General features: G+C 39.8%; 1 protein-coding gene and 1 long non-coding RNA gene across 2 annotated transcripts; both read left to right on the top strand.

Annotated features, from left to right (window-relative positions):
- The first annotated feature begins 54,901 nt into the window (after positions 1–54,901).
- LOC143381810 (uncharacterized) lies at positions 54,902–124,622 on the top strand. The gene is made up of 3 exons (XR_013088897.1): positions 54,902–54,987; positions 91,723–91,816; positions 124,561–124,622. It is a non-coding gene; the product is annotated as an uncharacterized LOC143381810 (long non-coding RNA).
- A 35-nt stretch (positions 124,623–124,657) lies between these two features.
- On the top strand, positions 124,658–140,529 carry Pag1 (phosphoprotein membrane anchor with glycosphingolipid microdomains 1). Its single transcript, XM_076836120.1, has 6 exons — positions 124,658–124,782; positions 126,740–126,791; positions 130,143–130,239; positions 132,326–132,927; positions 135,580–135,639; positions 139,295–140,529. The coding sequence occupies exons 1-6, from the start codon at positions 124,658–124,660 to the stop codon at positions 139,649–139,651; spliced, it is 1,293 nt and encodes a 430-aa protein (XP_076692235.1). The 3' UTR covers positions 139,652–140,529.
- Positions 140,530–144,179: the final 3,650 nt, after the last annotated feature.

The following is a 144,179-nucleotide window of genomic DNA, read 5'->3' as shown; positions in this document are numbered from 1 at the left end:
CAGGTCTTCCACTCATACAGACTTGGTTATTTATACAGTTGTCTATTATTTAAGATAAAAACTCCATGTGGTTGCCATCATGGTTTCTATTTATTCAATTTTTTTTCTATCCACAGCAAAGAACACATTGCTTGTACTTAACAGGTAGTCAGTAAATGTTTGTTAACTTTAAATAAACAGATGATCTATTGTGAAATTCTAGATGTAGAAGATGCATAAAAAATATTCCAGTTTAAATCTGTCATTTTTGATTTAGGAAATTAAGGCCCAAAGAAGGTCTTCAAGTTTACCTAGCTAGGAGAGTGTCAGAATCCAAATACGAAAAAATACAACTCCACATACGCAGGCTTTCAGATCCTCCTGTACCTTTTCACTTTCATCTTGGGAATTATGCAAGTGGCAGATGACTTGGCATGGATCACAGTGGCTCAGCAATGGGAAGAGTCAGCTGCGGCTTCCCCTGGGGCCTAAGACCTCAGGGAGCATGGGTCATTTCTGTATCACAGGGTTGGAAAGCCTCACAGGAAAGAAAACAATAAATAAAGTATCCCTTTTCAAAGAGACAAGGCAGCAGAAAATAGTGGCACAGTGCATAGACTCCAGAACCACATGGTCTGGGTTGAAATGCATAGAGGTAATTTGCTGTCCCCAGCTGAATGGTCTCATCTGTGCCTCAGTTTCCTCATCTGTAAAATGGGAATGTGGTATATGTCTTACGATTCATCATGAAAATTAAATGAGTTACATATATAAAATGCACAGAGAGCACCTGGCATAGAGAAAGCACTATATGGCAGTGGTGATTTGAGTACTTCTGTGTTCCAGAGACTGCACCATTAGCATACATGCTTGGCATATCATTAAATATATTTTACAGACAAGAAACTTTGAGACATGGAGAGCATAGCAATTTGGCTAAGATTTCAGTACCTGTCAGAGGAGGCATATGAACCAGGCTACCTTTCCCCAGATCCCACACGATTAACCACTGTGCTAGGGGCTGAAACTCACCATTGGCTGGTTCTCCTTATGAAAAAAGAAAAACTACTTTGGGATTCCTTCTGCAGCAGGTTCAGAACTCTGTAACAAGGCTACTTTACCCCCCACCTCCAAAACCTCCTTTAATTCTCTGTGGCCTCTGGAAAGTGGTCCTACAGTGGGCCACATCATCCTTAATCCTGAACAATCCAGATTAGTTAGCATCCTGCTCCAGAATTCAGGAAGTTTGAAATTACTAGGGGGACTCAAAAAGATAATGGAGCCTATGATACCAACAGCTCAGGAAGTTGAGGCAGGAGGATCACAAGTTCAAAGCCAGCCTCAGCAACCTAGTGAGGGCTTAAGCAACTCACTGAGACCCTGTCTCTAAATTAAATATTAAAAGGTGTAAGTTAGGAAATGGAAAATATATTTGAGCCCAAGTCATCCCACTCATACAGACTTAGTTATTTATACAGTCGTCTATTATTTAAGATAATAATTTTAAAAATTCCATGTGGTTGCCATCATGCTTTCCATTTATTATGGCTATTTCTACTTATTATGGCTATTTCTATCATTTTGGCTCAGTGGTTAAGTGCCTCTAGGTTCAATCATCAGTATAAAAGAGAGAGAGAAAATTGATTTGGACTCCTCTAGAATTAAACACTTGAAATAATCAAAGTCAGGCACACCTCTGAGGCCTGCTCGTGAAGAGGCGAGCACCCAGATGTTTCTGAATCAAGAGCTCACACACAAGAGGGGCAGGATGGAGCAAACACACAACAACATCCACCCAGGTGCCTTCTGGGCCTGCAGCCTCATTCAGAGGTGGAACAGAAGGACGGTGAAGCTTTCCCTTACCTGCAAAGTGGCCACTAAAATCACCTGCTTTATCTCAGAAAACGTGTCACACGTAGGTCTGAACCTCAGACTCAGGAAATTGTCACCTCTGTCAGTGTTCACTATGTAGATGAATCTTCTAGACACATACATAGAAGAGCAGTCTACTGACATTTGCTTCTCTTTGAGCCTGTTAGGTACTCAGCGCTGGGTTAAACCAACTTGGAAATTTCTTACCACATTTGTAATGGATATGATTGCATGTTGTCAAATTGAACGGTACCATAATGACCATGCCCTAACTCCAGTGGCTGTCATTTTCAGAGATCCTGTTAGTAATAAAGTATAAGGGTAGTATGTTAGAAAAAGCAAGTAATTACTTCTGAAGAGTAATGTTCAATCAGATAACAGAAAACTGAGATTTTACTGCTTTCTCATATGAAATAAATTGTTGGCCTCAGAGTCATTAAAAATTTCTCCTGCTGCAAATTTACTGTTTCAATTCTGTTTACAGCTTGAAGAAGATGGGGCGGGTGAGTCCAGCTACAACCCAGTAGGGCTAATCATATGCTACCAGCTACAACCCAGTAGGGCTAATCATATGCTACCGTGCTACATAAGGAAGACAGTCATTTTTATACTCTTGAGAACTCTTTTCTTTTTTAAAAATGTTTCTTGTTTCTGTTTTTGTCAGTGCTTGAGTCTCTTTCTCTTCCTTGGCATATCATAGGTTAGATTCCTAAACTTTTCTATCAATATACATGACTCACTGACTTAATTTGGCAAGAAGATGCTGGGTTTAGCTACTGGCATGAACATATGGCCAAATGAACAATTCTAAGATGAATGACAAAATGGTTCCATGTGCACTAGGCATGGTAGAATCTGAACGTGCATAATGATTTCACTATCATCTTTCCCAGAATGGTCAGAACTGGACATGACCAGTAGTTCTTAGTAATGAAAGAAGGTTTGATAAGCTAAGTGATAGACTTGGAAACTCTGGGAAATTGACTTTTAATATCACATCTAGTCCTGACTTGCTCTCAAATTCTAGATAAGGCACTTACCTATGGCTTAGCTTTTCCTATTAGTAAAATAAGGAAAGGAGGAGAAAAAGATTATTAATGCCCAGAGAGACTAGACTATTAAATAAGCATGAAATGCAAGGTATTATAACTAACAAGCAGTTATTACCATATGAACTATAAAGCATTTCAGTAGTATTTAGGATTTTTAAGGCAATTCATTAGGCATCGTTTAAAATACAAATATATGGAATATGTGGACTTGACTCCCCAAAGCTAACCATATAGCTGAAGGGTTGGGTTGTATATATTAAAATTTGTTGATTACTTCACCAACCATCAATCAACACACGCAGATTGACTTATAGACATAATAACCATATAATTACTCTCTCCTTCAGCTTGAGATGGTGATATCATTTAGCTATGTGTTAATCAATACTGAAAATAAACATCACAAAAAACATGGTGTATTTTTAAATGCCAAAGAATGTAATGGTCTGTTCTGGTGGAACTTTTTCACATCAACTGAACATTCCACAATTTATTCTCTCACTAACTATTTGGAATGAGCATCAGATCCCCTAAGTTATAGGGTGAAGGTCCCACTAAGACAACTCTTACTATAGACACCAGCTGTAAGCAGGATCCCCAGGCCACTTGCCCTTGTCTGACTTGGCTGCAAAGTTGGAGGTTCCCACAACCCCTCTTCAGGTTCAATAAATTGCTTGAGGAGAACTCACAAAACTCAAGAAAGCATTATGATTCTGATTACCAAAGGGTATAGATGAAGAGTCAGAGGAAGAGATACATAGAGCAAGGTCTGGAAAGGTGTACAGCACAGGGCTGTCGGGTGGAGTCAGGATACATTGCCTTCCTGGTACATCAACACATTTACCAACCAGGAAGCTCCCCAAGCCTCAGTGTCCCAAGTTTTTTACTGGAGTGTCATCATGCAGGCACAACTACTAAAATCACTGGCCTTGTGAATGAACTTAATCTTCAGGCCCACTTTATTCCCCCAAGGCTGGGGTATGTGATTAGAAGTTCCCGCCTTCTAATCCAGGGCTAGTTCCCCCTCGGACCTCATTAGCATAAACTCAAGCACCCAAAGGGGTTAATTATGAATAACAAAAGACACTCCTATCCCTTGGGAAATTCAAAGGATTTTGAAGATCTGAATGTGGAACCAGAGACAGAGACCAGAGACCGGAAATAGTTTTTATTATATCACAAATGCACATAAATACTGTTTTATGAATGCCTCATAATATTCATAATTTATTTCTAGTCATTCATTTTTATAAACATTCATCAAGCACTATGTTAGATTTTTTTTTTTTTGGCTTACAAGAATCGGAAAATAGAAAGAGAACTTCATTTAAAGATGTGAAGAGTCTGGAAAATCATTGCACTCTTTCTTCTATTGGCTCTCTGTTTCTTGTTTTTCTGTTCCATTTTCCTCTGTAGAATGTCCAATCCACTCCATTTTCTCCCATCTACATTTCAGATAGAGCTAATTCTATTGGTCCAGCTGGCTCCCCCCATCAGCCCTCTGCATCAGCCTACTCTTAGAATCAAGTGACAGTCTGGTCTAGTCAGTGTTCATGTCAGGTCTCAGTGCAGTCTGGGGTCACTTCCCTGAAAAGGGGACCATAAACAGGACAGAGAGATGGCGGCAAGGTGAGGGGCAGACACAAAGACTTGTACCCTTCATGTCCAGCAGCCTCTATGAAGAGCATTGCAGCAACAAGAAAAAATGTTCTTGGTTTTGTTATCCACTGTTTCCATGGATGATCATCTTTCCCCCAGTTATGTATCTAGTCCTCTCCAGGCTGTGTTCAATCTTGTCCATTGCTAGTGGGAGGGAGATACTGAAGTATCTTAGTCCAAAGCTCAATGCTAAGGAAATCTTAGTATTAATCTCATACTGTCTTCTTCCATTTTTGCCATTGAGACCAAGGCTTCATCCTGTAATTCATATGCAACAAGATATGACTAAATAAACCTTCATAATATGTCCAGTTCTGCAGTCCAAGGAGGATCTGATAATGAATCACTCAGCATTCTTTATCTTCCCCGCAAACCCACACTTTGTCTTCCATCAAACATGATCACAATCAACAACATCATAAGGATGAATGTGGGTAGCCGTCTGTCTTGCGATTTGTATAAAATAACTATCAATTTGAGGTGTGGGGAAAGGGAGAGGAAGTATAAACAAGTGTGAACGTGAGGAGCTTTCTGTCTCATGGAGCAGCTGAGATACATACACTGATAGCTATTATGCAGAGTAGTTTAGAAGTGCCCTGTGATGATATAGACTGAAGATGATACAGGACACTCACAGGAGAGGCTCCTCCACTAGGAAGATCAAGGTCAACTTCATGGATGTGCAGGAGTATGAATTAGGCATTAGAGTATGGCTAGTATTTGAAGATCAGAGAGGGGAGAGGAAAGCTTGGATACAAACACCAGTGAAACACAAAGGCAAGAAGGGACAAAGGATAAAGGTAAAATCAGCTTAACCAAAAGAGAAGCTTCAGAATGGGGTGCAGCGGAAGATAAACTAGATTGTTATCACTCCCGTAAATCCCTAAGACTTTTAAATCAAGAAGTCCAATCATGTATTTTCCACATAAAAATTCTAAGTATTAATATGGACAAATCAAAATACCATGAGATTGCCTATAATTGGTTTCAAAATGGAATAGTCCTGAATTTTCTTAAATAAATAAATAAAAGTAAGATTTAGAATGTCATTACATTTGGTGGGATTTGGAATATTCCTTGAATAAGTGATTTGAGCTATGTGTTCAAAGAAAGGGAAAAAATAATTTTAAATTGCTGTTGCTGGCTCTATTATCCAAAATAATGTCTCTTGGACTCAGCTGTCTCCTCGTACATATAAACAAAACAGCCCCTACACTTTGTTTCTTTTCTAGCCAAGAGAAATTAGGCTCCCAGGGCTTCAGACAGCTGTCATGCATTTCCCTGACTGCCGCCACATGCGTGTTGGGCTCTGCAGATTGTTACCAACACCAACATCTGGCTCTGCTTGCTTTCTTTCAAACAGAGCTTAATTTTCCTCTGTTTCCAGAAACAGGAAATACCATGTGCACTTCAGTGGAATTTGGGATTAAATATTTCTAAAAGCAACTGCTGTTTTTACAAGACATCTTGGAGTGATGGTTTATTTTATGGCTTTTGCCTGTGGGAATTCTATCTGAATTGCTGGGAAATTTCCAAGGTCCCTTGCCTTTCTACCAAACTGATCTTGTGCTTTTAGTCAATCTTAGAAAAACATGTTTTGAGAATCCACTGAAGGTCTGACCACCTACCACACATGCAAAATCCCAAGTGCCAATTTTTGTCACCTGTTCCAAATATCAGGTTTGGCCACTGACAAATGTATAAAAACCTTGAGAAATTCTGACCCTCCTGGTCCTCACAGCTATTGACCATCACCTCTTTCTAGAAGATGTTCTCTTGTTTGGGAGAAGAGAATGGACTAAGTGAATGGAGCAGAAATTGACGGAGTAAGGAAGCCATGTAACCAATGCAGATTCTTCCCCATCTATATGGAATCCTGGCTGAAAGAGAAAGCCACCATATGCCCCTTTTTGTTATGACAGGAGATGGCCTGCACTATAGGGAGAGTATAAGGCCAAGAGAAGAAATTTTTATTTTCTAAAGTGCTGAACAGAGGAAGATGTGTAACACAGCAAGAAATAACAGAAATGCAATAGCCACTAAAAATCTTTTCAATGTTTCTGATGCTTAGAGACTGCATGAGTTGCTTCCCTTGGAACTGAAGCTCTCATTAACTTTATAACCTTCCTTTCTCAGTCTTCAAGCTTTGTTTGATGGCTAGTATATGGTTTATGATCACTGAAACATATTTTTCTCTAATACTACTTTAAATATCTTTATAAAAATTGTGCAATATTGAAGTGATGGAGGCGGAAGAAGTAGGATGAACCCCCCCCCCAAAAAAAAAAATCTCCATCAACATTCTAGCATCCACATCAGTTTTTAACCACAAATCTTGAATGCTGATGTGAGGATAGAAATTTAAGGACTGTGTGAGATCAGGAGGCACAGGATGACGGGAATAGCCATTCTTTAATTTGTAACATAAAGACATTTCATTAAGACTCTTTCTGTTTCCACTTCTGTAAGTACTTTCTCTTTCTCCGCCATAATTTCTTTCTCCCAGTAGAAAGATCTGGAATGTCAAGTGCTCAAGTCCAGTGTTTTCCTCTGCAGTACAGTGTGAGGCCACAGAGTTACATTACGTTTTCTTAGGTCACCCCCTGAAAGCCTTTTCTACAAGATTCTCCTGTTCTTACATGAGCTCTAGTCACTGTGGTAAAAACTACAGTCAATCATGGCTTATGTTAAAATGTTAAAATGGACATTAGGAGACCACTAGCTACAGATTTGATTCTTAGAAAGGTTTTACTCATTAACAGCAGCATTTAATAAACACCTACTATGTACTTGAAGTTGTCTTCACTTCATGTTAGATAATCAAAGATGGCGACTGTATGATTACAACTGCCTAAGATGCTGAACATTTGAGCTAGACAAGTCTCTGTGGTTCACACCATGCCCCGTTGCCTCTCTTTCATTGCTCTCTCATTTTATTAGTGGGAAACTTGGCTGAGAGAGAGGGGTAAGTATTTCTTAGAGATTAAAATTATCCATTTCTATGATACTTCTTTATTATGGGTTTTAAGGATTTACAAACTGCTTATTAATCCCTGACTACCCTTTCATATAGATAAGACAAATGTTGAAGCCTTAACACTTTAAGTACAGTAAAGCCCTCAGTTGCCACCATAGAAGATCTTTTTCTTCTTGGTTAAAAGCTATCTCCCAACCTAATCTCAGGAGCTGGTGGTATTTAGTCTTCACCAGCCTCTACTCCTTAGCCACCACCTCCATTCTTCCTCTGCAGTCCCTAAATGCTATCCCCCAATTCTCAATCCCACTTCTACTTTGGACCACAATTCTTACCAAAACTTATTTCCTTTCTGGCTTTGAGTTATACTTACCAGTTGACCAGTCCTTATATATTCATGGGAGGTTAGTTGCCTTCAGTTACACTTATGAAAATCTATAGACACTCAAGTCCCTTATTTTAAATGGCATAGCATTTGCATAAAACCTATGCATATCTTCCTGTGTATTTTAAATTAGCTCTATATTATTTATAATACCTAACAATATAAATACTATGTAAATAGTTGTTGCACTGCACTGCTTACGGAATAATGACAAGGATAAATTTCCGTATGTATTCAGTACAAACACAATCACCCCCAGTCCCTCCAGAGTATTTTTAATTCATAGTAGGTTGAATCCTGTGGATAAGCACAACCAACTCTAATGTTCTTTTTTTTTTTTTTTTTACTTACTTTATTTATTTTTTACATGGTGTTGAGGATGGAACCCAGCACCTCACACGTACTAGGCAAATGCTCTATCACTGAGCCACATCCCCAGCCCCCAACTCTAACATTCTATTAACTTATTTCTGGGTTTAAAAAAGCATTTTAGAGCTAGCCTAGAAATCCAAATTCGGTATTATAGTTTCTGCTCTACATTCTAAATGAACTAATTTAGATGCAACATTTGAGATGCATGTATTTTGTAGGTTTCCTGTTTTAAGGCAAAAATAATTGGGTTTTTCAAGAAGTATCTGAGGAGAAAGAGACAGACTGCTAAACACCCTCCATCCTCACCAGGGATTTAGTTAGGTTTGCAGTGATGCTATTCACTGTTACATATGTTCAAACAATGCAAGTTTTGTAATAAATTGTGTCCAAAAATCAAGTACAACATACATACTGCAGGATTATTTTGTATAAAGTGCCATCTAATTCTTTGCTCCCAACTCTCTCAGCCTCACCAGTCACCTTGAACTCTACAACAGTTCTCTTATCTGTTCTATATCTACAAAGTAAGCAGGGTTGAACGGTTTTCCTGTCAGAGTCCCTTTGAGTGAAATGGATGAAAAAACATAATTAATAAAGGTAGAGAACTTTTAGCTGAACCTTCTCAGCTCAGTGACCCACCTGTGATTCTTGGCAGAGTCTAATAAAAACCTATCCTATGTATAGTTTCTTAAATGAAGGGAGAAGAGGTTCAGAGCAGTTTCTGGTATCTGTATAATTAAGAACCTTACTACCAGCACTTTTAGGGGCATTGCATGAGGAAATTCTCAGCCAAAGAGCAGGCTTTCCTGACCCATAAGGAATACAGACCTCCAAGAGAAAAAAAAAAAAATGTAACTGCTATTCCTGCTAGACAACAATAGCAGCTAATAAGAAACAAATTCTAAAGCCAATACAGTCAATATTTTTAAAAATATATATATTTATTTTTTAGGTGTAGATGGACACAGCACAATATCTTTATTATTTTTTTTTAATGTGGTACTGAGGATCGAACCTGGGTCCTGCCCATGCTAGGCGAGTGCTCTACTGCTGAGCCACAGTCCCAGCCCCAATACAGTCAATATTAAGACAATATTGCATATTTCAAATGTTTAATGACAATAACAGTGACTCAAAATTCAATAATAGTGGGACATATTCATTAACTTTTTATATAATTAAATTCTGGATCTCTTGAAGTCAGTATGCAGATGAATTAAAATACTACTTAAATAAATATTTTTATTTATTTTTAAATTATTTGTTGTTGTTATTGTTGTTCTTTTTAGTTATACACGACAGTAAAATGTTAAATAAATGTTTTGACTGGAGTTTCTAGCACCTAAGAAAACTGAATGACAACCTTGGATCCTTTACCTAAAGATCCTAACATGATTATTCTGCTACCTTCATTTTTAAAAAAAAAATTTAAATATTTTCTTATTAAAAACTAAACTAAGTCATGCAGTCAATGTGAAGCAGCTCCTCATTTACTGAGAATTTTTTTTCTTAGGAATTAATTTACTTTTTATTTCATGATCAGAAGAATAGCTTTAGTGGAATAGTTTTATGAGGAATAAAGATAAAGGTGGGCAGAGGGTATAGTTGGCAACAGCACTTCAAGACAACCTGTTTTTGTTGTTGTTGTTGTTGTTGTTTCTGTTTTTGTTTTGTTGTTGTTGTTGTTTGGGTACTGGAGATTGAACTCTGGGTGCTTAACCACTGAACCACATCCCTAGCCATTTTTATCTTTTATTTTGAGAGTGGGTCTAAATAAGTTACTTAGGACCGCCCTAAATTGCTTGGGTTGGCCTCGAACTTGCAATTCTCCTGCCTCAACTTCCTGAGTTGCTGGGATTACAGATATATACCATCATGCTGGCAAGGGCCAACCTCTGGTTTAGAAGATTGTATATAAATCTCACATGCTTGTCTCTAAAACTTTGACTACACTGGGAGTACAGTTCCTAGTGTTTACTAGTGCAAGAACTGGCTTTGAAATATATTTAGGTTCTAATTTACCAATGGCAAATCTTGGTAAAAACAATTTGGAAATGAAAAATAATACAGGCGAAGAAATAGACAGAGCCTTGAAACTGGCCCCTGTCAGGATTAACGTTTTTGTCTAGATCACTTAGTTTCTGGGCCTGGATAAAATGAGGATGATAATTACACTTGTCACCAGAAAATGCCAGTGTTGTCCTTCGAACTCCTCCACAATGCCTGCACTGTGTAACTGCAGTGTCCTAGAACTACGATGCTCTTAAAACAACATTTTGCAATTCCACTATGTGGAACTACAAAATTGGATGAAGAAAAAAAAAATGTATTTTCTCCTTGTCTAAAAATGAAACTCTAACTCAAAATTTAGGCATATCCTTTAAAAGATATGAATAGTAAGTACAGAATCCATTTTCAAGATTCAAATTGTTTTCCTCAGACTATAAAAAAAAAAAAACCCATCCAACACATATCTGAGCTTCCACTTGAACACACAACTAATGCCCAAAGTATACTTTTTTAATGTGCAAAGTATCTTTTAAAAATCTGCTTTAAGAGATCGCTGTGAGATTCAATAAGGTAACCTGGTGAAATCCACACCTTTTAGCTTTTCAAAATTCCAGTTTCACTCTAACTCAGAAGCAGGAAGCCAAGCCTGGTCCTGGGGTTCTCCTACTCTAAGGTCCCCAAGAGCAGGTTTCTAAGCTCTAGGTTGAGTCCGAAGTTTGTTTCCTCCTGCACACCTCTCTCTGCAACACACTAATATCCCTTGATCCATCACTCTGTTCCTTACTCCCCATCCCTTGGCTTACTGAGCTTTCTCTTCCAGCCAGCTCTGAGCCCCGTCATGATACATGTAACAGAGAGACATTATGTGTATAATGTTTAATGTCATTTGTACCATTTTTTTTTTCCGGCTGAGGAATGCTAAGTAATACTAGCAAAAAATTTGAACTAGTTAAATAAAGCACGGATTCGTTTAGAAGGTACTTTAGTTAAGATTAACTTGGTTCTTTGGTACTACAAAATGCCTATTCCCAACTCCAGGTTGCTGGTGTAATACTCTGAGATTTTTGTCCAAACAAAACTCCTATCAGATTGATCTAAAGTGCTTGTTGTACATGGAATTCCAGAGCCCCATGTTTGCCTAGAGGCTGAACCAGAACCACTGAGGAGAGGGCCTGGGAATTTGCTCTGAGTTTTTAAAAGTCTCTCAGGTGATTGTCCAGCAGACCACTTCAGAAGCTCTGTTCCAGGTTCTAGCAAGGATGTGGTCTGGAGACTCCCCAGTGGCAGTCTCTCACGACTTCTTATAAATGAAGATTCTTCCCCTTATCCTCTGAGACCTACCGAATCTGAATCGGCATCTGCATCTTAACACATTGCCCAGGGGATTCTGTCACACACTAACAAATTCCCTAGGCGATTCTGCGGCACACTAAAGGCTTGAGAAACACGGCTGTACCCTGGTATCTCTGAGGAAGTTTTACAACCTACCTACCGATACCTGGGCCCCACCCAGAGATTCTCCTGTGCTTATTCAGGGGGTGCGGCCCAGGCAACCGGCCGTAACAGAGCTCCTCAAGTTAGGTACAACCAAGGTGAAGGGCCGTTGTCCCCCATATCGCAGCCCTTTATGGTTTAGCAATAATCTGAGTTAAATCGGCTTTTGTGGGCTCAACTGGGACCTCAAAGACTGCTGAAATAAACAGTGCTTTTTAAAGGGACAATAGACTCCAGAGGCAAACAAGTTCCACCACAGGGCTTTAGGTTTACAAAACCCAAAGGCTGGAGACTTCCTACACCTTCCGGCGTGCTAGAAGGGCGCAACCCAGGCGGGGAGTCCCGGGCGCCCCCACCCGGGCCCCGCCCGGCTCGCCCTTCCCCGCCCCTCTTTCCCCGTGACGTGCCGCAGCGGGCTGGGAACATGCGCACTCGCGCCCCGCGCCCCGAGCCGCTGCTCCGCCTCGGCGCCTGTCATTCTCCGCGGCGCGGCGGCTAGTGCGGACTGCGGTCCCCGCCTGCCAATTCGCTCGCCGGCGCGCCCGCGATGTGACTGATCCTCTGGGGGCAGGCTGCCAGCTCTACGGACAGCAGTACCTTGGCTTTTCCTAGTACGGGGTTTCTTGTTGAGCTGTGCTTCCCTCCGAGGTGGAGACACGCACCAGGGGCTCGGAGCGCAGCTTTCCGGGGCCGACGGCAGCTGCAGCGCTAGGGTTCGCCGCGGCCGGGTGCAGTTTTAGTCGTCGCCGCCGCCCGGTGGTGCGCCCTGGCGAGTGCCAAGGCGCCGGGCATCGCTGAGCCGAGGCGGCTGGTGCAGAGCAGCAGCGCTTGGTCCTGCAGCCGCAGCTGCCTCTGGCCACTGCAGGAGCCGAGGGGCTGCGCGCAGCCAGAGTTTGCAGGGTTTGCCTTGAAGCCAGTCCCCAAGAACACTCCTGGACTCTTGCATCCCGGTAAGTTGACTTTTGAGTTTTTGAAGTTGGAGGGAGCCGTGGGAAGGAGAGGTTCGTTTTTATTATCTTCGTGTTGTGAGCAGACAGGAGTGGCTCCTCTTAACAGGATTTCAGTTAGGGGAGGGAGTGCAGGGTGCCAAGAAGGGGATCCGCCGCGGGAAAGGAGCCTGGAGCTCAGGACTAGATGGCTCCAGCCTCTGGTGAAGGTTGCCAGTTGGGAATGTGCTGGGAGAGGACAGGTGCTCCGAGGGCATTTCGCCTGCTGCTAATTGCACATTCGGAACTCCTTGACTTTGTGTCTGTTGTGTATGCGGGGCACGGGCAGGTCTGCAGGGTCTTGTCACCTCTGTTATAAGTCCTCTGGGGAGGACTCTCGTGTGTGACTCCTGGATGGTCAGCACTGTAATGGATCTTTGGGAACCACCGAAGCTGAGCCATTCCTTCTCAGGCCTGCAGCCTTCCCGCGCATCTCTTTTTTCTCCTCCCCTAGGCAGAAGTTGCCAACGTTCCCATAATTGGAGCCTAGTCCTTTAGGGAGAAAAACAACTTATATGTCAACCCAGTGTTTCGTGCTCTAAGGCATATAGCATGAGAAAAAAAAAATGTTCTGTGCGGCATATGATTTCATACACTTTAAGGATGTGGGCAAGTCTCAAAGAAATAGGATTTAGATGATGACACCTGGGTTTCACAGGGATTGTCCAGCACCTCTTATGTAAGCCTCCCAGCTGGATAACTTTACCTCTCTGCAGTGGCTGCAGCTGTGGCTCTCCATTCCATTTGTTTAAGGTCCAGCTCGAACAGTATTTAATGAAAATGCTGACATGATATAGCAGCCTGTAGTCAGAAACAGAGTGCACTCTTCAAATTGGAGTGTCTTCTGGTAATAGGGAGCAGGGGAGGAAGAACCCAGTATATTTTTCAAGGCAGCTCCAGGAATTAGACACATAAATCATGTTTTAAAATAGCATGCATTGTGCAGAGAGCATGTAAAGGACCCTTTTGGAACACATCCCCTTTGTTTTAGAAAAAGTAGAAATTGTTCACACCAGACAATTGTTGAGTCTGAAAGTTAAGTGTACTGATGGGCTTAATTATCTTAATAAACAAAGAGCATGATTTATAGGTAGCTGCAGTATCCTGCTTTGAAGGATAGAAATCTTTAACCTTTATTTCTCAGCTGTCCCCTAGAGATTCCTTTTAAGCAGAGCAATAGATTATCATCATTGATGTTTAATATTTGAGTTGATTAAATTTGTAAAAGGAATACTTTGAAATACCGTATAGCACTGTGGTAAGGCTTATTAGATAGTGATATTCGAAATAAGAGAAATATTTGGAATATTTGTACAAGTCATTAGTTTAACAAAATGTATCACATTAAGACTTCCCTGAAATATATATATGCATATATATATATATAGGCACACACACATATATATGTATATATGTATATGTGGAAAGAGAGAAATATGTGTACATCTATTTGTAAATTTGGACTTGATGTCTTTCTTTAAACCAAAACTTCAGGATATATACTAATGTAAGATTTATTTGGGTAATCTAGAAAGAGAGCAGTTATTTATGATGTTCCAACATACAAAACAAGATGAACTAGTTATAGATACTTTATTTAAAGTGTAGTTTTTATATTAAAAATTCTTAGAAAATATAAAAATATGTTACTTCAAAATTTGAAAAGTTAGTCAATATATTGTAGTTCATGAGAACATCCGAGTGCTTACCTGTAGAAGAGATTTCATCTAAGCATGGAATCTCAGTTTGACCCAGAAAGCACTGTTGTATTATGGTTAGGAGGACAGCATATGAGGTGGGGTTGCCAGCTCTAGTACCATCTGTTTGAATCTGAGAAAGTTACATAATCTCTCAATGGGCCTCAGTGTCTCTAGCTGTAAAATGGGAATGACAGTAGTACTTACCTCCTTGGATTGTGGTGAGGATTAAAGGAGTTTATACATGTAAAGCTATTGAGCCACTGTGTTGCATATTAAGCTTGCCCTGGATAAATTTATCCTTGCATCTTTGGATATTGTAGACATTGAGCGGCTGTTGATGGAGGGCAATAGAAGTTTACAGGTATAACAATATCTTTTATATAATTTTATTTATATCAAGTTATAAATATTTGTTGGGTACCTACTAATCATACCAATGCCAGCTTGTTTGATTTAGTGTCTCCCTCACTCCTTCACTATAGACCTATGAGATAGTTTGCTTGATCTACATGTTAGGGATGAGGAAACTGAAGCTCAGTGAGATCAAATAGCAGAGGTTGGAGCTGATACTTTAACCCATGTCTGTTTGAAACTATGTTCTTTTTGACCCTTCTGCTTCAAGTTGCAAACAAAATAGATGCATTATTATCTTCAATTTACAGATGAGGAGATTTAAGCTTAAAGTATGCAAAATGCTTAACAGCCCTCCCCAACCCCCAGTTTTTCCATGACTGGGAGATATTATTACCATCATAATTATTGTTAAATACCCTGCCCTGGTAGCATACCTCCTTGTGTGCAGGAGAGATGCCAGGTAAGGTGAATTTTCTTCGCCAATTAGAAGTGGATTCTGTTGCTCCGCTGCCCATTCATATAGTCAGAGTCAAAAAAAGAAAAATTGGTCTGATATTGAAGTTCACACTGAAGGTTGTTGCTTTCTGTTTTGTTTCCTGCCCACACACATAGTTGCAGCAATCCACACAGTCAATTAAAACACTGCAAGCAGTAATAATCAATCCACAAATGGCATCATCCCTGAGCATAAATTCAGTCCCTGCTGGAGGACTCCCCTAGAGTAGAGAGAAAGGCCTTGTACTTTGCCTCCTACTATGTGTTCAGATATGGGAATAATTTCTCCTTCACATAAATATGTCTGCTTCCTTTTGGCCTCAGTTCCAGTGACCTTGGAAACATTTTCAGGGATTCTGTGTGAGCAGGATTAAAAGTCTTCATAACCCATTGAACTTCTCTCCCGAGTTCCAGTGATTGAGAGGCTGTGGTATTTTTTGGGCTTTCTTAGGTCGTTACTCAGATATTAGGTAGGGTTCTGGCCTTTGGTAAATCTTTGTTTTCTGGATAGTAAAATCGAATTGTTGTATAAGTACGTAGGTAATAGCCTGCTCACTCATGGATTTAATGTTTAATGAAACCTCTTAGCTAATATATCTACCAATGAAAGGTAGTTTAAGACAGATGTTCAAGGTTAGCTTTCTTTTTTTTTTTTTTAAGATCAGAACTCCCCAGGAGTGAGCTTCCTGTAGGCTGCTTCCCTGTGCCTGGGGACACAAGCAGTTGCATTGTGCCAAAGAGAGCCCTTGCTGCCAACTGAGTCATCTCACATCTCTCTGAAATAGCTTCTACTTCAATTTTAGCCCTCCTTTTCAGAGAATAGATACTCCCCTTGGTTCAGTCAATAGTCATATTTCAAATGTTCCTCTGCTCTGGGTTTTTTCTAGAGTAAAAGTCTCCCTTGAGCACTTACTTCTGTGACTTGAGCTAAGTCCATGATTTACTATTAGTTAACTCTTCAGTATTTGCATGTTGTTTTATTTCCTGTTATTTAGTAGGTTGTCTGTGGCCATATTTAAATCTGCAAATAACTTTTCCTCTGACACTCAGTTTACTTTAGCCTTCATAAGCCACATGTGCAAGAAGTGCAAACTCATTTTAATGTGGATATAAGTGAATAGAGATCATTTACTCTCCCCAATTATGTCTGCTATTTTGAATTTTCATTTTGGATATAAGGAGTAGGGAGCGGATATTTCTAGAGCTCTTACATCATGCACAGTAAGAGATATGTTAGGGGGTCATACAAGTTTCTGGTTGTACAAGCAAGCAGGTGCCACCTGGAAGAGTATGCCTCAGAGCTGGGTGATTGCAGAGTTCTTGGACATGGGGTAGGAATGAGGGGAAGACAGTTCTGAGCATGATTTATCTGATTCTATTCCTAATTCACACTGGTTGGCCCTTCTGAATAAGAATTGGAATGAGTAACTAACAGAGAGCCCTTACTATGTGCTGGCTACCAATGCTGACCACATTTCCTACAGTATTTCTCGTAATCCTCACAGTAACCTTGTGTGGTAGTTAACCTTCGTGTCATCTTTTGCAGAAGAGAAAACTGAGGTCTAAAAAGGTCAGCACATTTGTCCAGGGCCACATGAGTGAGTTTCATAATAAAAAGTGGAACCTAGAGCTTTCTGACAAAATCAGTCCACTAGATACAACATTCTACTACCTCTAGTCTTGAGCCTTCATGATATTGTGTAGGTATGCTCTGTTATTTTCAAAACTTTCTGGCCCATAGCCAACAGCTGGAATTGACTGCTCAGGAAGTATTATCTCCATATCTTTGTACAGGAAGAGCTTAAGCTTAGTTCATGCAAGTGCTCAAAAAAGAAAACCACATGTTCATTTTGTGAAATAGGAAGCACAAACCCTTCAGCTGATGTGAACACAGTGGAACTGCATGTTCACTTTATCTGTTCAGGAGCAGATGCTTGCATTATTCTTATTGAAGAAAAGAAGTAGAGAGGCCTGAGATTTTTCTCCAGGTGGTTTTATAAAAAGTTTATTTAAATTTTAAAAAAAGCATTAATAACTTGTCACTGAAATACTGCATCAGTGTCATCTGTCATTCACAAGGAGCCTAAGGTTTTTAGAGGAAATGCATACATATGGCTGAAAGTAAGTTTCATCTGCGTTGTCTCAGAACAAAAAATTCACATCAGTCTCCTCTGGCTGCATATAGCCTTCCTAACTCCATTCCAAATGGAAAGTAAAAGAGAGAATTCAAAGCCTTGTTGTAACATTTTCAGAATCTGCTTCTGTTTTATCTTGATTTCACACTGAACCCAACATGTGTTCAGGAAGTTCTTCCTGTCCCCTGAGATTTGAATGATGAAGTTAACTACTATCATTATGATATTTTGGCATATCATTGACGTTTCCTCTACTCCTTATTCTGATGTTACAGGATTGTACAATTCTCAAACCAGTAAGTGATTAAAAACTTATTTTAAAATGCAGTTTGCTAAATGTAATCTGTTTATGACAGAGGTCAGGAGAATCTGTGCTGTCCTTACTTAAAATACAGAGCACTTAAAACCTTATAAACTTTATGGCGCCAGCAAGTTAAAAAAAAAAAAAAAGAAAAAAGAAAGAAAGAAAGAAAATTAATCACTGGCAGTTTTGTACCTTCCTCTCCCATTTCATAGGTCTCCAGATGACCCAGTTTCTATATACCATATCCTGTATTCATTTGCAAATAATCAGTTTCACTCAATTTCCTCAAAGCACCAAAAGGTGTGACTAACTCAGCATTGCTGTCATCTGCCATCTTTGGCTGGAGAGTCCCAGGACTGCATATGTAAGCTTTTATGTGAATGTATTCTCTGAGGAATGAAGGGTGATCAAATGACTCCTCAGGCATCTGGTTTCACTGTATCCATTACTGTTAATGTGGCCTCCACCCACTCTGTCCCTGTACCTCTAACCATACTTTCTACTCATTGCTCTGTCACCCCCATTGTGGTTGAACATGCTGAAGCTATTGGGAAACCTTAATGTTGAGGCAGCACTAGTTATGAACCAGAGGCAATAAAACCACAACACAATAATTTTTTTAGGCTAGAGATAGAACCCAAGTAAATTTTTTAATTAAAATTAAAAAGCCAGTGACCAACATAGCTATACATAAGAATACCACACCTCTGCATTCAGCACTTGGGAATTGCAACCAGGATGGCCTTATTATTTTTTTACCTGACACCTCGGGAGAACTGTGAACCTTCTAATTCACACATAATCGCTAGCAGCTTGGCTGTGTGTGAGACAAATTTAGTTGGGTGATATTTATTCATTTATACATTCACCAGATGTATATTGATAGGATACCAGGAACTATGAGAGATGAGAACTTGAGCACAAGCAAATTCCTCTGTGCACCCTCTGGAACCTCCTCCATGTTATGAGTGAAGGAGGCCCTGGGCAGCAGGCTCTGTCAGAGGTACCTGACTTCAAGGACAGGCCTTCACCCAGGAAGCAGGGCTTGGTCTGAATCTGGAAGAGCCGGTAATAGGGTACCACACAGCTGAGGGTGGGAATGGGCTGGGAGAAATCACCCAACACAGAGAAACAGGGAATTCATTCCCATGAAAGCACCAAACAGACCAGTGTGTTTGTAGAAGAGTGGGTGGCTGAGGCCTGTTAATGTGGTAGGTGAGTCTGGAGTTGGAGAATGGAGGCCAGAAGCACTTTTAAAAAGGGTCTTGTCGGCCATGTTTGGTCTTGTAGATGAACTTCAGCTCTTGGGGTGGTTCTTTTAGGATACTCCCCTGGGTGTGTTGTACAGAGTGGATCATGTGGAAAACACAAAAGGGAAGCTGTGGAAAAGTAGCTCTTAAAGCCTACTGCAGATTTAAAGTCAGAATTCAGATGGATAAGGGTAGGGACATTTGGGGGAGACAGAGAAGCAAGGAAGGGATGGTAACTTTAAGAACGACACCCAAGTGTCTGGCTTGGGTAATAAATAGAGGTGCCATTGGTGATGACAGTGAATACAGAGGATGGACCAGTTCAAAGGGGAAGGTGACAAGTTGTGGTATTATACAGTGTGAGGCATCAGGAGGTTCCGATGACGGTTGTACAACCTGTGGTTCTGGGATGCAAGGCAGAGGCTGAGCTGCAAGTCCTCTGTGTATTTGAAATTGTTGTGAGGTTGTGATCTGCGTGGGAGAATGTGTGGAACAATAATAATTAAAAAACATGAGCCGAGGTGGCAGGCAGGAGAAAAGGAGACTGGAGAGTAAGATTAAGTGAGTGGAGTTTTTGACAAGGGCTTGGACACAAAGTGGCAGAAGCCAGCAGCAAAGCGGAATGAGGTGCTTGATTGAATGGGAACCCAGTGACAAAGGAAATGAAATACAAAGAAGAAGCTGAGAGAGCAGAGGTGGGCCTGACTCTTACCTTGCTGGTGTCCTCACAGGTGACGGTTGTCTTTTAGCTTTCAGTTTCTGTCAAATCCTAAGACCTACTATGTGGAAGGTGAGAGGGGATGAGGTTCAGGGAAAGAAATCAAATCATGAATAAAGCATGATCCTGGATGCCAAGGCTTGTCAGTTCTTGTTTTTCTTTTCCATTTTTCTCTTGTTGACAGCAGTACACAGGCATTTGGGAACATGGGAAGATCAGAACAAGTTTCTTGGTGCATAAAGTGCTTGGTTATCCAAAGCAGGCATCTCTTGTACTGCATCCATGAGCACAACTGAAAGGGAAAGTGATAAATGGCACATTATTTGACAGCTTATCCTGGCCCTGGAGTCTTTAGATAATTTGAACCTTTGGACCAATTCTTTTATAGATTATGAGTGTCTTTTGGCCCATTGCATTATTTGAGGTATGTTGAGTACAATATCATATAATTTTAACTTGTCCTATAAAATTGCCTCATTATTTCATAGACAAACTGGAATATTTAGCAACAATGGAAATAATCTTATGTGTTTCAGATGGTATCATGAATTTCAGTTCTTAAATGTTTTATCCTTCCATTTTGATTTAAAGGTAGAATTACTCCCATTATAGAGATGAGGAAACTGAGATTCAGGGTGAAGATGACTGAGTGGCCATAACATGGCTAGTAAGTGACTGAGCTCATAGGACCCAAAATGAGGCATACTGACTTCATATCCTGTGTTCATGTCTTTCTATCACATTGCCTATCTCTTGGTGACTAGCTACTGAAGAAAAAAACTAGGAGATGGTTGTTTAAGCACCAACAGTAGAAACTGTATAGGCTACAATTTCTATATCTGATGGGCCACAGGTTATTTATGCAAATATATGTGATTAAATTAGACTAGGGGAAAATCTGCTGTTTCACAAAATGAACATCTTTTTCTTTCAGTATCTGTTGTTGGTGCTGATTTTAAAAGAGCATCTGAGTATAAAAAATGAGGATTCAGTATTTTAAACTGTCAAATTATTGTAGTTAAACTTGCTGTTTGTGATGCAAAGGAAATTTATTTTTTAGCAGTTGCAATGACTGTTATATGTAAGAAGCCTTCAGTATGTCCATGTATATAAGATGAAAATCAAATTACATTTAACTTATTGTTTTTTCTTTTGTAATATTCTTGAATCCTCCAAACATATTGAACAATGCAACTTGCTTTGTCTCATCAAAGCAGCTATTAATTGGCCCACTTAATGCCAAAGTCTTAAATCAATTGCCTTTTTCATAAGAGATATAAAACGATGCAGAATAAATCTAAAGTTTATTGTAGCTTCATACCTTGTATTTTGGCCTTTGACAGTCTAAAATTTTGATTCCCCTAATTTTGTTAGTAAAGCAGATTTTAATTGTTAATATACAATAATGTTAGAATCATGAAATGCACATGGAATGTTATGGCCATTGGCAAAAGTTTATGATGCTGCCTTTTTTATTTCACACACACACACACAAAAATTTCTAGGAGGCTGCTAAATGGCAATTTCCAGATGAAAGTAATTTCTAGCAAGTAGCAAAGCGCTGGTGCCAATGCTTATCCCTAAATCTCAATTTCAAGCTTCATGGTGCCAATTTTACATTTTAGCTTCAGTGGGAAAAGTTGAATTCAAAAGGGCTTATGCATTTGTGACATTTGGTGATTGGTCTTTTGTTGGTGGGGCTGATTTTTTTAAATAACAATACATTTATAAATTTTTAAAAGTTTTATAAAATGTTAAGCTTAGTTTGGGTAATTATCATTACACATGATGTTGTAGTAGCTTTAGTCCAGCGTAGTTGAGGAATTACAATATAGGTATATGAAAATTTAAATAACAATGTAACATAATATGGTGTTTTATATGTGATTTTATTGTACTTTATATTTATAATAATAGATCAGGAAACGCAAATGAAACAAAATGAAGATTAATTTGCCCATTTCATGCCTCATGTGTTCCAATTTCATCCAAATGCAAATATGATAATCCGGGATGTAGAGTTAGTTGTCTGTTCAGGTGATTTGACACTACTGTATTTAGTACTCACCAAGATGAACAATTAAGCGCATTTCCTACTAATCTTTTCATGATTTTATATTTTAATATCGGGTACTAGGAGTTTTCATTTCCTAAATAAGAAGAGTTAAATCTTCTTGACCTCTTTTTTTCTTAATCCTTTTGAATTTTATTCATTTTTATGTTTGTGTATACTTGATATGATAGGACATGTCTAAATTAGTAAGCTAATTTAAATACTGTAATTATGTGTACAGTTAGAGTTTGATTGAATAGAGTTGTTTCACATACTATGTATTTTTTTTAAAACTGGATTTAGGAATTATATGCTCATTATTTCAGTCCTAAACCTGTTTATGTTTACCTGCAGGAACACAGGTCAAATATAAATATTTTTATGAACAGAATTTGAAAAGATATGCTTCCTATTCAGTATTAGGAATTAATGTAGCTATCAACTATAGCTGTTTTTTTTTTTTTTTATGAGAGAGACTGATAAGAAATATATATGTGGTTGAAAGCCAGAATGGTGTTGCTTGTGTAGTGCCTGCTTTTTTAGCAATGAGGTTAGAAGCCTACTCCTTTATTTTGTTAAATAAAAAATAAAGGTGCTTTGAAGTAAAACTTCATGAATACTCATAAATATTTGTACATACTCGTATAGTGCTAAGAACATTTTTTTCCTTTGTTTTATTATATTGGTCACTTTGCCCAAAATGTACATCTTGAACTTGAACTTTAGTGTAAAATACATAATATTTCCAAAGAAGAATTGAGACAAAAAGTTTGGAAACTTATTGAAAGGATACCATATGGATAACAGCTTTTCGGGCTTTGTGCTGGGATATTTGGAACAAGATTGCTAAACAATGTGGTGTTTGAGAAAAATAAAATAAAACACTGATGTATTAAACTTACACTTAAGTTAATGGTTTCTGCCTCCGCAGTTCTTAACCTCTCCAATTGTCTGAGTTATTGTCTGAGTTAAATAAATATAGCATGTCAAGACCTGAGTTATTAGAGATATTTCCTTTTAATAAATATTCAATAGCATTTTCAAAATTGTTCTCCTAGATACAATTCATAATAAACAGCTCAGTGCTGGCAAGGAGCATGCTTCTTACAAACTGCTTATAGCCACAGGCCATTTGGCATTAGGACCCTTCTCTTATGTGTTTTCACAGCTCCACACATCCTGAAAACTGTCAGCCTTGGGTTAGAATAAGCCTTTTACATCTCCACAGTTACATGGAGAATAAAACAAAATTTTCTCCTTTTTTTCTCCCCATAATATGCCAACACCTGTGGTCAGAGAATCCTTACTTGCTAGTCATGAACTTTTTGCATTCTACTATGTACAAAACAGCCCTCCATGGCAAAGAATTTTCTGGGCCAAATGTCCACAGGGCTGAGGTTGAGAGACTCTGCTCTGAAGATGAGAAAAGTCTGTTTAATTTGTTTTATATTTTTCATGCAAATGGAAATATGAGAAATGGTTCTGGTGAAGAAATCACTGTGTTCAGTATAATATCATAATAAACACCTACTAAGTTCCGAGAATACAATGAAGATGGTGACATAGTTCTTGCCCTCAGGAGGAAGCACTCTCTTTGAAAGAATGACTGGTAATAAAATACTATTATTCACTGTGATGCATGCTGTAATTAGAGGCATGCATGGCATATTGAAATAAAAATAGTTTAGATTTCATTGTCTAATTTTAGGAAATTATCTGGAAGGGATCATGTGCTCTGTCTAGATGGAGTATTAGACCTTCATGTGTGAAATTTCTCATTTTCCCTTGGTAATCAGGAATAGATCCCACTTACGGTTTTCCTCTTCCCATTTCAACTGGTTTTAATTTGAAATGTCAGAAAAGAAGAGGACGTATTGATATAAAAAGTGTTACTTAATAAATTTAAGTTATTGGTTTTTGAACACATAAAGATATTATTAAAGTGTAATTTACGTGTCATAAAATCTCTCTTTTAACTGCAGAACTCATGATGCTTATTCAACTTACAGAACTAGGCAGTTGACGCCACGGTTCAGTTTTAGGACTTTTCCTTTCTCAGAAAGATCCCTCATGCTTGACTGGGGTTGATCCTCACTCCCACTGACAACCACAGGCAGCCACTAACTTTTCCATTTTCTCTGTTCCTTCCTGTCTCTAGACATTGGCCTTTCAGAAAATCTCTGAACATTTCATTTGAATATTAATTTTCACTGGTAGAATGTGTTTTGATATCTCTCCTTCAAGATCAGTGTCATGTTTTTAGTTTTTACACTACCTGTGGCATACACGCCTGGACACCCTGAATTAAACTAAGAAATGCAGCAAGGATATTGATAAGCAGATGTTTAATGTAGTATGTGTCGCATTGAAGAGTGTATGGTGTGCCTTTCTCGGCTTTTCCCTGCCATCAGTGTTGACATCCCTTCTACTCTACTAAAATAATGTTGTAGAAATCATGAAAAGCTGAGGCCAGGTGATACCTGCATGATGTGAGGAAATTACAAAAGAATCAGATCTGGAGAACTTGCCTATCTGGGGGTTGTATACAGTCCCACCATCCTTGGGCCAAATGTCTCAGAATTCAACTTTTAGCAAGATAATACAGTTTGTATGGTGTTGGTCAGTGTCCAGAAAACACATAGTCGTTTTGGTAAGCAAGTTAGTGAATATTTACAGCTAGTAGGGCAAATTTTAAATGACTTTTGTTTTTTCAAGTCAGTTTGGGGAGTAACTTCATTTTGTGGCAATGTAAAAAAATACAGTTTTCAGAAATTTTTGCATTTCAAAATTGTGGATAAAGATTTGTGAGAGAGTCTCAATGCATCTCAAGATACTACATTCCAGGAAATTGTTCATCCTTTTCTGTTCCTCCAAATCCCCTCTGCCATTTACATACTTGATATAATTCAGCCACGATGGACTTGCCTTGCTTTTGTACAATGTCAGCTTCCCATCAGACTTGATAAAATGCCAAGTCAGCTGTTCAGTGGGGTGGATGGAGGCCAGGTGGATGGATGTGTTATAGTCAGCCAGGTTTGTGGTTTGTGGTTTCACCTCCCTGCTATAGGCCTGGACTGTGGCCATTTCATCTACTTCAGGACTAGCAACCTGAAAAAAAGTAAGATCATTTTCTTGGATCAAAAATATATTCATGGAGAAAAATCCAAAGGAAGCAATGCCAGTTGTCATCCTGAATAGCCCTGCACTTGTCCTTGGTCACTCACACACACCCCCCAAAACAGCCACAGGAAAAGATGAAAACCAGGAAGAGAATCACCAGGGTAGATTTTCTTGAGATAAATAAAGATACTTAGAGTCCAAGAAAAATAAGGACACTACAAAAACTATGTAAGGTCCTTTAATGGATGTGCAACTCCCAACTAGGACAGAGGTTCAAAGCAAGATAGTGAAGACATGTTCCAAATTGTTAGGTTTTATATAATCATTTAAAATAATTGGCCTAATGGTACTCAGTAAGTCTCATTAGTCTTTAAACTATAAGTTCCACATCTGTATTAATTTCTAGATACCAGTCGTCATACTCAGGAAACTGTACCTGCTTGGCAGTGGTACAGTTCACTAGTTTTTCCAACCTTGCTATAGACCCATTGTGAATGTGAATAAATATTTTGATCCATGCATAAAATTTGCTTTTGTTATGAGTGAATAAACATGCTTTTATGGCAATGATTCTGTGACAAGACATGTTACAGATTGTGGGTTCTACATATTAATAAGGGGACCTGAATTCTGCAAATTAATGGAAAGATCAGGTGTTGCATCAACATTAGAGACAAATTTTACATATATATGAACATGTTAGAACGTTGCCTTCCAAGAACTGGGATGCATGTCCAGGAAGTAGTAAGCTATCAAAGGGCAGTATGGTGCTAACAGTCAGCCCAGGGAGCGAGCTGGTAATTCTGTATGCTTTTGTAGGCACCTGGGTGTATGCATAAGAGAGATGGGATTGCTACTACTAGTGTTTTGTTTGTTTGTTTCTGGTGCTGGGATTGAACGCAGGAGTTGGCCCATGCTAGGAAATCACTCTTATCACTGAACTACATCCCCAGCCCTTTTTATTTATTTATTTTTGAGAAAGGATCTTGCTAAGTTGCCCAGACTGGTTTGGAACTTGTGATCCTCCTGCCTCTATCTCCCAAGTAACTGGGATTACAGGTGTGCACCACCATGCCTGATAGTATTTTCTTTCTTAAAAAATATTTTTAGTTGTAGATGGACACGGTACCTTTATTTTATTTATTTATTTTATGTGGTGCTAAGGATGGAACTCAGTGCCTCATACATGCTAGGCAAGCACTCTACCACTGAGCCACAACTCCAGCGCCCTTTTTAAAAATTCTTAATTGCTTCAAGTGTGCCATCAAAATATCTGTCTGAAAGTGAACCATCAATATGAAGAGAGGTTGAGCTGTTGCAATTTGGTTGTGGAAATATGAACCTGCCTTCCCTATTCACAGACTTTGCCAAGTTTGTTCTTGGGTGTCTTAGTTCATGGCCACCTCTTAGTACCAGCCAGTGATTTCTGCACAGGTCTTGAAATTCCTCACAAGTATCATTTTCTCTCCTACCTCCCAACTATAAAGAGTTGAACTTGTCCTGCTTTCAGGTTGCACCTGTCCTCTCTTGTCAAAGTGTCTTCCTGAATATTTGCACATATTTCTTCTTGTTACCACATTTCCTGTCGTTAAAAAGTTGGCAACCCACAGGAGCCTCACCTGTGAACACCATGCTATTCCTCATTTGAATACACCCTCCACCACCACGGCCTCTTGTCTGGTGATGCTCTTGAGAGCCACAGTTCTCCATACTGGCTGCACTTGAAGCATCACTGGGGCGATTTAAGATTTACTCATGTCCAGGACCACACCAGGTAATCTGATTAAAGTGCGGGGGGGGGGGGGGGGGGAGGGGAACATTGACCTTGATGGTTTTTGAAAACTCCCTGGAGGATGCAGCCAGTGCTGATAACAACCAGCTTAGAGAGCACAATACTTGTGTGCTGTAGGTAGGAAAGCTATTGTGGAAGGAGTAGCAGGGAATTTGGAAAACAGAAGGGAGGAAACCTAAAACAAAACAAAAATACTCCCTCATTCTTCTGTTTACTTTCAATTTCAGCTCAGGAGAGTGGCATCTGGGAAGTAGCATCTATATCTGCGTGGCTGGTGTGACTTCTCCCCCATGGGCTTATATTCTCAGTAAATCCTCAGCAGGCAAGAAACCATTCTGGGTGAAGCCTGTACTTATCTCTTCATGGTGGCTACCTGGATCCTGATTTTCCTCCTGTACAACCTAGTATTTCCATTTTTTTCCTTTATAGTAAACACTATAAGCCAGAGCCATGTACCCTACCCTGCTCATCTGCTGTTGCTTCACTTGAAACTTGGTAGCTGAAATGATAGAAGCAAGTTCAAGTTCTCAAGTGGAGATTTCTCTCTCTCTCTCTCTCTCTCTCTCTCTCTCACTCTTTTTGGTGGTGGTGCTGGTGATGGAATCCAGGGCCTCACACCTGCAAGGCAGGTGCTCTGCTGGCCACTGATCCACATCCCGAGCCCCTTTCTCTTCATTTTTTTTCTCTTATAGTAAAAATGAAGGCATTCTTTGCTGGGGAATTCATGTATAGAATATAATATATCTGAGTTAGTGGGAGAAGGTAGGCCTTTACCAAAAGTGAACTGTCTTCTATTCATAGTTTTCTTCTGTTCCTGGTACACGGATAGTCTCAAACATCCTTCATTAGCAAGTCTAGGAATTGAGTAGAAATTCATTTGCATGGCCTTCTTTAGGAAGTGTCTCCTCTAGGTTTCTATAGTCAGAAGTCTTTGCTTTTTCCGGAGAGCAGGACACAGTTTCTAAAGGAGCTGCAGATAGTTAGAACACAGGCAGTTTTACAACACTCTCTGGACCCTATTATTCACGAGCCTTTTGTTCCAAGGGTGATAATTTTACATTTAATAATACATTAAGAAACTTTAAGTGAGATGATTTTTATGCTAATGACAAGGAAATCTGATTGGAAAATTCGGTGACAATCCAGTTGTTCAAAAGTATTAAAAAAAATGCTTTACTTTACAAACTGCTTTTCCATAGGAATTTTTTTTTAAATGCCTGCCTTCTTTAATTTCATGGAGTCAGTTTAAAGCAGTTTTATTTATGTGTCAGTTTTCCTGGAGCCCAGATATTGCACAAAGCAGACTGTGGTCTGCAGTTGTCCTGTTGTGTGATAAGAAGTGCAGCTTTTCTACCTGCCAGCCCTCAGGCCTATAGTGAGAATGTTGCCTTGGCTGGCTGGCTGGCTGGCTGGCGGGCGATAGTGCAGACCAATAACTAACACATTCATCCATTCAGCGTGTTCACTGAGTGCCTACCACATTCCAGGCACCATGACAGGTCGTAGGTGTAGGAGCAAACAAGCTATCTACTCTTAATTCCAGTAGGAAGAGATAACCACATAAATAAGGGACTATCATCAGGTTTCAGGTTCTAGAGAATAAAGTATATTTATGTCACCAGGAATGACAGGGCCATTACATCCTGAAGAAAATGACATTTAAGATGAGATGTGGATGCGAAACCAGGGCTGGCTGGAATTGGCATCAGCCTGGACAGAGTTGGCCCAGTCAGCCAGAGGAGGCCAGCGGGGGCAGGGAGTTGATGGTGCCTGAGCCCTGAAGCACGGAACCCATTTCCTGGCCAACTTTGTATTTAATAAGGACCCCTTGGGTAGTTACCCATAAGGTAAATTGGAACCAGAGAAGGATGCTGGGCCTCCGAGCCAGGGTAGAGAAGGCAGCATGTCTACTAGATGCTACTAAAATGTTGATCTTAGGCTCTTTTTTTTGTCCTCTGCCTAAACCCAGATTGGACCTCACAGCTGGTGAGTACATCAGCCTTAATTTACTCATTAAAATTCTTGTTTAAAAGGATGATTTCCTGACCTGGTCTTCATCCAATGACATGGAGTGGGATCCAACACTCCACTAACCCTCCAGGGGAGTCTGATGTAGGAAGTCCATGGACCAATCTTTGAGAAATATTGTAACTAAAGATGGTGCTGTTACTTTAATATCCCATTTAACTTTAACATTCCATTTAAATCTCTCCAGAACCCTGGGAGAGAGGCTTATTTTTCCTAGGTTACAGATTAGGCGGCAGGCTCCGTGTGATTAAGCATCTGGCCCAAGGTCACACAGCTGGTGCATGTCACGGCTGGCAAAACAATTTGCCCCATTTTGTGGATAGTCCTGCTTGTGTGAAAATGGTCAGAACAGCCCTGCAACATTCAGAAAACCTCTGTGGGCTAATGTGTCTTAATGCATGAACATGATCCATCTCTCACATTTGGGACTCAGTGCATCTCCTCTTGGGAGAAAACCAAAAATATTCATTTTTGCTGGCAATTCTTTTTTTCTGAGAAAAAAATTTTAATTTTATTCCTCAAAGCTAGAATTTTAAGTCCTAGGGGTAAATACCTATATGAAAAGAAGATACTTGATCTTTATCAGTCTGAGTCTCCTTTTGCCTTTTTTTTTTTCCCCTAAAAGGAGTTGAGTAGGTCAAGGGGTAGCATACTTTTATCACTCATAGACCTAGAAACCCAACCATTATGTATCACAGAGAATTAGCATGCTTTCCGTTACCATGAATCATTTATTTCTTAAGTGGCTCTTGAACCAAGAGTTGTGGAAATGATGTTGAAGAGGTGGAGAAGGATTGCTGAGTGAAAAGCATACTAATAATTAGAAATCTTGTTTAAAAACCTGGCTTGAAAACACATTTGCTTCAATAAATTACCGGCCTGCCCCCATCTGAACATGTGAAAGAGGTTCCAGCTCAAATTTTCTTCTGTGGATAGAGTGTTGAATGTATTTATCTGGAAGATTTAATTTCATCATAAGTTGTGGGTGGGGGTGTGTGTTTAAGGAAGATGTCCCTCCTAGGGAATAGGTAAGAAGAACACGAATAAAGCAAGAAAGGATTCTCCTGGGGATGTGGCTCAGTGATAGAATATTTACCTAGCAAGTGCAAGGCTCTGGGTTCAGTCACCAGCTGTGCAAAACAAGAAAATAAAAGAAAGAAAGAATCTTCAGTGCATCCATTCCACCCAGCGTCATCCCCACCACATGCTCTGCTTGGTGACCTTCAGGGACCAGGGAAGAGTACAGTGAACTACACCTTAATGTCCTTTAGAACACCAACCACTGCTTCCCTCAGGCTGTGATTTGTCTGTCTATGGCACAAACCCAACTTAAATGAGATTCCCAGAAGTGATGGAGGAGGCTCTTTTTCCCCCTGAAGCCTGGCGGTTATACGTCCTACAGAATTGGCAGGGGAGAGGTGGGCCTCTTTGTCAGCAGGCCTCGCCATGATTGTCGTGGTATAGATTGCTGCTTTGATTGCTACAGAATTTAAGTGAACACACTTTCCTGAGGTGATTCTCATCAGTGGTGATCAAATTCTGTGGCTACTGTGTGGGACTGATTGGTTGTGTTCAGGTTTTTCCCAAGGGGACATCCTGTTGCTCACTGTTGGTGGTCAGCCTTATTGTCATCACTGAGGGTGGACTCAGGGTCACCTCTGGGGGCATAGCATTCAGATCATATCCTGAAAGCAACACGTGCCTCATCTGGGACTGCATTTGTGCCTAAGTGAAAGAGGAACTGTAGTGACAATCTTGCAAAGAAAACTGTAAATGGCTAACTAGTTTTAAGAACAATAGACTTGCACAGGTAAAAGACGGGCTTCATGAATGTAGTGAAAGCTTTTATGTGCCGATGATATCATTTGTCTGCAAAGTCTGGAGACACAGATATGTTCTAGGTTATGTTGTGTATTGTAAAGTAATATCAGTATGCCATTTGTTATGGTATTCACCTATTTCTAGACTTTTTGACCATCCTTAGACATTTTTAAAATGAATTGCTGGGTAGTATTCTCAGGGGCCACCTGCATCTTTGATTCCCAATTCACTCATTGAGGGTGGCTTCTGGGGCAGAGTTGGGTCAGGTATATAGTCAGTTCTGGTTTTATACAGCTGGTTTTAATGATGCCAAAATGACTATCTATGTACCATTTTGTATGCTGTTTTTTCCTGAATGAACATGGTCTCCAGGAAAGAGTTTCAACTCCTTAGCATGGAATACAAAGTCATCAGTGACCAGGTCCCTGATGGTCAATCATCGTAGTTTCTCATAATCTCCTAAATGCTCTGTGTTCCAGTTACAGTGTTCCTCAAATGTGGCCTGAGTCTTTTGCATAAGCCAATCCCCTTGAGTCTCTCAGTTAACTCCTGCTTCACTCAGCAGGTGACCTTTTCTCTAGGGAGTTAATCCTGCCTGACCAACAATCTCAACCCAGTCTGGTTTAGGCATCCCTCATTTGCATTTCCATAATGCTGGCTCCTTTTAGGAGCCTTTCATACTCCATTGTAATTGACTAACTAGTGGTTTCTCTTTCTCCCATTGGGGTTCCTTGAAGATAGACATCATATTTTAGTATTTCTTTCCCTGGTATCTAGCATTGAATCTAGTCTGTAGTAACCAATCAAATATTTGTGATTTTGGTCAAGTTAAATATCCTGTTTCATTGTCTTCATCTAAGTAACAAAATTTGCCTCAAAGGGTCTTTTTGAGAAATAAAGAGCTACTCTGTAGAAAGCATCCATATAATACCTGGCACACAGAATTCCACAGATGTTTTTCTATTTTATAGTCCATCCCATGAAAATGTAGTAAAGTAGCCACTGGATATTTGTAGAATACTATTGATTGATAAACAATGGGGATTTGACAAGTTACTGAGAGTTTAGTTGTGGGATAGATCCTCATTGTTTTCTGTATACCAGGAGAATTAGGTAATTGTTTTAGATTGTAAAAATAACATTTAATTAGCAACAGAAACTAGAATGTGTCCTACCTTTGTGAAGAAAATTATAGAACTATTGAATCACATAAGATAACTAGGTAAATTGAAAGAGGGTACTATTTCATAGATTGAGAGATTCAATATAGGAAGATGCTGTCCCTCCCAAAATTAATAAGTAACTACAATGCAATTTCAATAAAAGACTTCACAGATTTGCTTTTGCTTTAGAATTAGAATATTGGGGGGCCATTCTCCATGTTCTCTTTACATTTCTGCATGTCTTGCAAGCAGAAGCAGTAGTGATCTTTTTGTTCCAAGCTCTCTTTTCAAGGATATTGTCATGTGAACAGCTGTTAGAAGACAGAGATTGTGTTTCCCTCCAAAGCAAAGGATACGTTTATTTACTCCCTAATGCAATAAAGATAATGTCTCCCCGCAGTGCAAGGCTCCATTACAAGCAATCAGCTTTCCTAAACTCAGGGTTCTTTAGGTGTGATGCAAGCACACCACCTGCACAGCATTCCCAGTCTCTCCACAACACAGCAGAAATGACCGAACATAAAACTCACTCTTTGCCATGCCGTAATTACATCCTTTGTCTCAGATCCAGGAATCTTGTGTCTTCTTCCAGCATTCATGAAAATGTGCAGGTCAACTTGTTAGATTACAAATTAGATGAAATCTCAGCTCTTTTACAGTTTTTGATAATATTTGATAAATCTCCACTTATAAAAATTATTTGTCATATAGAAGTACAAGGGTGAACAATAAGACTTTGGTATAATGCTTTCTCAAAAAGCTAAAAACAAATAGGCCAGTTATTTATTGCCAAGAAAGAAATTGTTCTTTGCTCATATAACTTTTTAAGGATGACAAATGAACTTGTTTAATTTGTCTAAAGCCTTTCATTGTGACATTTTCTGTTAACAACTTTCCTTTGCTCTTGTTAGAATTTAGCATTTCTGGGTCTTTCTACTGACATGTTAAGTTAGCTTTTTTTCCTGAATCTGTATGAGTGGTAGAGGTTTAAATGTGTTTGTATTAATGTGGCAAGGCATATTTATTTGGGCTCTTTTTTCTTAGTCTTAGCATTTTCCAGCAACTTTCTTTCTTAGCATTTTCCAACTATTTTTCCAAGAATCTGTTTTCTCTGATTACACCTAAATATATCATAGTCATTTTGCTGTTTGCCCATAACAGGGATAAACACATTATAGGATTAAGTGCTTTTGAGGAAAAATCAGAAGTGAAAAAATTTCATTAATTATGATTATGAAATGCTTATTTTAGTGCCAGGAGTTACTCTTTTGGAGGGTAATGGACTTTGGGGTATTAATAATCATAAAAATTGCACTGATATCCAGTTGTAATTTTAATGACCTACTGTTACAACATTTGTGTCTACTATTTTTTTTTCTTTCTTTTTTTTTTTAAAGAGAGAGAGAGAATTTTTAATATTTATTTTTTAGTTTTTGGCGGACACAACATCTTTGTTTGTATGTGGTGCTGAGGATCGAACCCAGGCCGCACGCATGCCAGGTGAGCGCGCTACCGCTTGAGCCACATCCTCAGCCCTACTATTTTTTTTTCTTAAACTTAAATTACTTATAGGGCTTCAACTCCTAGTAGGAAGGAGTTGGTATATAATACATAATCAAAGAAGCACACCCAGAGGCTTTTGAGATAATGGATTTTGAAGAGTTACTTTTGATCAAACTTGAGGAAATTAGGTAATATAAAAGTATCTTGAAACAGTAAATGTTTTCTTTCAATTTAAATCAGTGTTTTTTAAAATTGATATTTAATATATATCAGGGAGGAGTCCAGTGATACTTAAAATGCCCTCTCTTTCCTGTAACTGTCCAAGTTCCTAAAATTACAACATATAGAATTACCTTTGGTTCTTCAGCACCAGCTCTGGGTGCCTGACCAGCTTTGGGGACTGGTGTGGCTCTCTACCTAAAGGTTCTACTGCCACAAATCCACAGTGCCCAGTGGCGCTGCAAGGCATAACTAGCTTCACTACCCATGCATATATCCCCAAAGCATTAGCTGATCATCTTCAGTAACTTTATGCAAGTGGAATCATGCACCATATATCCTGTGACTCAATTCTTTTATTTAGCTATTTTTGAAGTACAGTATATTGCTATAGCTACAGTTTATTTTCATTGCTAATTATAATTCTGTTGTATAAATATTCAACAATTGATTTATTTAATCTTTTGATGGTTATTTGGGTTTTTTCTTTCTGTTCTATTATGTATATGGTGCTAAGGATAAGCAAAAATAAATAAACAAAAAATAAGGATCAGCCAACTTTTTTTATAAATCACCATGTAGTAAATATTTGGGCTTTTCAGTGAATATATAATTCCTGTTACATATTTCTTCTTCTTTTACTTCTTTTTAAATAACTCTTTAAAAATGTAAAAATCATTTGTTGCTTGTGAACTCTAGTTTGCTGAACCCTGATTTCAGGTATATACTAAAAAGTTGAATCATTTATCATCAGTTTGACAGGCAACAGGAAACTTAACATGATATATTAATTTATTCTCCCACAAATGGTATGTGAGCATTCCCAATGTACCTCATTCACACCATAACTGACATTATTGTATTTTAAATTATTTGTCTAATAGATAGAAATAGTATCTTATTATGGGCCTCATTTTACATTTCCCCAATTACCCATCATGCAGAGCATCTTTTCCTACTGTCACGGGCAATCTGTGATTCCTAGCTCGTGAAATGCTTGTTTGTATATTTTGCTTATTTTTTTGTTTGAGCTTTTTGCATATTTTCTTTTCAATTTCTAGAAATTTTTATATATTCCACCGCTATTATATGTTCCAGATATTTTCTCTTATGGCCTTTTTTGGAGGTTTTTTGTTTTTGTTTTTGTTTTTTAGTACTGGTCGAGTCTTATCTAAAAATGCTTGAGATCAGAAGTGTTTTAGACTTCAGGGTTTTTTTTGATTCTGGAATTTTTGCTAGACTTTACCAATTGTGCATCCCTACTCTGAACTATGTCCTATTGGTGCTCAAAAAGTTTCAGCTGACAGAGCATTTTGGACTTCAGGTTTCTGAATTAGGGTTGCGCAACCTGTAATATCTTAATTAGAAAACAAATCACATAGCATGAAGTTTACTCTTAAAAACGTACAATTCAGAGATTTGTTTACTATGTTCACAAAACCTCTTTAATGTAGCTGAATTTATTAGATTCTGTGCTTGTAGCTAGTATTGTGTCTTAAGATATTGCTCTGACACTGAGCTCATAAGAGACTTCCCATGTTGTTTTCTAAAGGTTTTATAGTTTCACCTTTTACATTTAAGTATTTAATTTACCTGAAATTGATATTTATGCATAGTGTAAGTTGTGACCTAATAAATACATTGCAATAACCAGTTGTTCTATTATTTTTAATATTATTCAGGTATTTTAAGGAAAGATGCTAATGATTTGTTCTCAAATATTATAGACACTTGAAAGTAGGCTTAAGTAAGAACATATGAATTGCAGGTTAAATAGAAATAAAATAAATAAGGATTTGGGTGTATAGCTCAGTGATAGAGTGTTTGCCTAGCATTCACAGGCCTTGAGTTGGATTTCCAGCACTGCAAAAACAAACAAACATATGCATAAAAATAAACATTTAAACACAAGCACATGTATGTTCCTTCATCCCCAAAAGTGAGAGTAAGGACTACTCTTGTTAGGCCTGAACTTCTTTATCGGAGTCCTATCTTAAATAAGAGAATGAACTTGATGACTTCTATAGCACTCCCAGCTCTAAATTCTAAGTTACAGTATAAATTCATTTTTAAATTAGGCAAAATTCTGTTGTTAAATAGCATCTATAAACCAACCAGATATAAAGTGTGATCTGCTTGCTGGAAGAATTAGAATTATAAAAAAAGACCATAAATCAAAAAGACATAATAGACCAAAATGCACACTATAGTGTTAAACATTCAACAACTTCAAATATTGACTGTGTACTAAGATTTACTTGACTGTATTAACAATTCAGTTTTGCATATGAAAGACTTATTCCATCCAAATAAAACTCAAATTTATTCAGCATTATCCTTCCAGATCTCAAGAAGCTAGAGATGGAACTTTTTTTTTTTTTTTTTTTTTGGTGATGCTGGGGATTGAACCCAGGACCTTGTACATGCAAAGCAAGCACTCTACCAACTGAGCTATAACCCCAGCCCTGAGATGGAGCTTTTTGTCAGACTTACTCTGCAAAGATGTTTCATGTATTCATCATATATAAAGGGAAAATAAGTCTTGGAAGAGGCCTAAGTGTTCCTCTCTGGTGGACAACTCCCCTCAATGTGTCTGCACTAGTAATGGACTATTTTCTTCCTAAGCAGATTTCATGGTAGGCTACTGGGCTGTTTTGAGCTTATTTATTGAGTGCAGAATGGACACTTCTTATTTTAGTTATGGGTTGTCTTGACCACCAAACACAGTGCACCGTTTCCTGATTTTAATGTTTCTGTGAGTTAATTCTTTGTGTTACTTGTCACTTCCCTACAAATTTTCATTCTAGGGTACTTTTTGCTGGATTGGCTATGAGTCAAGCTGGTTGATGAAGCTCAATTTTGCTAAATCTCCAGAATGGCTTGTTAATTCTTATTTTATATCTCACTGAGTACTGTACCATGCAGTTTCCTTCTGTTCGCCCCCAAAAAAGAGAAAATGGCTACATTAAGCAATAATGTGATGAATTTAGTGTCTAGCCTGAGGAATCGCCATTTGCTTCTAATTGGCATGTGGAGCATAAAATCAGAGCCCTGATTTCCTCAGAACTATTCTAAGTAAAGGCCTAACAGCCATCTCTGAGTAACTCACAGACATTCTTAGATTCTTTTCAAGTGCCTTATCAACGTGAAAGTTACTCACATTTACACATCTCTTACTGTTTATTGTTAAAGGAAAATAACTGTAATATTATGACCTCGTGTACATTTTATATATACTTGTGTACACTTTAAATTACAGGAAAAAAAAATATGGCCCCAATTCTGTCAGTAAAAGCTGATTTGGAACCCAGACTTCTACTCCTTCAATGCTGAATGGAGGCAACCCACCTTTCCCCACTGTATGGTGACAGATGGCTGAGCTGGGAGCCAAGACTTTCATTTCTGATGAATAGTAACAAAAGCGTCCACTCCCAACCCCATGAAACAAAGACCACAGGAAGAGCATGGATGTCTACCTCCCTCCCAGTTATCAGAAGTAATGAGGTGCCTTTTTCCTCTCCCACTGGAGTGATGTCAGAAGACCATTCATGAGAAGTAGGAAGGTATCAGTGGAGGTCTAATGTGGAGACCCAGACTCCTACCCCTGCCTAGCAGTAAGAAAGAATCTCCCATTCAGACATCAGTGAAGGTGTAGAGGGGAATTGGATTCTGCCCTGAGTTGGCAATGATAACATAGTTCCCCCCTTCCCTTGCTGGAGTTGCTATCAGAGGAAGGCAATTAAAATAGGTTGTTTAAATAAGATCCAGAGTCATACCCTAATAACCCCCAAATTCAGATGTCAATGAAAAAAAAAAATCCTGTTACACCAAGAACCAGGAAGATCTCAAGCTGGATTAAAAAGAAAAAGAAAAGAAAAAGGCAATCGATAGAAGACATGGCAAAATGACAAAGATGTTAGAATTATCTGCTAAAAATTTTAAAGCAGCCATCATAAAAATGCTTCATTGTATAATTACGATCATGCTGCTGAACATAAATGAAAAAATACACACACAAAAAGCCAGCATATAAATAGAAGATATGAAGAACTTGGTAGATAGATATCCTAGAATGAAAAAATACAGTAACCAAAATAAAAATCTCAGTTGGATAGGTTGAATAGCAGAATAGAAAAGACAGAGGAAAGAATCAGTGAATTGCAAAGTAGAACCATAGAAATTACCTGGGGGCTGGGGATATAGCTCAGTTGGTAGTGTGCTTCCCTCTCCTGCACTAGGCCCTGGATTCAATCCTCAGCACCATAAAAACAAACAAACAAACAAACAAATAAATAAATAAATAAGATGAAAGAACGAAAGAAAAGAAGTTATCTGGTTTAGACAACAGAGGGAAAATAGATTAAGGTAGGGGAAAAGGGTCTCAGGGACCTGGGGAACTACACTAAAAATCTAACATTGTGTCACTTGAGTCCTGTAAGAAGCAAAGAAAGACAGAGGGGCTGAAATAATTGAAACTTGACAGATTTGGCAAAAAAATACAAATGTACAAATACAAGAAGTAGAATGTACTAGACTTAATAATGTTACCCCCCAAAGATGTCCACATCCTGATCCCCAGAACCTGTGAATGCATTACCTTACATGATAGGGACTTTCCAAGGTAATTAACTTAAATATTTTGAGATGAAGAGAGTAGGCCCATTGCAATAGCAAGAGTTCTTATGAGGAGAAGACAGGAGGATCAGAGAAGATGTGATAATGGAAGCAGAAGGAGAAAAGGCAGTGTGACCCAAGGTCACAAGCCAAGATCTTCAGGGAGACTCTAGAAAGTGAAAGTCAAGAAAATATATTTGTCCCTAGTGCTTCCAGATGGAATGCGGAAAGTCTTTCCACCTTAAAATCTATAAGATAATCATCTAAGATGTTTTAAGCTAGCAAGTTTGTAGTTATTTGTTATAGTATCAAAAGGAAACTAATCCACTGAGTCAACTTCAGAAAGATGAACCCAAAGAAAGTCACACCAAGTTACTTCTTATTTAAACTTCTGAACACTAAATACAAAAAGTCTTAAAAGAAATGGAAATGCTTTATGAGGTGGGTCAATGGGGAAAACAATTGAATGACAGCAGATTTCCCATCTGAAACTATGGAGATCAAAAGGAATTAGCATATGTCAACCACTATAATCACTGTCTTCTCAGAATCCCATATACAGTGAAAATATTCTTCAGGAATGAAAAGGAAATCAAGACCAGAAGGGGGAAAATCTTTTTTTTTTTTTTTTCTTTTTGCCACCAGTAGATCTTCCTAAAGAAATGGCTAAAGGAAGTGCTCTAAAGAGAGAGAGAAAAGATCTGGAAGGAAGAGGGAACAGAGTGGCTAAGACAATAAACTTCCCTTCTTCTTGAGTTTTTAAAATTGTAGTTGAAGGTTGATACAAAAAATTTACAACTGAAGTGGTTCTAAACATATGCAGAAATGGTTAAGATAAATATAGAGAGAGGGGATAAAGGGACATAAAGAAAGGTTAAGATTTCTATACTTCACTCCAAGTTATAGTGTTGACAGCAGGAGACAGTGATAAATTTTGTATCTATATGTAGTACCTAGAACAACCACTACAAAAGCTACACTCCTATGCTGAGGAGATGCACTTAAAATGATTAAAGATAAATCAAAATGGAATTCTAAACAATACTTAAGTTACCCACTGGAAGGCATAAGAAAACAGAGAAGTAAAAAACAGAGCCAGTAAAAAATAAAACTTGATAAAGAGCATTTGGAAAAAAAACTTATAGCTACTTAGTGGTGAAAGATAGAATGCTTTCCTCCTCAGACTGGGAACAAGGGTATAGCACTAGAAGTTCTATCCAGTGCAATAAGGCAAGAAAAAGAAATAAAAATTACAGAGAATGTGGGTGGGGGGAATGGTTCCTATTTACAGAAAACATGATTGTCTCAGTAGAAAATCCAAGTGAATCTACAAAATAACTCTTTAGAACTAACATGTGAGTTCAGGAACCCTGGTAAACCAGCAGCATTCTTACACACTAGCAATGAGTACATAAACAACAAATTAAGAATACAATACCAATTCCAGGAACAAACTGTAGTAACGACAACTTTGGGCAATGATTATGTGTCAGTGGAGGTTTATCAGTTGTAACAAATGTATCAATCAGATGTAGGAGTTTGATGGTAGAGGAGGGCAGTATATGAGGGGAGGCCAAGGAGTATTTGGGAGCTCTACTTTCTGCTCAATTTTGCCGTGAACCTAAAACTGCTTAAAATTAAGTCTATTTAGCTGGGTGTAGTTGCACATGCCTATAATCCCAGTGATGCTGGTTGATGAGGCAGAACAATCATAAATTTCAGACCATCCTCAGCAATTTAGCAAAACCCTGCCTCCAATTAAAAAGTAAAAAGGACTAGGGATGTAGCTTAGTGGTAAAGAGCTCTCTCTGGGTTTGATCCCCAGTGCTGCAGAAAAGGGGAGAGGGTTGGGCAGAGAGAAGATAAAAAAGAAAAATATTTAAAGGGGGAAAATTTTTAAAATACAGTACCAGTTATAGTAACTGCAAAAATAAAAGAAATTCATAAATATAAATCTTACAAAATGGGATATGTGTATTGAAAGCTATAAAACACTGATACATACTGTTTTCATGGATGAGAAGGCTCAACATAGTAAAGATGCTAATTCTTCCCAACTTAACATACTGGTTTAACAAATTTCAAAATCTCAGCAAGATTTTTTTTATAGGCACACACAAAATTATTCTAAAAGTTATATAGAACTAAGATAGCTTAAACAATTTTGGAAAAGAAGAATAAGTGGGAGGAATCAGTCTGCTCAATTATAGGACTCATTATACAATTACAGTAATCAACACTGTGTGGTATTGACAGAGGTGCAGAAATAGATTCACACAAGGATACCCAACTGTTCTTTTTTGGACAAAGATACACAAAGTACTTCTTTGGGTTTTTTTTTTTTTTTTTTTTTTTCCGTGTGTGTGTGTGTGTGTGTGTGTGTGCTGAAAATTGAACTCAAGGCCTTGTGCATGCTAGGCAAGTGCTTTCCCATTGAACTACATCTCCATTCCCTTTTATTTTATTCTGAGACAGTTGTACAAGTTGTCCTCACTGACCTTCAACTTGAATCTCCCGAGTAGCTGATGTTACAGATGTGTGCCACCCCACCCAGCAAAACACTTCCTTTTATTTCTACTTAAAAATATTGATAAATAGGATGTCATGAAAATTTTGGCCTCTTTTGGCCTTGCAAGAGACTCTGTTATGTGCATGAAGAGGCAGGTTACACAGTGGGAGAAAATATCTGCAAATCCTGTGACCAGCAAGGAACGAGAAACCATTTTCTTAAATGGTGCAATTAGAAAATGGGCAAATAGAATAGATATTTTATTGCAGGGAGTACACAGACCCTCAAGCATATTTTGTGGGCCTACTTAATGCTGGTAGTAGGGCATTATTTTAAAATTTACATTAATGGCATGATTTAAACATTGTAAGATAATCCTAAAAATCCAGTTTTCTGGCTTCTCTTAGGACAAAATTAGAAAAATCTGCCAACACTGGGTGCACATTCCCAAATTCCCCACCAAGAGTTTGATACAGATACTGAGGAGCTGCTCTTAGATGAGGCTGGATTGCTGCAGTCCTGAGCTTTCCTGTCTTCCAAATTCTGCAGTCAATCATGAGCAGCTTTTCATTATCTCTTGACACCATTGTTAAAGTAGGAGAGAAGGAAATGTTTGTACCTATCTTACCATCAAATCACAGACCTTCTGAGATGACACTGAGCTCCCCTGGCCAACTTCATTCCTACAGGGTACAGCCCGAGCCTCTTAGCATTTGACTTTGACACTGAGAAAGCTGTTATCCCTACTGGGATCATGTTCTTCTTCCCTTCCTGCCTGCCCAATAGGCTTCCTTTAAGGCTTTTGCCTCTTTTATGATCTCTTTAGTAAAAATTGGAAGCTTTAATTTTTGTTTTAACATATGAGCCATATTTCTTTCTGATAGCTTTTAGATTCCACTTTTCCTCTTAGCAATTTGAATGGTTGTATTCTTGCTAGTTATAAATGGCTTAAAGCTATTTTGTTGGAAAACCTCCATTATTAGTGAACTTGCGGTTGTTGAACTTAAGCCCCCCATAGATTTGGAGGGGCTGAAATTACAATCCACTGAAGCTGTTCACTAAGATAAAATAGGTATACACAAAATAGATGTCTCCTTCAACATTTCTTATGTTACTTTCTTCATTGTTATAATTACTTTAACTTTCCTTGCTAAAGACTTCCTCGTAGCTTATCTAGACTTTCAGTGGGGTGCTTATAAATTGATTTTGCTTCATAACATGTAATATGCATAGTAAGTGGAAATATTTCTTTCACATCTGGTTTTCTAATGAAGTCTTTTCAATTTGGGTTGCTTTTTGCAGTACAGGGTATTAAACCCAGGAATGTTTTACCACCGAGCCTCATTTCCAGCCCATTTATTTATTTACTCACTTAAATACTTATTTTAATGTTTTACTTGGAGACAGAGTCTCTCTTGGTTGCTGAGGCTGGCCTCAAATTTTTGATCTTCCTACCTCAGCCTCCCAAATCACTGAAATTACAGCTGTAACTACACTGGGTCCAGCTACCTTTTCTATTTTATGACTCAAAGCCTGCCATTCCTCCCTTACATTGGTCTCTCTCTATGGAGCCCAAATCTGAGAGTCTTTCCTGAATTTCATGTACTCAATCTGAAATAGTTAGCCAAATATGAAATGGAAGTAAAGAATTTCACAGACGGGTTTTAAGAGTTTTACCATGAGCGGAAAAATCAATGAATTATGCACACTTTGTAGTACTTTGTAGCACTTTGATATACTTTGTAGTACTCAGCTCATTTTTGTTACAGAGTAGACATTCAGAAGTGAACCCATTAAGCTGGATCCTGAACTCCCAAATGATTCAATGTTGTCTGAGAACAATAATGATATTACAGGGTATTGAATTCCAGTTAAGAGTGGCTTTTGTCTGATCAAGATCCAGATGACAGTAAGCTGTCAGGAGAAAGTCCTGACATAGAATTGAAAGATTCCATGAATATGGTAGCCTTCCAGGGTGAGCGTGTGATTAGTGTAGAAGTGCTAATTGTTTGACTTCCATATTTGGTTTCCATGTTCCATTTGTCTTTCATGTTAGCATTTGATCTGATCAGAAATGAGTGGGAAAATCAAGAATGGGAAGGCTGCACAGTCCTTCTGTCATATTTGTAATGGCCAATCTGAAATCTCATTGAAAGGGGCAGGCTGAGAAGTCTGGCTTAGACTTCCCTTAGACTAGCAGGTGGGTGACTTCTTAGCTTCTGTGCCACTATAAGCACTTGCAAGTGAGAAAGAAGATAAGGAAATCCGTGAATGGGTGCAAAATAACTGTAAAAGCTGAGAGGGTTGGAATTTATACTCTGGAGCCAGACTATTTATATTCTGTTTTCCATCCTATTTTCTTTATCCCTATTAGCTTTGTGACCTGAGCAAATAACTAATTTCTCAAGGTTTCAGATTCCTCATTACAAAATGGGAACTGGAATGGTATTTGCTCCATTGGATTCTTATCTTACAAAAAGTGCATACAGTCGGGCCTGGTGTGCTGTCAGCCTTTGGTGTTTGCTATTGTAGGAGGGAAGGCTCCCAGGGCAAGGATAGAAGAGGCTTGTACTCAACAATCAGTAAGAAGCAACCTCTTTCCTAAGTGGCAACAGCTCTGCTTCCTACAATTATTTTTCTTCTTTGTCAATTGCTCTTTCTATTCTGAAATACAATTATTCTTTTTATTCTGAAACACAATGTATCTTAGTGTAAGGAGTCAGTAGCCAGAGAGGAAACCAAGATAAAATAAAGAAGAATAAAGATTGACAGTCAGGGATTTTGCATTTGGGATCATTGCCAATGTAATGCATGTTTCCAGATGTATCTTTGGAGAACCTATTTTTAACCTTCCATACTTTTCCAGACTCAGTCTGTCCACCAAATCCAAATACCTGCTCACTTCCAAAATACTTATGATATTCATGACTTAAAAACATGTTAGGAAGGACCTTGGCCCTGGTGGAGGCCTTAGTTCTTATCCCTACTTTCCTAAGAGCCAGAGAAGAAAAACCTTCCAAGTACAGTGAAATTGATTGACCTCAGTTCTCTTTAGATATTTTAAAGTATCATTAGTACTAAATTTTAATGTTTCTTCAGTTGATGTTATTAAACATATTCAAAGTTTAATAATACCAGGCATGGTGGCACACAAGTAGAATTCCAATGGCTCAAGAGGCTGAGGCAGAAGGATCACAAGTTCAAGTTAGCCTCATCAACTTAGCAAGGCCCTAAGCAACTCAGCAAGACCCTGTCTCTAAATGAAAACTAAAACCTGGGGATGCGTGTCAGTGGTGGTTAAGTACCCCCTGGGTTCAATCCACAGTACCCACCCATCCCCCAAAAAAGTTTTAAAGACATCTTTTTAATAAGCAGGTACATGAGAAATAATATGTGAGTAATTTGAACCCAGAAACCTGAAGGAAATAAACTATCAGAAACCTTCTTTGTTTTTCTTAATAATGCATGTCAAGTGGTTTGCTGGGCATTTTTATAGCAATGACCCTTCCTGTAAGAAAAAAAATATTTTTGATTCCAGGGTTTGTATTAGTCCAATTTCATTCATGTAGGCTTGATTGCCACAGGCCAGGGAACAGCAGGCACAGTAATACCCAAATGCAACAAGATGGGGATCCTGACCCCCAAGAGCTTGCAGCTCCCTGCCAGTGCTCTCTTGAATCAACTTCAGGATGTGGTAGGAGGAGAGTGAATGATGGGAAGAATGATTCATGTAGCTCAGGGGAAGCAAGGGACTGAGAGGACATGGGGGTAAAGGAGGCTTGAAGCCTTGAGCAGTCACAGGGAGGAGTGAGGACATTCACCTGCATTCGCTTTCTCCAACATCTTTGCTTTCTGGCTCTTCCAACAGCTACTGACTTCATCTGCCCCAGGGGTTAGGAGGTCCTGAGCCGCAAAGGTGAGGCTATTTCATTCTCCTCATCTTGCTGCAGCCCCCTTCTTTGATCCCACTCTGTCACCTCCACCAACTTCTTCATGGGCTATAGAATGACAGCTGAGGAGGAGAGCTTCCGAAGTATCAGAAGAAAGTTGTTGTGGTTTAAATATGAGGTGCCCCTTAAAGCTCATGTGTCAGACAGCACAAGAATTTTCAGAGGTTCAATCATTGGTTTTATGAGAACCGTAACCTAACCAATGGATTAGGTGGATTAACCTTGGTGGTAAATGTAGACAAATGGGGAGTGGCTGGAAGAGGTTTATATTTTCTCCCTGGTGATAGAGCTCTTTCTCCCTCTCTCCCCACTTCCTGGTGGTCATGTCCTGAACAGCTGTCCTCCTCCACACTCTTCTGCCATGATGGTCTGCCTCTTCTCAGGCCCAGAACTGTGGAGTCAGCTGTCTATGGACTGAGACCTCTGAAACTGTGAGCACCAAATAAACTTTTCCTCCTCTAAAATTGTTCTTGTAGTGAAAAAGCTGACCAAAGCAAAAGTGAAACACCTTTTCTGGACTTCTCTTACTACTGAACTCCATATCTTTATTAGGTCCTGTGGGGATGGGAAAGCAACATGAGAAAGGCAAAGCCCCCACCCTACCTCCCACCTCTAGTTCCATCCATGTTCCTGTATCTTGTCCCCCTTCTTCTCCATCTTCCTCTCCAGCAGACTCCCTCCCCAGGGTAGGGGGCAGTGGTAATTTGGGCTGGAATTCAGTACTGGAAGGCTTAAAACTGTGAGGAGGAAGATCAGCAGATTCTACCACCGGTCTAAAATGATCTGAGGTGCAGAAAATAGTTTTAAATTTTATATGCATAATAATAAAGCAATAGTTTCTGAACAAAGGGCTCAGAAAGCCTACATAAGCCTTAAAGAATGACCTTACATTGGGCAGGTAGGAAAGGGGAAGAGGTCATGGTTCCAGTGGATGTAACAGGTTGATAGTATCCAGGGCAAGAGTCGCAACTCATATATGAGTGAATTGAGCCAGGAGATCTCAAAGCACCCTCACAGAAGGGGAGGTAAAACTATATCCTTTTCCTTTAGCTCTAAGGAAAACAGCAGTGCTCAGCAATGATAAAAGGCATCTGGCAGTTGGCTGTAATGTCTGAGAGACAGTATGGAGTGGTGAGGACTGAGGCAAACAGCACATGCCTCATCTCCAGGGACAGCAGGTAGAGAGTCTTGTTCAGTTGTTGCTTTGGGGAAATTTGGGGACTTGAGCCTAGTACTGTTAGATTTTACATTCCACATATCATATTTGGGGTCCTATTCTGAGTGCTTAATATACTGACATAACACTAAAAATGAAGAAGTTTTCCTAAAACCTGATACTTGAGCCAATTCATGACAGGTTCCATGGGACATGCAGTTCAGCTGCCTGTACTCTTTGTACTTTGCCCCAAATGAAGGGATGATGTTCTTCTGTGAGGCTATTTCCTGGAGGCCAAGGAGAGAGCTTTTAAGTAAACCTGTCCCCTTTCTCTCTTCCATATGGTGGTCTCTCTCAGAGTTTATTTAGGAAATGACATAGGTCAGTCTTTCCTGTGTCTGACAAAGTTTCAACATCCTTTCCAAATCCTCCCTTCAAATCTTTATGATTGATTCGCTTACTCTCTTGTGTCTTTTTCTTCTTTTCCACATTTTTTATTGATGCTTTATGGGTGTACATATTGATGGGATTTGTTGTTACATATTCACACATGCACACAATATAACAATATAAATTGACCAATGTCACTCCCCAGCACGCCCCCACCCCACCTCCCACCTCTTGGTTCCTTTCCTCTACTAATCTCCCTTTGATTTTTAGCAGATCCACCCCCACCTTTGTGTTCCTTTACTCTCTACCTTCCGCGTGTGAGAGAAAACATACATCCCTTAATCTTCAGAGTGTGACTTATTTCGCTTAATATGATGGTCTCTAGTTCCATCCATTTTCCTGCAAATGCTATAATTTCATTTTTCTTTATGGCTGAATAAAATTCCATTGTGTATACATACCACATTTTCTTTATCCATTCATTCATTGATGGATACCTAGGCAGGTCTTATAGTTTGGCTATTTTGAATTGTGCCACTATAAACATGGGTATGCATTTATCACTCTAATAGGATCTCTTTAATTCTTTAGGGTAAATACCAAGAAGTCATATAGCTGGGTAATATAGTAGTTCTATGCCTAGTCTTTTGAGAAACATCCATATTGGTTTCCCTAGTGGTTGTACTAATTTATAGTCCCACCAACAGTGTAAAAGTACTCTTTTGTGTTTTTAAGCCATACCTTCTTTAGTGCAGTGCGTTTCTTATATTTCTAAAAAGATTCTCTCTGACTTCTAAATATGAAGGAAAAAAACCAAACATTAGTTCTGGACAAAAGTATAGCCAATCTTTTCACACCTGAAGAAATGAATATTTTTTTTCCCCAGAAAAGCCACCATATGTTTGGGGGGTGCCAGTTGGTCTGCAAATGGGAGTGAAAACAGATGTCTACCACACAGAATGATGAAAGTGCATGTGGGTCCCTTTCAGCCTTGGAAAACATTACAGTGATGGAATTTGAATGTTACTGAACAGACTTTACTAACTACTCTTTATGGATGAAGTGTATGGAGAAATACCCACAATAATATTCTCCCAGTTAGATATTAGGTGGCTCCAAATCTGTTATACAGAAAGTAAGTAATGGCCAGACTTGGCAAGGTGTGGCAGAAACTGGTTTGAAAGATGCATTGAAACCCAGCCTATCAGTGACAACCCTAAGAAGTTTTAAACAGTTTTTAAGTGGTTCTTTTTTTTTTTTCTGGGACCATATACTCTTGAATGTTTGAATCATATTCATTTGTCTGGGCTCTAAAACTCCAAGACAGAGCCATGGGTAAGCCAGGACTTAGGAGCATCTAATGAAATAAGAAACTGGAGATCAGAGAAGAACAGCAGCTTTGGCTGGCATCGGTGGACCTGGCACCTGCAAAAATGTGAAGATCCACAGCTCAACTAGTCCCACATGCCATCAGTGCAGTCGCTCTCTCTGGCAGCATGTGGTGAGCAAGCCTACTTCTATAAAATAGGTATCTAGATTGCTATTTTCAGCATCTTGTAAATGTATTCAGAACATTGAAAGAAAAAGTATCTTTGTAGATCACTCAGTATGGTGGTATTCCCTGCAGGGTGATGACTGTTACTTATTTGCAGTTTAGCTCCTAGAGCCCCACAGAGAGTAATGTAAGGAGGATTTTCCTGAAATGGTAAGGGCTGTAGAAGGTTGGATTCCAGATGTACAAGTCACAGGTCAGGTTGTGTGACCCTTCGCAAGTCACTCAGCCTGCCTGGGTCTGATACTTCCTCAGCTGTAAAATGAAGCCTTTGGGTTCCATGATGCTGTAGTCACTGCTTCTTATACTCTACTGTGCATAGAAATTACCTGGGAGTCTTGTAAAATTACAGCTTCTGACATGGTAAGCCCAGAGTGGGGCCTGGAGTCTGCCTTTCTAAAGACCTCTTGGTGCTACTGCAACTGCTGCTGGTCCTTGGACCATATTTTGCTTGGCAAATTCCACAACATCGCCAGACTCAAGCTTCCATTAACTCTACAGTTCTATGACAGTGTGATCATCTGACATTTCAGAAAAGACAGGAGGGTTTCACACAACATGCCTGCCACCATGTTAACTGTTCTCATTCTTCACAACCACCTTTGTCAAAAACCCCTTAAGTGCCTAATTATGCATAACAGTTTTACATGCTTTACAAAAAAGAACTAAATACATTTGGTCCCTGCCTTATCAGACTTGACAATCTAAGAAATATGTAGACAAAGTAATAAATATTGAGGCAATAATAGATACTGAGTGGTAAATGTTCATCCACATATAAATACATTAAAATATTCAATACCAGGGGCCTTTAGGATACTTATTTTTGTACAACTTTTGTTCCTTTTCAAATCTGGGAAACTAAAGAGACAACCTATAATTTTTACATAAAAACAAGAGGTTTCTTTTTCTGTTATAGACAGAGATTAGGAGTGGTAAGGTCAGTTTTGAGGCTGCTTTTTGTTGTTGTTTGATTGAATTTGAGTTCATTAACTTCAAAAAAAATTTTATCAGTCCTACATGCCTAACCCTATCCATGTGCAGGTGTCTTGGCCTGACTTTGTGTTGGGCAGCACAAAGGGTCACTAAATTAATGGCAACATTTCCTACCTGAGGATCTAGGGTCATCAGTCACCCTCATTCTACCCTTGGAAGCAAAGGAGGGAGGGCTGGATGTGGTTATCTCATTCCTAGACTGTTTGATGATGCAGAAGGGGCAATTGGTGTGTCCAAACCTTCATGGTAATTAACTCACACACGAAGATTAGAATTCAATTCTCTTTCATTAGTATGTGCTTTCATTGACTTAACTGATCCAAGGACTTGGCTACTTTGGACAAGGACAGAGTATAGTGGTCATTTCCAGCATGTTCTCCTGCAAGCAGAACAAATTCTGTTCCTGAAGGCCAGGCCACTCACCTGCCAGGCCTGACTATATTCAGGTATTTGTGGATGATAAGCCAGTTTGTTATAACCTTAACTCTGGTTAGCAGAGTGATGCTAGGATGGTTCACTTATTTATTTGTTCTAACTCAGTAAGAGCTAAAAGAATTATCACAGTTCTAGCAAGTGTTCATATTTAGTCAGGAGTTTCTGAATCAAATATTTGCTAATAATGAGACTAGAGACCCATGGTTTAAACCTTTTTGATTCAGGTAGGCACATATAGTATTTAGTAGTGACCATGTGTGTGCTCAGGGATACAAAGATATAGAGGAAACGCTGCTCTTAGGCTATAGCTCTGATTTGTGTTAGGAACCACTGTGGAATCAGATACGTCTGGGTGCAAAACTTGTCTCCACCACTCATTGACTGTGCTAATTCAACTTTTCTGAGCCTCTGATTCTCTAACTATGGAACAAGCATGACAATTGTGTGGATCCCATGGAAGTCTTATAAGCTTTAGAAGAGATGAGAAGGTATAGAATGTGTAGCACAGTGTCTGCAAATAGTTTTATCAGTAATCATAATAAAACTGGTATATATGACAGCATCAGGATCATCTGTCATGGAAAAACAGAGCTAGCAATTCTAAATTTAGTATTTTTATGTTACTTCATATTCATGTCTTTGTACAGGAGGTTGTCTCTGGGTTAATGAAATGTCACACTCTGTTTATTAGGAATAAAGCTGCTATGGAGACAAAGCCTTCGTTAATTAGGCTCCATTTCATCTTTCATTCTGTAATGTAGCATACAGATGTTGTTTTCCTTTTTTTTAAATAAAATTAACTATAAAGCACGAAGACAGTCTACTCATAGTAAAGAAGATGCAAAACTGTGATTTCTTTTCTTGAGGTGCTTGAGTGTGAATAATTAAAACAGGAAGCTAAGCTTTTAAAAAGCCACAAATGGCAATACTATGTATTTTGCAGTAGCGTCTCATAATAGATCTATGGACATATGGGATTGTGCAGGCCAGATTGAGGACCCTGAGTATCTGGTTGCCCCCTCACATGCAAATGAGAATAGAGGGGGGTTATTTGGAACTTGGTCTCAGGAAGTAAGAACAGGGAGAGAAGCCACAGGGCAGCATTTCTTGGTAAATGAAATCTGAAGCCTGTCAGCTATATTTTAAGGATACAAGACCGGCAGAACAAGGGTGTGAGGACAGCTGGATAGAAACTCAAGAATCCAAAGTAAGCTGCTTCAAGTGGAGCCTACCATTTGGGAAACAGCCCCTAGGAAAGGCCCTAACCTCAAAAACCTGTCCACCAGCACCTTTGACAAGGCATCTATGGCTTCTATGTGAGTGGAGACAAAGCTTGGCTCAGTTTCAACAGTGGCTTATGCCAGTTCTTCCCCCATGTTATTGTGCATGTTCATTCCCACATTTATTGTGCAATCACCTGGGGATCTTGTTCAAAAGAAGATTCTGATTCCATAGGTCCGAGATGTGGTCAAAGATGCAAAATAAGAAATCACAGTTTTGCATTTCTAATAAGACCCAATATTGCAGAATCTACTAGTCCAGGAACCATACTTGGAGTAGCAAGTATCTAACCTACTCTCTCCCCAAGCATCCCTTTCTCTGTTCAACACCTGCTGTCTTTCTGTCCCCTGTACCTTAACTCCACCAGCACTCACAATCCATTGATCCTTCTCACTCTTAGTGACAACACTCCCTGTAGCTCTTTCCTACTTACCCAGCTTAGATTACACCATCTCCTCATAATCACTCCTTTGTAACAACCCTTAAATTCTTTGCTTCTTTCTCTTACTCATTGTACTCACCTGGCAAAACCTGTAGGTCCCACCTCCCTCCCCACTCCATGTCCTCACCTCTGCTGGTAAAAGGCTGAGGAGCACAACCCACTAGGCTAGCCGGTCTCACTTCCAGCCCCGTGGGCCCCAAGGCTGCTGGTCCCCTTGTCCATTCACTCCTGCTCTCTCCCAGAGGACTTCATGCTCCTCTTCGTACCTTAAATACCCCTTTCTCCATCTTCATGTCAGCTGATAACCTTGTTTCCCATTCTTTTTTGTGACATGACTTAGAAAAGAACTTGTTCCATAACCTCTCCTGGATCTACCCCCATATCTTTGTGTGTGTCATGGTGCCAGATCCTTTCCTCAGTGTCTACAGAAGCCGTGGGCTTGTTCTAGCTCCATGAGTAGCACTGTCATCCTGGACGCATGGCCTGTGTTCCACCACCCCCAACCCCTGCCCCTTCAGGTCTCTGGCCGCCCAACGTTCTCTTAGTGGTGTCTTTCTGACTCCTCCACTTAATGTAGTCCCACCTGTTGGGCAGCCCCAGCTCCATGCTGGCTTCAGTAGTTTTCTTCAGTGGGTATTACAGTAGGTCTTCAAGACGGTTAGCTTGCCTTCCACCTCTTCTAGAAAGCTCTATGAGTGCTTGGTCAAGAACAAAACCCCACCTAGAATTGTGGCTGGCACCAGGAGACACACTCCTGAGGGTATTTAAATAGATATTAGAATGAGAGATGTGATTATATTAGAATTAGAAAAATTCAACTGGGGAAAAAATACATATCAACATATGTATTTAAAAAGAGGTATCTGAGATTTTGAATAGACAGGGCTAGAAAAGATCCCTGTTTGGGGACGTTTTTGGACTTACCTATGCTGAATTTAATAGATAGTTGAGCATACCAGGCCCTTCAGAGATGAGAAGAGAAAATGACAACATCAGATTTCATCCAAGAATCCCTGTCCCTTGTCTCAGTAAATACACTCAGAGACATCTCTAGTTTAAGCCATGATTTAACCAACCTATGCTGTACTGGACACCAGAGCACGGTTATGGTCCCCTAGGACCCTGGCAAAGAACTGTAACCAGTTAGCATTTCATAGCTATTCCATAAGCAAAATATCCCTGATTTGTTGTGATTTTAGGAAAAGAGATATTTCAGCCACTCCTCTGACTCCATGAATGAAAACTCCATTATGATAACAATCACGTGGCTTTTAGTTGGTGGTGAAATAGCCTAATCCGGACATTTGCCATGACAACCTGTGGTGCTGGTCTGTCTTGAGGACAAGAAGTTGAGATGAAGCAAAGGTGTACTGGTGTCTCTGTGAAGTTCTAGCAGATTTATTTTTAGTTTATTCTGAAGAGTTCTGCATTTCATAGCATCAAGAGCATACCCTAACTCATTGCCTCTCAAGGTTTTTAGCAAACTCTCTTTTCAGGGGGAGACACGGGGTTTTTGTGAATATTAAATAAAATCGCTGAACTCACGTGGGGCTGAGAACACAGTAGGCGCTCAATGCACGTACCACCCTCCCTCTCCCCTGTCCCATTTGTGCCCTTTCTAATGGGCCCCACCTATACTGTCTGTCAGTATAATGTGGAAATTAAGATATAAATATTGTGTTTTAATACGCTATTATTCATTTTAGACTAGTGATTTGCTTAACATGGGGGTGATTTTGCCCCTCAGGACATTTGTCAAAGTCTGCAGACATTTTTGGTTGTCACAGCTTATTGTAAGGATGCTAGTCCCTCAAAACAAAAAAATTATCCAGCCCCAAATACTAGCAGGGCAGTGGTCGAAAATCTGTGTTTTAGAGCATAAACTTTACACTGCTTACAGTTTATTTCTTCACTGGATTCTAAAGGAGAGTATTAAGTAGGATGTGACAGATCAGAGACATAGTTAGGACAAGAGGTTGAGATAAATCCCAGGCCCCAGTTGCCAGCTACAAGATCTACCTACTCTTTAAAAGCACATTACAGTTTCTCACTTAAAAACCTTATTAGATATTCATTTCTTTATTAGTTATTTGATTTTTTAAAAATTTTTTAATTCTAATTTGTTATATATGGCAGCAGAATGCATTACAATTCATATTACACACATAGAGCACACTTTTTCATATCTCTGGTTGTGGTTTTTTTTTTTTTTTTTTTAAATACCAATGTGGCAGAGGCATGAGGATCTCAGGGTGGGGGGAATGGGGGGGCTGAGAGAGGACAGACAGCAGGTGCTGCCACAGGTAGACAGCAAAGCTGCCAGGGTGCTTGGTTTTTATCCCTGGGGCTGTACATATGGGCCCTCCAGAACAAAGATATCACATTCTTTTCTGTATTGTGTTCACAGCCTAAACATACTTCTGTTATTACATATGTGTCCGTATTTATAATGGGGTCTCCCAAATGGAGCCTTATCATCATTGCTTTTGCATGCCTGTGCACACAGTGTGAAGATTTGTCAGCGTTCACAAAACAGCGTTAGCTGTACTCTAAACACCACTAGCAGCGTCTCACAGCTGTTACTGCTTGACTTTTGAACAGGTGCCATTCTGATGAAGTTGTTTAGAGCTTGCAGTTTACCTTCCTGGCTTGATAAATGATGAGTTTTTTTTTTTTTTCTAAAGGCTGGTGTGGAAGCCTTCCAGAACCCACAGTGTCACTGAGCTGCAATGCTGAGCTACTCAGATGGGAATTTCCCCAGCAAAAGGCCAAGAGCAGAGAGTTTCCCCTGCCCTTTGCTGCTGCAGGCAACCTTTTGCAAAAGCAAACTTGACTTCTTTCTTGCCTCTCCTGTGTGCACCCTCTCACCTTGTGCCTCTGCATCCAGGGGCTCTTGGCCCTCAGGGATAGAGTGTGTGACTGTTAGGCGCTGGGAGCTCCTGTCTTGCTGACCACCAGATTCTGACTTGAGCAGCTCACAAGGGCCACCAGCCTCGCTTGTCATCCACTGTACTGCTTCTCTGTGGTCATCTAGCATTGCTTTCCCTGTCATTTCTTTCTAAGAGATAGCTCTTTGTTTTCCCTTTTTAAACACTGCCAGAAAAAGAAGGGGGTCAGAAAAGCAGGGATGGGGAGAGACATTGGTTTACCTCAGTGGCCTTCCCTTCTCAGAAATTTCACCCCAGATGCTGGGTTGCTCGCTCCTTCACTCTCATGCTGGTTACTTCTATGTGGCACATCGACCATGTCTTCAGAGCCACAGTTGTGTAAAAGCAGAATTTTAGATTCAAGATAACATTCCCAAACTTGAATCGCACCTACTCTTGGAAGAAGTGATCTTTATAAGTGATATAATTTTATTTTTAAGCACAAGGAACCATGTTAAAAATACAGTATATTTCAAGATGAAGGCATAGGATAATGTGGCTAGATCTGTTCGAACCATCACCTCCTGGTTCTGTGCCAGTTTGTCACACCCTGTGTTTTCTGACAAGGCCATCATCCTCCTAGGCATTGCAGCCATTTCTTTTTCATTGGCTTCCATAGTTCCTTACACATCTCGAGGCATCCACATGTGAGGTCTGTGGTTGCAGCCCTGACAAATCATGGTGACTATCAGAATCTAAGAAAAGAGGTAGAAGGGGACAATGAGAAGACAAAGCATCTGCATAATTAATGACCACACGTTTGAACACCTTTGTTTTTACATTCCTACATACATAAAATGTAGAATACTATGTATGTCTGCATATTTTAAGAGCAAGTTTTAACTTTTGCCTTTGAACACTTTTCTTATATAGTATTAAAATATCAAAGGTTACAGTTGTCAGTTGTTTTCTTTATTACCCCAAACTTAAATAAGTAAATGAAAAGATAATTATCTTATTAGCTTTTGCAGGTTTAATTCAGTATAGAATTTTGAAATTGTTTCCTTTTATGTTTCCTTTCCAGAATGCAAGAAGTCCTTCTCTTATTTCAACAGTTGCGCACAACATTGGAGCTGTGAAAGGGTGATTTCAAGGTACTAATTTATCTACGTTATTGTCTGAACTATTGATCATCCAAGTTGGCTTCTGGCTTAACTTGGTGTACAGGCAGTGGTTTTCATTTGGGGACTGAATTGTGTGTCTGCAGATACAGCTTCCAAGCTGGAAAACCTCAAGGCGTGAGCTAATCCATTTTGAGTTTAACACCACAAGTCTTCTGCCACAGAGACATCAACAGGTGAGATTCCTACAACATGATCTTTTTCTTGTGATCGGTGATAGGCACAACCCTGGCTCTACTTTGTAATGCTTCTGTGAAGGTGGACGAATGTGTACCCTCTCTCAATCTCTTCCCTTATCTTTGAGATAGAATGATAATTGATAGCCTCATGGGCACAATGGGAAGGTTAGTAGAATACCTAGCACCTTCACCACCACCACCATCATCAAAAAAATATCACACTGTGTTTATTGTTATCATTATTAGCATCAAAAATTCCTTAATGACCTTGGGCCATCTTCTGTTAATAATATCCAACTCAGGAAAAAAAAATCATCCAACCCAAATGAGTGATGATACAAAGGCATTCTTTCTTTAATTTTAGCAATTAGTTTACTATAGGGTCATCAATTTTTGTAATGAATTCTGGACTTTGAAGTGCCATGCCCACCCCATTTAAAAGATTTAGAAACCTCCAGTGCTGTGGCCCGATTGACCCATACCCATTATACATCATTCTCCAATTCCTTTATGGCCTAGAGAGGAAGGGGTCCATCTGGTCTGAATTTCCCCCTCTCTTCACAGAAGGAATCTTGTAAAATAGGCCACTGTCTTCATTAAACCTTTCCTTTAACTTGGTGAGAAATTCTTTCTCATGCCAGAGTAACCCTTTCCCCTCAGGGGAGCAGGGAGCTAGTTCGGGGTCATTTTGGTCTCCCTCTGAGGCCTGGATCATTCTAAATATAACTACAGATCCTGGAAGACAGCCTGCCTTTTGTTAGTTAACTTAGGCTAAAGAATCAGTGCATTAAGAGCTTTGATTATCCACACTCCACAAGGCCTTCCTCTGATCTTCAAACATTTGACAAGAATCTCAACTGGGGGCTTAAACATTGTTTTTCTCTGTTGCACTTCTGTTTCTCTGAGAGCTGCTTGCCTTGCACATTTTAGCGGTGGCCTGAAGTGCAGAGTGTTTTTCAATTAGAAGGTAATTAAGACTTACCTTGAGAATCTATATATTTTAGAATATATATCCCATGCCTCAGGACTGGGCTCACTGTCCTCCCGGGTTTCTGGTACATGCCTGACAGTTTCACTAGAAAGATATTCTTCTACCTTTTTTTCCCCTTTATTTAACCTGTCTTTCCACTTTGCTCTCTGCTATGTCATACTCTTGTCCCCAACATTCTGGCTGGCTTTAGTTGTGTGTACCAAGTAGCTCTCAAAACTAATAAGCTAGAAAGAACAAATAAAATTAAAAAAAAAAAAAAACCTAATAGGTCTACAATGAAAGCGTCTTCCCCTGCCTCCCTCACTCATCCTGTGCTTGCAACTGATTGCCTTTCCTGGAATCAATACTTCAATTAATGGCATCCCTGTTGACCCAGTAACTCAAGCCAGAAATCTCGGTCCTGTCATTGCCTCATCCCCCTCATTCAGTCCACACCAGATTCTTGATCTAAGATAATATATGAAAGTTTTGAGACCAAGGACTGGCGCTTGGTGAGGTCAGATACTCACTGCCAGCTCTTACAAATGTTCATTGTAAGTATCTTTCTGACCTTCCCCTTCTCTGCCTCCCACTGGCCAGGGCTTTCGTTCTGATCCTCATTACCTCTTCACAGATCCGTGCCTGGAGCTAACTATTGTAGCTCTCTTCCAACAGGCAGTCCCATTCTGTGGACCCTGCTCCCAAATTTATAACACAGTTTCCCTCTCAATGACTTCTGTAGGCCTTTATAACCTCGGCCCCAGCCTCCCTGATATGGATCTCTGCCCACCCTCCAGCACAGTGCCTGCCTTCCCCTGCTTTCTGACCTCTGCTTCATTGATACTGAATTTCTTGGGGTATTCCAACATATCATGCCCCATCAGGCACATGTGACTTTTTTCTCTCCAGACCTACCTGATTCCATCTTGTCCAAGAGGCCCTCCCTGAGTCCTCCAGGTATAGCTGGACTCCCGCAATCCCTCAGTTCTATCTCTAATCATACTCCATTATGGTCATCTACTCATGTATCGGACCCTCCTATTGATGCAAAACTTAAAGGCAAAGTTCAGACCTTATCTATGTACTACAACTTCTAATAAATGCCTGGCACATAGTCACAAGCAGAGAATGCTCTAATTTCTTTAAATGAATGTATCTTTAACACTGTAATAAGAAAAAAGAAGGTATTCATGCTAAGTAATTGATCTCAAGCTGTGCTTTTTTTCTGACTACGTATAAGCACTTTTTCTCAACAATCAGACTCTCCTTTTTTTTTTTTTTTTTCCCTTTTAATATCCATGTGCTAAAGAAGAGCCCCCAACACCAAGTCAGGGTCCCTTTCCCTCTTCTGCTGGTATCAATACCAATGTGGTGGAGCCATCTTTTTAGTACTTGAAACTCTTTATCATGTCCATCTTGGAAGTTGATTCAGGCAGTAGCTTCTCCAGCTACTTTGGTGATGTTTTAATGTGGAATTCAAAATTTAAAGTGTCCCAGACCATTTTTTTGGCTTCTAACCTGCCTATGCATTGGATGTACAATTCAGATTTCCAGTGTTGTCCTTCCTAGTTATTAGAAAGACAAGCAGTGAAAACACAGAATCACTCACTGTCCAGTGAGACTGAAGTTCCTAATCCAAATCAACAAATAAGTGTGTTTCTCGAGAGGCCACAGTTAGCACAATTAGCCATGAACCACATCTTTGAGAAGCTAAGGGAAAAGAATGGGATTCATTTTTAATTCAGACTGATTCTGAACAAGAGCCGGGCTTTCTGGAGTGGCTTTGTAATCCAAGGGTACCACAGGACATGTCAGAACTTTTAACAACTGTCTCCACTGTAAAAATTGGCTTAGGTTGTGAGGTGATTGTCTCACGTTTGATCTTCGGCTCATAAAGATGAAGTTAATTTCAGCATAAGCTGTTGGCTTTATTTTTGAAATCAGTCCATTTTAATGGCAACTTGCTTGTGCCCTGTGGAACACACAAGAACAGGAAGAAGAGTTGGTCTGGAATACACGTGTTCTGATGTACATCATAGCCATCTCCAGGATGGAAGTCAACAAGATATCTGTGATGAGTCTTGTTTATCTTTTTGTTGTTTTTTTGCTATCCTCTCCTACATTCATTGTATTCTAAATGATAAGAACCACTTACCTATCTATTCACTTCAGATAGTTGAAAAATACAAAACTTCACTAGAGAAAAGAAATCTCTTCCTGAATCCATCATCCAAAGAGAACCATGGTCAGCAGCTTGGTTGACACTAGCCTTCTAAAATTTCTACCAAACATACATGTGCACATTTTAAAATTCCTGTAATGAACAGTTTCACAGGGAGGATTGTATTGTGACTCCTCATGTACTCACGAGCTAGGTTCACAGATGATCAAGATTTGCCACCATAGTTTCATTCATTTATCCTTTTTTTTCCTCTTTTTCTTTCCTTTTTTGAAATAGCAACTATCTACTTTTAAAAAGAAAAGAAGGATCCTGACAATTCTGAGGACTGTGGAAAAATTATTTGCCTGCCTACTTCACATACTGTCACTTTTGTGTGTGTGTGTGTATGTGTGTGTGTGTGTGGGTATGTGTGTGAGATTCTGGGGATCTAACACACAGAGCATGACACATGCCAGGCAAGTGCACTACCACTGAGCCACTTCCCTGGCCCCCCTCCCTCACCTTTTATAAGGAAACAAAAAATGAGGTCTTGCACTTAGTATTGCCTTGTACTTTGGGGATAAGCAGCCTTAAAGCTCAGGTCTGTCACATGCTAGATGGGTATTGATTTTTCTTCTTAAATCAATGTTTCCCTAGAGCATAGTTTTATTTATTCATAAAGCTAAGATGATGTCTGACAGGAGTTACAGCAGTGTAAATCTGTGGTGCAGGCACAATAAGAAGAGCTTTTGTAAGACTCAGAAATCAATGAGCTGATGCCAGAGGGTAACCTCATAAGCCTGGAGAAGTGCAGTTTCCAGGCCTCCATGAGTAAAAGGAAAACTTCAGCATAGGATGAACCTCCTGCTTCTCTTTTCTGTGCTTCTTTGCAAATGAACCTAATTGCACTGTGACTAAAACCAGGCCTTGACTGGATCAGATGCATGACTGGTTGTTGGAATCTCAGGCTGATGGAACCCAGGCATCAGCTCTGATCCCTTGATGACACTAAATCTGTCTGCTCACTTGCAAAGGATTGCCAGCCCTGTTATCGTCCCCTCTAAGTTTGCCTCTTGGTGCAGGGAGCTCCAGAGGTGGGCTTTTCTGCACAGAATGCAGTCAATATGAGCATATATTCACTTTAGAATATTTCGTGTCCTTGTTGGTTTGTTAAAATATATGCAACAGCTCTCACTGTAGCTGGGCCTTGTGAAATCATGTATAATCCTAACAGTTGATAAATATGTATTACGAATAGTCTATTTTCTTTTAAAAGTGTTCATAGCATATAAAAATTACTATGAGGCCTTTTAAATTTGCTTGAGAAAATATGCTCTATATTCGCCTAGAACCTTAACTAATTTTTTTCTAGTGGTTGGAAAGTGCATCTGATGGCTAGAGTGTCACCATCTGGAAGCTCAAATGTCCCATTTTCTATTAGGAATCTGATCTTAGCACAGTAGAACTGGTTGGGGAATCAGATGACCTAGACACTGGTTTGTTTTGTTGTTCACTCATGGTTGCTGTGTGACCTAAGGTGGGTTCCTGAACTTCTCTGGAACTGAGGCTTTATTTATACTGTTGTTTTGTTTGCTCATTTAAAGAACAGCAAGTGGGGGTGTGTGAAATTGACAGGCGTTCATTTCTTATTTTCTATAATCTTCCGTGTCTTTTTCATTTAAAAGTAACTAGTAGAATTTTTTTCAAAGGAGGAAATGAAAAAAGAAAAATAGGATAGAGAAGTGAGGATTATTTCTTCATAAAGAAAATATTTTCTTCCAGTTTTAAACCCCAGGATTATCTGTAAAAAAAAAACAAAAGAAAGCAAAATCTCACATGATTTGCTCCCCTACCATTGGCCACGATTCCCCCTAGAAACTTGACAGCCCAGGGTGCACAATTTGAATTCAGAGACTGGGAACTGAGATCTACAGTGCAGATGGGGGGTGGGGTTGGGGGTCCTGCCAGGCCTGCGGTTCCCAGGAATCCAAGTCCCTCCTCAAAGGTTGGGAGAAGTGTTTAAGATGCTGTCTCTTTGGACTCAGCCCTTTCCTCTCTTCTGGTAGCAACTGAAGTGAGCTCTTCAGAGGAAGGTTCTGGGAATGAGAAGGGAAAAGGACATGAACTCCGGTCTCCAGTGGCAGTTCCTATGAGTCACACCTGTTTTCCTTTGTCTCATCAGCTTTGGACTCTTGAGATAGCCTGGTGGCAAGTTGATGTTGGAGAGTTGTTCCCGTTAAGCTCAAAGCATTGCTGTTCATCTCATGAAGGAGAGGATTCTCAGCATTTCCTTCTGGAGGCCTGAGCTGGGGTCTCTCTCTTAGTAGAAGTGAGCTACCTAACCTGGACCTTCTCCAGGGACCCCTTTGAAGAAAAGCGAGGTTGCTGTTTGGAATCCAACCATTATGTTAAGGGCTGCTTGCTACATTTCCTAACCAGCTTTGGCTAAGTCCTCCAGAGTCTTTTTAACATTCCTGAATACAATCCACTTTATGTTATTTGACACTGACCATCTGCTCTCTTTTTAAATTAATGAATGCTGCACTCCTCTCGGGAATGCATCAGGAAGTCATTCTCCTTGGCCCTGTGTTTGATTCCATCTTTACTCCTCAGCTCAACCCTGGTCATCAGCAGAGTGACAAGTGACACAGCCAGACAGCTACCACATCCAGATTACTAATACAGGATGATGTCGATCTGTGGACTTCGAGGATCATCCACAGTTTCTAGCATTTTGATAATGTCACTTTGTCGTAAGGGAACCCTTCCTTCTCTGTGCATCCTCACTCATCTCTGAGGGACAACAGGGAAGTCATTCTGATGGCTTCTCATCATTCTGATGCCTGGGGCTGCCTCGGGAGCCGATGCAGGGGAGTTGACCAAGGCCCATTCAACTCACATGCACTGGAGTCTCATGCTGGGTTGGGAGGTGGGAGGCCCTCCCTTCTCTCAGCCTTCTCAGCCTCCCTCAGACCCAGCTTAGAGAAATCTTTATCCTCTGAAGATTCCTCTAAGCATCTTTATCCTGTTAGATCTCAGGATGATGGCATGGTATTTCAACCATAGTGATTACAGCTCTAGCCAGATCAGGTGCTATCCAGATCTCACCTGTCGTCATGAAGGTGTCATCCCTCCTCGCTCCTCCTACGTTCCCTTCCAAGTCCCATCCCCTTCTTATGCCAGGGAAGTCCCTTTTTTATGTTCTTCAGACGGATGCTCCCACTCCATCTTTGGAAAGCTTCTCCCATCACCACCACAGTGGAGAAGGCACTTCCCCACTGGTTCTTAATGTCTTGAACTTGACCAGGGATGCACATGGAGGACTCTCTTGTGAGCCACAGAACTGTAGGCCAGTCTGGTGAGCAAGGGGGATAGAGCTGCTCTTCTTCTAGCCTCTTCTCAAACCGGAGACAGCTGCAGATGCTTCCATATTCCTTTCCCATGACATGGACATTCTCTGATAAGTCTGCCACTCTGGGAATGAAGACCCTCCTGGAGCCCCTCACCAATACCATACTAAGATGGAGGCCCTTGGCTCTTATGCCTTACCTGGGGCAGCCTGAGTAGAGGAGATCACGTGAGCTGCAGTGGCTCTGCCCAGGCACCTCAGGACAGATGGCCCAGCTCTAGATGGTGGTTTTGTTCTAGACTGTGAAATTCCAAGTCTCCCATGGTTATTCATGACCCGGAAGAGAGGCAGTTCTGGATTATTCTTCTATGTATGATTTTCTTCCTTTATTTCACCATCTTCCCCTTCTCCCTTGGTAGATTTTTAAAATTGGTACCTAAAATGCTACATAGTATATCACTTTGCCAAATAGAAAACTCTCATGCTTTCTTAGTATTTTCTAAAATAGGTTTTCATTACAGCCATGAGATCAGCAATGATGGAATTTGACCACAGTGTTAATGTGCTTCTAAAGGTACTTCATAAAAAGACCAAGTTAAGTCAGGTGCAGTGGCACATACCTATAATCCCAGCTGCTCAGGAGGCTGTGGCAGGACTATCATGAGTTCAAAGTCAGCCTCAGCAACTTAGCAAGGCTATAAGCAACTTAGCAAGATCCTTTCTCTAAATAAAATATTTTAAAAGGTTGTGGATGTGACTCAGAGGTTAAGCACCCCTGGGTTCAATCTCTGGTAACCCCCTCCAAAAAAAAAAAAATGTTAGGCCTATCTATGGTGGCTTTATGAAGAATCAGCCAACAAGGAAAAAATCAAAAGAAATAAGATCTATTTCAAACAGGGTTTGGGGGCGGGGAAGGTTGATAATCCTGTCAAGAATGAAAAATATCTCCTCATGCTACAGCAAGGAAACTAAAACCTTAGAATGGGTTCACCATTCCATTACTGTTTTCCTTGCCTGTTGCTCACCTGTTGTTTAAAATGTACTTTACCACAGTAAAATATATAAGTACAATGTGTATACATACAGTTAAAAATGTTTGTTAATAATTATTAAAGCCAAACCGGTTATGTTTGCAAAGGACACACAAATGCAAGGAGTTTAATGTCTGAGCCTCTGCTCATAAAAGATCTGCTTACCTGGAGACGTGTTTGTCCCTGACTACCGGAGAGGGTGGAGTAGGCTACAAATAGCAACCCAGAAGTACAACACACCCGGGACTGCTGGCGTGAGTGTGGGCACTTTTGTGATAACTAAGGCGTTGTTGTGTTGTGATTGACAGGACTCTATATATTATTGAGTGATTTTGAATTACTCTGTTTTTAATCCCTTTGTATAATCTGATAAATATTCTGATATTTGAAAGTGTCCCTCAAACACACACAATCTGGTGAAAACCATCAAATGATGACACTACAGCATGCTATCCGTACTCTTGTTCCATCAGAGATGGGTTTTATAGGTTAAAGTATAGAAGATGGTTTCTGCCTGTCACTGAAACTTCCTCAGAAAGGTTTGCCCAAGACCCTCGTCTCAGGAAACCCCCCAAAGTGCTCCATGACTGTTTTCTCCTCTTCCTTTTTTTCTATTTCTAAAGAGGAAATATTTCTTTTTTTAAAAAAAAAAAATATGTCTTTAATTGTTGATGGACCTTTATTTTATTCATTTATTTATATACAGCATTGAGAATCAAACCCAATACTTCACACATGCTAGGCAAGTGCTCTACCACTGAGCCACAACCCCTTTGAATTTACTTCCCTACCTATTACTTCATTAGTCAGTCTTCTCTGCTCTAAAGGGAAGACAGCTGAGACCTACCTCTTTTGTTCACCCCATGTCCTCAACTGTGTCCCCGTGTGGTGCCTGGCATTTGCACACGTTGGTGGATGCCCCTTCCATCCACGTGCTGCTTCTCTGGGTTTTTCCCTGTGCCTCTTCTCCTGGCCACTGCATTATCACTGAGGAATTAGGCTTTGCTTTGGTCGCCCCATCTTCTGGAATCTGGTGCTTTACACTTTGCCTTTTTGTCGTAAATCAGCACCTTCTTCCTAGTTTTGGCACCTGATGGGTAGAATGAGTATTTTCGGGTGTTTTTTGTAGCTCTGACCAAAAGACCTGATGTTATGGTTTAGATGAGGTATCCTCCAAAGTACTGAGACAATACAAGAAAATTTAATGATGGGATTATGAGAGCTTTACCCTAATGTGTTGATCTTCTGATAGGGATTAACCAGGTAGTGACTGTAGGCAGGTAGAGTGAGGCTGGAGAGGTGGTCACAGGACTGTGCCTTTGGGGTATATATTTTGTCCGTGGTGAGTGGAGTCTCTGTCTCTGTCTCTCTGTTTTCTGGTTCTGTGTCCTAGGCTGCTTTCATCCTCCACTCCTTTCTGCCATGATGTTCTGCCTCACCTGGGGTCCAGAGCAATGGAGTCGGCCATCTATGGACTAAGACCTCTGAAACCGTAATCCCCAAATAAACTTTTCTTCCTCTATAATTGTTCTTCCATAGAGGAAGGACACAGTGGCAAAGAAGGTGACAAAAACACATGAAAAGAACAATTTAAAGGAGAAAAAGTGTCTTTGGGCTCATGGTTCAGAGGTTCAGTACATGGTCGACCAACTCAAAGCAGCTCAGGACATGCAGTAGAGAGAGTTCAGCTCACCAGGGACAAAATACATACCCCAAAGACACGCCCCCAGTGAACTACCTCCTCCAGCCACATCCTACCTGCCCATAGTCACCCCCCGCCCAGTTAATCCACATCAATGAATTAAACCACTGATTAAGCCACACCTCATAATCTAATCATTTCACCTGGGAAGATTCTTGCATTGTCTCACGTATGACATCTAGTGGGGACACCTCATTTCCATACCATAACAACGAGAACAGAGATACAGTGTGTCAGCATGCTAGGCATTTGGGATGAGTCCTAAAATATTTCAGCCACAACACAGCTTAAGAAAGGTTTCGAACTAGAAACACACACATTTAATAATCACCTACATCGATGTTAACACAAACAAGTGGTTGGACAGTGTGCTTTGTTCTGATGGTAGACTTGGGGCTTGGCCTGCTGTGGCTTCCTCTTCTGATTCTATTATTTCATTTACCCCTGTGAACAACTGAGAAGAAAGGCTTTCTTCTTTTAGGAACACTTTACTTTCTCATCCCCCAACTCCAGCCCAATAACCTAAGAGTCTGATCTTGTTATGTCTGGGAATATAATTACTAGATTTTCTGCTAATGGCTGTATTTTACATGATAATGAATCCAGTCTTTTCTACAAGGTCTACTTCATTTATGCAAAACAGACATAATTTGGAGTGTTATGAATCATACTATTGTTTCAGGGAGTGGAGAAGCCGTTGTGGAGCCTGTGGAATACAATTTTTTGGGCTCATGTCAGACAAACACAAGAAAATGTTGGTTCTGTGTTCACTGAAGATGTTTATTGAATGATTTCAGGTAAAACAGAAAGAGCTTTGAATCTCAAGGCTTTTGTTATTTATGAATTTAGGAAGGTCGACTCATTTCTGACCATCTTTTACACTTTGAAGTGGTGACCTTTGTACATTAGTGACCTGTAATCATTAATGAGATTCTTGCTCACCGATTTTCAATAATATAAAAAAGGTATTCCAAATTGATCCTGGCTACTAACAGAGAAAAGGCAGAAAATTAAATTTGCAGGGAGATACAGGAAAAAAAACCTTCTGTTAATGTCATGAAGTCTCTAAAAATCTTAATCCCCAAGAGAAATTTATTTTGTTCTAGAAAGGTCGGTTTGTCTCCCAACAGATGCAAAAATGCCTTTTATTTATTAAGGAGAATGTATTATTGTTTGTGAATGGAATATTGGGAGTTCTCAATTCTTACTTTTATTTTTCCATAACTTGCTGTGGTTAACCTCAGAAAAATAGCTTTCAAGGATAACATTCTCATACTGCGTGCTTTTTCACTTTTAAGTAGAGTTGATTTTAAAGATTAATTTAAAGGTACAGTGTGCTGATTACTAACATTTCAGAAGTACTTAGCTGTTGGGGTGTCTACTGATTTTTGTCTTTCATTTTTGCATTCCTAAATCCTTGATAATATTGAAAAGACTAAAAATTCTAAGTTAAGACTAAGTTACTCTGGGTAAACAGTGGGAGGAGAACTGACTTGCACTAAGGACAAAATCTTGAGTTTGGTTCTAATGCCCATGGTTTAGTGCAGAAATACAAATATTTTACTTACTTAATTTGGACTGGTAATCTAATTATCTGTTCTTTCAAAAGTGGAAGGTTAAGAGAAATACTTCAGCTTTTTAAATAGCATAAATGTATTTAAAGAAAGCCAGTTTTGCAGAAACTAATTTGGTTTTGGAGAGGCAACAGACTCCTGAGGAGTCTAATGACAATTCTAGACCATGTGTAAAGAAAGACAGAGTCAATGAAAGTCTTACCTGTAATTGCAGGTAATTCATAGAACCTCCAAAGCTGACCGGGGACCCAATGCTATCTATCCTATCTATAGCCCCTTGACTTACATCTTCCAACCAGGGTCTGTGCTTCATTTTTTTTTTATTGTAGTTGGACACAATACATTTATTTAATTAATTAATTTATTTTTATGTGGTGCTGAGGATCAAACCCAGGACTTCTCATGTGCTAGTTGAGCACTCTACCCCTGAGCCACAACCTCAACCTGTGCTTCATTTTTTCAAGCTGTAAACCCTGGTGTTTTAATCTGACATTGACATAGCACCCAGGCATTTTTTAATTTTGTGAAGTGTTGTAGTATTTCTAAATAGTTAAACAGAAACATTTATTGAGTCTTTTTGTCAAGAAGTTCATATTTAAGATACTGACAATTATTTCAAGAAATAGCTGTATAGTTGCATGGAATACTTACAGAAATAAGCCGATTTTTAAATGTCATGAATGCTGTCTGCCCTTATAAATCCTAATTTTTATATTTTCTCTTGCTGTGCCATCCTTGGCTTCTTAAGATTCAAATACTTAATCCATTTCCTGAGCTGGGATCATTCATCCCAGGGTTCATATTCTTTGGGAAAATTAAGAGCTGATTTTAACTTCAGCTTAGTAACAGTTGATAAATTTAAATGATAATTGGGTATGTTTCATGTGATTATTAAACTTTCCAAAACTGCCTAGAAAAATAGTATCTCTGACAAAATAGAATCTGAAAACTGGCTGTTTTTACTTATAACTTAAATCTAATTTTTTTTTTTTTTTTTTTTTTTTGGTTAATGACTTTTCTTTTACTTCTTGCTACCATATATGTAAATCCCTTTGCTGGGCATTATTCTACATGTTAGGAAAATAACTCCTTCTCCAGAGGAAGCGACAGAATGAACTGTTGATGATAGTTACTGATTTAAGTAAGTATCAAACATGTGCCAAGAGTAGTGGAGCTTTGGGGACCCAGGGAATTAGGGAACTCTGCAGAAGAGGGGAGACTTGTTTGGTCAAAGATTTCTTTGTGAAAGCTCTGCCGCACCCCCATCTCCCAAGCCCTAATCCTAATTCCTGCCAAGATTAAATGCTTATTAAAACTTAATCTATCAAGGATTCCAAAAAGGACTGGTAGATTCTTACACAGGTTTAATCACCAGTGATGCAAAGAAAAGAAATCATCCTTTTGGAAGCTTCATTGTGTCTATACTAAGAAGCACCAGCCCAACTTTATTAGGTATACTTGGTGAAAATGAGCACCTGCCATGCAGGTGATAAGCTACTACTATTTCCCATCCTCGGCACCCTCTCTTCAGAGGAAAGACAGACCAAAAAAAAAAAAGAAGAAGAACAATGAACTTGACTTGAGCTAATGTTAGAAATTCAGTGATGGGGCGTGTCTTGGACAAGACTGACCTGTCTTAGTCCTCATCATATCCTTAGGCTATTAACATCACTCAAGGTTATAATAATAGTGGCTGTTCTGGATTCTTTCTGCACACTCCTGCAATTATAAAAGGCTCCCCCTTCTCATCTAACCCTCATCATGACCTTTTGAGGTGTGGGGTTGATGAAGGCAAGGGTTTCAGGGCCAACTTGCTGGGCTGGAATCCGAACTCTCCTACTACTTACTAACCCGGTCACTTAGGTTTCTTAAGCACCCTTTGTGCCTCCATATCTGCAAATTATAGCAGAAAATTCCTAATTATAAGCATTGGTATTAATACATTCTTCAGCACTGTGCTCAGAGTTGTCTGTAATCATCATATTCTCATTTTGTAGTCCAAGCAACTGAGCCTCAGAGATTAAATAACTTGCCCCGTTTCACATACAGTTGGTATAACCCAGAGCCAGGGATTTTCAATCTGTCCAACTGCAAACCTCGTATATAGTATACATCCTTACTGAACTTGATCAAAATTCCGAATTATGTGTTTTCAAATTTCAAAGCATAGCAAATTTGTCTTCTGTATGTTCTTTTTGAGTTATCTCATCCATTCCCAGGGCTTCATTTGTCATCTGTTTCAGGGGTGGGCAGACTTTGACTGGCAGGCCAAATACATTCCAGCACTGGATTTTGCAAATAAAGTTTTATTGGAACACTGTGACACTCACTCTTGGTTCTTGTTTGTGGCTGCTTTTGTGTACAATGGCAGAGTCAAGTAGCTATGAGAGAACATGTGGTCAACAAAGCCTGAAATATTTACTCCTCAGCCTTTCACAAGAAAAGTTTTGCATTCCCTGATCTTGCTTAACTACTTTCAATCTTTTACTGAGAATCTTCAATTGTAAATTTTAGCCACACTTCAAATTTCTTCTTCCATGCCCCACATCTACCTTAAAATGAACATTTACTACACTGAATTCTTTGTGTGCTTATTCCCTGCCCTGAAGTCAGTTCCTCTTCCTGAGTTTCCTGTCCCAGTTAATGGCACTACCATATGACAGGGTGCTTTTCTCCCTTTTATCGTCCATGCCTAATCTGTCATCAAAACCTGTTCATTGATTCTACATACATAAACTTCTTGAAGATGGTGACAGTCAGTGCTCCCCATTCTGGTATTCTCAGGAACCACCCTCAGTCAGGCCAGAAATTCCCTGTCCAGTCCCTGAGAAGTTGCCATATGGTATGCAAGATGAGAGTAACTATTGGTGTGTTACTCACAAGCAAGCCATGGAGAGATGGGTGCATTTCTTAACTTTAGAAACTGCTTCACAAGTAAGAACTTAGAAACAGTAGAAGGTCAGAATGTTGCAAAAAGTGAACTTTCTCTACTGAGATATACCAAAAAGTACATGGCTATCTGATATACTGAGTTGTCACTACCATTTTAAAACTAAATCTCTGTTCTTTATGCAGGACCTCTTTGGGGGGTAGGAAGTTAAAACTCTAACATCAGGTTATCATTTTTTTTTCTTGTTCATCCAAAGAACATAGTCAGATAATAAATGCATTTTCACCCTCATCAGTATTACTTGAATATTACTGTAAAGCTCATGATAATATGAACTCTGCGTTCTCTTTTCGGAATTTCAAATTCTGCTGTAATAACTGGTGAAGAGAACAGAAGAGCATAGTAAAAATAAATAAACTTTGAAATACAAAAGGATTAGTGGGGATAATAAATATCCGCTCAGTGTCTTAGCATCTTTGATCTTGGCATTTGTTCTATCCAGCAAATGTTTTCATAGTACTTTAATTTCAGTTTCTCTATTGGAAAACTTGCGCAGGAGCAGCCTTTGTTTTCCAAGAACAACAGAGCTGTTTACAGCACTTAAGTCAAAAGCAGAAGTCATAAATTAATTCTAATCCTCTGAGCAAAGACATTAGCCTTTATGTAACATAAGGATTTGAGTTTGTTCACACAAAATAAGCCCAAGAATAATAGTTCCCTGGGCTGAACAATGATCTTCATGATTAATATTTTTCTTTGGTTAATGAATATATAACACATTAGTATGTTTCTCCAAACACTTCCTGCAATTATAACTATCTGTAGACTTTCAAAGCTATATTTTGATCAGACATGTAAAGAATGATATAGCTCAATTACTGTCAAATTAAGGATGATTTTACTTTCCGATTTAAAGAAGAAATGCCACCTACCATCAGACTTCAGAATAACTGAAAAAAAAATAGAAGAAAAAAAGTAAGTGGTGAAGGATATGAAGGTAAAATCCCACCACAATGTCCCTTTGTCCATCTCCTCTTACAGAGGTGGTGGCCTCTGCTTTCACTATGGCACTATTCCATCAGCTGGTGGTACTGAGGGCTCCTGCCCCTGAAGACCCTCTGACCTAAGCTAAAGGGTGGCACATAAAGTGTCTCCACCAGGTCCCACGTAGAAATTTCCTTCAGGTCTTCAGTGAAGAGGTTCTAGCAGGTCAGTAGCCCCATCCAGGGATCCTTTCCTAAGAGCAGGCAGTCTGAGACCAGGGAAACTGAGTGGCCTTAGAATCGTGTCTTAGCCTTCTCATTACTGTGACTCAAAGACCCAACTCAGCACAATTGTAGAGGAAGAAAGGTTTATTTAAGGGCTCACAGTTTCAGAGATCTTAGTCCATAGAAGGCAGGCTCCATTTCTTGGTGCTGGAGATGAGGCTGAATATCACTGTGGTGGAGAGTGTGGCAGAGGGAAGCAGCTCACATCATAGTGATCAAGAAGCAGAGAGAGAGACTCCACTCTCAGATACAAGGATATATCCAAAGCTACGCCCCAATTTCCATCCCTTCCAGCCACACCTACCTCTTCAGTTAATCCCATGAGGGATTAATTCACTGATTAGGCTAAGACTGTAACTCAATCATTTCTCCTCCAAACCTTCTTGCATTGTCTCCCACATGAGCTTTCAGGAGATACCACATATAAACCATAACAAGTCACTTAACCCCTCTTCATGCTTACATTGGGAATAATGATGCCTACTTTATAAAAATTGTTCAGAAATAATGTTTGGAGAAAATACAGCAGGTGGTGAGTGCTTAGGAAGTTGTAGTGGTCATGTTTGATGCTATAGTTATCATTACTACTACCACCACCACCTTTAAAGTATCGTGCTAATTATTTCTGCATCTCTGTTTAGTTTTTCTGGTCCCGTCCTTGTCATTCACAGGTGCTATCATTAGCTGAGTAGAGGAAGAGTAATCTCAATATTGATAAATAAAGGGCTTTTCTCCAGGATGCTAAATTTTCTGTCATAGGAGATCATGACTTGGTGTCATAGAGACAAATATGAAATCATTCATAATAGTTCATTTTTTAAAAAGTGAGAATTTGGAAACTATTTGCTTCAACACTGAGGAAGGGACTAAGGATATAAAAATGTCCAATAGTTTGTAAGTTTTAAATGACATACAGAGCCTGTTTTGAAACAGAAAAGTATTTTTGATGTCATAACTGAAAATGGTACTTAACAGTATATATTTGCTGATAGCAACTTGGTAACTATTTTTATAAGATCAAAGGAAACTTTAGAATACAATAGCATTTAAATTTTTTGTTCCTCTGTTTTCTGTAAAGTCATATTACTTTATAAAAATTGTTATAATCTTTGAAGATGTTGCAACCTTCACTTTCTGGTGAGAAAGTGCATTCTGTGTTGGCAGTGACAGGCTGGAAGATGAACTCCTGGAATAAAATCTGTTTGTAAAACAAGACTCTTCTGCACCCCACCTCCCACAGGTTGCCAAAATCTTAGATATGTTCAGTAAGACAAAGAATGTGGAAAGGTTAAGCAGAAGATTTAGGTTTCTAATTAATTCAGCCCAAAAAGAGAAATGCTAAGTGGATCCATACTTCCATAGCAATTCATATGGCACTCTGGGCCTGATGGTTTCAAAAAGCTTAAGTAGTTTGTAAAGGGCACCTGACTGTGATTTATATAAAATAGAACCTCTCTGTTCTCATTTTCCTCTTACTGTATCTAAGAGAGACTCTAATAAGGTTGTGCTCATTTTACATAAGAAAGCAGAGCCTTCAGGCACTTGGACCAGGCTTAACTTGGGCACATGATAGAGTTGGCATCACATTATGTATCCCAGCACCCAGATGATAAGAGAGACAGCTTAGAGATTGACCCAGGAAATCATACCACATGAGAAATCATGCTGCGTTCAGTAAGAGGCTTTTAAAACACACACACTTTATCTCATGAAAAGTAAAGCATAAGACAAATGGAAAGTTACAGTCAGAGAGAGAGAGAGAGAGAGAGAGAGAGAGAGAGAGAGAGAGGTGGAAGGATGCTGTAGACAACTAAGATTCCCTTTGGCCCTCTTCCCTGTTGTTCAACTCCAGAAGGCTGATGACTCAGGTGGTACTGAGCACACCTTCTACAGGGTCCCAGCTTAGCAGCAGAAGTGGGGTGAGCATGACTCTGGAGGCCACTTGCTGGCTGATTGACTTAGCACCCCTTCTTTCTTTTCTTTGCCTCCTTGGGTTTCTCTGCAACATGTTTGCTTGCATATCTGTTGTTCTTCCTACCTGGAAGGAAGCCTGACTAAAACATATTTGCCACTCCTGAATTAATCTGGGGGCAAAGAGATAAAAAGCACAGTGGGTAATTACCTTTCATTTCAGGACTAAGCATTAGTGTTCTCTCTCCCATGTTTTGTGGCATTTTAAGACAACTGTACTTATGAAGGGGTAACTTCATATCAAAATTTTGGCTGGAGGGGAGTACCCAGACCTCAGATCCCTGTGATTATAGATACATAAAGTTTAAAACTGAATTCCAAAGAGGATCTTCCTCAGCAACAGTCTTATAGCTCTTCCTGTAAATGTTTGAATCTAGGTTTGTTTCATTAGATAAATTCTGACATTTTGGTATGTGAATGAGGTAGTCTAATTTATGTGATTAAATTCTCATTCGTTTGATAGAAGATTAAATGCTTCATTGCAAAAATGCCAAAGGACATTTTTAATTTAGAGTCTCAATTTTAATTGAAACACTATCATTCCATTTTGAGCATTGAGGAGTGACAATGAAACATGTGCTGAAATTTTAAAGCAAATAATTAAGCTGTATTAGTTTCAAGGCAATTTCCCCTACTTTTGTTTTTATAGAAATATTTGCTAAGTTATTTTTGCTTTTATCCATATATAAAATAAAATAGTACATAGCATTTGCCCTAAGCAAATGATTTGGATTTATGTCTAATAAGGCAACCACAGAGAGGGACCAGGAGGGCAGGAACTTTATCTCCAGTCCTAACAGGGGATTGTTTCACAGGAGATGCTTCAAATGAATGCATAAACCACAAGGCATCAGCATTCTGGACTGGAGTGCCAGACTTGCCATTCTTCCAGGAAATCACTGATCCATGAGCCTCAGTTGCCCCATTTACACAACGGGTATGACAATGTTTACTCTGTCATTTTAATGGAAGACTGAGAATGAAAGGATGGAAGTCTGAGAATCAAAGGAAAAATGTCCCATCTTTGAAAACTGAAAAATGTTGACCCGGGAGTCATTACCAGCATGATGTTGTGTTACATGCTACTTGTCGGTGCTTGTTAGGATTGGCATCCAGTTAGCATTTGATAAATAAATACATTTTTTTAAAAGCTAATATTTGTCCATTAAAATTAAGGAAATTTATTAATTCATCCTAAGTTATTTGACTTATAACATTTTTTTTGAGACACTGCATTTACTTAGACATAATTATAATTCATTTCTGTATTTAATTCTTTTTCCATGGAAGAACACTCAAAAATGATACATACTCCCAGGCATGTGGTGCACACCTATAATCCCAGCAGTTCAGGAGGCTGAGGCAGGAGGATTGCGAGTTCAAAGCCAGCCTCAGCAAAAGCAAGGTGCTAAGTGAATCAGTGAGACCCTATCTCTAAATAAAATACAAAAAAGGGCTGGGGATGTGGCTTAGTGGTTGAGTGCCCCTGGGTTCAACCCCAGGTACCCCCCTCAAAAAAAATACATACTTAGGCAACTAAATTATTTCTGAGCAACATTGTACATTAATAGCTTTTTATGTACACATGAATAAGAGTCAGCAAAGGATAATGTAGCATATATCATGAAGGTTTAAGACCTGGGTAAATGAAAACTCAGTTCATAATAGATTGCCATCACTCTTTAAGCAGTTACATTAGGACGCTTGTCACATAAAATTCACTCTTAGATATTCTGTCAATTTAATGAAGGGTTTTGTTGAAATGAAATCTTGTGAGTTGGATGAAGAAAATCAATCAGTATGTTTTTTTATCTTTTATTCTCTTCTTGCTCAATGTGCAATTAGACTTACTCTGCAGGATCACAGTGGGTGGCATATATTAGCTTTATACTCACCCTGCCTGTATTAATTTGATAGTAATTCTGCAGAAAAGTGATATCAGAAATGTGCTGATAAAGTCAAAACCATTAGCCAGAATCACAAGTATCAAACTCCTACGTTTTGTTTCATTTTTAATCTCTACAAATGTGTCTATATATGTTTCCTTACATTCAGGAATGACAGTAGAGTCTTTAATGAAAGCCTTATGACACACTTTTGTGACTTTCCCAAGTTCTGAGAAAAATTAAGAGATGGGGTAAAATCATTGGTGGACAAGGCTCATACATCACCCTTATTACTGGAAGAGGCCAGGTTGGATGTCAGAGTTTGTTGTTCTAATATGGAATCCCAGAAGTGCAGACCACAGTGGCCAGCATGGGCCCCCCACTGGGCCCAGAAGGTCAACTCAGATTATGACCTGGAGTATCACAGAGAACTCACATCCCAGAGGGCAACCCCATTCCCCAAGGAGAAGGAGCTGAGCCAAGGGTTCACCTCCATGCATCATTCAATAGATGATTCACTTCATCTCCCTGCAGATGGAGTAAATGAAGATGTGATATGCTTTATGCTGGAACTGTGTGGGAGTGGGGAAGAATTTACTCCTATATAGGACTGGTAAAATAATATTTGACATCAAATGAACTGCACAGAATCTAAGGACAGAAGGAAAAGAACAATCCTAAAGATGGTTAGGACTTGGAGCTCAGTGATCAGGTGTAAAAGGAGGATCAGTCTAGGGATGAATGGTATCAGCGAAGCTCCATGCAGAGGAGGTGAGTTTGTGTTGGAAAACAAGCCAAACTGGGATTCATGTTTGAGGACTGGAAATGAGGAACCAAATGCCTTGTCTGAGGAGCTTCCAGCCGTGACATGGTTGAGTATATTTGACTGGGAATAAGTGTATGAGAGGTTTGCTTTTTGCTACATTGTATGCTAGCACCCTAAACTCTGAGAATATTTTTTATATATTTGCACAGTTCTCTCTGTAATTTGTCTTGGATGATTATACTTAACTATAGGCTTTCCAAATATATATTGAACTCAGTGACTGATCATCTGATTTCAATACAAGGAGCCTATAACTTTTAGAATGTATGATCTATATAAGGACGTGTCACAGGTAGAAATTATTTCCACCCTTTATGATAAAAATCTTGTTTGTGATTCCAATAAAAGCTACCTCCAAAAAAGATTTAGTTATGAGATAGTTATCAAAATTGAAATCTACAGTGTGTGTCCATCTGGGTGGACCCAGTGGGATCCTGCTCACAGGTTCAGGGCCAGATGCATTCAAGAAACAAGACGCAATTGATTTAGAAGGTTTCTGCTGCTATTAAGTGACAACACAATGAATTTATTTTAAGATTAAGTCCTTAAAGCTGAGGGTGTGGCTCAATGGTAGAGCTCTTGCCTAGCCTGTGTGAGGCCCTGGGTTCAATACCCAGTGCTGAAAAAAAAAATGGAAAGAAATCAAGTCTTATTACAAATATTTTGTTATTCCATGCATTAAATTATGAATTATTAGTGACAGTATCACAAAAAAGAAAAAAGAAATAAACTTCAATACTTTGAGACCAGGAGCTAGGTCTCTCCTGTACCCTAGATGCAGTTGCTAACTCTTTGCTGAATGCTTTGGGAATGGACCACTATGGAACATTAGTCATTCTCAGGCAAAGGTGGTAAAGAAAAGCATGGGGCAGGAAAACACACCAGCCACCAGGGACCTTCCCTGTCATCTAGAAGTTGGGAGTTTCACTGGGGAGCTGTTAAGAGCATGTGATGGGTGGTCCATATGAACAGTGTATGGATGGGCCCCATGATGTCTGCTTATGGGAACACACAGCCTCGGTTGTTCTGAAGTCTTCCTGAACAGTTCCTCTGCCTGACACACTGACATGCTACTATCCTGATTAGCACAGTGGTCCCTGAATTCACTGACCTCCCTACCTAAGACTCGGTAGAGAGTTAGGGATCTTTCCTTTTTAAAAAATATATTTTTTTATTTGTTCTAATTAGTTATACTTGACAATAGAATGCATTTTGACACATCATACATAAATGTAGTATAACTTCATCTATCTGCTTATACATGATGTAGAGTTACACAGGTCATATAATCTTATGTGCACATAGGGTCACAATGTCTGCTTCATTCTACTATATTTCCTACCCTCATGCTCCCTTTGCTCCCTTCACTCCCCCTCTGTCTAGTCCAAAATACCTCTATTCTTCCCCACCCCCATTGTGAATTAGCATCCACAAGTCAGAGAAAACATTCAGACGTGGTTCTGTGGGGACTGGCTTATTTTGCTTAGCATAATATTCTCCAGTTCCATCCTTGGGCTCCTTTCTTCAGTGTCATTGTATCACCTATAAAACAAGGGCTCTGGGACCAAGTGAATAGCTTTTCATTCCCTCTGGCTCCCAATTTATTGAACCAAGGGTCTCTTTAGTGACTCAAAGAGAAAGAAGACGCGGTGAAGATACTGTTAAAGAAAAGGAGCATCCTGAGGTCTAATAATGCTGCTACAACTGAAAAGTGGAATGGTCAGAGTAGGAGGGTAAGACATGAAATGCCTGCTTGTCAGGTTTCCTTTTGGACATTGTAAACATTACAGGCTCTGGTAATTTTGTCTTGTAGGCAGGTCTATTTGTTTTGACCCTGTGGATGAAAGTGTGCAGTACAGTGGCTTTCAGTGTATTCAGAGTTGTGCAAAACCAACAGCACAATCAATCCTAGAACATTTTCATAAACCCAGAAGGAAGCCCTTCACCCCTCATCTGTCACCCTCCAACTTCCCCATTTCTTATGCTTCCAGCCTTGGGCAACCACTGGTCTACTTTCCATCTCTAGTGAGCAATTCTTACAGGAAGCATCAGTCAATGGCAGAGTCCATATCCCACAAGGCAGCATTATCTGTACACTTACCTTTGATGGTGGGAGCTGTTAGTTTGCAGTATCTGACAGGAAAGACTAAAGTTTCTAATTGTGGCTGATTAGGAGAATGAATCTTATCAGAAATAACAAGCTGAAAACAGCCACCAATTCAGTGTGTGGAAAAGTACTCTTGAGTCATTTTCAATTGTGTGCATCAGCCATTTGCAGTCAGCCCTGACCGTACTGTACCCCTTTGCATGAGATGCTTCTCACAGAATTGAAATCTATGATCAATGATTTGTAGGTTTTATGGTCTTATGGCACTGGTATACAGTTTACCCAGCAAAATCACTTGTGGACGTTCTATGTGCGGCACCTTGGCAGGACACACAGAATGGCTCCACCTCCAGAAAACTTGCAGCAGTGAAGAGGGGTGGATGTGCACAGACAAATGCAAAATAATGTCCAAGTGCTCTTGGTGCAGCACAGAGGGGCCATGGAGACAGTCAGCTGTGCCTGGAAACTGATGGGAAGGGGCTGTCACAAACAGCCCCTAAAGAAGCTGGAGACTACTAAGGAGCATTAGTAATGCTTAGGAAATGAGAAAAGAGATTTTAGGTGGAAGAATTAGTACTTTCAAATGCATGGATAGGGAAAAGGGGGAGAACGGGTAGAGGAATGAGAGGGGCACATGAATTCAAAACGGAGGTAAAAGGATGCATATTTTTAAAATAAAGCTGTTTAGCTGGGCACAGTGGTACATGCCTGTAATCCCAGGGGCTTGGGAGGCTGAGGCAGGAGGATCACCAGTTCAAAGCCAGCCTCAGCAATGGTGAGGCGCTAAGCAACTCAGTGAGACCCTGTCTCTAAATAAAATACAAAATAGGGCTGGGGATGTGGCTCAGTAGTTGAGCGCCCCTCAGTTTAATCCCCGGTATCCCCCCCAAAATATATTTATATGACTAAAAATATATATATGACTAAAAACACAGGTATGCATCCTACTATAAAGAAGAACTGGGAATTTTAGTTTAAGAACAAGAATGATTTGTGCATCTCCTCCCACGACTGGTGGGGCCCATCAGCAGAGAATGGAGAAAGATACCATGAGATCACAGTTCATTGTGGAAATTTGTGTCATCCCCAAAATTGCTTCTACTGAAAAGTGTGGAGCACCAATGACTCTCTCTTAGTGCTCTACAGATTTCAGTAGTAATGAACCAAAGATTCGTAGGCATCTGTGAAACACAGGGAGAGAACTCTTCACCCCTTCTTGTGTTTTTTTTCCATGACTTGTCCCTCTCTGTTTCCCTTCTCTTTTTGACCTTCCTTTCCACTTGTCTCTCTTCCTTTTACATACACATACCCACCCATCCTTCTGATAGAAATCTTCTAGCTTGAAAACAAAAGGTAAGAGAAAGGGAATGCATAGAAGAAAATAATGTCCAAATCAGATAAGCACATCCAAATAAGGAAGAAACAGATGTTCTACCAAAATCATCATCTGAAAATTTACATGACCTACTTACTTTGTCATGAAAAAATATGAATCAGGTACTGTGAGAGCAGAAGGCTTGAAAAATAGGTAAGAGTAGAGCTTCCAATGACAGTGTGCCTAGTGTTTTATACTGGTGTTTTACAACTGGTGAACAAAACACTTTCACATGCATTATCTCATTTGGGCCTTCACCAATGCTTTAAAGTAGACAATGCTTCCATTTCTCTGTGGGAGGGGAAACTGAGTCCCAGAAATGGGTAGAAGGTAGAGTCAGGTCTCAGAGCTGTGTCCAGTAACACCTCATGCCTGCCTGGCCTTAGCAAAATGTACTTGGCATCCCATGGATTTGTCTCTCAGCCTAAACTTCCAATTTTTATCCCATCAAGTCTTCTGTCAGTTTTCTTCCCTTTGAAGAATCTTAGAAGTTAGCAAAGAATATTAATCCATGTTCTTATAAAGTGGATTGGTCATTTTAACAACAAGCTTAATAAGTCATGGGGATACAATGTTCCTTTTTGGCAGGCTACCAACCATAGCTTACTAACTGTTATAATTTAATTTCAGAAATAGTAATAATTACTTCCTCATTCATGAGGCCAAATCTATGGGTACTATCGTGAAATTAAGCAAGAGAGGAAGGACCAAACAAAATGATGTTTTGATCATCACCAGGCTTTGGGGTATTTCCTGGTATCTGGTTTAGAACTATTGGCAATACTTGTTCGTAAGAAGAAATAGATAACTGATTATTCCACTAATTCATAGCATGCAGTCCTTAGCTTCTCCATCTGAAGGAAGAAAGCAGAGAAATTGTGGAAGTACAGTTCTACAGGGTAAGATCATACAGTGATATACTCATTTTCTAGAAGTTTCCAGACATAATAGTACACAACTGCCTCCTTATATCCCAAAGTTATCAAATAGCTAAAATGTATTGATGAAAATGGGGATATAAACAGCAACTAAGATAAATCAAGGGCCATAGCATCCCCTCACAGATGGTTCTGGCTCCTCTAAGGACCATGCTCCTGGGCAGTGGCCTCTCACCTTGCAGTATTTCTTTCAGATCATATAAAGGCCAGATAAAATTGTAGATCAGGTCTCTGGGGCTCATTCTCTTAGGTCTGAGGTTAGTCTTGCTACAGAACTTTTTTTTTCTCTTCAGTGATGATTTGAAACAGTTTTTCTTACCTCTACTACTTCTTAACTACAGGCTAGTTACCATGGCAACACCTGTTGATGGTAAATCAAACATAAAAAACATGTAATTCTGCAGTGAGGAAGTCACAACCCTATGTCCTGCTTCTCACTCCCCAAATTAGATTCAGAATATAATTGTGTTTCTTCTTTCTAATCTTGTTGTTTGCACCCATTTTCTCCTGCTGTTTTAGTTTTACATGCTAAGATGCAATCTTGTCACCCTTTGGAAGATTTGTTGTCTGGTGATTTTTACCAATAACAAAAAAAATACAGGTCTTGATCCAAGAGTTCAAAATCTTTGTAACCAGTTTTTTCTTTCTCCTTTTCTCTCCTATTTACTTCTTCCTTTTCATCCCTGCACCCTCACCTTACATGACCAACTAGATGGGCTCATGTTCCTTCTTTCATTAGACAGCAAAATGTTATAGTAGCGTAGTGCAGATGTCATGACTCACCTAAAATATCATTAGTCTGGACATCAAAACAACTAAAAATAAATCGGGTTATATATAATGCTAACTATTTCTACAGATATATTGAAAGAAACATATTCTAGATGGTCAGCAAATTGAAGAGACTTGTTTTTTTAAAAATGTACTAAACAGTCATAAACTATTAGTTGCTAGTCTCCTCTTACCGAAACCTAGCTATATCAAATAATCTATATTTACGTAAGTGTTCTGGCTTGCCTGACCTGAGTAGAGTATTGCAGGAGAATCTTTGGGTCTAAGTACTCCTCTGAAAGGAGAGAACAAGTACCCAAGCAGCTGTGTGAGCACAACTGGGCTTCAGTTTCTTTGTCCCTGATATTAGGAGTTGAGCTGAAATATTGTAGAATTTGCTTTTAACTCTAAAACTGTATTAATCTAACTCTGAAATAGGTACAACTGCTAAGCAGTCTAACAGAAGCATTATTTTACACAAAGGTCTGAGAAAATAGAGAGGTGCCAGGACAGTCTGAGAAGCATGAATTTGGAATGACTTTTCAAAGACAAGGCAGAGTGAATTAGTGAAGAGGAGGAATCAAAATAAGTGATCTAACATACAGAGAAAGAGAGAGTTGGAATGTGATGTGTCCAGATAAAGGAAAACAGTTCCCCAGGAATTTTGGTCAATTCAAATTCTTATGGAATCCTTTTGAAACTTTTCTCACAAGTAAAAATTATTGAGTTTTCTCATGAATTCTGTGGCATGTTGTTTCCATAATTAGTCCCTCAAGTTATTACTGAAAACAATATTTAAAAAATATAAATCCCCTCTTTGTTTAGTGAATTATGTGAATCTGCCTGTAATTCCAATAACCATTTGAATTGATGTAATTGAGAAATAATTTCAGTACAACAGCTGGATTGATGTGGGGACCTTGAAAGACACAAAGGATTGAAGAATGCCTTTTCCCTGTGTGCACAATTCTGAATTTCCCCCTTTTATAAAGATCCCAATTACATGGGATCCGGGTCCACCCTCCCCTAGTATAATCTCATCTTAATTATATTTCTGATGACCCTTTCTAAATAAGGTCACATTCTTATACCAGAGGTTAGTACTTTAACATACAGATTTGGATGGACACAATTCATCCCCATAACAGGCTAAGAAGCACAGTGTGCAGGCCTGCATGCTCTCACACAGTCCAGTATTCTGAGTAGGACTACCCTGTGGAGACAGAGCCATCATAATACCTTCAGTTCTGCTAATGACACCCCGCCTTATAATTCATAATCTATTTAACATTCATTATGCACTTACTCTTTTAAGACTCTTGTTGGGGGTGCTTAAGTGTACATTGGTTCTTCAGTTACTTGTTTTCCAATCCATCTCCTTGACTTGCTCTGTGATTCTGAGCATTACATCTCACCATGTGTCTTGGAATTTCTCTAAAGTTCAACTTAGTACATCTAGTAGTTATTTTCCATCAGATAAATGATTGAAATGTACATAAGATAGATCGTGAGAAAATGGCACCGCGCTGGTGTGGAGTCTTCAGGCAGCATGGGAAGTCTAAGAGCCAAGTGCTCACGTGTGTGTGTGTGTGTGTGTGTGTGTGTGTGTGTATTTTCACATGTCTGTTCTTTCATTACACATTAGCAGGGATGTTGGTTCTAGGATGTGCCCCCTCCCTGCAGATACCAAATCTTACATAAAATGGCACAGTGTTTGCAAATAACCTTGTTTATCCTCCTATATCCTTTAAACCCTCTCTAGATTACTTATAATACTTAATACAATGTGAATAATTGTTAAACTGTATTGTTTGGGAATAATGACAAGAAAAAAGTCTGTATATATTGAGTATGACTGCAGGTTTTTTTCCAAATATATTTGATCCACAGTTGGCTGAATCCATGGACACAGAGGGCCATGTGTGAGTGTGAATTGACATTTGGTAGGAGGCCTTGGCTTTGGACTGGGCATCTGCACTGAGCCCAAGAGACCAAACAAGTATCAAGATTAATCACAGCCACTGAACTTTGGCTGTTTGCAGGACCTGTAGCCAGACTAATTAGACTATAGACAATTTAACTAGTTAAGTTATAACCAATTGACTGGATGAATGACTGGGCTGTAACCAATTAAGTTGTTTTTGTACCTCACTTGCGTTTCTCAGAACCTGCTCTGGTTCTGGAAACCGCAAAATTGGGAATCTGCTTTTATTTTGTTTTTCTCAAATAAGCTTAAATAAGTTTAATTGGTCTAAGGAATTTTCCTTTTAACTGTGTGTGTATAGAATATATGTACATATATAGTCTTTATATATACAGAGAGACAGAGATATAGTCTTATAAACATATATGGAAAGGACACTATAAAGTTACTTTGTCTCACCTGGTCCATTTACAGAATGCCAACCTAAGCACCCCCTACCCTCACACGGGTCCACCCATCCCTCTGAAACACAGACACTTTACAAACAACAGTCTTTGACAGCACACAGGGCTTCTAGGCATATCCACAGAGCTCAGAGGCATCTCCTTTTGTGACCCCCAGGCAGCCCTGGCCTCAGGTCCACACAAACAGCACTGTCATTCTGCAGATTCTCTAGAACAGCAGGAAGGGAAGGGCCCGTTCCAGCCCAAAGTGACTCTGTGGCTCGGACTTCTAACTGTGAATAGATACTCATGAATCGGGAGGCCTCAAAGGCATGCCTGGGCAGACTTCCATTTCCTGCCCCCACACCTTCCTCTGCTTCTTAGGAAGGGGAAATCATCTTTATGTGTCTCTCCCCACATATACACCCACTTACACAACTTTGCTGGGAGGGCCTGGCTGCTCACAGCCCTTTACCTCCACCATCTTTGGTGATCCCAAGGCTGGAGGAAACAGGAGTTAGAGGAGCTGTTTCTCATCAGGGTGTTCTGGAGGCTGATCCAAGGCCATGCGGTGGATCAGACAGTGTTGTAGGTGGCTCGCTCAACCAGGGTGGCTTGCCCATCCTGAGGGAAAGACAAGACAGAAAGCTCAAAGCCCTCTAAATGGCAGTGAAAGCCCCAGTGTGTGAGGGTGTGGGGAGAGTGGAAGGTTCTGGAGCAATATATACCTTTTGTTCTTTTTATTCAGAAGTAAGAAACTAACATGGACAGGTGCTAAAGAAAATGAATGAATTTATGAATGAATGATTGAATGACTGTCCTCTTTGTGCTTGGTTTCATGTTTATTTACATCATCTAAAGGAAATATTTTTGAAATATTTCTTTTGCTACCAATTTGTAAACTAGCAATCAGAAGAGTCATTTTATGTAATGAAGCAGCATTTAAATACTGAAGCTAGTCTTTTTAATGTTAGCATTTATTCTACCTTTATGTTCAGATGTCTGAGAAGCATGCTACAGAACTTCCCCTAAATACATCAGATATAGATATTGCAAAATATGTTGTTCTTTGCCAATAAGAGAAATTCTTGTTTCTTGTTGAGTTCTTCATCGTTTTAATTATTTCCCTTCTAATATTGAAACTGCAAGGAGTTTATGTCCAAGCCATGCTTAGGATTTATGCTGACAGATAAGGCTCATGCTACCTTGGTTCATTTTAAGCCTGTTTCCAGATAGCACACTTATAAGTAGAAGGGTTTTGCTAATAAAATATCATTTGTTAATAAATCAATATATGTATTATAATTGTATCTGTGTTACGTGGATACCAGACTGTACATAGCATAAAAATACATGTTTAAGGATTTTTATCATCAACTCTATAGAATTCAGGAAAAAATATCTTCCTCTTAGAAAGGAGATTATTTTATAAAACTGTACCTTTGAAAGGATTTTCAGAAGGAACTATTTTCCCAGTGTCATAATCTTTTTGATGGTTAAAAAAAAAAAAAAAAAAGTCTGTTTTTTTTTTTTTTTTTTTTAAACCTTTATCTTATCTCCAGAGTATCCTCTCTCTTTGGCACCTCTGTGAATTATCTTTCCTTACTTCTTCCATTTTTCTGTTTGCAATGAGGAAAATAAAACCCAGAACACACTCCCCTCTTAATGGACTGTTGCTTTGTATCCATCAGGGATTTCAGCTGTTCGGGTGTGTAAAAAAATGAAGCAGGAGACATCAGATGGCATGAAGTCTAGAACTGTTAGCACAGTAAATACGAGGAAGGCTGAAAGTGTGAGCCAGAGCAGCTGAGTCAGGGCATGAGAGGCACAGCTGGGGGAACCAGCAAGAGAAACAGCCAGAAACAGGAGGGAGCTTAGCCAGGCCAAGGAGAGCAAGAATCACAGGATGAAGGTGAAGGCATTGCTGGTTATGTTTTTCCGATATTGCACAGTACCTCATAGCCCACTACACTGTTTTTAGCCACCACTTTGATTGCTATAACATTGAGCACTTTTAACATCATTTTATTGCATGATTGCTGTGAAGGACTGAATACTAAAATTTTAATGAAAGGAAATATCTATGGTTTGAGGTTGATTTCTATGTTATTGTTAATTTATCAAAGCCGTCATAGAATCCATAGATGGATTAATGAGAAATAGCATGCATTAGTTTGAGGATTTTTTTTTCACCAAAAGTATATCAAATTGCTGACATTTATCATTTGGACAAATTAGATGTGTGAAAAATTAACTGGGTTAGTAGCTGGTTTGGTGGGTATATCCAGAAGGAACTGCTTAATAAATTATTCTTTCCTGGAAGGAGGTTTTTGATATTTTCTCCTAATCCCGTCTCCATCAACATTAGGCCTCACTTTGGTAAGAGTCTACCAGTGCATGACCTTAAGCTGGAAGAGATGACTAACATAATAAATGACAAAGCAGAATTTGGGAAAATTTTGACATTTAACACAATCACCCAAATCTCAGAAGCAGAACTGCCATAGGGATCCTGCAAGTGGCCTTTCCCCGGAGGAAATTGCAAAAGGACAGAAGGAGAGACATGGTTTAGCAACATCAAGTTTGAAAAATTATTAGATCTTGTTTTTTTAGTACTTATTTGCTCATTATAGAATGTGTCTTGATATATTTATGCAAACATGGAGTATATTTAATTCTAATTAGGATCCCACTCCTGTGGATGTACATGATGTTGAGATTCACTGTGGTGTGTTCAAAAAGTTATGTCTGATTCATTCCACTGTCTTTTCTATTCCCACGCCCACCCCTTTCCTTTATTCCCCTTTGTCTAATCCACTGAACTTCTATTCTCTGCCCCATCAACATTCAACATTTGTTTTTTGGGGGGTTGGCTTATTTCACATAGCATAATAGTCTCCAGATCTATCCATTTACCAGCAAATGTTGTAAAGTTACACTTCTTTGTTACTCAGTAATTCCATTATGTGTATAAACCACATTTTCTTTATCCATTCATCTGTTGAAGGGCACCTAGTTTGGTTCCATAGCTTAGATATTGTGAATTGTGCTGCTATAAACATTGTTGTGGCTGCATCACTGTAGTATACTAATTTTAACTCCTTTGGATATATACCAAGGAAGTCAAACGTGGTTTCATTCCTAGATTTTTGAGGAATTTCCACACTGCTTTCCAGAGTGGTTACACTAATCCAGTCGCACCAGCAATGGATGAATGTACCTTTCCCCCACATCCTTGCCAACATTTGTTGTTACTTGTATTCTTCATAATTGCCATTCTGACTGGAGTAAGGTGAAATCTCAAGTGTAGTTTTAATTTGCATTTCTCTAATTTCGAGGGATATTGAACATTTTCTACATATATTTGTTGACCATTCACATTTCTTCTTTTGAGAAGTATCTGTTTAGTTTCTTTACCCATTTGTTGATCAGGTATTTGGAGGTTTTTTTTTGGTGTTAAGCTTTTTGAGTTCTTTGTATATCCTAGAAATTAATGCTTTATGTGAGGTACGGCTGGCAAAGATTTTCTCCCATTGTATACTCTCTTTCCACACTTTTGATGGTTTCCTTCACTGTGAAGAAGCTTTTTAGTTTGATAGCATCCCATTTGTTAATTCTTGATTTTACTTCTGATACTTTAGAAGTCTTTTTGAGGAAGTCAGGTTCCTAAACTGTCATGTTGGAGAGTTGGGCCTGCCTATATTTTCTTCTATTAGGTGCAGGCTTTCTGGTTTAATACCTAGGCCTTTGATCCACTTTGAGTTGATTTGTGGACAGGGTGAGATAGGAGTTAAATTTCATTCTACTACTTATCAATTTCCAGTTTCCCCAACATCATTTATTGAAGAGGCTGTCTGTTTTCAAATGTATGTTTTCATCACTTTGGTCCAATATGAGATGACTGTATTTATATTGGTTCGTCTGTGTCTTCTGTACTGGTCCATTGGTCTTCATGCCTGTTTTGGTGCCAATACCACGCTGTTTTTTGTTTCTATAGCTCTGTAGTATAAATTACGGTCAGGTATTGGGATGCCTCCTGCTTCACTTTTCTCTCTAAGGATTGCTTTGGCTATTCTGGGCCTCTTATTTTTCCAAGTGAACTTCATGGTTGCTTTTTCTATCTTTATGAAGAATGTCATTGGAATTTTTAATAGGAATTGCACTAAATCTGTAGAGTGCTTTTCGTAGTATGTCTATTTTGGCAATATTAATTCTGCCTCTCCAAGAACATGGAAGATCTTCCCATCTTCTAAGGTCTTCTTCAATTTATTTCTTTAGTGTTCTGTAGATTTCATTGTAGAGGTCCTATGCCTATTTTTTTAGATTGATTCCCAAAAGTGTTTTTTTTTTTTCTTTTTTGAGGCTATTGTTAATCGGATATTTTTCCTAATTTCTCTTTCCCTCTTTCACACTTCTATTCAACATAGTCCTTGAAACTCTAGTTAGAGCAATTAGGCAAAAGAAGGAAATTAAAGGGATATGAATATGAAAAGAAGAGCTCAAACTATCTGTATTTGCCGATGACATGATCCTATATTTAGAAGACCCAAAAAACTCCACCAGAAAACTTCCAGAACTCGTAAATGAATTCAGCAAAGTAGCCTGATATAAAATGAATACCCTTAAATCAATTGTGTTCCTATTAGTCAAGTATATATCATGTATGTCAACAATACTATATAGATGGTTAAAAAAATAAAAAACTCCTCTGATCTTCTGCTTCCTGAAAAAAGTATATTATATAAACCAACAAAAATCAGGGTCCTGTACCACTCTTCACTGAAGTCTAGTTCATCTGGAGAACTGTCTTTGACCTGGATCATTTAGAAGAGGAAAATCAGAAAATGAAAATATCCGTTCCCAGTTTGTCTCTTCCTGTCTTCTCTCTTTCCTTGCTATTTGTTCCTCTTGCATGCCTTATCTTTCCCTCCTCAAATCTGAATTTTTTTTTCTAGCCAAAGCAGGAAATACTTATGGTGGTTAAATGGACCCCACAGTCCCATGGAGCATGTCACTAATCACACTTTATGCCTCACCCACAGTGGAGTATTGCTCAATGCTGGCTGAATTTGTTTGTTGAATTTTAATCTTCCAACCTGAAATGGTATTGTCTCAGCATGACCACAGAGATGAATACCATTGCATTCCTGGTGGTATTTTGCCATCTAAATTCAGGGGCTGGTATCCCAGGAATGACACCCAAGTTTCATAGTTGGATGTGCCGTGTATCAGCTCATTCTGTTCCTGTGTTTCTCGGTATTGAGCACTGAATGATTCACAGTGCCTGGGAGATATCTTTAATTGCTGATTAAGTGAATTAATTTTTAAAAATCAAAGTAGACTCAAGGATACTGCTATAATAAAGCCACCTTTACTCAAAGTCCCTATAGACAAAGAAGGGAGTAGGATTAGGTCACTCATACCACCACAACAATGTTTCCAACATGCAAATGTCTCACTGTCTTTCATGTTACAATGGAAATAAACAGAACATAAACCAGTCTATGCTTTATAATTAAGGACAGCCTCCATCCTCTGGAGTCTGTCTCTGAGAAGCACTGTTAAATTTAAGCTGGGAATGGAAGCAATGTCAGCCGTGGGGGGGGGGGGGGCAGGGGCGGGGGGGGGGCGCTCAGACTAGGCCATCTGTCAGGTACAGACCTCATTCATCATGGTCCCAGTGGCCCAGAAATTAAACTCTATTTCATTTCCTCTGTGTGGCTTTAGTCAGAACAGGCCTTTAGGTTAGCTGGGTAACCATATCGTGAGCTCCCAGAACACCCTTGTTTTGTTCTTATTATGAATGTCACCATCAAGGATGAAAACCTGCTAACAGTCCTCACAAAAGCTGTCAATGGGATAGATGTCGAACTTGATGTTCCTCTGACTGAGTATATGTAGGTGGGGGCATCAGTCATATTTGAGTAGATAGCTGGTTCCAGGATTTGTAAAATTCCACACAACAGAAAAATTAATATTGAATGCATGGGTTTCTGCTTAATTGATTTAGTAATCATTTGCAGTGATGAACTACTATCCACATGTAGAGGTAGTCAGGCAGGTTACAGGGAACCTGAAGGAACATTTGGTCCATGCAGAATTATACTCAGATGGTCTCAATCAGAACATAATAGTTTTCAGTGGACCTAGGTGATCTGCTTCAGTGCCACAACTCCAGCAGTCCAGCTAGAATTAAACTTGGGTTTGCCACGTTTCTCTGATTGATCTGGAAAATGACTGATCTTATAAAGTCCACATCCCTTGTATTTTTTTTCTTTTTTGGTAAGAGCTGTATTGAGATACAATTCACATATTTTACAATTCATCCATTTAAAGTATGCAATTTAATAGGGTTTAGTATAGAGTTGTACAATCATCAATTTTAGCACATTTTCATCATCCCTTGGCTATCATCATTCTCTATCCCCCGTTGCCCCTAGCCTTAAGCAACCACTAATCCACTTTTCATCTCTGTGTATTTGCCCATTTTGAACATTTCTTATAAAAGAGGATCATATAATATACAGGTTTTTTCCCCTTGCTGTGTATTCTGTGTTCACAATACATCCATGTTATACCATGTGTCCATGCTTCATTCCACTTAATGGCTGAATGAGATTCTTTTGTGTGATTATAACAAATTTTGTTTATCCATTTACATTGGGTTGTTTTCTATTTTCTGCTGTTCTAGATAATGCTGCTATGAACATCAATGTACAAGATTTTGTGTTCGTAAATTTGCAGTTTCTCTTGGTGTATACCTAGGACTGGAACTGTTGAGTCAAATGATAACTCCATGCTTAACAGTGATGAAGAACTGCTAGGTGATTTTCAAAGTGGCTGCATCATCTTATCCTCTTAGCAACAGGCTGTGAGGGTCCAATTTCCCCATAGCCTCCCTGACCCTCATTATTATCTTAGGTATCTTTATTTTACCTATGTCAGTGGGTGTAGATATAAAGTGATATCTCCTTATGGCTTTTAAAACTTTTGTTCTAATTAGTTATACATAACAGTAGAATGCATTTTGATACATCATATATAGATGGAGTATAATTTCTCATTCTCCTGTGGCTTTAATTTGCATTTATTTGATGATGATGTTGAGCATCTTTGCATGCCCCTCCCTTTTTCTTGTCACTGGGGATTGAACCCAGGGGAGCTCTATCACAGAGCTACATCCTCAGTCCTTTTTACTTTTTATTGTGCTTTTATTTCAAGTTGCCAAGGGTTTTTGCTATATTGCTGCCACTTGGACTTGTGCTCCTCCTGCTTCTGCCACCCAAGCTGCTGGGATACAGACATGCACTACCACACCCAGCTCTTAGCATGTCTTTATTGATCATTTATATATCCTTTTTGAAGAAGTATCTATATGCCCATTTTCCATTTTACCATTTGCCCATTTTCTTTTGTTTTTTTTTAATTGAGTTATAAGAATTTTTATGTATTCTAGATGTATTAACCAAGTGCCATATCAGGTGATTTGGACATATTTTCTCTTATTCTTTGTGTGTCTTTCACTCTCTAGATAGTACTTTTAAAAGCACAATTATTTTTATTTGGATGAAGTCCAATTCATCTCTCTTTTTTTTTTATTGCTTGTACCTTGGGGTACATCTAAAGCTTCACTGCCAAAATTTAAACTCATGAAGATTTACCTCTATGTTTCCTCGTAAGAGTTTTGTAGTTTTACTTCTCACATTTAGGTATTTTCTCCATTTTATGTGAACTTTTTTATATGGTCTGAGTTAAGGATCCCACTTTATTCTTTTGCATATGGCTATTCAGTTGCCCAGAAGCATTTGTTGAAGTGACAATTCTTTCCCCATTGAGCAGTCTTAGGACTTACAACTCACCATGTAATTAAAGGACTATGAATATGTGGGATTATTTCTGTGGAGGCTGAACTTTGTCCCATTGGTCTATATGTCTGTCTTTACGATAGAACCATGACTGTCCTGATTACCTCATTTCCTTCGAACATTTTAAATTCACGAAATGTCTGTTTTGAAAATGCCAAATTACATTCCACCTTTATATCATTAAATTAACTTTCAAGTTGTGTTTTTCAAATCTGGCTCTTTATTCACATTGAGTAATAGAAAAACAACTGAAAATATATATTATTTCTAATATATATTACTATAATCTGTCATTTTAAGAAAAATATTTATTTTTATTGCAATAATTTAATTTGGGTAATTAAACTACCCGGCTAACTAATTCAAGAGACTTCTCTGGGATTGATCATTATCATAGAAAACTGGAGAGGCGTACAGTTGGAATCCACATCTCAATATGCCTGAGTGGTGGGGGTTTGGAAGGAGGTTTGATTTGAAATCTAATGAAAACACAGAACAATGGCTTCAGAGTGCACTGATCTGTCAAGCACCTCTCCCAGTGAAGCCCTGTCCTCCTACCTTGCGTGATTGACAGTAGAAAGACCTGCAGTCAGGTTGGAGGCAGACAGCTCATGATTGTGTGTGTTGTTCTGATCTTTTTAGATTTATTTTGAAAAATAAGAAAATAATAATGTAGCTGAACGCAACGGCAAACAAGGAAGCGTTTCCCTCTTGATAACTGGCAGGGGAACAAGAGATGTACCTTCAGATAATATAAATAATCTGCTGACTCTGGAAGAAAGTGGCATTCAGTCTGAGATGATAATATAGCAGTAGATGCAAATCTGAAAGCTTCATGTTCTATCCAGTGTTTTATATTGAAAATCAGGAGTTGTGCCTCAGTCTGCTAATTTCATGGAGAGGGTCTGGATCTTAGTCCTCAGCCAGGATATTTTCCTTCGAGTGTGAACACATTTATTCCTTCATTCATTCCATTCTCCCCATCCCTTCCTCCCTCTCATTGGCTTCTGAGATGGTGTCTTTACATAAACGTTCAATGCACGAGATGCTTTATGGAAAGGGAATCAGTGATGGAGGAAGAGTTGGGCAACAGTTGAGCAGAACCACAGGCAGGATTGGCAGCAGAAAAATCAGAGGAAGACAGTATCCTCCATTTCTGTGTCTTCCCCATTTCTAGGGCAAAATGAAGGAATGACCTGGGATTAGATCCACCAGTCGTCATCAGATCCTGCTAGTCTCCCTCGATTAAAAACTTTCCAGAACTGAATCACAGCTTATCTTGCCATAGATAGCTCTCATAAATGGCTCTTTTCAAAGAAATCACTTGTTTTTAACTCAAATTCAGATAAGTTATTCCAGTGTTAATATTACTACAGAAACACAGATTTATTTGTCATAAACTTGGAAAAATATGGAAAGAGCAAGTAAGTTAATTTGTATTTGATCAAACACTGACTTGGCCGTTATGATAGAGAAAGTGTTATATTCATTCACTGCTATTTGTAGTTGTGACTGTTGAGAAGTTAAAACACTGTGTTTGCTTTCGTTAGGAAGGAATATAAAGCTCAATATTTGGCATAAATAGGCCAACATTTTTAGAGTGAGGAGGGCAAGGATCTTTCAAAGTCTGTGTCCATTTGCCTTTTTTTTTTTTTTTTTCTAACTTTCTTTTTGGTTTTAGTCCAAGAAAGAAGAGAGAGTCTCGCCATAACAACACTTCAAAAGGACGTGTTGCCAGAATTTGGAATACTCTTTTGGACAAACATTGCTCCAAGGTAAATATTGCCATTGTACCAATAAGGGATACAGCATTAGAATTTTCAGATTGCAGTTGTACAGCACAAAGGTTTAATTGTTTAGTCTAATACAGACCTAGGGTGGTGTGAGAGGAGGGAGAGAGAAGAAAGCAGAGCTGTTGGGGTGTCCTGCAGCCCCTGCTAAATGTGTTACCAGGAGAATGCCATCAGAATCTGGAAGCTTATTGGGCTGGACTGCAAATGTGTGGGAAAGTGAAGGAAGGGGAAGCTGGACTTTTTTCTGTTGCAGATATTCACGAAAACAAAAGCCAGTGGGGTTTGATTTTTTTTTTTATATAAAAATAGCATTTCTACCTTTATGAAGTAATTCCCCTGAGGGTTAAATAAAATAAATCCTGTATTCATGTCACAAGGCAGAAAACCCTGAATCATCATATTTTTACACCAACTGAAACTTACAAATAAGGTAGAGTTTAAGGAAACCCATGTTTTTCTATGAAAATGCCATTTCATTGGTTCACAAGAAATACTTCATGAATTTCTTGTTTTTAGAAGATCATACCCTTAATGTCTCTTATGAGAAGGGAGAGTGTGTGAGAGAGAGACAGACAGACAGACACCAAAGAGGAATCTGTCAGCATCATATTGTGTTTCAGAGGACTCGCTGCAAGTTCTTTACGAATCATGAGCTGAGCAGGAATCAAGGTTTGAACAAAAGCAGCTGAATTCATCACTTCAGCATTCATGAATTAGCTGCCAATATTTTAACACAAATTGCTGTGTTGTTTCTATGAAGTTTCCCCTGTTGTTGCTCAGTTTGTAGCGAAAAGCTGTTTGTGCTAAGCCCTAAAACTTTATCTGATAAAATGTCTCCTCCTTTCCTGATAAAGATATTTGCATACCCATATACACAGAAATGTAAAAATACACGATCCAATTTAGAAGAAAATGTGCTTGTCAACTCTCTGTTTAGAAGTTAATATATGGTTGACATGCTTTATTCCTTAGTGTTCTAGAAGGCAATTTCAGATGGCAAGGGGAGAGTCCGGCTTTCCTCCTCAGCCCTCATCCTGGTTATTCTCTTTTGAAAAGCATGGGTAGGGGAACGTAGGCTGTACATTAGAGGAGAATTTTGTGACACTATTCATTCTCTGTTCTGACAGAGAGGACATTGTTTGCTCACTGTAATAGGCCTGGCAGGAATCTGTGCTGTGCATACAGAATGGGAAAATAGAAAAGCAGTGGGAAATCTTAAAATGCTAAGGAATAGATCAGCTTAGGGATTTTTTTAAAGTATATTTTAATAGCTTCTCATTACTGAGATGCAAGTCATAATTTGGGGAAATAGTTTTCCTTTCAGCAATTCCTTTCTTCACATTGCATTATGCATGTATTACAGGAGAAAGGTCTTTAAGAGAGTGGTATGCCTATCTAAATACTGTACTAACAAGAATTAAAATCATGCAAGTTTAGAAATACTGTGAACACACCAGACTGTTTTAACATTGCTCTTTGTACATTAACATTCATGTTGGTGTCAATGACTGTTAACTCATACCCATTATCTGGTGATTCATAGAAGCATGTGTGTGCTCCCTAAGAGAAAAAATAACATTTAAAGATGTAGCATGCCGTTAGAGGTGCATTGCTAAGAATGGTAAGAGAGGGAGCCACACCCATGATGTCCAGAACTGTAAAGGCAAAACTGCAAAAGCAGAGGTTTAAAGCACTATGCAAATCCTGGAGTGGGAACTGGGCAGAAACAGAAACCTGATGGAGCCTGGTGTTTCTGTTTTTTAAAGTTCTGTGTCTGCATTAATCCCTGAGTACAGGAACTTTACAATGTACTGGTGCCTCATAGCCCCAGGTGTCTGAGGACAGTGTGTGTGTGTGTGTGTGTGTGTGTGTGTGTGTGTGTGTGCGTGCACATGCACGCCTATGTGTCTCCATATCTGTCTTAGGCTCTCCCTGGCGAGCTGATAACATAGTCACAGTTTGTATCAATTGCAGAGAAATGCTTCACTAAAACAGCAGCCTAGAACTTTTCATCTTGTCTCATTTTTATAATAAAATGCAAAAATTATTATGGGGTGATTATCTTTGTCCAAATATACAAAGTATCAAAACAATAGCTAATAAAAAATAACATCTATTTTGATACTGTGACATATTAAATACAGCTTTAAACTTGCATAATTATTCCCCAAATCAAAAATAAAATTCCACAATTTCAAAAATTGTCTGCAAGTCATATGTTTCATTTAAAAATGAATTTAAAGTAAAATAAGTAGCTTTGAGTTGGAAAATCTCAAAATATAATAAAGTTTGTATTTCAATTAACTTGGTAATAAAATTAATAGTAATTTACCTAACATCAAATAATTTTACATAAGTCACTTCTTATATATTATAAAATCTTACATGTATAAAAATATTATAATTATGATTATTATATTATAAATTATTATAAAATCATACATCTGTCTACTCTAATTTACTATAAAATAGTAGATATTTTATTATTTTGCAGAGGCTTGCAAAATACTAACATCAAAGTATATCTAGTATTAAAAAATATCTAGCAAATCAATATATGTAGTATTAAAACTCATTTAATAATGCTAAGAAAAAAATGTTGTGATAATTATTTAGATTCCATTTAAGGGGGATCTTGCCATTTTTGAGTACATGACTACAGTTGGGTAGTGGGAGATCTGTTCAGTTGTGGAAGGAAGACAGAAGACCCCTGGGATAGTCAGTTGATTGGAAGAAAATGTCACAGAGCCATCCTTGCCCTGCCTCACTCTGTCACATATCTCCTGTAGTTTCCTGTCCCAGTCATCATTTCTTCAAGTCAGTGTTGGCTTTAAATATCTTAAACAAATCCCTGTACTATTTATATTCTCTTTACAAGATACGTAGAGAGATCTATACTGTTTTTAAATACCATTCATGAATCAATGACACTTCCTACTGTTCTTTTGACCACAAAAGGTGATTTCTTCCTAAGAAGTCCTATTTTTCTTAATCCATTAAAATTTCTTCGAGTTTCATTTTCATCTCCTCGTGGATATCAGGGTCTTATTTGTATCATCTTGTTGGGTGAGTTTGTTAGGTTTCATTCTGATTTTTACTAATCTTTTTTTTTTTACTAGATGTAAAATAAATTAATTAATTTTATATCTAGTATTACATCCAAGCAAAGCTAACAAAATTCGAACTAATTTTAATCTGCATCATTATTTTCCAACAATACTGATGTTCCTTGGCTGATCCAGTTGTTTAGTTAAAGGCCCAACTCTCATCTGAATAGCTCCTATTGAACAAAACTTTAGTAATTGCCTAAAAAAGCAATTCAGTGAACATGATCTGAACAAAAAGAAATACACATCAACGAAGTCTCTTTCACACACCATCAGTTGAAGTAAGCCACAGCATTTCTCTAAATTGCAACTAGCTTTCAGTTTCAAACTTTGGAAGAACAAGTCATTTGTACTGGGAAGTAGATGCTAAAGAACTGTTTGGCAACTTGAACATTTTTAGCGTTTGAATGAATCTCCCTATTTATAGTACAGCATCAGGCAGAGTAAAATGTTTGGCATTTCTATAAGGGATGCAAACACTTTAACATTCTCTGTTGTGATCTAACAATTCATTTCAGAGTAAGATAAATCAGTCTTGTTTGGAAAATGTTTTACATAAATATTGGCAAGGAAACTATCTCTGAATCTCTATGGGTTTTAAAAATGCAAACTTCCCTAAAGTAAATGATGGCAAATTGCACCATATAACTATGGTTTTATGTGAACTGCCTGTTACTACTTTAAGTTCTCATGCTACTCTGCCCCATTTCTTGCTTTGTAGATTTCATTATTCCATGTTAAAATCAGGGACCACATTGCCACATCTTTCCAAATGTCACATTCTTTTTAACCTGACCTTTTTCTTATCCCAGTGTATTTCTCATTATTAAAACTCTGGATTACTTCATTAACATATGCCCTTTTCTTTTATATTAGAGAACATGAGAACAGTAATTTGTAGGATTTTGGCCTTAATTGGCTTCAAAGTAGGAGAGAGATATCAGTGTTTCTTTTTCTCTGTCTCTGAATGTGTGTATGTGCATGCCAGTATCTGTCTGTTTCTCTCCTTTTCCCTCCCTCTCAATAATGCAAAATAGGGCAAACTAAATGTAATATGGCATTCTGTTGTAACTTACTGGAACAAAAGGACAGTAGATAAAAACTAAAAAGTCTAAACTACGTATGAATTGTACGTAATAATAATGTGCCAATATTGGTTCTTTAGTTATAACATGTAATGTAATAGAAAGAGAAAAACACAGCAAATGTATTTATACCTATGTATTAAATGATGATAGTTGAATTCAGACTGTTTTATAATAAGATTTGGGGTAGAAAGTGATAATTTCTCCCAGTGCCAAAATCCTGTAATGAACATAACTATAAATAGCAGAGGTTGGCAAAATCTAAGTACTTGGCAAAATCTGGGAACCAAATCCAGCTCTACCACCCATTTTTGTAAGACTGGGTTACACTTTGACATTATCTTAGAGATGCTCCTATAGAGACAAAGTAAAGGAAGCCTCAGCCAATCAGGGCTGGATTCCCAGCCACTCAGGCACTGTTGGGGACATTGCCTGACCTCTCTGAGTCTTGTTTCCCTTCCTTGGAAGTCAGAAGGTCAAACCAGATTTTTCTCCTAGAAAGCCTTTGACTTGGAAAATTCTCATGCTGAATATGAGTTGGACATCCATTAATGATTACAGTTACTGAATTTATTGAGAATGAAATATTGGCATTAAAGCAATTTGCATGCCATAACATAATTTATAACAAAATTATTTGCCATTTTTCAACATTTGAACAGTATCAAAAATAATCAATTGCTGAAAATAACGCTGTTGCCATGTCATTTATGTGCTAGGAAGATGAGATCTGTTTGTTTTTTTTTTAATGTCCTTCCTAAATTTGAACCCAAAATCACTTAAAAATATTGTACCTTGACTTGTAACAAAGTATTTTTATTCATGTGATAATGTGATAAAGGTTTCTCTTAAATCTTTCTCTGAATATATTTTAAGATTGTACACTTAAATGCAGTTTAGCTTCAATGTATTATTTAATATAACCTGTAGTGTTATTTAATTTAGGCCAGTAAAATTTCGAATACCTAATTATGTTTAAGGCTTTTAAGACATTTAATACCCTGCCAAGTGTTCATATTATGTTTGTTGAATTAATCATCAGGAAGTTGCTCATCTGATAATTATTTCTTAATTCCTTTTGAGCCAGTCATTGTCTATTATAAGAAATTATTTTCCAGCTATAGTATTTCAGCACTGGGTTTTGATTAGAGACACATAAAAAAGAAGGTTTATTTAGGACTGCCTTTAAAGTTAAATTCAATCGTAACCATTTTACTGGTGTAATACTCTGGGGAAAGGTTGAATAGCATTTCTCAACTTTGACTATTCAGTAAAATTACCCAAGGGGCTTTTGTAAGTCCCCATGTACAAGCTGTACCCTCAGACTAATTAAATCAATCTCTGGAGGTCTTTTTTGTTGTTTCTTTCTTATTAATTTTATTATCTTTTGTTTTGTGGTTTCATGAGGGCAGGGAGAGGGAGGAAGTGAGGGAGAAAGAGACACAGGGTCCTGCCAAGTTGCTGAGGCTGGCCTCAAATTCACAATCCTCCTGCCTCAGCCTCCTAAGTAGCTAGGATTACAGGCATTCACCACCCGAAGTGTTTGTTTTTTTTTAAAGTGTCCTAGGTGCTCCCAATGTGCATCCCAAACTAAGAAAACTCCTAGCCTAGAGCAAGCAGGAAAACCTCTGGAGACAGCCTTTTCCTATTGGAACTTTCCTACTTTTTGTGCTTAGGTGGCCTAAGGAGCCATGAAGCCATTTATTTTTTATTTATTTTTTTTTTTTAATATTTATTTATTTATTTTTTTTATTTTTTTTTTTATTCAAAACATTACAAAGATTTCAGAATCACATCGGTTACACATCCACATTTTTACATAATACCATAATAGTAACTGTTGTATTCTGCTACCTTTCCTATCCTCTACTATCCCCCCTCCCCTCCCCTCCCATCTTCTCTCTCTATCCCATCTACTGTAATTCATTTCTCTTCTTATTTTTTTCCCATTCCCCTCACAAACTCTTATATGTAATTTTGCATAACAATGAGGGTCTCCTTTCATTTCCAAGCAATTTCCCTTTTCTCTCCCTTTCCCTCCCACTTCATGACTCTGCTTAATGTTAATCTTTTCCTCCTGCTCTTCCTCCCTGCTCTGTTCTTGGTTGCTCTCATTATATCAAAGAAGACATTTGGCATTTGTTTTTTAGGGATTGGCTAGCTTCACTTAGCATAATCTGCTCTAGTGTCATCCATTTCCCTGCAAATTCCATGATTTTGTCATTTCTTAGTGCTGCGTAGTACTCCATTGTGTATAAATGCCACATTTTTTTTATCCATTCATCTATTGAGGGGCATCGGGGTTGCCATTTAAAGGAATATATTTTCAAAGAGAAAGAAGCTTACCAATATCTGAGAAAACAAAGCAGCATATCACTTGCCCTAAATCTCCATCCAGCAATAACCAGGAAAGTTTGTCCTGATTTCAAAAGCATTTAGGAAAAATGCACCGCATGTCTCAATGCATGATGTTTGCTTTGGCTTTTTCTTTGTTGGGCATCTTATTTCACGTACAGGATCAATGGGAGTGAACATCTATTGAGCACACCTGCTAAGTGTTGGGCCCCATGCTAAACATTGCTCTAATTCACAGCCCGAAAAGATAGTAGTTATTCATTCCAAAATAAAAATAAAGAGTCGGAGTTCTGTTTTGTTAGAAAAAAGCTTACCTCCGTGTAATTGAATATTTAGTCACCCATCCACTCATTCATTTGCCAACATTTATTGAATACATGGGATATTCAAAAAATAAATTTGAAAATGCCATAAAAGCACAAAGAATCTCTTACACAAAAAGTACAATAGATACCCCCTATCTGTTGCTTCAGCACAAGTAGTCGCTTTCAATGACCATTTAACTCTGTGATGGGGCAATTCAGGCTGGGCTCAGCTAGTCTCCCTTGTGAGCAACACTGCTCAGGGTGGTTTGGCTTTGCTGATCTTGGCTGGGGTCCTCACGTGTCTGAGGCCTTTAGCTGAGAAACACTGGCGGCCCAAGCTCTGGTCCTTGTGGTCTCCTCTCACAGCAGGGCCAGCTCAGGCTTGTTAGAGAGGGGGAGCTAGGATTCTGAAAAATGAATGGCAATATCCAACATACCTTAGGCCTCGACTCAGAACAGCACATTGTCACCTCTGCCACATTTCTTGGCCGATGCAAATCACAAGGCCAGTCTGAATTCCGGGGGGTGGGGCAATAGATCTCATCTTTTGAGAGAAAGTACTGAAAAAGTCACTTTGTAAGAAGAAAGGAAGGACTGAGCAATTGTGGTTATTTTTGCAATCAATCACAAGGTGGAAAAATTTAATTTTATCTTGGGACATTTATGAAAGATTCCTGCAAGCTAGTTACATTGGAGCAGATTTCAAAGATACGAAAAAGTGGAAAATGCATTTCAGGTAGAGGCAATAGTATGAGTAAGGCCATTAAATTGCAGCTTCATTAGTGGAATACAAAATGGGGATTGTTAGCTCCCTAAATGGAGGAAATGTCTAACCCAATACCTAATATAGGTAGAAGGCACTCCACATGTACTTTCTTATTTAGATAAAAACAGGGGCGTGACTTCAGAGCATGGGCCTTTACAGTTTGCTTGGTGTCTCTGCCTCTGGGGACTGCTTGACCGTTAGGAGATAGTGAGGACAACTGGGTTGCCAGACTGGGCTTATTCACACAGGGGATCAGCAAAGTTCCAAGAATGAGAGTGGAAGCCTGCAAAGCTTATGGGTAGTTCGGAATCGACACACTATTGCTTCCACTGTCTTCCATAGTCCAAAGTGAGTCACAGAGGGAGCCCAGTAAAACAGTAGAAAAACAGGTAGCGTGTCTTGCTTAAAGGAGCTACAAAGTCATATTGCAGTAAGTGAGGATACAGGGAGGGGAAGGCTTATGAGCATCCATACAATCTTCTGCCCCTACCAGTGGCCCACAGCAATCCTGTGAAGAGCAAATTAGATGTAACTTGATTTTTTGAGGCAAGGCACCAAGTTCAAAAGTATCTGGCAAATAGTGCATTTTCAATGCATGAAAGCTATTAACTTATGCTTATATATTAAAAATCAGATTTTCAGACAGATTATTTAATTGCTTGCTTTCAGAGAATATCAGTTGAATCTCCTGATTCTACTCAGGAAGGGTGAATGCTATGTATTCTTTACTTATTGCAGAAAGATGATGGAAATAGGGACATGTTTATGACCTCTGAGTGCATGATTATCTTGGCACAGAATCCAGATGCTATCACCTGGTGAGGTTGACAGAGCCTGGCAATAGCAGTGTGTGAGGGGTCAACACAAGAGAAAGACCAGAGCAGTAAAGTACAATAGTTCAACTCCAGAGATATTAAAGGCTTTTTTTTAAAATAAGGGATAAGAATGTATTTCAAAACCTATGCAAAGAATGACAATCTTAATAAATTTTTATTGATTTCTTTCAGCACTATAAGTATTTTCACAAAACCAGCTAAGTCCCATGTAGTTCCAGATTGATCCATAAATTGTTCTTGAACATCATAAATTGCATTCAGTGGAGATTTACTTGGCAGCTAGAATATCTCTAATCAGTGATGTGAACTGAATCAAAAAAATACCTGTCTTTTTTGAAATAAATAGAACACCAAAAGTCATTTTTAAATGTGTAGGGTAGAATCATGGTCAGTGTTCTTGGAGGATGGTGTTGGCGTTTTTATTTTTATTTTTTTTACAGGGATGGCACTTTTATTGGAACTCCTTAAAGCAATCTCAGGTGTTCATTAGGCTCTGCCTCTTGACTCCATTCTGTTGACTCCCCCATCAGCAAGCACCTCAGAGAGTTATGTGTCACCTGTTGTCTGAGATTTTCAAACACTGAGATCTCATTGTCCTATAGTCCCTCTGACAATTTCAGAAAATTCTTGTGGAGTGATTAAGATCTGTGTCTTACATCCCATCTCTTCTACTTTCTTTTCTGAGCAACAAGGGGAAGCTATTGAAGCCGTAAACCTCAAAAACCTCATCTAAACTCCTTATTGCGTCAGTAATGATCATATAATTCCACTTACGTTTACATAGCTGTTGATCACATTTATAGTTACTAGGTTATTAACAACAGCACAAATATTTAATTTCAGAAATTGAGATAATCAGAAAGTGGGTGGCGGGGGGGAAGGATGTAGGTTAAAATATTTAAGAAACGTGACCCAAAGAGTTCTACTGAGGGTATTGCTTCTGCTTTTGAAGGCCATTGGTCGCCACTATCATCACCCCCCTGCCTCACCCAAACACACATGAGTACAGTCAGTCCTTCTAGAAGGGCTTCAGTGCCTTTGCTGTAAAGAATAAGCAGGTCATTTTGAACACTCACTGTTTGTTTTTAAAATATGTTTTATGGGCCATGTAATGAAGTACCTACCATGATACCGAGAATAGAGTAATAAGTATTTGTAGACTTGACATGCCTGCCTTCACAGGCCTGAGAATGATTTCTCATTTATGAAATTTGTGTTGGCAAGCAAAGTGGTTTCTGTTGATACCGATAGACCATCTGGGGCTTCAGAGTCTAAACTTGATGACTCTATTTATGCATAGATCTTTGAGGGGAATTCCACATTTTTGACATGTGTTTGCAAAACTAGAAGTTGTGTATAGCTTTTACAAGCCCAAGATAAGAGAATTTTTACCCTTGCACGCCCTGGAATAGTTTTAAATTATCGCAGTGATTTTTTTTAATAAATAAGAAAATAAATGATAAATCTCCTAGATTAGATCTCAAAGTCTAAGATCTTTAATATTTTTCTGTAAAGAATTTATATTAAGCACCTCATGTCAAAAATGGTTGGAAACCCTATGCAGATGAAAGTCATCCATTTTGGTAAGCTCAATCTGTTTCGTCTTCAGTTTTTAAACAACTAGTAAAACATAAGTACTACACCGTGCCAGTGTTTACACAGTTCTCACAGGTAGACACTGCCATGGGCCCCCATTCTTTTACTTTTTGAAACTCTTGAACTATGTCCCTCACTTTTTTAAAAACAACACCTGAGGTGAGTAGAAGGGATCATGGTTTGCCAGAGCCCCACTCTGCCATTAATCCCCAACTATGAAGTTGAAATCACTATTTCCCTTATTTTTGTGCCATGGTTTTCTTTCAGTAGTGCTAAGGTGAAAAAAAAATAGGAAAATAAAAGATAAAATAAGTAAGCCATGTCTTTCAATAAAAATGGGATAGATGGTGTTTCTTTGCAAAGGGAAGAAAGTTTAATATCCACCAGCCCTCCCCAGTGTGTGCACCATCTGCCAGGCTCCTGTGGCTTTGTGGTGTATGATGGTGGCAGCTGTCTGATCTGTGTCCTCTTGGCTTGGGGCAAAAACTTCACTTTGCAGAACCACATTTCTACAAATACAAATGTATCCTCAGGAAGGAACGAAAGAGTCTGGATTGGGCATTCCCTTGGGTAGCCTGTTGGGCTCAGGCAGCCTCGGAATCTCTTTGTCGTATTGTTTCTTCATTTGTAAAACACCCATAATGATTTAAAAACAAAAATGACAACACTTCCCACCCCCAATTTCTTACAAGACTTTTGAGCTCCTCACAAAGGAAAATCTGTGAAGATGTTTGATAAGCTGAAACTTTACATAAAACTAGTTAAAACAGTTGTCCTGAGTTGGAGCAGTTGTGGTGGTGGTGGCTGGAGAAGGCTCTTGGGTCTTCATAGGTGTGTCGAAAGATGAAGGTTAGGAAATTCAGCCTGAGCATGTGGTGACATCTCTGCTGAGCAGGATTTTCCTTCTCTCTGTTCAGCTCCTCAGCCCGTGTGTGTTCACTCTACTGTTTTGTCATCCCAGTGTTATTGACGATGCTGTTTGTGCCTTTTTAATATAATGCCAAGTCAGTCTAATCCAAATGCTTTTTGTCAGTCCATTATTGGTTTGAAGAAATAGTTCTGTGGAACTTTGAACTTGAAAGTTTAAAACTGATTGTCTACTACAAGATAATCAGAAGCATTATTTGATCATTTATAATACTGGGCTTTGGGGAAAACACATAATGCAAATGGACCCTCTTTTTAAATCTGACTTCATTTAAAAGTAACGGTGAAAACAAACCAGGATGAAATCCTGGCGAGGGTCTCCAGCTCCAGCAAGATCAAGCATGGGTGACGGCAGGTGAGATTGCACGGACCCAAGATGAAAAGATGCAGTGTCCCACTCTGCCATCTCAGGTTTGATTTCATGGTAAGGCTTCCACACAGTCTGGCAGTTATGACGCATGTGAATTGATTCACCAGTATTAGGTAGGCTAGGAAAATGAGATGCTATGAAAGAAGCCCAACAGCAATGGGCAATGACATTGTGCTGGGAAGACTACCCAACGTCTGAGAAGGTGGAACTTAACTGAGGAAAGCCTGTGGTAGGGAAGGAGAAATTCTAGAGGAGGAAATAGCCAGGATGATAAACAGTGAGAAAGTGCAATGAGTTGAGGGGGAAGGTAGGCAAAAGGCCAATTGCCTTTAGTTTGCAGGCTGTTTTATATGGTTGCATTTTCTTTATTCGTTGATCAATGGGAAACTGTTAAAGGGTTTTAAGCTGTAAGCTTGGTGTGATCAGACTTTCATTTTGAGATCTGTCTGGCAGAGGTTTAAAGAAGGGGCTGGAGAGCTGCATTGTGAATGCAAGAAACCAGTAGGCTCCTGCAGTAGCCAAGTTGAGAGAGGTTGGTGGTTTGGACCAGGGAGAGAGCTGGCTCTGCATGTACAGAGACAAGAATGAGTTGAAGACCTGCATTTGAAAGTCAGCTAAGGGATGACATTGAGGGGGCTTGACGTGGAATTAGACATGGAGGGAAGCTGAGAGAGGATTCACCCTAGAGCACCTAGCTTAATGTGGCTCCATTAACAAACAGGGTCAGGTGGGCCTGAACGCTCTAGCCTCAGCAGGTCCTTGTCTCCTTGGCCATGACCCTTAGGCATGAGAAGATGGAGAGCCCAGGTGCCAGCTGCATATGGACACTGCAGTTCATGGAACCTTGGCTAGAGATCCAGATTTGGGAATCGAGGCCACCTGATGGGAATCAAAGCCATTATTATAGGTAATGCATATTTTCATCCACAAAGATAGCATAGAGCAAAGTATGGAAAAGAGACTAAGCCTGAGTCTTAAGAAGCTACAATATCTCCTAGCTGAGGAGAAGAACCAAACTCAGGGAGTGTTTAATGAAATGTGTTTGTCATCTTCCTCTTACCCATATGTCTGCCTTTTTAATTAATCCATGGATGATAATCATTATGGATAATTATATAAGGACCATGTCTAAAATTTGGTCTGATATTTTTATGTGGTTAGAAAACTCTAAAGATTTATGCAAAAACTTTGAAATTATCTGCATGTGAGTTGACTGGCAGGGGTAGACAAAATCCATGATGTTTGATCATTCAAGTTATAGAATGTTATTTCACATTCTCATTACAACTAGACTTTCTAGCTAGTGCCCTTGACTTTCTGTTGTATTACACAACACCGTATCTGGTTGTGCCTCTTTTCACCATGTTAAAATTAACCACTGAAGCTTAGAAGGCTGAGGCAGGAGGATCACAAGTTCAAAGCTAGCATCAATAATTTAACAATGCCATAAGCAACTCATCAAGACCCTGTCTCTAAATAAAAAATATTAAAAAGGGCTGAGATTGTAGCTTAATGGTTAAGTGGCCCTAGGTTCAATCCCCCAGTTCCCCTCCCCCCCAAAAAACCTACTGGATTCAGAAGAATCTCCTTGTGTTAATAATATTACTCAATATATATAAGTGTACAGCTAGTATCCGATTATTTCTCATCAGATAAATTCAAATGATAAATTATAATATCAGAATCAGCTCCTTTAAATACAGTAAGATGCAGATTCCTTAAGTATGTTTTGGAATAAAATAAGATTTTATTAAACCAGCCAGGGAAGCATGAGAAGGGACTAATATTTATTGGGAATTTATTCTGGGTGAGGGCACTGGACTATGCATGTTTTACAAGATCCAACTGCAGCTGATTTCAATAGTGGTATCAAATAAACTTTTATATATGAAATGAAAAACTGAAATACTGATGATATTGAATGGAGCAACATGCAAACATAGGCACATGTTTGGAAAGCTGGCAAAGTGTGTTATCAATATGGCTGAAAGCGCTAGTCTAGACCAAACACAAGTGTCTCAAAATAGTGGTAGTGCCCAACTGTCTATGCCATATGTCACTAGGATTTGTCCTGAAGATATTACAACTGACTTCCTGGCCAGTACTCTTAGTATCTCATGGTAATAATGGAAGGATAAGATTACTGACAAAAGATCCCAGACTGTAATGAATCTACTAACCTTAGATGAATGTTTTTTTGCAGTGTAACTCCTATCTCAAGCCAGACATATGAAAAGAGACCCAAAAACTTTACCATGACATACTGAGAGCCTTAAGCCAAATAAACATGGTGTTGCTCCCAATAAAGCAGTCTTTAAAAAAACATCAACATAAGATTGGAAATGCAGTTTCAAACAATGTCTAGCTTCTGGGAATTGAAAGGAACAGCCAAGATTGCAAAATATACAAAATGGAGGGGCTCATTCTGGCAGAAGCTTAAAGCCAGCCAGAGGTCAGTGAAACTCAGGATGCAAATTGCCTTCTCTGCAAAAAGTGGCTGGCACTGTGGATCCAATTAAAATCCCAACATGTGCATATTGCATGGAGAATTGTAGGTTAGAATTGCAACTGTGCCTACTCATTTATTATCTGCTAACCATCAGTAGTTTCAACCTCAAAATAATACAGGACTGTATTCAGTTCTGATCTAAGACTGAAGAGATATGCATTCATTCACTCTACCAGTGTTTTACTGGGTGTCTGATACTGTTGGAGGTGCAGGAGTTATAGCTGCAAAGACCTGTGCTCCTGGAGGTTATATTCTATTAAGCACAAGGTGACAATAAGCACAAAGACTAATAAATAAGATGCTTTCAGCTAACAGGAAAAGAGGGCAGGGTAATGAGATGAAGACAGTTGGGAGTGCCCAGCAGGTCATTGAGTAGTTTTGTCAGAGAGGGCTTCTCTGAGAACATGATGTTGGATCAGGACTGAAAAACAAGGATGATCCAGTTGTATGATGTCCTAAAGGATGATCATTCCAGAAAGTAAACAACTAATATAAAAGTTCCAGGGTGAGGGTAAGCCTAACATGTTAAGCTGGAATGAAAAAACCTACAGAAGGTCATGGCCAAGGAGACAGGACCTGCTGAGGCCGGAGTGTTCAGACCCACCCGGCCCCTGATGATAATCTTCCAATGAATGTCAAACTGAGCTGGAAAAAGTGTAGTGTCCATTTAAGCGATGAAGAACAATAGAAAGACTAATAAAATAGCGTAAAGCATAAATAAAGGTACTATCATAGTAATGTGTCAATTTCTTGTATCCTCTTTACCTCTAAGAATTGTGGGTCATTTTGCAAGTGGATAGATAACAGGTGTATTTTATATCAGCTTTGACAATGGTATGTGAGCCTCACACCAATAACACATTGGAAAATTTAATATAATTCTTGTTGAAATTTAAAACAATGCTATTTTAATTTCTTTAATAAATCATGAATAGCCATATATATAACGTTGAGATTGACATTTTGAGGGATGCAAAAAAATATTGTAGAAATAATATAGCAGTTAAAAAAAAAAAAAAACGTGACTCAAAACCTGTATCTGAAATCTGAATCTTTGTGTTCCAAATTCTGGAATAGACTGATGTTGGGCTCTAAGAATATACACATTCTCCAACTTACATTGATTGAGCTTATGTTTTCTCAATATTACGATGGTGTGAAAGCAATGTGCTTTCAGTAGAAGCTGTCCTTTGAATTTGTACTTTCTCCCAGGCTAGTGATGTGCAGGTGACACTCAATGCTGGACAGCAGCAATAAGCCACTACTCCCAGTCAGCCACACCACAAGGGTAACAAGCAATAACCCACCTTAAACACAGTACCCTGTTTGGTAGACAAGGGGTATTGAATCATTTTCAACTTTCGGTATTTTTTTTTCTAAAGGGTTTATTGGAATGTAACCCCATTGTAAGTCGAGGAGCATCTGAACATGAGCAAAAAGTTTGGTCAATATGATTCCCAGTACAGACATCTGGGGAAAACAGAATGATAAACTGTATCTACTTTATGTTGCCCCACTCTACTCACACCATTTCCCAATACTGCAATAGATATGAGTAAGATTTTGACATAGCATTTGCCAATTTAGAAATATGAACAATCTAGCTCAGTGATTCTCAAAATTAATTATATGTTCAAATGCACATGGGATCAAATATCCAGCCCCTATTCCTGACCATTAGGCCAACTTGGGGGGTTAGGCCTAGGCATTTATATATGACATAGATTTTCCCAAGTGATTCTAATATATAGATAGGGTTGAAGACTACTAATCTTTTCAAAGAAATAGAATAAAGAACCTTCATAATTCCCTGGATAGCCCTTAGGATAAACTGGTTAGAGCTTTATCTTCTTAGTCTTTGTGTCTGATGTCATCTGGATGGTGCCTTCATTATATCCTTAGGTATCTGAATTTATGATCCCAAAGTTTAATTTGGTAGGAAAATTTTCTTTTCTTCCTTTTTCCTCTTTTCAATCTTTTGCTCCTTTGAAAACTTATTTTCCTTCAAAAGTATAATCCAGACGTTGAAAACTTTTAAAATCTATAAAGGAATAGTCCATGATAATTAAATTTAAAGTTCAGTGTGTGCATTACTCAGAAATTAAGATTTGTTTCTAAAAATACTGAAGATGTAATAAAGGCACCTATAAGTTTCTTCAAAATGTGTGAAATAAACTTGTAATTGGAGTTGGTGCAGAGAGAAGAAAGAAAGAGCCAGACTAAGATAATTGCTATAATTGAAGATAATTACATTCTTTGAGCTTATAGTCAGCCTACGATGGAAGAAAAAAAAAAGGAAATATGGTTTTTGTATGTTTAGTTTAGTTTTTATAAAAAGAGGTAAGCTAATTCATAAAGACAGAAAACCTTTCAAGCTCTAAAATCTCAATAGTTTCTTACATGGATGCATTAAACTTTATGTACCCACCAATAGAACAATACCATTAACACTTTTATGAAAAATACAGATAAACAAATCTTGTCAGTTTCTTATATTACTATTTCATAAAACTACTTTTTATGACATTAATCAGTATGTTCATCTGGTACCTAATACAGCCCACATGAGTTCATGACAATAGGTCTGTGCCAGCCACAGTACAGGAGACTGTTGATATTCTGGTTAGCAGTGGCAGAGGATGCTCTTCAGTGCATCCAAAAGCCTCACCAAGTAATAAATTAAGGGAAAGGAACAATGAGCACCAATTTAGGAAGTATGAAAATTTTGGCATTTGATCCTTCAGCCCACCCCTTACTCTTTTTAACTCTTACAGTCTGGAAGGGTATTAACAGTCTAGAAACTATCCTGAAATTATATGCCTTGGTGTCCTGGAAGGATCCTGGCTACAGAAACAGACTTTGATCAGACTAGAGAGGGTTCAGTGTCTTACACTGCTCTTAACTGAGTTCTCAGTCAGGTGAAGCAGAATGTGTCTCAGCTACAGGTGGACCAGTTGTCCATAAAATCTGCTTGTCCCTGATATAGCACAACATGGAAGTATATTAAGAAGTAAAATGAATTCAAATTAAAGAGTTTGGATAAAGGTCTAAAAATGTGAAAAAGACTGAGTCGGTCTCACTGAATTGGTATTACAATTATTTCAGTTAGAATTGAAAAACCACATAACTGTTGCAAATAATTTTACAAAAAGAACTGGAATGAAGCCACTTAGCTAGATTATTTGATCTAGTGAATTAAAAATATGAACTTCTTTTCCCATTAGCAGTTACTAAATATCCATGACTACCTTGGTTTTTCTAGATAACTTTAGTTTTTGCCTTTGGGGATTTTGTTTTGTTTTTTGAGACAGTGTCTTGCTGTGATGCTCAGGCTGATTGAAGGCTCTGAGGTTCAAGTGATCCACCTCCCTGCGCCAGCCTCCTGAGTGCCAGGTCTACTGGCATGCATCACCATGCCTGGCTTCTAGATGAGTTTTCTTTTTACCTGCAAAATACATCTCTTGTGCCATTTTGTAAATATATTTTTCTTGAAGTTTTCATGTTATGGAATCATGAGAAATAAATACACAGTGGTCCTCTCAAAAGCAAATGCCCCTGTCCTGCAATGGCAGAATCCACCATGGCTGTGCAATGCCAACCTCATACCTCTAAGAGGCGCTACTCACAATGCAGCCTGTGCTCTTAGCACAGCCAGACCTACTCACAGCCTCAATGACAGAGAAGAGTGGATTCCTGATTTTTTATGCAAAATTTCTTTTGAGTTCCCATATTTTATTTTTAAAGTTCTTAATGGAGCCGTGTATTCCAAAAATATCCCTTTCCTTTGTTATTAAATTAACAGAGTTAGAATTGAGTTATTTTAACACTGCAGGAAGATATGGCTAGCATCAGAACACATCTCTAAGATACACCTTTCCTAGTCTGGGAAGCTTTCTACTTCACCATCTGTCATTGCCTGCCTCTCAAATGAATGACTTTAAAATGTCCCTTCCAGAAAAGGAGTGAAACACAGCATAGAGCAGTGAGGGGTAGCGGTGTCCAAGCTGTACCTGATGTTAGCTCTCCTTGTGCAAGACTGTAGAATTTGCCTGTTCTTTACTTTCCAAAGAAAATGGATATTGGAATAGAGTGACCCTATAGGCTGTCCAGCTACAAGCACTTTAAGCTCAATAAGGGGAAAGGGCTCTCTCTAAAATTTTAGTTTAATAAATCCATAATCTAAGTTCTCTCCCCAAAAAAGTCTCTTCTGCCTGTGACATGCAATGTAGCATAAGCTCCACATGATCCTTCAATCTGGGAACTGCTGTAACATTCACAGCATAAAACACTGCACTGGAAATGCTGAGACTTTTCATGAAGTCATCCTGATTCCATCACCTCCATTTTATTCATGATTTACAAACAGAAAATGAAAAATCTTGAGGGAGAAGATGTGATCATCATTAGTTATGAAGATGTTCAAAATTGGATTTGTTTCAGTTCATTAGGTCTCATAATCACATTAGCTGCATGGCTTTGTGAGGAGCAGAGTTGGCCTCTGGAGATGTCCCCATGGACTTCCCCAGACTTTCACTCCCTCTACCCACAGGAGTCCACAATGGGATTAGATTTTTCTTTCACAGGATGACCCAGTGGAAACAATACCGCATGTAGAAATCGTGCTCACCCTTTATAATGATTCCTCTGGCCCCGTGCTATGTCGGCTTTGAATAATCCTTAACTTCTGAAGGCTTGATGCAATGAGCCACCCCCACTCTATTGGAATTCTCATGCAGCAGTTACTCAGTATATTTACTAGTGGTGTCATCCACATTAGGAAGCAGCAGCTTTCAGAATCAGCCCTAAGTTGTTATATGTGAAATAAAATCCCCTACCATCTCCTGCCCAGATCTCTGGATTGGGAGCCATGAATCAACTTGGGCAGGAGAAGCTGAAGCCTGCCCCTCAGATCCACAGAGAGGCCTGTTGCAGAACCCATGAGATAACAGGGGCCGAGAAAGCCATGGCACTTCAGCAGCTCACTGGGGTGGGAGGAAGCAGATAAAAGTTTCTGGCTTGAGTAGTACAGGACTAACAAGCTCTCAACATGTGTTCTTCAAAGGGTCTTCATTGCAAAAACTATTTTTCTCCACCTATCATAGGATGTAAAGTGCACATTAAAAGTACAAATACTTGGGCCCCACTCCAAATCTACTGTATCAGAAGATCTGAGGACCAGATCTGGGCATCAAATGTTTAACAAATGTCCAAGGTATAACAAATCAGGGACTGGGAGAGGTCAAAGAGTAAGGGATTCTGGAGGGCAAATTTGCCTGGGAAGGAAAGCAAGGGAAACCCGTGAGGCCATTAGATGTGGGGTGGTAATGGAGGGACCTGCAGGTCACTTATTCTGATATAAATTCAGGCAGGTGGTTTGGTAAGACCACAGTCAAAATTCTCATCCACATAAATTGACAGCATGTTCTCTGGTTCAGAAGTGAGACACTGTTCTGTCCTACTGTCACGTCTCCTTGAGACCTTGAAGTTGCTCCATATTGCCTTTTATATCTAGTCCAAAGTCTTTTTTTTACCCTCCAGGGTATTAACAGCCTTTGAAATGAACATGAGCCTCTTCCAAAGCAGTGACTAATTCTAATTCTGATGGTTGAGTTCCATAATCAGTCCCATCAGACCATGTAAGAACAGGCTCTGTCCCCACTCCTCTGCTGACAGAGTTTTATCTTCTCCACCTTGGGTGAAAGAGGACAGAGAGGCCAGTGTCCTTAGGCACATACATATATACATGTCATTCTTCACTGAGTTCCCTATGGATTAAGGTCAGCCACAGTCAAAATGGAAAAGCAGGGGGAAATGACATGAAAAGCTACCCGTGTGGATTCCCGCTAGTCTTATTTCCCTCAGCTCACAGTGCCCTGGGTCTGCCTCAGCCCTCCCATCCTTCTCCTTTTTTTCCTCCCTAGGTAACTTGATCTGTTGTCTGTCACTTGTGCCTTAGGATGATTTTCTTTTCTGTTTTGTTGCAGCACTGGGGTTAGAATCCAGGGCCTTGCACATGCTAGGTAAGCCTGACCTCCCTGGCCCCTTTAGTGTGATATTCAATGCACAGGCCACTTGTCCTTTGAGTATTTGAGTATTGGCTTTTTTAAGTTCTGTCCTTAACTATAAAATAAAAGCAGTTTTCTTTCATTTCTACTGGGGCAGGGGCTCTATGTACACACACACACACACACACACACACACACACACACACAGAGGCCTTGGAACCCAGCCCATGCTCAGAGGCCAGCAGACCTGCTGTGGTGGCGGACACACAGGGGAGGTGGGTTTTTCCACCCTCTGAACATGCAAAGGCTGCCTTTGGAATCCACCAGACACATTGAGGACAGTTCTCAGCTTGAAACAACATCAGTCCAAGGGCACTGCCGCTGCATTCGTCCCTTGGAGCCTCTGCCACCAAGATGAACAGAATCAAGCTGCAGTTACTGTGATGAAGTGCCATCTCTAATGCAGCATAGTGCAGAGGGAAGGAGTTAAAGGGTTGGTTGGTTGGGTGGTTTTCTGATTTCACATGCTTAGAATTCAACAATTAATTGTGTTTTTTTTTCTTCTTATGACCAAAACACATCTCTGCATTATGAATTTACATCTAAACATTTTCACCACTTGCAATGTTAAATTACAGAGGACCAGTATGGTCTCATGGTCAAGATGTAGTTAGAAGATGAATAGTGCTTAGCACGTGATAGATATTTAGCAATTATTGTTTAGTGAATGAGAGTGTCAAAGAGTAAGGGACTATCATCCGACGTATTTGTCATGAAACCAACCCAAGGTGTCTTTGAAAACAAAGAATCTTTCCAGAATGTCTTATCACATTTGGATCTGTTCAGGCTTATTAAGTACTTGGATTAGAAAATAGAAGGATCCCTCTTGCTATCTCTGTAAGATTTTCCAAATTTGGGATATTTGCCTTTAAAGAGCCTGGTAGCTTCCAGGAGAAGTGTTTTCTTTCTGCATTACCTGTTCCTGCACCATCTGCACATTTCAGTTCTGTCCCTGCATTTTGTTGAAAAGCTGTTATAAATCTCACTGGAAATGTGTAAATATAGAAACTACATGTTAATGAAAAGATAAAATACTCTTAGGTCAGCCCCACAGCCAGTGTACAATGGTGACATTGCCAAGAGCCCGGAAAGGGCTGTCAGCATTGATTTCTGGCACAGTGCACGGTCTGGAAAGGTTGCCCATGAACCCCCCCCTTCTGGTGCACCCTCGTCAGGGTTTCCCATGAATTACTAAGCACAGTCTTAAGTTTCTAAGGGAAGTTGAAACTATCGATCCCATTGAGAATTTGAGGTTCTTGCTGGAGCAACGTTTGCCTTTATGTGCAAAGTTCTGAATTTTTGTTTTATGACTCTACGAATCACTAGTCACTTTTATAAAATGATAGAAGCTGAGATTTTGAAAGAAACCTTAGAAATGACTGCTTTCTTCAGAAGGGAGATTTGAGTCACAAGGAGGTTTAGAATTGTTTCAGGCCACACAACAGTGGAGTGGGAAAGCACAGAATAGGAGCCAGGACTGTGTTGCCTGTGCCCAGGGAGTGTCCACTCACTACCATTTTCTTAGACGCTGGACTGAGAGAGCTGCTTATACTTAAGCTCTCTGTGGGAATCAAGAAGGCTTCTTGGATCCTGGAGCTGTGGCCTTAGGGTCCCCTAACTTTAAAAAAAAAAAATATATATATATATATATATTGGCACAACACAATGCCTTTATTTTTATGTGGTACTGGGATCGAACCCGGGGCCTGCCTGCGCTAGGCTCTACCGCTGAGCCACAATCCCAGCCCCAGGGGTCCCCTAACTTTAAGATGAAGGCCAAGTTTCAGCACCAGGAATCCAGCTGCGTAAGCCTTCACCCTGCTTGGAAAGAAGATGAACTTCAGGTTAAAGGCTGCAGACAGCACCCGCTGCCAGTTAGAAGTGCAGAACCTGAGCCCCCTCCAGCCTGGGTCAGTCAAAATCTGCACCTTAACAGCACCCCCTGACCATCCAGGGGCCCATTAAAGTTTGAGAAGCATTGTTCTAGAAGTCTTCTCAAATTTCAGGGGGCATTGTGGTCACCCAGAGGGCTTGTTATAAACAGACTTGCCAGCCCTAGCTGGAGGGTCATGTCCCTGAGCCATCTGCCTTCCTCTGCCCTCTCCTGGCAGGAAGCCTTGAAGAGGAGCCCTGAGAACCTACATTTTCAAATGCAAGTTCAGGCTTATTTCAGTCAACCTAGTCTTTCTTCGTATGTTTCCCCAGCCCTATGTAGATCACATAGCCCCAGCAAGTAGCTTGCAAGGGTGTGTTCTGAGGATTTGGGTTCTGTTTCTTAGGAGTCAAGAAGTATTTTTGTCTGTCTCTTTTGTAATATAAAAATATTAGAAATAAAGGTAACTCTGGGTAATAAGTTAATCCACATTCTTGCCAGCACCTGGGTAGAACGTTAAGTCGACAGTTCCTACCACGGAAGAGCCTCTAACAACATGGTAAACATCAGTGAGCTTCTGTTAGAATACCTCAGTGGACATTCCTCTGTTATGTCTGTTACGTGACTTAAACTGTCATCTGTTTTTTTTTTTTTTTGACACCAGGGATTGATCTCAGGGGCACTTAACCACTGAGCCACATCCCCAGCCCTTTTATATATTTTATTTAGAGACAGGGTCTCACTGAGGTGCTTAGGGCCTCACTAAGTTGCTGAGACTGGCTTTGAACTTGTGATCCTCCTGCCTCAGCCTCCCAAACCACGGGAATTACAGGCCTACTCCACCACTCCCAGATTGCCATCTGCTTTTAAGGTTTACCTCTCCAGTCTTGAGTATCCTTTTCCCAGAATACATACCGTCTGATGCACAGAGTCTCAGTGGGTGGCATGGTCAGGGTGAGGGCTTTGTAAAAGCTAACAGGGTTGTGGCAGAGGGGAGCATTTGTAATTAACCTTGTCTAAACACGTGTTAAAGTGAATCTGATCTTTTAAATATCATGAGCCGCAAGGAGGATTTGACTGAGAGCCATTTCTGCCCAAGAATACGTTTCTGAACCTCTCTCAGCAAAGATGCTGAAGTTTGTTTTTGGTTAAGTCTTTTATTATTATGAAAAGAAATGGCTGAATCACTGAACCTCAGAGGCCAAATAAAAACAGTACAGAGCAATGCTTACCCAAGTATGACTGTAAATAGTTCTGGTGTCAGGAAACGGGCCTGTGTGTAAACATCACATCCATCACAGTGTGGATGGCCGGATGAAATCAGTAAAGCCCTCTGGATCCCCTGGAAGGACCGGACCGTCCATGATGGATGCATGGCTGGAATCACATCGTGGCCAAACCAATTGGGAGAGGACATTCTTCTCTCTGGCTCCAAAAACAAGTCATGACGGAGGGAAGCAAAGATGGACAGGAAGAAGGGTGTGGCTCCCAGGTCCTCACCTGTCTTCTGTTGTCACAGACAAGCTAGGCCCCTGGGGTTAGGAATGACCTGGGGATGAGAACACACAGCCAGCCTGTTGAGAGCCACAGCCGAGTCAGAATGGCCCCTGGCATTTTGCCAGTAGTATTGGTTGAGAGGCGAGCCATAAGATGATGCTGGATTGATTCAATTGTATATTAGACCTTTACTGTCCACCTCGGCCTGCTACTTTGGAGTTCTCGCGCTACTTCAGAGTTCTCGCAGGGATTCCTGGAGAGTTGGCATTGGCTGGGGAAGTGCCAGAGGAGGGATTTCCAGTTGGTGGTTCCTGGAGGAGCCACGTGGCGTTGGGAGAGTTCCTGGGGAGTGTGTGTGGAGTGTGCTGGTGGAGTTCAGAAATAAAGTTTGTTCCTGCTTGAGTGTCTCGTGAATTGTGCCCAGCCAGACTGTGGCACCAGCCAACATCCTCGAATATAGAAAGTACTGGGAACACTAAGTCAGGAAAGCTGTCTCTATGTGATCTTAGATCAGAGACTTAACTTGAACTTCAATTTTCTCATCCACAAGTAGTTTCAGTAACACCAAAATCACAGGGTCTCAAGGATTAAATAAAAAATTGCATGTGAAAGTGGCTGGCACGTCGTAGTATAGATTTGTTTAGCTTTTCTGGTGTGTTTTATTTTCAAGTTTGCGAGTCACTGTTGATTTGTAGTAGGCCTCTTCAGGGTCAAGGGGAAGGCAAGGTGACTAAGTGTAGGAAGGAGCCGTTTGGCCAGGTGGGATTAAAGTTTTGTGTCTGCTGTGCCCTGTCGCTTCTCACTCACACATTTTCCATCTTTGAAGGCCTGGTCAATAGGCAGCTTGTCTTGGAAGCTTTTCCTTCTATGAACTGTTTTGTCAGTAAATTTTTATTAAGTGCCTACTGTGTGCTGCACACTTGGGTGACAGCCCTGTCCTATGTGGGTCTGCTTCAAGCTCCTCCCTCACAGGGCTTAGGCGGCCCAGGAGACACTAAAATCACTTCATAATTTCAGTTTTGAGTAATGTTGGGAAGGGAAATGCTTATCAACTCTCCTTGGAGGCTGAGAGGCATCAGGAAACTCCAAAAAAAAAAAAAAAAAAAAAAACATTTAAATTGAGACCTACAGGAAGGACCTCGTCAGGTGAAAACCAAGAGAAGGAGGCATGAGAATATGTAAAGCTGCCTTTTCCTTGGAGAAACTCAAGGTCCAGGCTCCTGACAATGCCTTTATTATTTTTTTTTTTAATGTGGTGCTGAGAATCAAACCGGCTCCTGCCATGCTAGGCGAGCGCTCTCCCGCTGAGCTACAATCCCAGCTCCTGCAATGATTCTTTTAAAGAGGTTCAACTCAATAAGAGAGGTAAATAGGGAGCCTACATCCTGGGAACAAATCTTTACTCCTCACACTTCAGATAGAGCCCTAATATCCAGAGTATACAAAGAACTCAAAAAATTAGACAACAAGATAACAAATAACCCAATCAACAAATGGGCCAAAGACCTGAACAGACACTTCTCAGAGGAGGACATACAATCAATCAACAAGTACATGAAAAAATGCTCACCATCCCTAGCAGTCAGAGAAATGCAAATCAAAACCACCCTAAGATACCATCTCACTCCAGTAAGATTGGCAGCCATTAGGAAGTAAAACAACAACAAGTGCTGGCGAGGATGTGGGGAAAAGGGTACACTTGTTCATTGTTGGTGGGACTGCAAATTGGTGCAGCCAATCTGGAAAGCAGTATGGAGATTTCTTGGAAAGCTGGGAATGGAACCACCATTTGACCCAGCTATTCCCCTTCTCGGTCTATTCCCTAAAGACCTAAATAGAGCATGCTACAGGGACACTGCTACATCGATGTTCATAGCAGCACAATTCACAATAGCAAGACTATGGAACCAACCTAGATACCCTTCAATAGACGAATGGATAAAAAAAATGTGGCATTTATACACAATGGAGTATTACTCTGCATTAAAAAATGACAAAATCATAGAATTTGGAGGGAAATGGATGGCATTAGAGCAGATTATGCTAAGTGAAGCCAGCCAATCCCTAAAAAACAAATGCCAAATGTCTTCTTTGATATAAGGAGCGTAACTAAGAACAGAGTAGGGACGAAGAGCATGAGAAGAAGATTAACATTAAACAGGGATGAGAGGTGGGAGGGAAAGGGAGGGAGAAGGGAAATTGCATGGAAATGGAAGGAGACCCTCAGGGTTATACAAAATTACATACAAGAGGAAGCGAGGGGAAAGGGAAAAATAATACAAGGGGGAGATATGAACTGCAGTAGAGGGGGTAGAGAGAGAAGAGAGGAGGGGAGGGGGGGAGGGGGGATAGTAGAGGATAGGAAAGGCAGCAGAATACAACAGACACTAGTATAGCAATATATAAATCAATGGAAGTGTAACTGATGTGATTCTGCAATTTGTATACGGGGTAAAAATGGGAGTTCATAACCCACTTGAATCAAAGTGTGAAATATGATATATCAAGAACTATGTAATGTTTTGAACAACCAACAATAAAAAAAAATTAAAAAAAAAATAAAGAGGTTCAACTGCTTTGGTGACAGAACACAGGCAGGAGGCTTTGTTTATTCAAGAGTTAGGGTTGGGCCTTAAAACACCCTGGGCCTACTTTTTAACTGCTTAGTGTGCTCATATTCTTTATTCTTCTCTTCTCCTTTACCATGTAAATTAAAAATTAAATTTGCACTTTTGAGAGTCTGCTTAGGAATCACCATTCCTTCTTGTAGAAACATGTATTTCGTAGAAATTCCCTGACTGGCTCCTATTTTCCAGGTCATGTAGATTGCAGAAATATAGAAGGAAATGAGACCAATACATCTCACCCTAAAGGAACTTTTAAGGTAGATCAGCTGCGCAAACACACAAGACAGGAAGAGAGAGGACCTGAAGTCCAAACTGCATGCTTTCTGTAATGTCGCACAAAGACTGTGGGTGCAAAACAAAGCCACCTCACCCAGTGTGTAGAACATATGGCCTTCACCCCAAAAAGTGTCTCAGGGCTCCAATCAGGATGCACGTGGTACAAAGCAATGTGTACTTATGCAAGGACCTCTCTTTCCCTATCCTCCCCCCACCCCCGCCATACCCACCTTGTTTCTTTCTCTCTCTTCTCTCCACTCCATGAAAAATGAACCTTGAAAACTGGCTTCCTAATCATGACATGAGAAAAAGCAACCCTAGAAGTCATTTCATTTCCCATCAGAATCTCTTGTCTCTTGGCTTTTCTGTAGGCAAAAGCCAAGTGTCTATTCTTATATAAAAGGTAGGGCTGGGGATGTGGCTCAGTGATAGAGCACTTGCCTGGTATGTACAAGGCCCTGGGTTCAATCCCAGTACCATGCAAAACAACAATAACAAAAACATATAAACAGTAAGCTACATTGTTTCTATGACGTAAGTTTAATGTATTCTCTAAGACAGGAGACAGCCACACATACCCCCTCTTCAAATAGGTTCACTTTTCTGTTTCCTGAGTTGATCAATAGATTCTATATGTACAAAACATCAATTTGGCTGAGCTGACAGACGGCTCTAAGGATTCATAACTTACTCTTAGGACAAATGGCTGGCTCTTCTTTTGTGAGCAAGTCTTGATACCAGGGTTCCTTTGGTCTGGTGGTGGAGAGGTTTCCAGTTGTTGTGCTTTTCTCAAGTTGCTACAGGAAGAAATGTCAGGATATTGCTCTGCAGTGACATTATTAAATGATTCAGGGAACTACACAAGAAAGCCTTGCCTCAAAGTCCTCCTTCACTACCTTTGGCTCATTGCCTGTATCTCTTCCCTGACTTGGTGAAGGAGCACATGGGAAGACCTTGGTTACAATCTCTGGGGTGGGGGAGGGCAACTTTGTACCCTTATCAGAATGGAAGAATAAGCACCAGTTTCAGTTCCTCACCTCACAGCAGACGGGGTCTACTCTCATTCATACCAAGTTCCCTGAAGCAGGCTAGCCTGTGTCAGGCACAGTCCCTTGAATCTGAAAAGACACCTACCTTTGCATCCACCAATGTACTCACAGGACAGGGACCTACCAGAGAATGTGGCTCCTTGGTGATGGTTAAATTTGTTTGGTTAATTTGTAGCTCATGAAGTATTTTGCCACATGGTTCCCACACCTGATAATGACTGGGAAGGAGGAATTCCCATGGGGTTTGACACTTGGCTCTCCTGATTTCATCCATCAGTGAGGGGTCATCAGCGGAGGTGGTTTCCATCATCCTTAATTATGGGCTGAGTTGGACAGATGTAAAGTGGTAATGACTGTCATTACTGACCTAAACCTGCTTCAAAGGAACTGTAAAGTACTGCCTCTGTAGCCGTTCTCACTGACCATCCCAACTTTTCTGAGGTATTATTTGTAGACTTGGCTGTGATCAGAACACCTACCCTTTTAAGGGTGTTTGACTAAAGAAGTAAATGGCTGTCATTTGGTCTGCAAACTTTCATTAATCTCATCTGGGTTTTATTTCCTTTCCTGTTGTAATTGATTTGGGTGGCTGATAGTCCAGGCTAATGAAGACAATTCCAATGGCAAACATCAGAGACCGACAAGAATAATTGAACCCCTCTCCTTGGAGGAGGAGCTACTGATGGGGGCTGAGACTGGAATCATGCTGCCACCTTGTGGTTGGAAGTAGCATCTGCTTTCCCTAATTCTTTAAAGTCATGGAATGAATATACATAAAAGAGTAAGAGATTATCAAGTTTTCAGTTCCAAATAATTAACCACACTCTCTTCTTAACTAGTCCCTATAAGGTTCCATAACCCCAACCACTAACATTTCAGGACCAAAGAACAAGTTCCTATGGTAATCAAAAAGTGTATAGCATCGGAGGACAGAGAGAGTACCGCTGCCTCTTTTTCAGCAATCCCAGAGGTTTCTATTAAGTTACAGTCTCTGACCATGATCTTAAATCAGCACAGTGAATTATTAAGTCTATTCTGAAGCAAAAAGATCTCATGGGCAATTATTAACTACATCTGCAATTACATTATTATTCTGCAACTCATTCTACTGGGGCATTCAGGTGTCATAATAAGTGTCAGTTTAGGTAGAATAAAAATAAATGGCCCTCCTTTGTTCTGTGTTGAATAAATCACAAACATATACACATATGGTCTGAGAAATGGATGTTGTTTTACAACTGAGTATTTTTTAAACTTCAGAGACATGGTACATCTTCTCCTGGATCATATACTCACTTGGTCTGCAAATGACTCTGTCCTTATCCCTGCCGAGAAAGTGAGCAGAAAAGTCACACCTGTACATCTACACACCTGGGAGGGGACAGTCATCTGCACAGATCGGGGGGGGGGGGGAAGACAGTTGATCTACACATATGGATGAGAGAGGGGTGAGAGATTGTACTAGCCAGTTATAGATAAGCCATCAAAGTTTAAGATGAAGCCAGGTGCCATGTGCACACCTGTAATCCCAGCAGCTCAGGAGGCTGAGGCAGGAGGAATGCAGGTTCAAAGCCAGCTTCTGCAACATAGGCCTAAGCAACCTAGTAAAACTCTGTCTCAAAATAAAAAATAAAATTGGCTGGGGATATGGCTCAGTGGTTTAAAAACCCTGAGTTCAATCCCCAGTACCTCGCCCCCCAAAAAAGTAATTAAGGTGAAAGCCAGAGAGGAAATGGGCAGCAGAATTATGGAGCAAATAAATGCAGAAAGAGGCCAAGAGAAAAGAATGGCAGATCTCTAAGTGGGAATAATCTCACCTAGAGTTCTGTGCAGATGAAAGGCCAGGTGTGTATAGTCCCCTCCACACACACCCTGCTAGGCCAATGCAGGGCATCTGATAAGTGGCAGCTGCTGTTCCCTGGCTCCCTCGTCCTCCTCTAGAGTGGCACTAGCAGGCTTCTGAGGCGGAAGCCACCCATACCATTGGAGCACTTGTCCCTCGGGATTCAACTCTCATGATCAGAAACCTAGACCAGAAGGTCTCTTTTCATTGTGAGATTTTTATCCAGGGCAAGAACTTTAGGAAAAAGTTCTTTCTTTCAGCAGATTTGGAGAAAATTCTGATTGAAGGGGAGTAAGCCAGGCATTTGGACACATTTTCTCTGAGTTCCCAACTTTATTGGGGAGCTTATAATAGTCCCTTTTCATCCTCTTAATCCCTACAAGGTCCAACTAGTCTGGCACCCCACATATTTCATTGTATTCTATCAGCCTCCCCCTGTTGAGAGAGGAGAGGAAAGAATAGACACTTACAGCCATGAAGAAATGGGCCGGAGACCCCACGCTAGGCCTGCTGGATGCGCCTCTCTGCCTTTGAGCAATTCACACACCATCTCCTTTCTAAGAACTTAGCACTTTATAAATAAGCATCCATGAATCTGTTGTGTGAAGGAAGGAAGGAACAAACGAATATCTGTGCAAGAGACAGATCTTTTGTCTGTGCTTCCTAAAGTGTTTTATGCTTTGGGATTGTATGCGAAAAGTTATTTCATATGCTTATAGGTCACCATGATTTCAGGACTTCCTTGAATATGTTGGGTTTTTTTCAGCTTTTTTTTTTTTTACTTATTTTTCTATTTTTTTTAATTCTTTTTAGTTATGCATGGCAGTAGAATGTATTTGGACATATTTATATAAGCATGAAGCACATTTTATTCTGATATTAGGATCCCAGTCTTCTGGTTGTACATGATGTGGAGATTCACTGTGGTGTATTCATTATGTACATAGGAAAGTTATGTCAGATTCATTCCACTGTCTTTCCTATTCCTGTCCCCCCTCCCTTCTCTTTCCCTTTGCCTAATATTTTGAACTTCTATTCTTCCCCCACCCATCCCCACTCCCTTGTTGTGTGTTTGTATCCACATATCAAAGAGAACTTTCAACCTCTAATTTTGGGGGATTGGCTTATTTTGTTTAGCATAATAGTCTCCAGATCCATCCATTTACTGGAAAAAGTCATAAACTCGTTCTTTTTTATAACTTAGTAATTTTCCATTGTGTATATATACCACATTTTCTTTATTCATTCATCTGTTGAAGGGCACCTAGGTTAGTTCTATAGCTGAGCTAATGTGAATTAAGCTGCTATAAATATTGATATGGTTGTGCCACCATACTGTGCTGATTTAAGTCCTTTAGATATATACTGAGGAGTGCAACAGCTGGGTCAAATGGTGGTTCCATTCCAAGTTTTCTGAGGAATCTCCATATTACTTTGCAGAGTAGTTGCATCAATTTGCAATCCCACAGGCAATGTATGATGTACCCTTTTCCCCACATCCTCGCCAACATTTATTGTTACTTGTATTCTTGATTGTTACCATTCTGTCTGGAATGAGAGAAAATATGTTTTAATAACCTATTTTTGTGCTAATTTGTAGACTCAGTTTAAAGTGAACTATCCTTTGCATCAACAAATCATAAGAAAAGTGGTGTTTATTTTCATTCAGTTACAGCTGTTCAGGAACAAACATACAAAAGCAATTTCACTGTTTATTACTGTATGCCTGTAGTGTTTATAAACACAACACATAGCCAAACACAGGAAGAAAGAAGTTCTATGTTACACAAAAAGTTCCAATTTACATCTTATAGAGCATTAGAAGGAGCTATTCATGTTGACTCACAGGCTGAGAAAAGCAGTCCACCACTTTATCTCCCAGAATTCTCTCTATACACTGTAGATAACATTTCCTAGTTCCTCACTTTTTATTATTCTTCTACCTGGAATATTCAAACAAATATGATCATATTTCCCCTGCAGAAAATTTGGTCCAATGGAACTGTCTTTGTCAAATGGCTTTTATTTTCCCTCTTTTGGGCACACCCTGGTATGCTGCTGAGACACCCCAGAGCTGCCCTTGCAGATACTCAGATGGCCAAATATCTACACTCCCTCCCCAAAGCAGACAAACATGGAAATATCGGCAGTCTTTCTCAAGAATGCTGTTATGAGTAGTGTCCTAGGACAAAAATACTTGCCTACTTTATACATGACACTTGAGATTAAGTTCCAGATTGTTCTTGGTAAGTGAGAATATTCTAGAACTGACAAATAGTCCTGAACCAAGCCTCCCTGACAATAGATCATTGTTAATCTGATGTACCACTATATTTGTAAATTATATGTAATACTTAAAATATTGAATGAAAGTAATCTGACCATCCTCATTTAGAAGCACTGTAGCAGGAGCAGGGAACGGTAGCCCCCAGTGATCAGGAGCTTCTTGGAGGAGTAGAGTTCACAAGTTTTGGGGCCCAAATGGCTGGACTCATACCTCCTTGCCTTCAAGCTCCAGGGATGCTTGGGGTAGGTTACTTCTCTGCTGAGTTTCTGCTTCCATGTCTATAAAACAGGGACTCACAGTTCCTCCTTCACAGGGTAACGGGAGCAATTAAATGAGGAAAGCATTTAGCAGAGTCCCTAGCAAGTACCAGGTACTAAAACATATTAAGTACAGCTCTGTTGCTTAATTTGTACTTGTTTATAAATAGGTCTTATTTGCTGCTGGGGATGTAGTCGCAAGCCCACACTTCCAGCCATTCATTTGAAAATGCGTTTTTATTGGTATTCACAGCAGCTTAGTGGAAGCCAGTCCTGAAAATAAAGTCACACACTCAGAATAGACAGCTGAGTACGCAGGTGAGGAGAGAGGGGTTCTGTTTTGTTCGTTGTATGAGCCTTAAACCTTCTAAAAGGATGGCGTAGGGAGTAGGTCATGAATGCATTTTTGTAAAAGCCATATATTGTTTTATACAGTTCTGATGGGGGAAAAGTGAATCCAAATCAACATGTATTTATTCGCCATAGAATGGGGAGTACTTGGAATCTTTATTTGAAGACATTAAGAATCCACACCCAAATATGTGATGATAATACAACTTTTATTGCTTCAAACACTGTGCTAGTCACGGCTACTTTCCCATTTTACATGTTTACATGAGGAAAACAGAGGCTACCCCAGGCATGGTTAGGTCAGGTTTCAGAGTGCATCTGCTTCCTGCATGCACCTCCCTGGCTGTGCTAATGAGTTCTTGCTTCTGGCAGGAACCTGACTACAGGTTAGGATTCTCTTACCCCAAATTCTTGGGATCAGAAGCATTTCAGATTTGGAATTTTTTCAGACCTTGGAATATTTCGAGATATATTGGAAAAGGGACCTAAATCTAAACATGAAATTTATTTAATGTTTCATATTCACCGTATGCACATAACTTGAAGGTAACTTTAGACATATTTTTAGTGCACCCATATTTTGACTGCGAGGTCGGGCGTGGAATTTTCTACTTGTGGAGTCATGCCTACACTCAGAGAGTTTCAGATTCTGGAGCATTTCAAGTTTGGGGTTTGAGAACTTGGAATGCTCAATCCATGCAAGGTTCTGGCACTTCTCATGAGAAGTAATTTCCAAACACATCAGTTTCTTTGCAGGAAGACACCATGGTCCTCTGCCCCCCATGTGGCCACCTTTGAAGAATTGACTCATTCCATCAGCTGTGCCAGGTCCTTTTTCCACCATGGGACCCGAAGGAAGTGTGCTGAGCGGCGGACAGCTGCAGATTATTCTCTGGGGAAGTTTGGCAGCTGTTGCCATGTTCTTCCTCATCACCTTCCTGGTCTTTCTATGCACAAGTTGTGACAGGTGAGAGCCAACATGTATCTAACTGGAATCTCAACCTATTCCCTGGACCCAAAAGAATCTTTACACTAAAAAGCCTCTTATAAATGGAATCTGACTATAAAGGCATTAACACTCAAAAGTTAAAATCAGCTTACCTCTCTCTGCTGGAAAGGGTTCCAAGAATATTCTATATTAATTGGATGAAAATCCATATTGATTTTGCTGGGAAGAAATGCAAAGAGCTCCTCTTACATTTTAAACTTCTTTTAATAAAATTCTTGCTGTTTTTATTTGAGCACATTCTCGTCAATATTTTATTGTCTTTTTCCAGCCATGGACATTTTGAAATCCAAGTGCACTATGCATCTTTTTAACCACTGTTTGGAAATTACTAAGGAGTTTTGCTCTCACATGGCTTTGGAGAGGGAGCTTATTATCTAAAGTGTGTGAGGTAGATCTTCAAGTTCTGAAGAAGCAGATTAGTTTTCCTAGAAGAGGGAGAGATTTTATGTAGAATACTCATTAGCATCATTTTTTTATTATTTTTTTTTTTAGAATTATACTTCTGTCTCTCTCCTCTCATACAAAATGTCAATGCCCTCTCCCCAATAAAAACAAATCTTTGCTCAGAGAGAAGTAAAATCCTTTCTCACCAGGAGTGACTTCTCCAGACATTCAGAAATAGTTACAATGCATGCAAGCCATGCTGCTGGGAGCCAATGAGGACCAAAGTGTTGAGAGCCACAGCCAAAGGGACCCCAGCAAACTTCCAGCTGCCAGCAAACTTCCAGCTGCCAGCTGATGATTGGCTCACAGCGGCCCCAGCAACTTCTAGCTGCCAACTGATTGGCTCCTCTGCGGTGATGCTCATTGGGCTGTTTCCCTGCCCTTTCAGACCATGGAGCTGCTCATTGGGGGACTTTTTTTTGGCTCCGCCCACGCGACCCAGCCAATCAGCCTCAAGAGCAGGAGGGTGGGGGAGGTTGAGAGGCTTGTGGGAAGCCGGTGGTGGCAGTTGGGCTCTGAAGGTTTTTCCTGAGGAGCTGTTTTGTTTGGCGTGTGTGGTTCTAAAACTAAAGTTCGTGTCTTTTGACAAGTGGCTCCTGAATTGTGCCCAACCAGACTGCGGCATTTGTCTGGCCCTGGTCATGTCTGTTTTCTCAACCTCACAAGAAACTTGACTAGTGTCACTTAAAATCTGATATGATTCTATGCTAAAATCTGTCAGGAGGGGAAAAGCCAGACTCTCTGACCCCACATAGCCTTCTAATCCCTGCCCATCTTGGACCTGGGCTTCCATGGCTGAGGACAGGTTATCCAGCCAGAAGAAGAAATAGAGGTGACTGGGTACTGGCTCTCCTAGGCTTGAGAGGGCAGCTGCTTCAATTACTCACTCCACCACTAAGTGGCTCTCTTTCCCCGACTGAGATGGGTTTCCTCTTTACAACGGAGAGCTTTCTTTAGACTGTCCTGGGTGAAAACAGTTCTATTTTTATTCGACAGACTTTTCCATAGATTCGAAGTACAAATGACTCATCCTGAGAGCATGTACCCTTCCCGATGTGCCAAAATTTGTATTTTCTTTGCTTTCTCTGTTCCATTGCAGTGTGTGAGATAAGATAACCTTCTATATTTTTCTATAGACAAAAATGGCATAACTCATGCCAGTGTTCCAGGTGTAAACAGTTTCCACAATGGACCCAACCTTGGTCCTCTCATTGTGAATGTGTGTTCTCTACTCCTGGAGAAAGGATGCTTACGAGAAGGGAGCAGTCCTTTGCTGTGGCGGGGCCTCCTCCTACCCCTGACTCCTACAGACAGCTTCAGTGACTGGCCAGCATTCTCTTAACAAAATAAATAGGGCTCTTTAAAATGAGCGATTTTAAAGTTGGTAGGAATTAGGATAGGAAAAGGTAGTGTAGGTTTGATTTCAAGGAACACATTTGGCATTCGAGTAACGTTTTATTTTCCATTTCAGAGAAAAGAAGCCAAGACTACACAGTGGAGACCATGAGAACCTGATGAACGTGGTGAGTGTGAGCCTCAGTGTGTGTGTGTGTGTTGTGTGTGCACTTTAAAACAGCAGCCACCTTTCCACCTCTCCCACTTATTGATGACCTGAATAGAACTGAGGGGCAGAACTAAGCAGGAGTTAGCTGTGACTGCCTGCACTGTACCCTCCTTCTATAGGTGCATGTTCACCATGGCCCGAGGCCTGTGCCTTCGCCAGGTTTGTGGGGAGAGTTTCTGAAATAGATGTGATTGTGCTACTGCCAGAAAGATCCTAAGGTGGCTCCAATCTGCCGCGGGGATGTTTCTGTTTTGCCTCTGCCAGGCTCCAGCCAGTGTTATTAGTCTGCTAGGGCTATCATAAGGACAAACTGGTAGCTTAGGTAACACACTTACTGTCTCTCAGTTCTGGAGGCCAAAAGTCCAAAAATCAAGTTGTTGGCAGGGTTCGTTCCTTCTGAGGTCAGGCTTATTCTAGAACTCTCTGCTCGCTTCTGGTGGTTTCCTGGCAGTCTTCGGTTTGTAGGGGCATCAGTGCAAACTTTCCTCATCTCCACATGGTGTTTTTCCTCTGTCTTTCATATCATCTTCCCTCTCTGCATGTCTGTCTGAGTCCAAGTTTTCCCTTTTTATAAAAGCACCAGACATATTGGACTAGGGTCTAGCCTATCCTTGCGTAACCTCATCTTAACCAGTGTCATCTGCACTGTGTTCCCAAAGTGGTCATATTCTGAGGTACTGGGGGTTAGGACTTTGACATGAATTGGGGGACACAGTTCAACAACCCATAACAGCTAATCATTAAGCTCACCCTGGCCTAGGGCCCAGAGACCTAAGGGATAGCCGGGCCTTGCTGCATTCTGCCAGTCCCCAGCCTCTCCTGGGTTCTGATGGGTCCTGAGAATCTCAGGAGGAGCAAGATTATCCCAGTCCTGCCATGACCTTTGACTCAGGACCATGCCCTTAAATTGCCAGGCAGCCCCAGGAGCTGGGGACAGGTCCACCCTCCTATTCACAAGACTGTGTTCAGAGTCCTGCCTGAGCCCTGGGACAGTGCTTTTTAAAATAAATAAATAAATAGTCATTTCCTGTCCTGGACATCGTTTCTCAAGATGGTTGGGGGAAGAGGGTCCATAAAGGGAAGTAAGGATGAGCCAAATATTTAATGTGAGACCTGGGATCAGACTCCCAGCTGGCAGACACATTCAGAGCACACACAGGAGGCACCCCCAGCCCAGGCTGCCTGACTGGATTCTCAGGATTCCTGTGGCCCAAGCAGTCAGGAAGTAGCCAAGGTTCTGGGTTCCTCTAAGGGGGGCTCCAAGGTCTTCTTTACGTTCCCAAACCTTGCCCAACACACCTCTTCTGGCCCTCAGCACTGACCCTCCCTTGACCCTTTTTCTGGGTCACATCATCCACAGTGTCCCTACTTTTCATCTGTTCCCAGTGTCTCTGTTCCACCCCAGTGATTGTCCCAGAGAGAAAGTTGGACAGATGGAAGGGGCCCGCTGCTGTGGTTTCTCCCATACACACACCCTGGGCTCCGTCTTTCTTCACCCCTCACCCTCCTCAGAGCCCAGTGGGACTGGGGGAGGGCTTCCACTTCTGTCCTCATTTCTTCTAAGACAGGGGTTCTCAAGTGTGGCCTGGTCACCAGTAGCAGCAGCAGCACCTAGGACCTGGTGAGAAGGGCAAATTCTGGGAATTGAGGGCAGCAAGCAAGAGTTCTAGACCTTCAGTTCCTGCTCTTCTGCTCAAGGTTCACAGCAACCTTGGGTGAAATAGGAGGAGAGAGGCAACTGAATAAAGGAAAATCTGGCCCTCTGCATTTTCCTCCTCACATGCCATGTTCTTAGCTACTGGCCCCTCTTAGCACCTCCTGTATGACTTTGTGTACCTGAGAGCAAGTGTGCACACACAGGAGCATGTGCTGACACTGGCACACCATGCGCACGCATACACACACACACACACACACACACACACACACACTGGGATTAGACTCACAGAGATTTCACTTCATTTAAATCTAAGTAGCCTGGCTTTAAGAGCTCAGCTCTCAGGTCAAATCATGTACATACAACTTGCAGATCCCATAACTCTTAGAAGGATAAGATTAGAAGTGGATTATAGACCTTCAGCTGTGATGGATGATGCGGTTATGGGTCCACCTGGAAGTCTTCCCCTCCCACCCACTCCTGCCCTGTCAGGTCATCGTTTCTGGGTCATTTGCATCTGTATCTCAAGTCCCTGACAACCCAACACAATGGCCATCTCGTATGGCAGCAGACGTAAGCAGCATTGAACTGAAACAGAAGACTGCCTGGAAACTTAGGCCTGGGCTATTTGCTGTCTATTATTATTTGATTCCACATCAGGAGTCAGATGATCTTTGAGGCCAACTAAACAAGGTTCCTCTGCTTTTCACATTGGAACTTTTCATGTGGGATCCTGGAGCCTCAGGTTACCTCTTGGGTCACACAGGCCATGAAAACCTAAAAAGGATGGGGGGCCGGAGGCAGATCAAGAGTCAGGCTGCTGTCTGGCCCAGTTGGGTAGGTAAAGAAGTGCACCAAGAACCGACTTGTTTCTGCCTTCCCTTGGCAATACCTTAGCCTGGCATGTTGTCCCAGGAAGTAGCTACAGATTCTAGCCCAGTGGAAAACTGTCAATTTTTTGTCCTTCTCTCCAAGTGTGCTGTGTTGGTTTGTGAGAATAGGAAAGGTTTACAAAGCTATTTTTTTAGCACATGATTGCTTTTATGAACCTTGAAGCCAGAGGCTTGGCTGGTTCTGAAATAGACTCAGAAATCAATGGCATTTTCTGCGTTTGACCAGATCTAAGTCTGTTCTCATCAGATGACAGAGGATGAAGGTTCGTGCTGTTTTTCATAGCATGGCACACCTGAAAGAATAGCATTTTCCAGCACCTGTGATATGAGGATGAGGCTACTCCCTGCTGGAGCCAGTGCTGACCAGCACCAGGACTTCTGATCCCCTCCCTGCCTTGAGCTAAGGGGGCTGATGTCACAACCTAGGTGTAGGCCATTTATAGATCACCATGTAGAGAGCTCTGCCAATGGCCTCAGAAGATTCCCAGTGCCCCTGTGACTCTGGAGCCACATTGTCAAGTAGACCCTTTCACAGTGGTGGAAGCATTCTGTGTTAGCACTGTCTGTATCCCCACTAGTGAGCCCTATAATATGACTGTTAACTGAATGCTCAATTTGATTTGATTTTACTTCATTTAAATCTAAGTAGACAATTCTGTTTTTTGCTTTTGATGTTCTGAGTCTTAGAAAAAGCTGGGAATGTTCTCTGCTGTGCAGTCCATATTCTTAGCAATGTGGATACATTTGTTTTTTTTTGCAGCCTTCGGATAAGGAGATGTTCAGCCATTCAGCGACTAGCCTGACCACAGATGCTCTTGCTAGCAGTGAACAGAATGGGGCACTCACCAACGGTGACAGTAAGTTCTGCAGATACTCAAGCTTTAGCTGGGCACATATTACAGACATGGGTGCATGTCTGTAATCCTAGAGGCTCAGGAGGCTGAGGCAGGAGGATCACAAGTTCAAAGCCAGCCTCAGCAACTTAGCAAGGCCCTAAGCAATTTAATGAGACCCTGTCTCTAAATAAAATACAAAAAAGGACTAGGAATGTATGTCAGTAGTTAAGCACCCCTGGATCCAATCCCTGGTATTGGGGGCGGGGGGAACACCTTCCCACACAGGCCCCATCACCTATGAAAGTACTAGGTCTCAAAAATTGTAGGTCAGAAATTAGGGAATGTGTTCCTGCTCTCTTTTATTATTTCTGCAAGCTTTAGCAAATAATCTCACTTGGATTAATAGTATCTAATATCTATTAATTGTCTTCTGTGTGCCAGGTATCACTCTAAGATGGGTGTGGGTACCAACTCATTACCCTAACCCTGAAATGTTACTCTTAATGATAGGACTATTACTACCACCTTGAAAATGGGCGTCATTTCTATCCATCTCTTAAAAGGAGAAAACTGTCCACATTTCTGCTCTAACAAATTACCACAAACGTAGGACCCCAAACAATACAGATTTATGTAATTAACATGCAGTTCTAGAGGTACTACTTTCCTTGATTCGAGGCCTCACTCCTTCACTAATAAGGACCCTGTAGTTCACTGGACTTACCTGGCTAGTCTAGGATTCTCTCCCATGTCAAGGTCAGCTGAATGGCTGCATTCATTCATCTGTAACCTTTATTGCCCTTACAGTATAACATAACATATGCATGGTTTCCAGGGAGGACATGGACATCCTTGGAGAACTGTTCTTCCAACCACAGAGGTTCATAATTTGCCTAAAGTCACATAGTAATTAGCTGAGGACCCATATGAACCAGGCAATTGGAATCTTCTGTGCACCCAGAACCATTCTGCATAATGTCCATTTGGTGCACTGAATACTTTTGCTGATGAAGGTAGTAACTACATTTGCTTCAGACCTCATGGTCTACAGTGCATTGCACCTGAGGGAGGAGGTCATCTCGTTATCTCCATTTACTGATAAGGAAACTGAGACATGATCAGTATTGACACCTGAGTCTCAGACACCAGTGCCCACTCTCTGTCTTCCATGGCACAGATGACCAGGACCAAAGGGCAGGATGGGTATAGAACACAGGGGGTTATTGTTCAGTTCAAAGACACAGGAATTTGTGGTCATTTCCCACATATCCCTTGAGGATACTATTTCTAACCAGCCCCAAATGGCTGCACAGTCATTGAAGAACTTACTCACTCCGGGGTATGCACTAGAAGGACAGGACTCTGCTTCATGGGCAAATGTATCTCCACCTTCTTGAACCATCCCTGGTATGTAGTAGGCCCTGGTAAAATGTCTGATGAAGGGAGAGCCATCTGGCTTCACACAGGAACATTTCTGTGACAGTCCAAGAATTTCTCATTTGGAAGTTCTCACTTGAGATAGGGATATCAGGGTGGGGAAGTGAGATGGAAGAAAGTTCCTGAAGGAGGCACGAGGTTTCCAGGCCCTCTGTGATATTGGTTTAAGGGTACATTGCTTCTGTTACATCTGCCAAAAGAAAATGACCAGTGAAAGAGCATGGCTATCAACTACTTCCTTCCAATAGGTAGAAGTCAGGAGGGCCAGAGAGAGTGGCCACCACACCCTCTTTTCTTTGGTGTCCAGCTTCCCAGTTTGGCCCCATCAATTATCACTTTCATCCTCTGGTCACATGGGACACTCTGCATTTAGGAGTCTCATCAGGAATAATATTAAGTAATGAAAGTAACAGTGAGCCAGATGGTAGCCAGGAGAATTTATTAAATGTTGTACTGAGAAAGAGAGAATGAATGGATTTCATTTTAAGCTGTGATTGAAAATTACAAATATAAGAATCCTTATAAGAATATAAGAGTTCAACAATATAAATTTGCAGCTGGGTATCATATAAAAAGCAAAGCGTCTTGATTCAACCTAAGGTCGTGCATCTGATTCACTGTAATGGTCATTTTGGGAATCGTCCGTCTTGTGATACTTGTGCTCTCTCAGTTCTTTCAGAAGACAGTACCCTGACCTGCATGCAGCCTTACGAGGAAGTTCAGACCTCTGCTTCTGATCTGCTGGACTCCCAGGACAGCACAGGGAAGCCTAAGTGTCACCAGAGTCGAGAGCTGCCCAGGATCCCCCCGGAGAGTGTGGTGGACACAATGCTCACTGACAGAAGCGTGGATGGGGACCAGGGACCCGGCACAGAAGGGCCCTATGAGGTGCTCAAGGACAGTTCCTCCCAGGAAAACATGGTGGAGGACTGCTTGTATGAAACCGTGAAGGAAATCAAGGAGCTGGCAGCAGCAGGACACCCAGACAGAGGCCAGGGTGGCAAGTCAAAGTCTGCTTCCACCTTGAAAGAGCTTCCGGGTCCCCAAACAGAGGACAAAGTGGAGTTTGCTGAATATGCATCTGTGGACAGAAACAAAAAGTGTCGCCAGAGTGTTAATGTAGAGAGCATTCTTGGAAATGCGTGTGATCCAGAAGAGGAGGCCCCACCACCTGTTCCCGTGAAACTTCTGGATGCAAATGAAAACCTTCAGGAGAAGGAGGAGGGAGAGGCAGAAGAGCAAGCCCCAGAGGGGAGCAGGGAGACCAATAAGGTAGGCTCCAATTCTTTGTTTTGTGGGTCATCCTGGGGTTTTTCTTGCTCATGTTTCTGGGAACTATTTCCAAACACTTGCAAGTTCATTGATGAAAAGTATTTTAGTGTCAGCTGTGTTTTCTTTTTTCTCTACTCCAAGTAATAAAATTCTGAAAACTCATGTTTATAAATATTTCTCTCCCAGCACCTTACTTGGCTATTTTCCAGTTTTTGCATTGTGTCTAGTTAGGGCCAAGTATTATTTTCTTCAACTTGAAGACTAAGAACTAAATAGGCTACTAGACTCTCCACTGTACATTTTTACCTCTTCTGCTTACTCCTGTCTTTGGTCGTGGCTTTGACCCTTGCAGGACCCCCCAAATCAAAGCCTAGTTACATTTATAGACAGAGCTGACTCTCAGGTGCAGCTGGTTCTATCTGGTTGTATATACTTTTATATAAGTCAAGAAGTCTTATTTTGTGAGAGTTTCTAAGCAATAACTTACAGTTGTAAAATTGAGACCTCAACAAAGCTCTAAAACGCCTTGGTAATCCACAGCCTTCTGTGTGTATCCAACATGATGTCTGGAACCTCACATTTCCAGTTGACAGAATTTCCTTGGGGTTTAACTAACCCTCGTCTGCTTTAGGCAATTTATACCTAATTTCTGGTCTCCACATGGGAAAAGAAAATAGCAAAGTTCTTTTCTACTTAAGGGAGAAGGACAAATAAGAGTTGGTCAGTCATTTATGGCCTTAAAACACTTCTTGGAGTTCATGGTCAGAGGTGACCCTGGCTGTGGTTGTATAAGTTACATGAAGCAAGTCATTCTTAAAACTGTTCTTTGGGGCTGGAGTTATAGCTCAGTGATAGAGTGCTTGCCTAGCACATGTGAGGCACTGGGTTCAATCCTTGGCACCACATAAAATAAATAAATAAAATAAAGAATAAAATAAAGGTAATGTGTACATCTACAACTAAAAAACAAAATTGAAAAACTATTTTCTGAATGTATTCCAACTTCTCATATTACCCATGAAATCAGTTGTGAGATCACCAATGAAAGTGTTCACAAACATGTTCATAAAATGCAAAAATGCAGCTGGGTATGGTGGTACACACCAGTTATCCCAGCAGCTCAGGAAGCTGAGGCAGGAGGATCATAAGTTCAAAGCCAGCCTCAGCAAAAATGAGACACTGAGTGACTCAGTAAGACCCTGTCTCTAAATAAAATACAAAATAGGGCTGGAGATGTGGCTCAGTGGTTGAGTGTCCCTGAGTTCAATCCCTGGTACCCCACCCTCCAAAAAAAAAGACCTGGAATTTGATTATAGAAGGAGAGACTTTGAACAGTGAGTGTTGATCTGCAGGGAGTTGCTAGGAGCAGGGATGGTAGAGGGCTGTGGATCAGGGCGAGCAAAGGTCTGAGAGTAGGTGGGGAGCCCAGGTGGAGCACACCATCATCTGTGCTAGGTTTGAGAAGGTCCACATTTGTTGAAATTGTTATGTCTAGGGGTGCTGGGTTCATTTTATCCATTCAGCAAAGAATTGAAGAACAGGACAGAGAGATAGCACCAGTAAGCAGCAGATTTACTGCAAAAGCAACAAAGATAGACTTCTCCAAAGAAAAGAGGAGCCCTGGAGCTGGGAATTGGTGAGGGAGTTTGGGCTTGTTCTTTTTATGGTCTCTGGAATTTCCTCCTTATCTCTTCTCCTGTTTACACCCACCTCCACCCCTATTATAGATTGTTACCCTCGCATCTGTCCACATATCTGTTTTAGTTTTTCTACTGGATCCCCTGCTTAGGTACACCAGTATGGAAGTGTCTGTCTGATTGGGTTCTCCACTTGTGTCCATGAACACTTTCATCATCCAGGAAGTCACTAGAAGACCTCATTAGAAGACCTTCCTCGTGCTCCTATTTTCTGGCCCTGCCCCCAACCTCCTCACTCACCATCTTGCCCTGGCTGCCTAAGCCCTTCTACATCTCCCTCAAAATCAGTCACAGAATTAAGACAGGATGTGTGTTAAAATTAGCAAACAGGAACCAGTCATTGAGAAATCAAGAGGGGAAAGGCCACACAAGGAGAGTTGAGAGTTCATTTCTTCATTGGGTTGAAGTTTCCAGAATTACTTAAGGATCTTCCTGATGATGTCATCAAACTATAGAAATATCAAATTCAGGCATTTGATAAAGAGAGGCCTTTTATTATGAATCCTTCTTTGATGATCAATCCTCTAGTGACAATTAGAACTTGAAATAGTAGTCTAAATATTTATTCCTGGCTTATTTGTCATTACAGTTTGTAATGTTAAATTAACAGTTTCTCTATTTGTAATGCTACTAGTTATATAAGAATATTACACAGTAATTGTGTAAATGTTTATTTCCCAGGTGCTTCACAAAATTTCTTCATAGTTCAATAGGAATAATTTGACATAATTTCTTTGTGGTTCCATAGAAATAATTTGAAAACATTTTTTAATTGGTTGCAATGATCTTGACATATCATATTTCATACATTTGATTCAAGTGGGGTATGAATTCTTATTTTTACCACGTGTACAGATTGCAGGATCACATTGGTTTAATAAATCTATGGAAATATATGTAAAGAATGATGGGATTACTGACTTCAATCTATCTTTTTTTGATTTGTGTTTGACAGAGATTTAGCTCATTGTCATACAAGTCTCGGGAAGAAGACCCAACTCTCACAGAAGAGGAGGTAAGTTGGGTTTCTTTTTTAAGTAACCAGAAAGCTCCTGTAATAAAGAATAGAACTTCTCCCCCGAATGTAATGTTTCCCTTTGTCTGAAGGAGCTCAATGCTCTCTTATGCCTGTATGTGGAGGTCAAAATTGAGGATGGGTGACTGGCAGGTGGTAAGCCAAGCAGGATGACAAGACGAACAGGAAGTCTAAGTAAAATGAAATGAGGGTAAGAAGAACAGGAGAAGGAAGGACATAAGAACAAGATGAGAGGAATTTCAATATGGGAGCTTTACTCAAAAGCCAGGAAGACCACATCAGAAAGAAATCAATAGTGGGTTCTCCAATGTGATCCCACCTGGAAGACTGTGTTAGTGAGAAATTTTGGACACCAGAGAGCAGGAAGCTTTAGAAAGTTCAATTCCAGACTGGAACAAGGGTCAGACATAGCAGCCAACAAGAATGAATTTTGTATTTTCAAACACTGCACTGAAAATTTGCTAGCTAGACCTTTAGTGAAACCTTAAAATTATAAAAGCCAGTATACTGTGGTACATGTCAAGATAGGCTCAGACAGAGAGCTAAACATCTTCATGGACCTAGCTGCCTATAGTTTCTAGCTGAAACTTCCAGTATAGTAAATTTTGTACACATACAAGACTGATGTATGTGTGCAGGTGTGTACCTATACAGGACTCTGAGTAAAGGGTTAGTGTGAAGGTAGACTCCCACATTGAAAGTTCAAGGAGCAAAAAATGCTTTCCTTAGGCAATCTTGCCTAATCCCTTGCATGTCCCATCCCCCAGGAACGGACCTGCCATCTGTCCACCTCCTTGAACAAGCCAAAACCCTAGGGGTCATCCTTGATGCCTCCTTTCCCTGGCGCAGTAAACTGTCAGGTTCCTTCGAGTGTACCTCCAAACGGGTTCATGGACATACCCCATCTGCTGGCTTCCCCAGGAGACTACAGCAATTCCCTCCTTCTGGGTCCTTGGCAGCTCCTTTGCCTCCCTCTGGTCTGTTTTCTGCAGCCAGAGAGGCACAATTGGGAAAACAAAGCAAAATATAAAGAAGATCTGTAAGCTCATCCTTGAAAATAAATCATTTCGTAGCTAAGGTTGTGGCTCAGTGGTAGAGCACTCGCCTAGCATGCATGAGGCGCTGGGTTCAATCCTCAGCACCACATAAATGTAAAATAAAGATATTGTGTCTACCTAAAACTTAAAAATAAATATTAAAAAAAAGAAAATAAATAAATCTATATAAACTTTTCAAAGTACTTTACTCCTCATATTTGAGATTTGTGAAATAGCACTTTATATTTAATATTTAATAGAGTTATATTGATGAATTTTTAACTTAAAAAACTGTGACTTACAAAATTTCATTTGAGGAAGATTTAGGAAAAAAAAAAACAAATGTAGAAATTATTTATTCCTGTATGCCTTTAGTGATAACCTAGACTGAAACTAAGGTGTGTGTGCACTTTGAGTCCTGCTGTCCCGATTTAAAAGAGTGAGGAAGACAGAGTTAATTATAAACAGAGGAGAAATGGGTAAAGGAAAAGAGTAATTCATGTAATCCCTAAGACTGTAATAATTTATTGAGTAATAAGGATTAAGGTTTTAAAGAAAAGAAATTAAAAGGCTAGGTAGCAAGGGGTCTTGAGAAACTGATATATAAACTAGAAATCATAGCCATAGAAGACAAATATTCAAAAGTAATAATCAAAGGCTTGACAAGCTTTTATGAAAATTAAAAGGTGCAGTGACGCCCTGTATGCACTAGGTTTATTCCCAGAGTTGCAAATTCATGGAAGAACTTGCAACAAGAACTTGCAACTAAAATTTTAAAAAGTAGAAAGGTCAGCACCACTGTTACGTTTAACTGTAAGGCACTAATAAAACCATATTTTTTAAAAAAGTATAAAGGCCGAGAAGACCCAAGAACTCTTCCTAAGAGAGGAAGATGTTAATGGTAGTGACCTTGGAAGGGGGGAGTTGAGATGGCAGTGAGGGCCACCTGTCATTGTCACTGTCCAGGTAAACGTGAAAGATATGCTGTTATACCAATTCCCTTTGTCACTGCCATCCACGGCTTATCCCTATATAATCTGTCCCCATTTTTGGCTTTCAGACCACTTTTAGATAATAAATTCCATATGTATACCTAACTATGAAAATTGATGTTTTTAAAATCCTTCCTAAATTGAAAGAAATTAAAATTCTTCTATTTGAGAGCACCTCACTAAGGTGAGGGCTGGGGGCGTCCCTCAGTGGTAGAGCACTTGCCTGGCATGTGCGGGGGCCCTGGGTTGAATCCCCAGCACCCCAAAACCAAAAACCTCTAAGATGGGACTCTTCATTTAATATTTCTTAATATAATAGAACTCTTCATTAAACAGATGGGCAAGGCTAGAGTCTTCCAAAGATGATTTCTCCATCAGGGCCTCACAAAACAGACCCACCAGCCGGTCGGAGAAAGTTCTGATGCAGATGACCAGTTAACAGGCGGCAGGGCTGTCTTCAGAAGCTTCTGCAGCCAGCTGGAAAGCTCACCCACAGTCTGCGAGATGTGGGAGAACAGGAACATGTCCCTGGGCGCTCGGGAAGCCAAGCATCTGTCAGGAAACATGTTTATTTATTTCCAGGGTATTTAAATGAATTAATCACCATGGTAAAAAATAAATACAGGTAATGAAGATTATGTCTTACTGGATGATTTCTAAGAAGAATTTGGGGAGTCGTACTCCCCAAATATCTGTGCATCCGTATATTTAATCTATCATGACTGGAGAATTAAATCCCTCTTGATATTATAGGTTATGTGGAATATATTAGCACTGCCACAGTGTGTTTAGAAAGGGCCTGCTCTGACTATAGGAAAGAGTATCCCAAAAATGGTCCCCAAATTTCATTTCTGGTTGCAAAAAAGAATGAATTTTCCCACTGAAGAAAACTAAGCCTGCTCTGTAAACGTCTCTTTAACCAGTACCATGCAGCCAAGTCAGAGCGTGGTGGAGACCTGTGTGCTCACAGGGGCACATGTCCCAGAGCCCAGCAGCCACTCACACCACCAGAAGCAGGAGGCATGGAATGGTCTCCTTCAGTGGTTCTCACACTTTAGTGGGCATCAGATTGTGATCCCTACCCTGGAGTCTCTGAGTCAGAGGCCTTGAGGTACAGCCTGAAGATTTTCCCTTCTGAAAAACTCCAACATGATGCTACTGTTGGTTCAAATCCCACATTTGGAGAATTGTTGGTCTAAAATATGTCTTCTACCTTTTTTGGTAAAGCTGTAGAATGTTTTGGGTAAAATATCATTCTGATATAGAAATCAAATAAAGGAGGGTATGTGCCAGGTCCTGGGGTGTCCTGAGCTCCCATCATTGCCTGTGCCTTTAGTCCCCTCAGTTTGCACAGAATTAAGCAAATAAGATTGATCCATTTACAAAGTTTGAAGATAACATCTATCATTATTCTCTGGTAATGGACTCCAGAATTAGTATAGATAAGTAAAACAAATCTTAAAGACATACACACACTCATGTGTGCGTGCACACACACACACACACAGGTGCCCATGAGTGCTAAGTATATAACTTGTCACCCGAAAGGGGAGGAAGAAGTCACATCTTGAAGCCTGTTTATTCAGTTCTCCCTCTGTTTCCTAGATCTCAGCCATGTACTCATCAGTGAATAAACCTGGACAGTCGATGCATAAACCAGGACATAAAGCACCAGAATCCACCTACACCACCATTCAAGGTGCCCCTCAGAGATCGCCCTCTTCTTGTAATGACCTCTATGCCACCGTTAAAGACTTTGAGAAAACTCCAAACAGCACGCTTCCACCGGCAGGGAGACCCATGGAGGAGCCAGAGCCCGACTATGAAGCAATACAGACTCTAAACAGAGAAGAAGATAAGCCCCCCCTGGAGATTAATGGCCACCCTGGTCTTGTCCCCAAGGAGAATGACTATGAGAGCATTGGGGACCTGCAGCAATGCAGAGATGTCACCAGGCTCTAGCAACCCAGAAGACAACTCCAGAGAGCCTGTGGTTAGTATCTGGGGACAGTTCTGTGGGGATAAGAAGTGACATCAATCTCTACTATATATGCTGCTTTAGTAAACTGGAGATGATCGCACATGCCACGACTGTTTCCCCAGTTCCTGAAACTCTGATGTCCAGACCTGGCTGTCCCCAAGTGTGCACCTGCCTGCCCCGGGAGACACCCCAGCACACACACACCCCCTCACCGTCCACAAAAGATCCCAGCTGTCAGGGCTTATCCCTCTAGTAAGGACAGCCATGCTGTAGGGAAGAACTACACTCAGCAAGAACTGCACTTCTACCTGCCTGAAATACTGCCATTTGGAAGAACCAGGTTTTACTTCCTGTCTTTTCTTTTCTCTGTCTGCTACCAACCTTAAAAATATATGGCATGTTCCCCTATAAAATCTTCTGATTTCTACAGTCCAATCCAAGGAAATTCTCCTACAGGGCTTGGCAATGGTTTTCAACAGAGGCGAGACAGGATGGGGAGAAACCGGTTGCTGGTCCCCACCCGTCTCACTCGTCCTCTTCCCAGAGCTGCAACTTTGAGTCTCTGGGAATCCAAACTATGCATAGGTTTGGGGCAGGAGGTCCCTTGAGTCTCTTAGGTCTTCGTTCCTTTTTATTTTGGTACTGTGCATCAGCAGCCTTTTCCCAAAGTACTTGAAGTCAGTTTTAGATGCTTTGTTTTATTTTTCTAATCAAAACCTTGGGAACTCATCAGAGTCTTTTCAGTATTTTCAATGAATATCATGGTACGTCTATACTCCTGAAGCCCAGAGCTCATTCCTTCCAAACAGAGAGCCTTAATCTTTATGTTGGAACACAGACCACATGCGTGGACGGCAGCGAGGCATCCATACTGGAAGGGCTGTGGACATGGTATTTCCAGTGATCGTCGCCGCCCACACCAACTGTGTAGACTTGCATAAGTTGTCTACACCCTAAGGTAATCTAAGACTAAAATGTAAACATTTATTTTTATTATATAAATTTATAAGATGTTTTATGTTTAATGCCTAATTTCTAGAAAGTGCCAGAAAAATGTATATTAACTATTTTGATTTTATGTACAATGATTTATACTCTCATTTTGAAAAGACACCACAAAGCACATAAGCTAGATAATTACAAGTAGCTGTTTTTTTGTTTGTTTGTTTGTTTTTGTTTTTGGTAACAAACATTTAAAACTTTGAAGGTTTTTAAAGACTCAACTTTTCAAATGGTACTTGGAACTCCTCATCAATAACCTACAGCAGTTGTGATAGGAATAAATAATCCATTTCAGTGATTGTGGTGGGCTACTGAAATATTTGAAATGGTGAAAAGGGATGGAAGAATAAAATATGACAAGGAGTTATGAACTTCCTAAAAGTATCATACTTTAATAAAGTTTAATAGCATTTTTAAAGAAAACAGTGATGAATTCTACAGTTCAGGGCTTGCCAGTACAAATTGCCTATTAGAATTTTTTCCTTCATTTGACAAAAATCAGTGGCTGAAAGTAGCTCAGACTAAGAGGTCAGCCTGGTTTGAATTTAATCATCTCTTTAAGTCTTATATGGCCAACATGGAAAACTTGTTCACTTGTCATTTGAAGTGCCATCAAGTGTAGGCTACAGAAGGGGAACCTTCCTACACTAATTAAAAAAAAAAGAAAGAAAGAAAAAGGTCATAATCCTATGCCAATGTGACATCTGTGACTTTAAACATTTAATAATCTTGCTGTGTTCCTTCCTTATGAAGAATGCAATTGGCAAAATGAAGCATCTTGAAAATGTAGAGACCAAGCCCGCTGGTATGTGTCCCTCTATTTGTAGATTGGTTTTGTGAAGACTTTGTATTATACTTTTGAAATTGTACAGTGAACTCTGTTGGGGAACACTGGTTGGTTGCCATTCATTGTCCGTCCACTAAGTCTCTCCCATGAAGAAGTCAAGTGCATGAACACAATTATTGTTGATTAGAAAACAAGGGTGGAATAACCTTGAATCTCTTGAGAGAAGTTTATCAGGAAAGTTCAAGGCACTTCTCTGAATTCAGATCTTTCATAAGCTCTGCTCTGCCTGCTGATTTTCACTGCTTTGTATGAATGAGTTTGACCCAGCAATCTCAGGTCACAGGTTCTCTTAGTGAATGGGAGCAGCTGCCTGCACACAGCACGCTGCTGTACCCTCCTCTGTGGGCACCTTCCAGGTCAAACGTTTCATTGCATTTCATAATATCTGACTTATAGCCAGGGAAATAGGTATGATCTCTATTAAAGTGTAGAATACTTTCTTTAGAGACAAGTTCATCATTAATAATCACGTCATAGTAAAATTTCATTATCAGAATTTCCTCCAGAAGTGTTCAAATATAGGTTATGCAATATAGTCATAAAATATGCACTGAAATAACTCTCTTAATTTGAGAACAAGTGGTGAGAATACGTTGTGATAGAAAATATTCTAAGTGTACTTTAAAAAGAACTCTAAAGCCCTCCTGCAAAAATTCTAGAAGAATATATGATAGCACAGTCCATCAGGATGGGGGAGGGAGATGCAGAGTGAACTCTAGGAAGACAGCTTGGCTCTTCAGAGCACCGGGTGTTTTATTGAAGTGTATTTATTGATGTCTCATCTTTGTTTTGGCTATTGTGCAGTTTTTCATAAATTTCATGTCTTTGTTCAAAATCTGTACTCCAGTCTTAGAGTCAGAAGCCTGAGGCTTCTTTTTCAAAGTTTGATCTTGATCTTAATGCTACAGAGTTTAAATGTATGAAAGGTGATTGTCAAAAACAATTCCCTGTATATTTAAAATTCACCACTGACATCTACAGTATGCATCTAGTTATAATAACCTAGGTTATGTGAAATTATATAAAAAGATAATAAGATTAATAAAAATTTTGTGCTATAAATCAGAATTATAAATCTATCTTGGTTGAGAAATCTTTGTTCAGATATTTTTAAAGTTTAGGAGCATTTTTGTGCTGCTTTTAGTATTTCCCAAGTATAGTTAGCAGAAAGTTAATGTGTTATATGTGAAATGTTTAAGGAATTCTAGAAGAGAGTAGTTTTTGAAAATATATTTGCTACATATTTTTTTTTCTCCTCCTGATCTAAATTACATCATTAAGTCAGTTAAAGCTTTTAAAGATACCAGTATTCTTTGTGGGGGGAAAAGGTTAATCACTGATTTATCCGCCATCAAAATCCCAGAGTTAATTCTAATTGAGTTATAAGTTAACAATTGGTAGTCAAAGTATGAAAATTTAATCTTAGTATGTCACTATATCTATTTCTCTTATTCAGTTTTCAAATTAGAGTATTACTTACCTTAAATTACTTACCTTAACTTGGAATAAACTACACACACACACACACATACACACACACACACGTATGTATTGTTGCTCTGCACAGCTCTGGTGCTTAATTAATTGGCATACGCTCTATTAAGTATTTATCATATGACTATGATGAACTCTTATCATAAAAAACAGGATTAGAAGAAACAGTCCTCCTTAGTTTGCATTTGGTAATTAAGAGAAAACCTTCTAGAGTGCACCTCATTTAATTTCTCTAATGAATACATTCAGATTTTAAATTATGTCTATAATTCTCTTGGCTGAAAAACAGTGGTATTTTAAGATTTCATTAGACATGTTCTGTCTGAGAGGAGGAAATGTACATAGGTGTGCTTCTCAGATAAGTGTGTGAGAAGAGATTTGGTCAAAAGCATCAAGTGAATGACCCTGAGCCAGGATGGAGCCCAGGCCAGGTGACTCCCAGTGTCCCAGTACCAGTGACTGGTTACCCAGTGGTGGTGATCTGTTTTGTTCCCTTTTAAAACCCAGAGGTTTTTATAGCAGAATCAACAGGCATCGATGTGATATGATATGCAAAACAGCCCTGAGAGGACACCATGGCTAAGATTACAAAGCTCCAGCTCAAGACTGAATTAGGATTGTGTAAATGAGTGACATTTTTTCAACATTCCTTGTAATAGTTAAGTCTGTGTACTCTTGTGATGCTGTTCTTCTGAAAGTGTTGATTTCAGGTACCCAGCCAAGCTTTGTCTGCTGGAAGCACAGTAGATACTGATGGTTATTTCCTGGAAATCTTGACAGGCTTATTGTACTGTGTCATTGGGAAAAGTTAAAGTGTAATGTTTGGTGTTGAGAAGTGACTGATGTGAAAATAAGAACATGTGTCTATAATATCAAATATGGCTTTATTTTCAGTGGAATCTAACTTCCTTATCTTGTAGTAGTATTTCCTTGCTGTGTGTTGTATCTTTTTTTAAATCCATTATTCCTTGCAGTGGCATTAGACAAGTTGAACACGCCAAGACTGAAAAGTGTTCAACTTAAGGGATCAATCCAGGAGCCTGGATGAATTTGAATTTTTATCTGGAATTTGCACATAAAATTTTAAAATCATGGTCCAGAAGAGAACAAACATTATGTAATGGTGTTGTTTTTAATCCCATTGCTCATTTTTAAGTCTTGATCAC

Source organism: Callospermophilus lateralis, chromosome 16 (assembly GCF_048772815.1).
Source record: "Callospermophilus lateralis isolate mCalLat2 chromosome 16, mCalLat2.hap1, whole genome shotgun sequence".
Taxonomy (NCBI): Eukaryota; Metazoa; Chordata; class Mammalia; order Rodentia; family Sciuridae; genus Callospermophilus; species Callospermophilus lateralis.
The sequence above is the reverse complement of the archived record's forward strand: the minus strand, read 5'-3'. Positions and strand labels throughout refer to the sequence as shown.

What these genes read in the sequence shown, in the direction of transcription:
- Pag1 (XM_076836120.1), top strand. Translation starts at nt 124,658, where the DNA reads ATGGGACCCGAAGGAAGTGTGCTGAGCGGCGGACAGCTGCAGATTATT. An exon ending in CTATGCACAAGTTGTGACAG is followed by an intron (nt 124,783 to 126,739) that starts GTGAGAGCCAAC and finishes TTTCCATTTCAG; the next exon opens with AGAAAAGAAGCCAAGACTAC. An exon ending in CAACTCTCACAGAAGAGGAG is followed by an intron (nt 135,640 to 139,294) that starts GTAAGTTGGGTT and finishes TCTGTTTCCTAG; the next exon opens with ATCTCAGCCATGTACTCATC.